Below are 144,179 nucleotides of genomic sequence, written 5' to 3'. Positions count from 1 at the left end.
AGTCTTTTCCTGTCCAAGTGTTAAAAAATTTTTCATAATTTATCTGTCGCAAACACACAAGAATAATAATGGCAACATCTACTGCTTAGGGAAACTTCAGTATTGATCGGTGCCCTAAATGTAGTACTTTATTTAATCCTCACCTGGAGTCTAGAAGGTAGGTTCTGTTATTATCCCCCATTTCACAGCAAAGGGAACCAAGAGACTTCCCGAAGGTAACTAGGTTTATCCATATCTGTCAGGCTTCTCTGTCAATACCCCTTGCCCCACTGGCTCTGGGTCTGGTAGGATCATTTGTATTACCAGCTATATAGGTACTTGGTAATTACTTACCTGCATGTACCCAGTTATGTCCATTACAAATATTTGAGCAAGTTCCTTAGTAAGGGAAAGATGTATGTCTGATTCATTTTCCTTTGTCCAGGGCATCTATGGTATGCTAAACAATGATTCCCCCGAAAGAGATCCACGACCTAATACCCAGAGCCTGGGCATGTTCCCTTTATGGCCATAAAAGGGCTTTGCCAATGAGATTAAGTTAAGGATGTGAGATGGAGAGTTATCCTGGATTATCTGGACATATAATCCTAAATGGGATATATTTTTATAAGAGGAAGGCAAAGGCAAATTTGACAAAGACAAAAGAGCTAAAGTAAGGTGACTATGAAACAGATCCGAGAGGTGAGGCCACAAGCTAAAGAAGGGTGGGAGAGGCAAGCACTGGATTCTCCCCTGGAGACTTTCTTTTGGTCTGATGACTCTGATTCTGGACTTCTGGACTCCAGAATTGGGAAAGAATAAATCTCTGTTAGTAAGTTTGTGCTAGTTTGTGACAGCAAACACAGGAAACTAATGCAGCATCTATCAGAATATTTGTAAAATTAAATAGTAGAGCCCTACCAGGCTGCTCTTTTTTGTCAGACATGGCAGGGAAGAGCACCTCTTCTGTCCACCTGTGATGATTCTATTTAATAAGAAACTAGGGAACTCATTCACAAATACAGCCCCAACATAACCACTCCCACCCAGAATTCACTGGAAACTTGTATACCTTCTACCTTCTTTAAGGATAGTTCTACAAGCTTCATTTAGAAACATTACGAAGGCCAATAGCAGAGACATCAGTGGCTCTTATTCGTTCTATCCAGAAACTCTCTTTGAGTGAAAAGGTAGGCAAAAACTGCAAATTCCTGGCTTCTTTGAAAATGCCAATATGGGAAAACTTTTCCTTTCATTTTATTTTTTAAATTAACACAGTTAAATTGGCTCCTGTATCCAGCTCTATGAATTTTAACACAGGTATGCGTAACCACTACCACAGTCAGGATCCAGGACAGTTCTGTCACCCCAAAGGACTCCCTGGTGCCATCTCTTTGCAGTCATACACGTCCTATAGTTAACCATACACCCCCAGGGCCTGGCACAGAGCTCCTAAAACCCTTGTAATATCCTAAGTGATAAGGGCACTAGGAGCATCTTTTGTTCTAATATTTGGCCTTTGACCCCAGTTCTTTTTGTTTTTTAAGATTTACTTATTTGTTTGAGAGAGAGAGAGAGAGAAAGAGAGAGCAAGTGGGGGGATGCGCAGAGGGAGAGAATCTTCAAGCAGACTCCCTGCTGAGCACAGAGCCCAACATGGGACTTGACCTCACGCCACGACCCATGAAATCATGACCTGAGCTGAAACCAAAAGTCGGATGCTCAACTGATTGAGGTGCCCAGCGGCCCATGACCCCAGTTCTTGACACCGAGTTCCTAAATCCCTTGGAATTTCCTGGGTGATAAGAGTGTTCTTTGTTCTAATGACGTAACTCTGGGTGGGCCCCTGGATGACTGCTGGGTACCAGAAGCACCAAACCATGATTAGAAGCTTGGAACTTTCAGCCTCATCCCCTAGTTCTCCAGAGAGGAGGTGGAAATAGGCTTAATAATTGGTCATGGCTATGTGATAAATCCTCCATAAAAATCCCAACAGTACTGGGTTCAGGGAACTTCTGGGTTGTTGACCATGTAGAGGTACACGGAGAGTGGTGTGCTGAGATGACATGGGAGCCCTGTGTCCCTGCTCACGTACCTTCCTAGCCAGCTCATTTGAATGTTATCTGTATCTTTTATCAGATCCATTAGTAAAAAAAAAAAAAGCCTTATAAACTGTAAGTAATGTCTTTTGTTGCCTTCTATGAGCCACTCTAGCAAATTAATAGAACCCAAGGAAGGGGTTGTGGGAACCTCTAATGCATAGCCACTGGTCAGAAGCACAGATAACTGGGGTGCGTAATTGGCATCTGAAGAGGGGGATGGTCTTGTGGGACTGAGCCCTGAACCTCAGATTGGATGCTATCTCTTGGTAGATAGAGTCAGAACTGGGTTAAATTACAAAACACTCAGCTGACATCTCAGATTTAGTGGGGGAATGCCCCCGCACACGTTTGGTGACTAGAAGTGTCTGAAGTGAATGTTCTGTGTGAGTAGTAAAAGAGAAACACATAAGGAGAAGTTTTCTACACACCATATGACCCAGCAACCCCACCAGTAGGTATTTACCTTAGAGAAATGGAACTTATATTCACACAAAAACCTGCACAGGAATGTTCCTTGCAGCCCTATTTATAATTGCTCAAACTGCAAACATCCCAAATGTCCTTCAAGGAAGAATGGATAAACAAACTGTAGGACATCAGTGTAACTGAATGTGCTCAGTAATTAAAAAGAATGATCTATTGATACACACAACTTGGATGAATATCAAAAGCATTAAACTATAAAAGAAGCCAGTCTCAAATTCCTCACTTTAGGAAACTTCTAAGGTGTGATTCCTGGGGTGAAGGCTCCCTTCTAAAGGCTGTAACATAAAGGGAGCTTGCCTAAGACAGAGATACAAAGGAGCCCTGCAGCCTGGGGGAGGCTGTGAATGGAACAGACTGAGCTGGGTCCTGCAGGGATCCCAAGCTCAGAGGCCATTTCACACTGCTTGCTCTAGCACACAAACCCAGCAGCCCCCAAGGATGAGCCTCATCCCAGGAACTTGGTGTGTGGAATAGGGTACCAAGTTTGTACTGCAGGAAAGCCTAGCACATAGCCTGACCCACTGGAGAACAGAAAATCAACCACCACACCCTCACTCTTCCTCTTTGCTGGAAATCTCTCTGCCTTGAGGAGGTTTGGGGGATGGTGGTCTGTGAGTTTGCTTTTGACATTAAATATCTCATTTCAGGGAATTTGGAACATTAGATGTCTGGAGAAAGTTGATTAACAGACTCAAATTTGCTGAAATCCAAAAGAAAGGATTAAATGACAGATTTGGCATTCCCTCCCTGAGCTGGACGAATAGCCTGAGCCCATGTGGAATGGGGATCCCACCATGGACTGGACTGGTGCTATGAAGACGAGCATGGAGGCCTGTGGCTGTTTTCTATAATGCTACTGGCTTTTGAGATGAGTCAAACCAATCCCTTTGTATCAATTTTGTAGTGCTCCTTGAAACAAAGGATGCGTGTCTTTAAAAGTCTTGGAGACAAGTGGGGCACCTGGGTGGCACAGTGGGTTAAGTGACTGACTCTTGGTTTTGGCTCAGGTTGTGATCTTGGGACCATAGGCTCAGTGTGGTACCTGCTTGAATTCTCTCTTTCTCTGCCCCTCCCCTTGAGTACATGCTCTTTCTCTCTCTGTCTCTACAATAAATAAATAAATAAATCTTTTTTTTAAAAAAAGTCTTGAATACAAGTAATGGAAAAACTGTGGGGAGAGTAAAAAGATCAGTGTTGCCAGGTGGAGCACAGAGGATTTTTGTGGCAGTGAAACTATGCTGTGTGATACTACAATGGTGGCTACATGTATAATGATATATTTGTCCAAACTCAAAGAATGTACAATGCCAAGAGTGAACCCAAATGTAACCTCTGGGCTTTGGATGATTATGATGCATCAAATAGGTTCATCACTTGTACAAAATGTACCACTCCTATGGAGGCTGTTGATAATGGGGAAGGCTATGCCTGTGTGGGAGGCAGGGGAGATATGGGAATCTCTGTGCTTTTTCCTGTGAACCTAAAACTGTTATAAAAAATAAACTTTAATTTTTAAAAAGGTCTTGGAGAATGCTCAGTTCTGCCAAGATGGAGAAGACTCTTTTCCTCCCAGTTCTCCTGTTACAACTAAAAAACACTGGAAACAACACAACAATAAGCCTAGACAGTATCTCAGCAGCAGAGACGAGGGAGGGATGCCTGGGGACCTCAGGACTTGAGGGAAAATGCAGTGGTGACTTCCCTGGGTTTCCTTACTGCCTCCTATCTATTCTCAACAGGACACTGCAGAAACCCCAAACAGGCACAAACAAAAAAAATCACCAAGGAAACCTGTTTTCCTGCTAGCCAGTGGACCAGGAAAGGCATGGCTTAACAACAGAAAACCTTTTGGACAATATCCATCCTATTCCAGCCAAATACCGTTGTATAAAATCACACCCTGTGGTTTCAATAGGGCCAAACAAATGGGAAGTTAATCTCCTAGTTCAGTTCTACCCCACCCTACCCCCACACAGAGCCAGCCATGGGCTCTGATGTCTACAGGGAAGCACACAGCTAACTTTCCATCACCTGTCCAGAAGAAGCAGACAGCACCAGCAGCAACTGAACCTCCCACTCTCACCCAACACCAACCAGACTGCATTCCTGAACTTGGTGGTACAAGTCAGGGTTAGTCAGTGCCTCTCTGTGTCCCACCCTGGTATAAGCAAAGCATCGTGGTGAGCTAAAAATCCACATCCACCCTTCGTCAAGGAGACTGAAAAAGACAATGCCAAAAAATGGGTATTTGTAAGCCCCACAAAGAAATAACATCAAATGTACAAAATCTCTTACAGAAAATAAAGGAGAAGGAAACACTTTCCAGATAATTTTAGAGGCTAGTATTTATTATCCTGATATCATAATCAGACAAAGACCACTCAAAAAAAATTAGAGAACAGTATTTCTCATGAACTTAGATGTAAAAATACTCAACAAATATTAGCAATAACAATCAGCAATGCATACAAGAATTATACACCATAATGAAGTGGGATTTTATGTAAGCCTGGTTCAACATTCACAAAGCAATCAATATAATCCACCATAAGAACAAGCTAAAGAAGAAAAATCATATGATTGTATCCTTTGACATAGAAAAGCATTTGTCAAATTCCAACATTCATTAATGTTAAAAAACTCTCAGTAATCTAGGGATGGAGGGAGCATCATCAACTTGATAAAGGACGCTTAAAAAAAATACCTGAAACTAACATCATGTTTAATGATAACAGAGTGAATGCTTTCCCTATAGTATTGAGAACAAAGCAAGGATGTCTGTTTTCACCACTCTTATTCAACATAATACTGGCAATTCTGATCAGTGCAATATGGCAAGAAAAAAACACAACTAAAGTCATACAGATTGAAATAGAAGAAATAAAACTGTCCCTATTTGCCAATGGCATGACTGTCTATGTAGAAAATTCCAAGGAATCTACAACAAAAAAAACCACCTCTAGGACTACTTGAATTTAATAAGTTTGCAAGATATAAGATCAACACATAAAAATCAATAGCATTTCTATGTACAAAAATGAACATGTGGAAACCAAAATTAAAACTAAATACCATTCATAATCATGCCAAAGAAAATAAAATACTTAGCTGTAAATGTGATAAAACATGCCTAGGACTCATAGTCTGAAAACCACAAAACTGATGAAAGAAATCAAAGACAATCTGAACAAATAAAAAGACACATCATGTTCATGAATAGGAAGACTCAACATTGTGCAGATGTAAATTCTCCCCAAACTGATCTATAAGTTTAGTGTAATTGCTTTTGAAATTCCAGCAAGGATTTTGGGTAGACAGAGAGTTTAAAATTTATAGGAAAGTCACAGGTCTTAGAATAACTAAAACAATTTTGAAAAAGAATCAAGTAGGAGGAATCTGATGAAGGTCTATCTAACACATGGCTACAGTACTCGAATGTAGATGGAGGGATATACACATAGATCAATAGAACAGAATAGAGAAACAAGAAATAGCCCTGCACAAGTATGGTCAATTGATTTTGGAACAGGTATAAAAGAAATTTAATGGAGGAAGGATAATGATAATATTTTCACAAATGATACTGGCGGAATTGGGTATTCATAGGCAAAAAACAAATGAACACACAAAACACAAAAACAAAACAGAAAGCAAAACAAAACCCCCCACAAAACCTCAACTCAAACCTCACACTTTGTACAAAATTTAACTCAAAATGGATCATGGATTTACATGTAAAACTATAAAATGTTTAGAAAAAAAATAAGAGAAAATCTCTGGGATCTAGACCAGGAGTAGGCAAATAGTTCTTAGATTTAATAACAAAAGTGTGATTCATAAAAGGAAAATTTGATAAATTGGACTTCATCAAAATGAAAAATTTTGTTCTGCAAAAAAACTATTGAAGGGATGATAAGACAAGCTATAAACTGGGAGAATGTATTTGCAAACCACATACTAGATATAGAACTAGAAACTATATTGGGGCGCCTGGGTGGCACAGCGGTTAAGCGTCTGCCTTCGGCTCAGGGCGTGATCCTGGAGTTCCGGGATCGAGCCCCACATCGGGCTCCTCCACTATGAGCCTGCTTCTTCCTCTCCCACTCCCCCTGCTTGTGTTCCCTCTCTCGCTGGCTGTCTCTATCTCTGTCAAATAAATAAATAAAATCTTTAAAAAAAAAGAACTAGAAACTATAAAGACCACTCCAAATTCAACAGTAAAAATGTCAAGGAATCCAAGTGGAAAATGGACAAAAGATATGAAGAGTCGTTTCAACAAAGAGATTATAGATGGCAAAGAAACACATGAAGTGATATTAGCCATTAAGGAAATGCAAATTAAAATCAGGATGAGAGATTACCAGACACCTATCACAATGTTCAAAATAAAAAGTAGTGACTACAGTAAATGCTGGTGAAGATGCAGAAAAACTGGATCACTCATGGAGTGTTGGTGGAGATGTAAAAACTAATACTGCCATTCTGGAAAATAGTTTGGAGTTTCTTTTAAACCTAAACATGGAACTCACATAAGACCTGCAGTTGCATTCTTTGACAATTACCTGAGAAAAATGAAAATTTATATTGGCCTGAAGATCTGTATATCAATGTCAGTAACAGCTTTATTTGTAATAGCCCCAAACTAGAAACAACCCAGTTGTCCTTCAGGGGATGAATGATTAAACAGCATATGTCCACACTATGGAATACTATTCAGCAATAAAAAGGAATCAACTATTGATAATGCCACATCTTGGATGAATCTCTAGGGAGTAATGCTGACTGAAAAAATCCAATTTCAGAAGGTCACATACTGTATGATTCCATTTATATGATATTCTTGAAATGATAAAATTATAGAAATGGAGCACAAACCAATAGTTGCCTGGGGTCAATAGGGGGGATACGAGGAAGGTGGATGTGGCTATAAAAGATAATAAGAGGAATCCTTGGATGATGAAACTATTCTTGACTGCATCAATGGCAATTTCCTGGTTCTAATATTGTACTACACTTTTGCAATGCATACCATTGGAGGAAACTGGGTAAAGGTTATGTGGGATCTCATTGTATTATGACTTATGACTATATGTACGTCTGCAATGTGCTCAAATCACAAAGTTTAACTAAAAAAAGAAAACTCTTTTTTTTTTAAAGATTTTATTTATTTATTTAACAGAGAGAGAGACAGCCAGCGAGAGAGGGAACACAGGCAGGGAAAGTGGGAGAGGAAGAAGCAGGATCCCAGCGGAGGAGCCTGATGTGGGGCTCGATCCCAGGACTCTGGGATCACGCCCTGAGCTGAAGGCAGACGCTTAACAACTGAGCTACCCAGGCACCCCTAAGAAAAGAAAACTCTTGTAAAATTCTCAGTCATGTATACTCAGTCAGTATCCCTCCTCTTCTGGGATTCTGATTAAATATATACTTCTCTTACCACCTTCTTTTGGTTGTATCTTTCCATTTCTCCTTACTGAATTTTGGAGAGTTTATTCACACTTACCTTCCATCTCACTAACTCTCTCTTCAGTTATGTCTAGTCTGCTCTTAAAACTGCCCTTTGAATTTTCATGTATTTTGTCTTGTTTCAGATGAAGGGTAAATCCATTCCCTGTTATTCCATTTTCAGCAGAAGCTGAAGATCCCCCCCTTGAATTTTATCTAACAGTCTCACGTCATTCTTTTTCTAACTGTGTCCCTCTTTATCACTTTCTTTTCTCTGAAGATATCTTGAAGTTTGTGTTTTATTTCCTTGTACGTGATCAGCATAATTACTTTGCAGTCTGGATCTTGTAATTCCAGTTCCTCAAGGTTACCAAGTCCTTTTCTGTTGTCAGCTATTTCCACTGGTTCTCAACTCACAGAATTTCCCCTTGTGCCTTATTATCCCTTTTTAAGAGAAGATTTTAAATACAATTTATAGAAATGATTTGAGGTTTAAGATGACAATATATTTCTCCAGAAAATTTTTGTGTCTGTTTTTTTGCTTGGGGATTGGATCCATTAAAAACCAATTTGAAAGCTTAAAATTGTTGATTAGATCTTGGCCGTGATTCCTATGGTCTGTTCCACTCCTGGCTCATCTTCATCCTGGGAAATGTTTTGGGATTCTAGCTCATTTTAGGGAAGGTCTTCAATTACCCTCTCCACTTTGTTTTCTCTCCTGTTCTCCCATAGACTGTCAAAACAAATGCTCTACCAACCCCCACCCCCATTTGAAATGCCTTCAGGGCTTCTGTGCTTCTTTAGTTCTCTGTGCTCTATTTTTCCACTTTCTTTTGCCTGGTAATTCCTTCTTCTGTCATATATTCCTTCTAAGAAAATTTAAAATATATATTTTATCTTCATTAACCAATTGGTTTCTAGGAGAGGACTGATCTGAATGATCTATCATCCCATTATCTGAAACAAAAAGTCACAGATCTGTTTTATTTTTAATTAGGAAAGAATGAATATTTTTATAAGGCTCAAAAAGTTTTGATGGTATCATTTCTGATTTGATGGAGACCTTGAGTAATTATGCTAATTAGTTTACATTCTGCAAACATCTATAAACATTATAAATTCAAGTCTAATTGGAAATTATGCAGGCTATTTACATGTGCCCAAAGATAACAAATTGCTCATTAAAAATTCCTTTTAAATTATACCAATGATATGTGAGGGATGCTTACTGATTTTTGAAAATAAATTAGTAAATTAAAAAAAAGAAATTGAGTCAAAGTTACTATAACTGAAAGGACATTTTTAATTTACTTTGATGATTTTAAATTTACTGGCCATGTCATTTAGCACACCTATGAATACTAATGATATAAATGCCTGAGGGACAGATCTCTTGGGTTCATTTAAAGAAGGTTGTGAGGAAGAGGCATATCATTTGTTTCCAGTTTTGGGATTTTTTTTGTTCAGTAAAAATGAGCTAAAACAGCTGAAACTTTTTTTTTCCGTGCTGCTAGAGGTCTTTTTGGGGCCTATTTCAGTGGTTACTAAGTTTCTGAGCTCCTAACTCTCTAGGTAGTCCTGATGTTTAGTCTATTTTAGATGCTATGGGTAGAGTCAGAGTTTTTCAATTTCCTGAACAATCTAAGGCAGATGTCTAGGTCACATTTAACAGGTGATCTATTACTTAAGTAGAAGCTAAGGTCTAAATCTATGTCTGCAGGCATCAAGTGCCTACTGCTAAATGACCAAAGGAATCATTTTTATGCTTGGAGATGAGACCATTTACATCATTTTGGGAATATTAATAAAAGAAACCATACCACATATTTGAGCAATGATTTGAGCAAATGTTTCTATGCACATTTTAACAATTGGTTAGCACAACTGCTAAGTAAGTTGGGTTGAAAAAAGAAGGTAACACTGGTCACATGCAGGGGTACTTTGGTTCCCTGCCTAGACTTTCTCATTATCACTACCTACTCTACCAGTCACAGTGAATGAAACTGAGATTTGTCTTTCATTTAGTTAAAATGGTGATTCCAATCAAAGCCACTAATCCCTTTCTTATAGATTTCCTTTCAGAAAATGGAGATTATATCTTTTTCCTAAGATTTTTTCTTCTGTGGATAACATATTTTCTTTCTGTTTATTACCTTTCCAACCTCAAATATTTCCATTAATTCATAATGTCTCTCCTTTAATTTGGTGTCTTTTTAATTTGAAATTTAGCATAGCCAGCTCATACCCAGCATTTGAGGAAAAACAAAAAAAAACCCTGTTGAGTCAAAATAAAGTGAATTTGACATTCAATTCTAAAAGAAAGATCACTGTAGTACAAATGAGCTTTAAATGAAAACAGATAACTCTTAAATCTACTGTCTTGTGTAGCATTTTGATTTATAGCAAATGCCAAACAACTTGTTGTTGTTGTTTTTGTTGTTGTTTTTTGAAAAATGCAGGTCTGCCCACAGAATTTTCAAGGCAAATGGTTTAATTTTTTTTTCTTGAACAATATCCAGATCCAAGCCCCAGATGAGAGAACTGAACAGTTGCAATGTTTATTGTCATTTAATAAAAGCTGAATCACTTCCCATGACAGATCTCTTCTTAGCTGTATTCATAGATAAGAAAGGTCAGGGCGAAATTAAATATATATTTTGTGGTTTAAATGAGGTAAAAAATGAGATTTTCTTGAGATGGTGCCTGATAAAGAAATGCAGCTTGTTGTTCCATGCAGATAGATTGCAGTTTCTAGAAGGTCGAATAGAATAGTAAGAGGGGGATTACCTGAGACAGCACCAGCCTGAGAGAGTTTGCCTTTCCCAGCCCTGTGACACAGGGCTGAATGGGTGAGGCAGGTTTAGTAGCCAGTGAATTACATTTATAATCCATGGAGAATATTGTAAGATGGCAACTTCTGTCCATTTAGTTGGGGAAATTATCTTGATGTCTTATTTTTGACAGATCAATAGAGTGTGAAATAAAGAAAACAATTCATAGACAAAAGAGACTTCCAACAGCCACAAAATATGTGTTAACTCAGCCAGCCTAATGGGCAATGCTTTGGCCCTAGACCATTATGTAGATGGTCTAATTCTATATGCCATATACCACTTCTCAACATGGCATTCTCCTTTTCACAATCTCTCTTTCTGCACTAAGTACTTAACATACCTTCTGCGTGGCTATCAAATTCTTCTCTCTTCAGATGATGAAATTTGATGCCTCTGATTGAATTGAAATAGCAGGTGACAGTGATGGGGTGGGATTGGGGAGAGACCCTCCCTGTCCCCAGAGAATGTTTCATTCTCTTCTCTTTCCTTTGCCCTGGCCTGAACCACAGAGGGATAATAAAATATTAGAGTCGAGCAGACACTTCATAACTCCCCAGAGCAGTGTTTCCCAACGCATGACACATGAACTACTATTTTAAGCTTTTTTGAATCACGTAGTGAAAAAAAAATAATTCCCTTTGCAATTCTCTTTTAATCCTTCTCATGAGAGAAGAAGAATGTCACTCATACTAGCCTGTTCTTAACACCTCTTCAACATTTGTCATTTCTGTTTTTCATAAAGAGAAATCAGGTCTACGCCAGAGCCTTTGCCAGAAGAAGAGAACCTAAGCAGAGTTTATTGGCACTGCTTTTTTGAAAATATTTATTTTGCAGTAACCATCTATTTAGGAGATGCTATACTGGTTATATGTTTATAGAAACAAAATTTCACTCAAAATACACTTTAGCAGAGTGAATCAATAGAAAGAAAGTTTTTTTTAAATTAATTTATTTATTTTGGAGACAGAGAGAGAGGGAGCAAGCACACAAGCAAGGGGAGGGGCAGGAGAGGGAAAGAATCTCAGGCAGACTCCGACTCTCCACTGAGTGCAGAGCCTGATGTGGGACTTGATCTCACCACTCTGAGATCATGGGCTGAGCTGCAATCAAGAGTTGGCTGCTTAACCAACTAAGTTACCCAAGCACCCCGATAAAGAAAGGTTTGAAGTAAATAACACAACAGGTGGAATGTGGCTCTAACAAACATCATAAGGGCGGTAGATACTCAGCAACCGCATTTGGAAACACTACTGTAGCACAGCCCTCTTCTTGGACAAGTGAGAAAACTAAGGACAAGGGAGCTTAGGTGACTTGCTCCTGATTTAATTGGCCTAAGGTCAACCTGGGCTTTGAGAGTCTTAAAAGTCCACCAGATGATTCCAGTATGCTGCCTCATTTGAGAACCACATCTTGATATATGAACACAGGTATATGGCCTTGTCATGTGCAGATTGACTATTGCCACCAACTCCCTTCAATGCCTTTGAGGGCAGACCTTCTCGGACTGGGAGAGGTAAAGGGGAGGCAGGGTGGCAATGCATCAGAAGTTGTACTGTGTGACTGTTTCCACACTGACAACTGACAATGGCTTATTTGTGCCCTGCAGTTAGTATGGAAATACATATTTACAAAGTGTGCTTGGTGTGTCTCTGTGTGTGGTCCTGAGGACCTTTTTGTACTGCTTATAATACTTTGTTCTCATGTGTATGTTTTCTAAGGGTCTGTAAACCCATCCAGGAATGCCTGTGTGTGTGTGTGTGTGTGTGTGTATGATTCACCCACCACCAGCACCACCAGTGTGTGTATGATTCACCCACCACCAGCACAAAACACACTCACACCTATATATATATATATATCAGCCAACAAAAGACTTTTGAAGAGAAATTTTCTGACAAAAGTTTACTTCTTAGGAGCCTCACATGACAAATTTATTCTAAAGGTCATTTACTCCAACCCAGTGATTCTCAAACCTGCTATGAATTTAAATTGCCTGGGAACTTGTATCTATGACAATTTTTTTTTTATTCTAGCAAAATAACACAATATAAAAGTTACCATTTTAACAATTCTTAGGTATATAGTTTACTGGAATTAAGTACATTCACATTATGCAACCATCACCACCAATGAACTTCAGAACTTTTCAACCTCCCAAACTGGAATTCTACACCCATTAAACCATAACCCTGCCCCCATGCCTTTCTTTTCTCCCAGCCCCTGGCAACCACTAGTCTATTTTCTGTCTAAATAAATTTGGTTACTCTCGGTACCTCATTTCAGTGGCATCATACAATATTTGTTCTCTTTTGTATCTGGCTTATTTCACTTGGCATAATGTCTTCAAAGTTCATTCATGCTGTATCACATGTCAGCTTTCCTTCCTTTTCAAAGTTAAATAATATTCTATTGTATGTATGTACCACATTTTGTTTATCTGGGTATTTGGGTTATTTTGAATAACTTGAATAACGATGTTTTGGCTGTTTTAAATAATGCTGCTATGAACATTGATGCACAAATATCTGTTTGAGTCTTTACTTTCAATTCTTTTTGGTACATAGCTGGAAGTAGAACTTCTGGATAATATGGTAATTCTGTGTTGAAGTGTTTGAGGAACCCGTATACTGTTTCTATAGCAGCTGCACCATTTTACATTCTCATCAGCAATGCAGAAGGGTTCCCATCCTCGCCAACATTAGTTATTTTCTATTCTTTTTTTTTTTTTGATAGTAGTCATCTTAATAGGTGTGAAGTGGTATCTCCTTGTGGTTTTGGTTCGCATTTCCTTAATGGTGAATGATGAACATCTTTTCATGTGCCCGTTGGCCATCTGTATCTCTTCTTTAGAGAAATGTCTATTCACGTCCTTTGCCTGTTTTTTTATTTGGGTTGTTTGTTTTTGTTGTTGAGTTGTAGGAGTTCTTTATATATTCTTCATATTAATTCCTTAACGGACGTAAGATTTGCAAATATTCTCCTGTGTGGCAGACATTGTCATTGGTCCACAGAGGGGTCTGGAGAATAGCTAGTTTAGTTCCCTTCGTGGTTCCATGTGTCATTGTCTCTAGCTGTCTCCTTCCCCATCTACCATCTCCAGAAATAAGGCCACACTAATTTTTTATTACCATCTCTTTGCCTTTTTAAAAATAATTTTGTCACATAGTTGTGTTTGTATATACATATCCACACATATATAATATATTCTGAAAAATATATTCATTCATTTTGCTGTTTGAGCTCTATAAAATAGTATCATTTTATGTGCAGACATTTGTGGGTTACGTTTCTCTGAATAATATTTCTAAGGTTCATCCATGATATACTCCATAACTATTACTCATTAATTTCACTGATGTATAATATTCTGTTGTCTGTTCTGTTCCTATGGTGATTGGGTTGTTTCTCTCTGTTCACTTCCCTCCCAATACGGGTAGTGCTGCTCTTAGCATCTCTAGAATAGAAATAACAGCATAGCATATATGAACTTTACATGATAATGCAAACTGTTTTTCAGAATGGCTGTATCAATATATATCCTCCTTTCCAGTGTTCCTGTTTCTCTACTTCCTAACCAACATTTGGTAATACAAGATGTTTTTATTTTTGTCAATCTATTGAATGTAAATGCCTGTGATCTCATCTTGCATTTCTCTGGTAATAATGAGTATCTTCTTTTTTGTTTACTTGACATTTGGGTTTCCACTGCTGTGAAATTCTTGTTCTTGTATTTTGCCATTTTTACTTTGGTTTGTCTTTAACTTATTTACTTATAATTTTTTCCTGGAAGGTATTGATCTTTGGGTTTCTTGTCTAGGAAAGCCTCCGTTTTCCTGAAGTCAGTAGTTTTAAAGTTTCTTTTCTCTTTTTTAGAGAGGGAGGTGGGGTACAGAGAGAGAATCGTAAGCAATCTCCATGCCCAGTGCAGAGCCCCACTCAGAGCGGGACCTCACAACCCTGAGATCATGACCTGAGCCAAAATCAAGAGTTGGGTGCTTAACGGACTCAGCTATCCAGGTGCCCCAAGTTTTATTTTTTATATTTAAGTCCTTAAACCATCTGGATTTAATTTTGGTAAACACCATAAGGTAGAGACCCTCTCTACCTCTTCCTATATGGAATAACCAATTGTTCCAGATCCATTTACCAGACCATCCACAATACCTGTTCTATCAAAAGAGCATTTTCCATACATTACAGGTCCTTGATTCAGTTTCCTTTTCTTTTCCATTGTTTTTTTATAACTATGTCAAAACCACATGGACTGGAGCACCTGGGTAGCTCAGTATGTAAAGTGTCTGTTTTTGTCTCAGGTCATGATCTAGGGTCCTGGGATGGAGCCCATGCCAGTCTCCCTGCTCAGAGGGGAGTCTGCCTCTCTCTGTCCCTCTGCCTCCTCTCCCCTGCTCATGCTCTGTCCGTCTCTCAAATAAATAAATAAAATCTTAACAAAACAAAACAAAACAAAAAACCACACATGGGTTAACACCACAAGTGCAATGCTCCATATAAGAGATGACAGTTCATAATTGTCCTGCTCCTAATTTTAAAGGGAATGGTCCTAATTTGTCACCACTGAGAATGATATTTACTGTGGTAGGTAACTTTTATTGGATTAAGGAAATTTCCTTCCATTTCCATTTTGCTTAAAAGATTTTAAAATCATAAATAGATTTTGAATTTTATCAAATGCTTTCTCTGAAAGCATTAAAATATTTTCTACCTTTAATCTGTAAATGTGCCAAAGGACAGAATTTCTCTATCATTAAACCATTTTTCCACTCCTAGAATAAACTGTTATTGCTTATATCACAAGCTAGGAGAGTCTAACCTGCAATAAGGAAAGCAATTGACAGATCTGTATCTCTTTGAGATCTGGTCTTGGTCTAATCCTTTATGTCTAGCATCAACAAACATGGCCAGTAGAGCTCAGGATCTTCTGGCAGTGAGTGAGTGTGTGTGTGTGTGTGTGTGTGTGTGTGTGTACACATATATACATCCATTTATGTGTGTGTGTGTATTTTTTTGTGTGTGTTCAAAGACCCTGTTCTATTGCAAATCCAAGAGTTTTGTTATTGTCTCTCCCAGCTCAATATGCAAAAGAAACAATTGTTAGGAAGACTAGAAAACAATTGCAAATTGCAATAGTCCCTCCCTGGCAAGGCAAATAGGTTTTGCAGACTTCTAAAATGCAATAAATTTAAGTTAGTTAACTAATTTATTATTTCACAAAACTATAAAGCTTGAACTATACAATGTATAAAGAAGACATAAAAATCCACTTATGTCTTCAATATTTTATGTCTTTATGAAAGAAGAAAGTTCACTCATAATCATGTATTCAGTTACTTTAAAAATATTTGGGTTTCTAGAATGCCCCCAGGGATTTTATTAGGCACCTGGCATAAACACCATGTAACTTTCTAACTAGAGTTAATCAGGGAGACTGACTAGGTGGAGGATACTATGTATGAAGTCAGGTCACTGTTGATGGTGAATTGACTTCTTGAAATACAAGACAAAGTGATGACTTCCATTTTCACTGATATTTACAGAAGAAACAGCTCTTTTCACATTATTATTACTCTATTAAAGAAATAAAGGCAAAAAGGTACCCAAAAGCATATTCAAATGACACCTTGATTTTGCAATTTCCATATATTTTGCATGTTGGCATTAATATTTGTTAATTATAGCTTCTGCATCTCTCAGAATTCCCAGGGTAGATTTTTAAGATGTATTTTAATTATTTCTTTTTACTTTGTCCAATAATCATTTATAATTTATAATAGCTCAGTTTTCACAGTTATTAAGTACTCTGTTTTGTACAGTAATTATTTCCTCTGCATGCCTCTTATACACTGTCTTATATTTAATTGTGTTTATTTTAAATGACTGTAGGAAGCTAAGCTTGTAAGCAAAATAATTATACTTAAAATAAACAACAAGGAAGTGTGATTTAAAGTGATAAAATGCAATACTAGTAAGTAACTTAAGCAAATAGTAAGAAAAATTAAATATTTAATGTCCTTCCCAGCAAAGATGGATTTCATTCTTTAAAAACATTGTTGAGAGAACATTAGTTAGGAAATGTTTCCAATCAACCCTTAAAATTAAAAACAATGTACTAGGTTTTTCACACGTACAATTTGCACAAAGCTTCTCTTCTGCTAACCTTAACTCACCAAAGCATGAATTGTTACTAACATAGGAGAAATTAGGTAGCCTCATCTTGTTCAATGTCTAAAGGCCAGATTTCTAGTTAATGTGAAAAACAGCAGGGGTAGAACAACAGAACCATAAAACTGCTCTTGCAGCAAATGGGAGACAGTAGGTGTGATCATAGCTAACTCAGCCTGACGCACATCTCGGGAGTATCTCTTTGCCTGCTACTGGAAGGATCCTAAGAGATAGTTCACTTATGTTTCATTTTAAATATGACTCAGATTTTTTTTCTTTTTAAACTTTTTTTTCTATCAGAAACCAGGGTTCTGGTTCTGTCTGTATTGATTTTTTAAAAAAGATTTTATTTATGTATTTGAGAAAGAGAGAGAGAGTGAGAAGCAGACTCCCTGCTGAGCAGAGAGCCTGATGTGGGATTTGATCCCAGGACCCTGAGATCATGACCTGAGTCAAAGGCAGATGTTTAATCAACTAAGCCACCCAGAAGCCCTGGTTCTGTCTGTAGTTAGTTGTTAGCTATGAAAGCATCTGGAAACAACTTCCGAACTCTGAGAGGAGTAGCCTTCAATTTTCTTGAAATTCCATTCATATTAGATTCTTCGTTGCCTGACAAATCTTGACGAAGTGGATGCTAGTATGCACTCTCTAGAACCTATGATGAGGAGTCCTCCCCCTACCTTCAGGACCTACAGAGTCCTACCGTAGACCAGATTGGGAGCACAGCCCAACTGTGGGCATGGAAACACTTCTATATTCAATATTTGAGAACTGTCTCCTAGCTTTGATAACAAAAGATGGCTTCACATTTCCCAGGTTCAGCAGTGGAAAAGCAAAGGCTTTCCTCCTATGGAAAAAAAGCTATTTTAAAAGACAAAAACGCATGAGCCACAGCTTTCTGGAGAGAGGAATTTGAAGCAGGTAGGAAGAGGAAGCAGTGAGTGATACTGGAGATTGTATTACAGTCTGTGATGCTGGGAAAGTTTATTCACCTATTACATGCGGAGGATGGACGTATCATCTTCATAGGGTTGTTGTGAGGATTTAAAAATGTTGGTTTAGAAAAGTTTCTGGCACATAATGATTTTTTAATGCATACTAGCTGCCATTATCTGCTCTACGATTCAAATACAGTTTGAAACACACAGAAGTAAAACCCAGAGGAACATCATAGCTGCTGCACTTTATTGTCTGTGACACTGTAGCCTTTCAATAGTCATTATTGAATTCGTTCGATGCTGTCTAGAATGCTAGGAAAATAAAGTTAAATTAACAATTAGGTTAATTGAAAAGTTTTTATAAGACAACGTTAATGAGATGTACTTGACATATAATAAATTGCACATATTTAAAGTATATACAGTATGACGTGTGTATATAAACACACACACACACACACGTACTACAAAATTATTGCCACAATCAAGATAATATCCATCACCTTAGATTGTTTGCTTATGCCTTTTGTAATCTTGCCCTATAATACTTCTCCCAACCTTTCCCATGGCACTCTGGCTTTTTCCCCTCAGCATAATGATTTTGAGATTTATTGGAGTTGTTGAATGTAATAATAGTTCATTCTTTTGCATCACTGAATAATATTTCACCATACGGATGTGCCACAATCTGGTTATCTATTCATCTGTAATGGTGATCTGGGTCGGTTTGAGTCTGGGGCTATTACAAATAAGCCTGCTATGAAAATTCATGTATAAGTTTTTGTGGGCATATGTTTTCATTTTTCTTGGGTAAAGACCTAGAGGTGGAGTGCCTGGATCATATGATAGGAATATGTTCTACTGTTTAATAAACTGTCAAACTGTTTTCCAAAGAGTACCATCTGACATTCCTACCAGCATTGTATGACAGCTCCAGTTCCTGGACATCGTCACCCGTAATTATTCCTTTTAGCTATTCTAATAAAGGTGCAGTGTTGTCTAACTGTGGTTTTAATTTTCTTTTTCTTGGTGACTGATGCTGTTTAGCATCTCTTCATGTGTTCATTTGCAATTATACATCTTCTCTTTTGAAGTATCTGTCAAATTTCTTGCCATTTTTTTATTGGGCTGTTTGCTTTTGAATTATGCAGTTTGGGAGTCCATTTTATACTGAATACAAATCATTTATCACACATATAATTTGGAAATGATTTCTCCCAGTTTATGCCTTGCTTTTTCATTATCTTAGCACTATTTTTTTTTTTTGAGGAGTACAAGTTCTTAAATTTGATGAACTCCAGCCTATCAATTTATTTGTTCATGGCTTAAGCTTCTGGTGTATCTATAAAATCTTTGCCAATCCAAAGTCACAAAGATTTTTCTTTGCTTTGCTTTATATAGTTTTAGGTTTACATTTAGATATATGGCCCATTTTTGTTAATTTTTGTATATGGTGTGAGGTGTAATAAATTTTTGTTTTGTTTTGTATAAGCATGTCCATTATCATTTTCCATTTATTAGCATTAGCACCTTTGTCAAAAGTCAGCTATCAATATATGCGTAGATCTGTTTCTGGTCTCTCTATGCTGTTCCACTGATCTATTTGTCTATCTTGATGTTAATACCACATGACTTTGATTACTATAGCTTATAATATGTCTTGAAACTAAGTAGTATTGGGACACCTGGGTGGCTCAGTCGGTTCAGCGTCTGCCTTTGCTTAGGTCATGATCCCGGGGTCCTGGTATGGAGCCCTGCATCGGGGTCCATGCTCAACAGGTAGCTTGCTTCTCCCTCTCCCTCTACTGCTCTCCCTGCTTGTGCTCTCTCCCTCTGTCAAATAAATAAAGTCTTTTAAAAAAAAGAAAGAAATTAGGTAGTATTGATCTCCAACTTTATTTTTTTCAAAGTTATTTTGTACGTTAGGTCTTTTCATTAACATATGAATTTTAGATTCAGCCTATTATTTTCTATGGAAACACCTGCTGTATTCTAGTCAGGATTACAAATTTACAATTTGGGGAGCTTAAGAGCATTGAGTATTCTGGTGCATGAACACAGTATGCATCTCCATTTATTTAGGTTTTCTTTAGTTTCTCTCAGCAATGTTTCTTGTTTTACATGTACAGGTCTTACACATATTTTGTCATATTTATTACTAAGCACTTCATATTTCATGATATTGTGGTATTGTTTTTTCTTCAATATCCAAATATTCTTTACTAGTACATATAAATACAATTTATTTTGGCATATTGCCCTTGTATCCTGAACTTCACTAAACCTCCTTATTGGTTTTAGTAGATTCCATCATGTTTCCTGCCGACAAAATTATTCCATCCTCAGATAAAGATAATTTTATTTTTTTCCTTTCCAATGTGGATGCCTTCCCTCTTTTCCCCTTCCTTCTTTCCCCACTTCCTTCCCTCCCCCTTCCTTCCCTCTTCCCTTCCTTCCTTCCTCCCTTTCCCCTTTCTTTCCTTCCTTCCTTCCTTCCTTCCTTCCTTCCTTCCTTCCTTCCTTCCTTCCTTCTCTCCCCCCTTCCTTCCTCTCATCTTTCCCTCCACTCTTCCTTCCTCCTATCCTTCCTTCCTTCTTCCCTTCTTTCCTTCTTCCTATTCTCTCTCTGTTTCCCTCTACCTCCTTTGCCCTCTCCCTCCCCCCTCCCTCTTTCTCAATCTCAATCTCTTGTGCCACAAGAAAATAACTTTTTTCCCCCTGATCATAGGGAAATAGCATTCTATTGTTTAGCGTTAAGTATGTTGCTAGATGCAGATTTTTTTTTGTAGATGTTCTTATCAAGTTGAGGAAGTTTTTTCTCTTCCTAGTTTGTTGACAATCTTTATCATAAATGAATATTAGGTCTGTCAAATGCTTTTGCTGCATCAGTTGAGATGTTCATAATGTTTGTCAATATGGTGAATTGTATTAACTGATATTTTAAAATGTTAACCCCACCTAGTTGTTCTACATATTGCTGGACTCAATTTACTAACATTTTATTTATAATTTTTGCATCTATGTTCATGAGGTATATTGGTCTGTAGTTTTCCTATAATATCTTTGTCGGGATTTAGTATAAGGATAATGCTGGCCACATAGAATGAGTTGGTAAGTATTCCCTTCTCTTCAATTGTCTGGAAGAATTTATAAATTGGTTTTATTTATTTCTTAGATGTTTGATAGAACTCATCACTGAAGCCATCTGTGCCCCAGGTTTTCTTTTTGGGAAGGCTTTTATTACAAATTCAATTTCACTGATAGATCTAGAGCTGTTCTGATTATCTTAAGCTTGGTAAATTTCTGTCTTTTAAGAATATGTTTATCGTACCTGAGTTGTCTAAATTATTGCCTTAAAATTCTTCATGATAATTATGTATCATTTTGATAACTATAGAATATGTAGTGATATTTGCTCTCTTGTTGCTAATATTGGTAATTTCTTCCGTCTCTTTTTTTGATCTTTCTGGCAAAATGTTATCAATTTTATTGATCTCAAAGAACCAGCTTTTGATGCAATTGATTTTCTTTATTCTTTTTCTGTTTTTTCTTCCATTAACCTCCCTTCTGTTCTTTATTATTTCCACTATTTGCTTACTTTACATGTCATTTACTCTTTTTTTTTAATTTCTAAAGGCAAAAACTGAGGTCATTGATTTGAAATATTTCTTCTCTTCTGATATAGGTTTTAACATTACAAATTCCTCATTAAGTACTCGTTAGCACTGCCCACATATTTATATATCTTATATTTTCATTTTAATTCAGTTCAAAAAGACTTTTTAATTTCTCTTTTGATTTCTTCTTTGACCTACAGGTTATTTAGAAGTATGCTGTTTAGTTTTTAAGTACTTGGGAATTTTCCCTAAATCTTTCTGTTATTGATTTCTCACTTAATTGCATTGTGGTAAGAGTACATACTTTGCATAACTTTAATCCTTTTAAGTTTATTAGTACTTGTTTTATGGCACAGATTATTAGCTATATTGGAAAATGTCTGTGTGCAATTGAAAAGAATGTGTACTCTGCTGTCTTTGGATGGAATCGTCTATAAATATCAATTAGGTCCAATTGGTTGAATGTATTGTTGAAGTATTTATATTATTACTGATTTTCCATTTACTTGTCCTAACAAATTTTGAGAGAAAGGTGTTGAAATCTCAGACTATAATTGTGAAATTTTTCTATTTGTCCTGAATCTTCTGTCAGTTTTTGCTTTACTTATTTTGAAGCTATCCCATTAGTTACATAAATATTTAAAATTATTATATCCTCCTAATGAGTCGACCTTTTTATATATACTTTGAAATCTACCTTGTCTGATACTAATACAGTTACCCCAGATTTCCTTTGATAATGTTAGTGTGGTATATCTTATTCTTTCTTTTAATCTTTTTGTATTTTTATATTTAAAGTTCACTTCTTATAGGCAGCATCTACTTGGGTCTTGAATTTTTCTCTTATCTGACAATCTCTATCCTTTAATTAGGGTTTTCAGACATTTACTTTCAATGTGATATGGGTATGGTTAGGTTTGGAACTATCATCTCGCTGTTACACTTTAATTTGTCCCATATCTTACTTGTTCCCTTTGTCTTCCTTCTTTTTTTTCTTAAAGACTTCTTTTATATTAATTGAGTATATTTTCTGATTCCACTGTATCTCCTTTGTTGGTTTATTAGTTATAATTCTTCACATTGTTTTCTTAGTGATTGCATTAGATTTTCTAATATATATGAGGTTGGCAATCTTTTTTTGTAAAGGGACAGATAATAAATATTTTAGACTTGTGAGCCACATATGGTCTTTGTTACATATTCATTTTTCTTCAACTTTTAAAAATGTAAAATCATTCTTAGCTTCCAGCTCATGCAAAAACAGGCTGGGAGCCAGATTGATCTGTGAGCTGTGATTTGCCAACTGGTGGTATACATCTTATCAGTCTTCCTTCCAGTAATATTGCACCACTTCAGAGTACGAGACTCTTCTAAGAATACACTTCATTTCTTTCCTTCTGGCTTTTGTGTTATTTTTGTCACACATTTTACTTTTATGTATGTTATAAGCTCCACAATGCATTAGTACTTTTGTTTAGACAATTATCTTTGACATTGATTGAAATTACTGGAGAAAAAAAATGGATACTCCACATAGTTGCCGTTCCCTGGGCTAGTCATTCTTTTGTGAAGATCCAACTTTCCTCTAGTATTGTTTTCCTTTTACCCGAAAAATTTTCTCTAATATTTCCGTTAGTTCAGGGTTGCTGGTGGTGAATTCTTTCTTGCAGTGAAATTTTCCCAGTGATGATTTCTTCCAGATTTTGTGTATCTGAAAAAAACCTCAATTTTGCACCGTTGCTTTGTAAAGAGAATTCTGCTTGGTATAGAATTCTAGGTTGACAGCTTTTGATTTCTATCTTGGTTCATGTTTCGTAGGTGCTTAAAAAGAATGTGTAGTCTGCTATCGTTGGATGGAATATATTCTATAAATGTTCATTAGATTCTTTTGGTTAGCAGTTATTGAGTTCTGTATTCTTATTGATTTTATGTCTGTTTGTTCTTTTCATTGTTGAGAGAGGGCTGTTAAAGTGTCCATTGTCTACTTTTCCTTTTCTTTCTCCTTTTTCCTTTTTTTCACTTTGTGTTTCACATACCCTGCAGCTCTGTTGTTTGCATGCATATGTATTTAGGATTATGTTGTCTTTTGGTGGATTGTTTCTTTTGTCATTATATAATGTCCCTCTTTGTCCCTGGCAATTTCTTTGCTCTGAAGTCTACTATATATGATATTAATACAGCTCTTCTTCCTGTTTTAAATTAATGTTTGCATGGTATACCTTTTTCTATCCTTTTACTTTCAAACTACCTATATTACATTTGAAGTGACTCTTTTATAGGCAACATCTAGTTGGGTGACATTCTTTTATCCATTCTGCCAATATCTCTCTTTTAATTGGTACATTTAGATAATTTACATTTCATGCAATTATTGAAAAGTTAAGGGTGAAGTCTGCCCTTTTTTTTGTTCTTTTTCTGTTTTTTTCTCTTTGTTTATCCTTTTTCTGTTTTATTTCCCTGTTTTACTGAGAGTTAAATCAACGATTTTTTTTGTCATTCCATTTTATCTATTGTGTTTTGAATGTATTTTTTTGTATAATGGGCTTTTTATATTAGTTTCTCCAGGTACTACATTATATATCCATAATCCAGCATGCCTACTGATGTTGACATTTTACCCACTTGAATGAAAAATAGAAACCTTATTTAAATTTACATCCCTTTCCCCACTTGTAATGATCGTAATTAATTATAATTGAGAGCTACATTAAGTAGTGTTATAGTTTTTGCTTCAACTGTTGTAACTAATTTAGAAAACTCAGAGAAGAAAAGCCTGTTTCATTTATTCCTGTTTTTGTTTTGTCTAAATTCTTTCTTCTTAGTATTTCAAGGTTCTGTCTTTTATCATTTTGTTTCTGTTTAGAGAAGTTCTTCCAACCCTTTTTTTCGTGTGGCTCTACTAGCAACAAGTTCCTTTGGTCTGAGGATGCCTTGAGTTCCCCTTGATTTTTGAAGGATAATTTTGCTGGACATAGAATTCTGGGTTGACAGATCTTTTCTTCCAACACTTTAAAAATATTATGCTACTTCCTTCTGGGCTCCACAGTTTTTAATGTTCAAATTGATTTCCCTTATATAATACATCTTGTCTCTGTGATTGTTTTTTGTTTTATTTCTTTAGCTTTCAGAACTTTCACATGATATTTCTTGGCGTAGACTTTGAGGGGTTTATATATTTGGGAGTTCACTAATTTTCTTCAATCTATACATTTATGCTTTTGCCAAATTTGGGGAAATTTCAGCCACTATTTCTTCAGATACATTTTTAGTCTCTTTTTCTTTCTCTTCTCATTCTAGAACTCTCATGGCAGGCATGTGAAGATTTTTGTTATAGTCCCACATGTCTTGGAGGCTCAATTCAATTTTTTTGAAGTCTATTTTCTTTTTGTTGTTCAGATATGCCTGTTTGTATTATTGTCTCCAGTTCATTTATTTTTTTTCCCTCTTCCCTCTCCCTTTTGCCCTCAAACTCATCCACCAAGTTTTTTATTTTAGTTGTAATTTTGAGGAATAAAATTTCTATTTGGTTTGTTTTCCATCTTGTAGCTCTCTGACAGCACTCTGACAGGGTTGAAGTCCGGGCTTTCCTCTTAGCCTCTGCTGGGAGCTGGGGGGTTGCTGCAAGTGGTGCCATAGGTTTCTCAGTGAGCTTAGCTGAAGTGCAGTAGTTATTGTCTAAAAGTATTTTAGGTAGGACCAGAATAATCTTTAGTCTAGGAATAATTGTTCCCAACTTCAGGGTTGAGATTCCATAAACACTCTACCCAATGTGTTGTGAATTATGAGACTTTTCAATCTAATTTCTGGAACAGGCACAATTTCTATACCTGTGAGACGCTGCCTAGTATTCCTTGCAACCTTTTCAGTTGCTTTTTCCTCATACATGAATGTTGATCAGTGCTCTGTTGCCTAGTTGAGGGAACTCTCTGCAGACCTTTGGGGTTCTCTCTATTGCTCCCTCCTCCTCCATACTCAGTCCTGTCAAACCTAGCTGCCTTTTTCTTGCTTTAAGCTCCGTCTTCTCAAGTCAGGGAATCTGTCAGGCTCCACCCAGTCTCCCTCTGGAGGAGGGAGCTGGACATGGTTAAGTTCACTTCATTCACTTCCCATTTTAGGGATTGCTAACCTTCAGTGCCTGGTGTCCGGTATTTTGAAAACTGTTGTTTCACATACCTTGTCTTGTTTTCCTTAATTTTTTTTTCAGGCAAGATGGTCAATCTAGACCTCAATCCTCTTTTCTGGCAAGAAGGCACAGTCCAAAGGAAAAGTTTTGAAAATGTATGTAACTAGTGTCAAAGACAACTCTAACACTCCAGCCTTCAGGCAGCAAACACAACCCAACCACCAAATAAGTGTCCCAGGAATGATGCCAAGCAAGAACCTCTGTGTCCAGCAGATGCTGAGCAAACAGTGAGGATATGTTCACTGCAGGGGCTACATGAAATAGTATGTAATAATTTCCATCAGCAGCCACTTGTTCTTTGATGTTTGGGCCATTATTATTTATCAAATGTCTATATTAAGTTATATATAAGTCCAAATATCATATTTAGGATGAACAAGGCCTTAGAGAATATCTAACATATCACCTTCCCTTTCCATCTCAACCATTCTACTGTTGAGAATAGAGACCTAAAAGTATTAATTAATCTGTATCACACCATACTAATGGAAATTCTGTATCCATTTCTATTTCCAGCCTTACATAGATCTTGCCCAGAATCATAATAATAGAAACTCCCATTTATTTCATGCCTACTCTGTGCCAGGTGCTTTATATATGGTATCTTTATCCTTTCCAGAAACTTTTGAGGAAACAGATAACTTGCCAAAGCTGAAACACTCCTAAGTGATGGCTATTATTGGGATTTAAACCTAGTTCTGTCTAGTTTCAAAGTCTGCATTCTTTCTACAATACAGTATCATTACTTTTGTCATATTCCAGCTTGTGTTATTATTTAATTTCTTTTATTTACGTTAGTGTATTTTATTTATATTGAGGACACATGCAGTTTTACTTTAATTTTATTTCATTTTTCCTTCATACTATGAAGATCATAGTTCGAACTAGAAAAATTTGTTTAAGAAATAATTTATTTAATTCTTAGTTTTGTAGAAGTCAACATTATATCACAGATCAATTAATTCAATCAGGGTCAAATGATATATTAATGATAGGACTTACCACTAAAGTCCCCAGATACCCAGGCTTAATATTCCTTAAGCTGGGTTTTAGGGCTTGTTTTATATTCATTAACAAAAGAAATGAAATGGGGAACTTGGCACTTCTCTCTGACAAGGAGTTAGTATAAGAATTAAGTGAGAGCATGATAAACAAGGACAACAAATAGCTGTTAAAGAAAATGACTCTCCTTGGAGCTACATGGAGATGCACAACTGAAAATCAATTAACAAAAACAAACTGTTAATTGGAACAGCTCTAACCCTTATTATAACCAAACTGTTATTGTGGTTTAATTTATGAGTCCTGTTACTACTCCAAATGAAATGGTCTTAATGAAGAATACCAGAGTTACTTGGGAAGCATTATTTCATTAGGGATGCATTCTTTTAAATAGAACAATAAGTGGAAATACTTGAAATCAGTTCTCATTGAAACAAGAGATCTTAATTTGCTTCAATATCATAAGCAGATATTTGTCATAACCTCATGGAGGGTAACAAACCAGTGCTGTGCAGGTAAATGGTTAGCAACTGGTAATGTTTGCCAATTTTTATAGTATAAAGAGTCCCACTATGGCCAATTTCAAGCTACCAACCTAACATCAACTGCCTTGCAAAATTCTTGAGAATTTAACAGTTGGCTCTCACAGGCCAGTGTGAGCCAGCTCACTGCTCTTATTCCAAAGGCAAGGAAAACTCTTCTCTGACCCATATAGATTCTCTTTAAAAAATTTCAGTGGTCATTTTTGCATGCTTCATAAACATAAACTGGTGTAAGACAAGGGTCCTGCTCTAAAGGACTTAAAATCTACCAGGGAAGAAAGACTGTCATAAAATATAAATAACATGAAACAAGCAATGTACCATTAGTATTGAAATAAAAGCTGAGAGATTTCATATAATCCACAATTTGTAGATTAAAATGTGTTTTTATTCTCTAGACCTTTAGCATAACACCACCTTTGTTTGTTTTTTCAAGACTTTGAACATTTGATCAAAAACAAAATCTAAACACGGCACTGAAAAAATAAGTGATCTTATGTTTTTTGACTGGCATGGCTTCAAGTTACAAAACAAATCATATATATCTTTAGGGTCCCCTTTTCCATATTCATTAATAAGTAAATTCATTTTAAGCTTTTATGTCATGCTGCTGAATGCTGAAAAGATAAAGAGAAGTCAAGATACAATCTAACATTCATTTTCTATTACTGCTGTAACAGATTACCACAAACTTAGTGGCTCAAAACAACAGAGATTTATTTACTTACAGGTCTTGAAGTGTCAACAGGACTGCTTTCCTTCTGGAGGCTCTGAGAGGTGAGGTTGTTTCTTTGCCAAAATTTCCCAGCTTCCAGATACTACCTGTGTTTCTTGTCTCCTGGCTCCCTTCCGCCAACTTCAAAGCCACAACTGCAGGTCAAGACTTTTTCACATCACCCCACTCTGCTCCTGGCTCTTCTACCTTCCTCCTTTACTTTTAAGAACACTTGTGATTCTTAATCTAGATAATCTAGAATGATTTCTCAATTTTAAAGTCAGCTGATTATCAACTTTAATTCCCTCTGCAACCTTAGTTTCCCTTTGTCATGTAAGCTACCATATCCTCAGATCCTGGAAATTAGAAAGTGGATATAATTGGGGGGCCATTATTCTGTTTATCACAAGTCCTTATATTGAAGGAAGTCAAAATCTGGCTGGCTTTGAACCAGACACATAAACAACCACCTAAACCCTAAATGTTGGCGATCTCTTGGGATCTCATCCACCCATCCACTCACCTAGTGTCATGGTTTCAGCTACTACCTTTCTGTGGACAACTCCTAATTTTACATAGTTGTTTGGGTTTTTTGTTTGTTTGTTTTTGCCTCAGAACACAGAATCATAAATCCAATTACTTCATATTAATACTAACCTTATCATAAACACACTGGAAGCATTTTGCTCCTAACCCTGTTCCTTCTGTATTCTCTAGTTTAGTCAACAACACCTCTAGGCAGATTGTGGAAACATGGGAGTCTTCCTCAGTTCTTCCTTTCTCTTTGCCCCATCCAAAGTTAATTACCAACTTCAAGCTTTTTTACTTCTACTATGTCTCAAATTACTTCATTTACTACAGCCATCACAGTACAATGTGCAGAGGATAACATCAACCTCTTTGGAGTCCCCCCCACCTCCAAGCCCCATGCAGTTTTATGACCCTGTGTCTTTGCTTGGGCCATCTATTCTGTTAAGGGATGCCTTTCCCCTCTTGTCTTGGCTGGCTTTGACTCTTTCCAGGCTGGGCTAGGTTACTCCCTCAGAGCTCTCCAAATGTACTACAACTATACCATTGCAAACAGCTCCTTGTCCTATAATAACGTCATGGTTAGTCCTCCCTTATAGAACAAGAGAAGCTCCCCAAGAACAGGGTGGACTGAGCCATCATTTTGTGTCTGTTAGCACAAGCCTGGAGCATAATTGGCTCTCAACAAACATCTGTTCTAAAAATATTGAATAGATTGATACTGATGTCCAGGTGTCTTAGAAGAACGTAGAATTCTGGTATATTTAGATGTATAAGGATTTAGCATTTGGAACTCACTAAAACACTTAAAGCATTTTGAGCTCACTGGAAATAGTGGAAAAGGTAAGGTGCTATTTATAATGACTACTAATTAATTTATCCTGTAGGAAGCAATAGATTTGCTAATAATAATCTAACTATGCATATCATCATTATATTACTTTACAATTGATTTTAAACTCACCTGTCTGATGACTTTGGGCTTTATTTGGTGTGTGGCCATACAGCTTTGGTCTGTATTACAGGGCAGAGATCGGAGGCTGAAATGAGACAGTGTGCACCAGATCTCCATCATACCCTCCTCTTATCTCGATTTCAGAGGATAGGCTGCCATAGCAAAGGCATGCAGGACAGTGATCAAGAGAATGCCATCTATACTCAGCTAGGGATATTAAAGTTAAAGACATTCTGAATAAGAAGAAATGATCTTGAAACCAGTTTGTCAAGATGTACAGGAAAGTATCTTGACTATAAATGTGATTAAGAACTAGAACAAGCTACCTCAGGAATTTGTCAGTTTTTTAAGCCTAGAACCCATAAATATGGACTATTGGACAGATACACTGGACAGATCCATCCATCTTGTCTAATTCATTTACCAACTTGGAAGCAGAGGATTAGGCACAAGTAGTTGGTGATAGAATGTTTTGTCAGACCAGGACATTTCTTGAATAAATTTAGATAGGAGATATGTTTTTAGATAGGAACATTTCTTAAACACTTAAAAGTTCTAACATTTTTTCAATGCAGGACCAAAGCATTGACCCCAATCAATTAACACCCTGTAACCTTGATTAGGTGATGGGTATTAAGGAGGGCACATATTGCATGGAACACTGGGTGTTATACGCAAATAATGAATCATGGAACACTACATCAAAAACTAAGGATGTACTGTATGGTGACTAACATAACATAATAAAAATTAATTAAAAAAAAGTATGATAACTGAGAAGTAGAGGGCAGACAGAGAGTGAGTTATAGAGTGAATTATATCAGGATAGGGAATAATCTCCAAGTACACAGTCTCTATTTTCCTTACAGGAAATGAAATGTCTGCCTTGTCCACTGCTGAGATTTTTTTGCCATTTTAGAGCAGATAGATCATTGAAGCTCAGCATGACAACTGCTTTTGAAAGTCTAATACGCCCCCTGGAAATAAGATAAAGTCCACTTCATATATTCTCAAACTTGTCCTCTACTGCACTGGAAGTCCCTAAAGAAACTCATTTCCTTTCCCCATTTTTGGTATCACATAAGTGGATACTTTAGTTTTCTCAAGAAACATTTTGCATCTATTGAATTTAGCTCTATTTTAGAATGTTAAATATCTTTTATATACATGGAAGATCACACAGTGAACTATCGGCTTTCTAGTATTATCAGAGTCAGATTATTATTAAAGAGACAAAGTTAAGATGCACATCTAAACTAATTTATAAAACAGTTGCTAAGTATATTTACTAAATACATAATTACTACCTTTCTAAATAGACAAAAATTAAGATGTATAGGCATATAAATGAAATCCCAAAATCAAATGTTACTTATTGGCTTCTTGCTGGATTATGTATTTGTTGAAACAGTCAAGTGTTATAACTAATGAATTCCCTCTCCTATGTTAACCAGATTAGCAGATGTGAAATTTTTAGAATAGTGTCTGGCACATGCTAAATATTATATAAGTATTTACTTCTAGTATTATTGTTTTTATTATTTTCTTAATAATAAGAAAATAAGCATAGGAAATTTCTAGCGAAAATTTATTAGTCTTTTGATAAATACAATAAGAGTTTCTTCAGAGTTCTAAAGCAAGATATAAATGGTCAGACTGGCTGTTTGTGAATTTATCACACACAGTATTAATTATGATTTATTGAACATTTTCTCTTGCCAAACATTTGGCTAAGTGTTGTGCTAAACCATTTCACTCACTTAATCTCCACAACTTAATTAAGGAGGGTTTATTAGCTTTACTTTAGAGAAAAAGAATGTAAGGCTTAGAGAAATAGAATAATAAATATGTACAACAGTCAGATAATTTTATAAAGTCAACACCCACACACTCAAGCTCATGTTTTCAACCAGTCCTCCTTCCATATTTCCATGTTTTACATGAACTCGCTCTAAAGATGATTTTTAAATGTAGCTGTAAGTGGTTGGTCTGCTTATTGCAATTCAATTCAGCAAATGCTGTTTGAGCATTTACCTTGGCATACCAATAAACTAGTCTATGCATAAATTCCATGCAGTCTACCTACTGTACTGGATAAACATTGTCAGGGACTTGAAGGCTATCTAAGATTGTACCACCTAGGGAAATGCGAAGTAGGAGAAACTTCCTTTAAGCCTTTAGTCTCCATAATAGTTACTAATTGCCTCTTTACATGGTATCTCTCTTTTCTTTACGTTCTTGTACCCAAAGCCTTAAAAACATGCATGTCGTCAGCTCAGCCAGTTACATTAATACATAAATGACAGTTTTAATGACATCTCTTGTTCTATGATATTTAGATTATTATAATAACTCATTGGTTACCTTACATTGAACATGTATAAACAATCTATTTGCAAGAGCCTTCATGAGTTTTTTAAACATGTCTGAGAATGATCAAACACTGCTTGAGAATAATATTTGAGAAATAGCCCTGTTCTCAATGAAGATCATGGCTCTGATTCAGGATATCAGCCATCCCGGGAAACAGAAAGAGTCAGCCTTTAAGTTCAGGCACTAACTGAGCAAATTAGTAACAATTTACTGTTAACCTATGTTGAGCACTTGGGTAGTCACTGTTCCAACCACCCGAGGATTGACTAAGGAACAGATGTGCTTAGAGATGAACTGAAAAAAAAAATGTAATTGAGATTGCTCATTTTCATTTTATTTCATCTTTTGCATTGTGTTTGGTTCCCAGGAGTACATTTTACTAAGGGTATTGGCAAACGAAGATATGCCCAAAGGCAGATGGCAGGAATCTGTGAATCATGTCGCACAGCACATGACTGAGCTCCCTGGGTTTGTTCAGCCTAAAGAGGAGAAGAACAAAGGGAATGCATATGTGCCATTCAAATAAATATTTGAGGAATGTTTCATTTAGTTTTGAGTAACTCCAAGAAATAAATTAAGGCATAAGAAATAGTTGAGAAATCTATTTTTGATTCAAAGTAACAAATGTTGCCTGCAAGACTGAGCTGTCCAAAGAAAATGGTAGCGAGTTCACTGTCACTGGAAATTATAAAGTCACAAAAATGCCATATTCAGATAAGCCTTAAGAAATGCTTGTCACACACTCCTCCTTTCACGTTTAAGGAAACATAACCTCAAAGAAATTACATGTCATGCTTAAGATCTTATCAGAATTGGTAGCAGAGCCAGGGCTTATGTCCCCAAGTGTTTCTGCTCAAAGCCTTCTGATAAGACTCAGAGATAGCAGTGCAGATGTTGGGTGACCAACAATGGCACAAAAGGTACTGAATCGTTGCAAGATTGAGCTAGATCCCATCCAGGAATTCTGCTATTTCTCAGGGTCTGTGCTTTGAATTTGGGGATTATTTGATTGACATGTTTGGATTTTTTTTTTAAAGAATGAATTTTGTAATTGCAAGTAAATATCATTCATTTTCTGTGACTGCTGCTGTTACTCAGTTGTTCAAGTCACAGAATTAGGAACTTGCACTAAGGAGCACCGTCAATTCCACTGGACTCAAATAGAAATGGCCCCTTTGGGGCAACTGGGTGGCTCAGTTGGTTAAGAGTCTGCCTTTGGCTAGGATCATGGGGTCCTAGGATCAAGCCCAGGTAGGCTTCCTGCTCAGTGGGGAATCTGCTTCTCCCTCTCCCTCTGCCCCCCACCCACATGCTCTCTCTCAAATAAATAAATAAAATCTTTAAAAAAAATGATCCCTTTCAGGCTACTAAGAGCTCATAGTGCTACTCTTCTGGAGCAGGCATTCTAATGATGGAATTTCAGAACAAAGTAATTAGAGGAAAACAAGATTGGTTTGGAGAGAAGGGGAAGGCAGATTTGTCTAGATAATTCTTTGGTCCTAAAATCACATTATATCTTCTTTTTGGAAGACATTGTAATCAGAAAGAGCTTCATCTTCATCTTCTAACCACACACTCTGACTACTTTGTTAATGTATGCTCACTCTCAGTGCACAAATTTCAGACAAAATTTTTTCTTACCTGTGAATATATGAAAGATGGTTCATTACAAGCTTCAAGTTTTAGAAACCTGATTCCAATTTGGCTATGAATACATGGAATTTTACTAATACAATGTTGATGATTTTTAAAAGTACAAATAAGAGCCAAAAGCTAACATTTATTGAATACAAATTATGTTAGGACATGTACTCAGCATTCTACATTCATTATGTTATAACTGGTATTAGATATTAGATATATTATTGTTGCAAATTATATTGCTGCTAACAGAAAGTTTACAAAATGAAAAATCAGTTCTTTGTACAGACTTGAAGAAGCCACACAGCTGGGAAATAGCCACACTGAGATTCAAACCCAGATCTATCTGCTTGAATGGAGAGTAAAATGTAGAGAAAGAAAAAGAGTACATGATAGAGAGAAGAGCTAGAGAAAAAAGACTTGATTTTGGGGAAAACGTGAATATGACCAAAGCTATCATTTTTTCAGATTTCTTATAATATCCTTATCATGGCATTCAGAGAAAAAGAAATCTTCCTTCTAATTTTCTCCAGGTAATGGTCAAAGCTCTTTATACCATTCTTTAGCACTTTGTTATATAAACCATCATAATTAATCTGGTTTTCTTTCTTTCTTTCTTTCTTTCTTTCTTTCTTTCTTTCTTTCTTTCTTTCTTTCTTTCTTTCTTCTTTCTCTTTCTTTCTTAATGTAACACAGATTTATTGAGCAGCTTGTACATACCAGGTACTGTATTTGATACACGGAATATAACAGGCAGCAGAACAGACACAGCCTTTGCTCTTCTGGATCTGTCAGACTAGTGGGAAAGATAGATATGAATCAAATAATTACACAAATAAACATGCAATTTCAAACTGAGAAGTGTGTTATTGATATGATAGAGAAACTTAATGCCATGATGGTATACAACAGATGCATTAGTACAAATTCTCAAATAACCAGACTCCAAAATCTTCTTTGAGCAAAGGAAAGAAAGAGAGACAACAAAAGCTAGGAGAGTCATCAGATAACAATGTAGGTTTAGCCCACAGTGAAAGAAAGAGAGGAGGAAGGAAGATTGGTTTGATAAAACCCTCAGGAAGTTATGCCCAAGCCGGGATTATCTGTCCAAAAAGTCCCCCATGTCCATGCCACGTTTGGTCATTGGCTGGGAGTATCCAGTGAGAAGTGCATCCTCAGGGAGTGTGTGCAGGTGGAATCAATTATATTCCCCACAGAGTTTTGAGAAGCATATTGTCATGGTGACTGCAACAGGACAGTTACATGGGATGACCAGGAAAGAAGAATCAATAGTTACCTGAGCTTGGGGGTGGATGCGGAGAGGCCCTGGATAAGAAAGGGGCATGTGGGACACAATTTTATAAGATTGGAATTTCTTGGTTTATTTGTGCATTTTTGCAGTTTAATATTTATTTTCTCTAGCTTTATTGAGATATAATTGGCCTATAACATTGTGTAAGCTTTGTACTTTTTAAGTACAAAGTGTTAATTTGATACACTTACATATAACAAAATAAGTATCACCATAATGTTAGTTAACACCTTCATCATATCACATAATCAGCATTTCTTTTTTTGTAGTCAGAACATTTAAGTTTTACTCTTTTAGCAACTTTCAAGTATATAATACAGTATTATTAACTATAATCACCATATTGTACATTAGATACTCAATGCTTATTTGTCTTATAACTGGAAGTTTGTACCCTTTGACCTACATCTCCTTATTTCTTCCCTCTCCAGCCCCTGGGAACCCCCATTCTACTCTTTGTTTCTATGAGTTTAGCTTTTTTACATTGCATATGTAAGTGAGATCATACAGTATTTGTCTTTCTCTGTCTGATTTATTTCACTTAGCGCAATACCCCCAAGATCCATCCATGTTGTCGCAAATGGCAGGATTTCCATCTTTCTCATGACTGAACAATATTCCATTGTATGTATCTACTTAAACATCAGTTTGGATTCTTTAAACTATTTTGAGCTTGGAAGGGGCTCCCCATGAATCCCCATGGCAAGACAGAACAAAGTGAGGATCTCAGGAATTAGATCAACTGGACAATCCTTAGAGATTCCTGGCTCTTATGGGAGGACTGGTCCCAAGACTTTGGTTCTTGTCCTACTGTCAGCTTTCTACAATTATTTAACTTATTACACCTAATCATAAAGTGAGGATTGTGACATTTATTAAGTCACACACATTAATGATTGATTGGATAAAGTATAAATTAGAGGAACATGATGCATTAATTCACTTGACATAATGATTTTCTCCATCTGTTCCACTAAAATGACCATAGGTTAATCGCCAATAGAACTTTGTCCCTTTTTGGGTGTAACAGTTATTTTTGAAACACCACAGATAATCAGTTAATGGGAATCAAATCATGCATCTGATTTTGAGGCCCCTTGGCATGTCATCCTTTTCTCCCTTTTGTATCTTTGAGGATAGACTCATTAGGCTCAGTGCCATGGTCAATACAGCTTGTAATTGGTGTCTGACTAGCTTCAAATGAACACTTTTAGAATAACACTCTACACTTTCAAAATCAGAATGTAAAAAAAAAAAATTCATAATCACAAAACTCAGTAGAACTGAAGTATTTGATTAAACATCTGAAAGTCAGAAAAGTTTGTTCATTAATTTCCAATTGTAGTTTATGTATATGCAGTGGAATGGGCTCAGAAAATTGGCCTGATTTGTCTCTTAGTGGAAGTGAGTTTATCTCAGATGACACATGTAATTTGGGTACCTCATTAGTTTTAGATATAGTGTTCAATGATTCATCAGTTGCGTATATCACCCAGTGCTCATCACATCACGTGCCCTCCTTAATGCCCATCATCCAGGTACCCCATCCGTCCACCCCCTTCCCCTTCTGCAACCCTCAGTTTGTTTCACAGAGTCAAGAGTCTCTCATGGTTTGTCTCCCTCTCTGATTTCTTCCCATTCAGTTTTCCCTCTCTTCCCCTGTGATCCTCTGCACTATTTCTTGTATTCCACATATGAGTGAAACCATATAATTGTCTTTCTCTGACTGATTTATGTTACTTAGCATAATACTCTCCAGTTCCATCCACATTGAAGTAAATGATAGGTATTTATCCTTTCTGAGGGTTGAGTAATATTCCATTGTAAATATGAACCACATCTTCTTTATTCATTCATCTGTTGAAGGGCATTTTGGCTCCTTTCACAGTTTGACTATTGTGGACATTGCTGCTATGAACATTGGGGTGTATGTGCTCCTTCTTTTCACTACATCTGTATCTTTGGGTTAAATACCCAGTAGTGTAATTGCTGGGTCCTAGGGTAGCTCTATTTTTAACTTCTTGAGGAATCTCCATACTGTTTTCCAAAGTGGCTGTACCAGCTTGCATTCCCACCAACAGTGTAAGAGTGTTCCCTTTTCTCCACATCCTGGCCATTTATGGTTGCACCAAAAACCATAAGACATGTAGGAATATACCTAACCAAAGAGGTAAGGGATCTGTACTCTAAAAACTACAGAAGCAGAATCTTTAGACTTTGAATCTCCAGAACAGTGTTGTTCATATTTGAATGTAACAAGTAAGTATTCCATTTTGGGTTGAACTACAGGTCAAGAGTTGGTATCAATGTAGACTAGAATGAGGCCTGATGGTCAATGGAAGCACTTGTCCATTTAAGGTCTTTTGGGCTTTGCTCTTACTCAAGCCCCTCCTGGATCACTACATGATTTCTCAGCCAGCCTCCCTGCTCCTGCCTGCACCAACTCCAGTCAGGCTACAAAAACGACTATTCTAAATGACAAAAATCTAATCTTTAAGTTCTTTAATAGTTTGGCAGTGCTTTCTGACTAAAGTTGTAATTTTTTAGCATGGTGTTAGCCTTTTGCGATCTAGTCCCTCGTTATCCTTCCAATTTCACTTCTTAGCACCCCACGGCCATGTCTCCGTACCACACATATACACAGCTCACCTTCACTAGACATGCCATGCTAGCTCTGCCTTTGCTCTTGCAGTTTCTTCCATCTACACCTCTCTACCACCCCTCCTCCCCCTGAGCCAGGGCAATATCTGATCATTTGTTGACATATACCCTGCCATCCTCTCATAGAAGATGCCTTTGCTTTGACTCCTTTGCCCACCCTTAGTTCTGTGCCTTACTGTGTCTGTACGCCTTAGTTTTCTCTGGCAATCAATAATATTCTTCCTGTCTCTATTTATTTGCCTAATTTGAACATTTCATACAAAGGGAATCATATTATACATGGTCTTTGGTGAGTGGCTTCTTTCAGTTGGCATAATATTTTCAAGGTTTATCCCTGTTGTAGATATATCAGTACTTCATTCCTTTTTACAGACAAATAATATTCCATTGTATAGGCATATCACATTTTGTTTCTTCATTTATCAGTTCATAAAGATTTGAGTCCTTTCTATTTTTTAGCTCTTCTGGATAATGGTGTTATAAATAATCACATGCAAGTTCTTTGAGGACATATATTTTCATTTTTTGGTATATGCCTAGGAGTGGAATTGTTGAATCATATAGAAACCTTATATTAAAATTTTTAGGAGTGAGCAAACATTTTCCCAAAGTGACTACCATTTTATATTCCCACCAGCATATATGAGGGTTCCAATTTCTCCTCATCCTCAACACTTGTTAATTTCCCTTTTTAAAATTGCAACCATCCTAGTGAGCATGAAATGCTATCTTACTATGGTTTTGACTTGTATTTCCCAATTATTAATGATTAAGCATCTTTTGATATGCTTATTGTGTTTGTATATCTTCACTGGAAAATTTTTGACATTTCCTTTGCTAGTTTTTATTTTTATTAATTTATTTTTATTTTTTTTTAAGATTTTATTTATTTATTTGACAGAGAGAGAGACAGCCAGAGAGAGAGAGGGAACACAAGCAGGGGGAGTGGGAGAGGAAGAAGCAGGCTCCCAGTGGAAGAGCCTGATGTGGGACTCGATCACATAACACCAGGATCACTCCCTGAGCCGAAGGCCGACGCTTAATGACTGAGCCACCCAGGCGCCCCCCCTTGCTAGTTTTTAAATTGGGTTATTTGACTTTGCCAATTTTTAAATCGGATTATTTGATTTTGACTTACTGAGTCATAAGTGTTATATATTCTGGATACGGGGCTTTATCAGTATCTGATTTCCAAATATCTACCATTCTATGGGGTATATTTTCACTTTCTTGACACTATTTTTGACAGCAACGTGTTTTTAATTTTGTTGAAAACCATGTTATCTTTTATTTCTGTAGTTGCTTGTACTTTTGGTGCGATATCTGAGAAGCTTTTCCTTAATGTGAGGTCATGAGGATTTACTTCTATGTTTTTTCCTAAGAGTTTTATAGTTTTAACTCTTATATTTAGGTCTTTGATCCATTTTGAATTAATTTTTGTGTGTGGTGTAAGAAAGGGGCCAACTTCATTTTTTTTCTTATGGTTATGCAGTTTCCCCAACACCATTTGTTGAAAGATTACTCTTTTCCCCACTGAATTGTCTTGGCACCCTCATGAAAAGTCAATTGTCCATAAATGCAAGACTCTATTTATGCATTCCCAGAATAACTCCAGAACCCAGGCCCCAAGATCCCATAGGGCCCACAAGGAGCACCATTATTCTTCCTCCAAATTGGCTTAGTGTAGCCACAGTCACCTTCTCTCACTAGACTCTTTTTGTGTTATTGTTCTGCTTCTGTGCACACTAGTGGCCTCCACTAGCTGAAACTGGCTTTCCCCTTTCCTCACACCAAACATGGTCACGTGTATGTCTTAGAATATATTTGAGGTGACAAAAAAATGTTCTTGGAAATCTGTTTGGTGAGTCTTTCTGTTACCAGGACTCCAGAAACTGACCGATAAGACCCAAAGAAAGGAAGATGGTTGCTAAGTGACACAGCCCAAAGGTAGGTGGTCAGACCTCCAGTGCAAACAACTGTAAAGACTTGCTATCAACATTTCACTGTGGGCATATGCTGAGAGCTACAAGCAGGGATCGCATGAGGGTTGCTATAATGAATTACCCTTTTCTAGATTTTCTTATTGCTTCCAACAGACTTCCACAGCACTCTGTTTATCCTCCTAGTTGACCTCTATTATCCTCTAATTTTCTGTAGCAGTTTCTAGTGGGAGATAAATGGCTAAGTGAAAGTCTTAGTTGTCAGAATTGAGTTAAAATCCCATTTCCACCATTTACTAGCCATGAGATCCTGGGGAAGGTATATGGCCTCATTAAGCCCTGGTCTCCTTTTCTGAAAATAAGGATCCTTATTTCATAAGATGGCTGGGAGAATTAAATGAAGTTTCATGTATGCAGCAATCATGAATGGCTTGTACCTACATTAAACTGTATTTTAAAAAAATGATTAATGTCTTCAAGCTTCTTTAGTCATAGGAATTTATAACTATAAGCTGAAACAATAACTCAAGCTTAATCTGTGTTAAGATGATTATTTCACTTCCAATGTAAAGTACTATTTATTTCAGACTCCTGAGAGAGGTCTATACTTGTGGTATATAAGTTATGCATTGAAACTAATAAATAGCACAATATGTTACATTATTCCAGCTATAGTTGTAAATATGTATGTGCATATTCCAGCTTTGAGAAGAATTTTGTGATGATTACAAACTGTATCAAGTATTTATGGAAATTGTATTGTGATTAATAAACTGGTCCAGTCTAATTAATAGAAACGTGGTCAGAGCAGTTGAGCAAGTTGGTCCTGCTCCTGGGCCAACTTGGTAGAATGGATTTTCCAGGCAGCGTAAAAGTAGATTGTTTCCCTGTGTTAGAAGAAGAAGAAGAAGAAGAAGAAGAAGAAGAAGAAGAAGAAAAGAAAAGAAGAAAAGAAAAAAAAGAAAAGAAAAGAAAAAAGGAAAGGAAAGAAAAAATAAATGTGGTCAGAGGTTTTGTTCTTCCTCGAAAACTAAAAAAAGCACATCAAGTACAGACGGTGCTAAAAATTAATTGTATCATTAATTCTCCTCTAGAGGGTGAGCTCCTCTAGGCAAAGCTTGTATTTTTCATATTTGTATCTCCTTTGCCTAGTGGGATTGCTTGTTAAATATATGTTGATGAGTGAAAGATGGAAGGAAGGAGTGAGGGAAGAAAGGAAGAGAAAAAGAAAAAGCTCACCTAAGTTGACTTTGCCTTACAGCATGCATTCCCCTTGATTTTGGTGCCCTCATCCTAACCCAAAAACTGCATCACAATTTTACTATCCTATGTCTATTCTCTCAGTGTCTGGCTTTCTGTTAAATATTTTAATAATTGTAGTACTGATGATCATTAACAATGTAATTAGATTACTTTGTGAATATATATCCTTGTGAATAGCATTTATTTATGTAAAAGACAAATTTTAATGTCATAACTCATAAAGGTCATATTTAATGTGAGGACTTCTCGTATCCTAATAGAGCATCACGAACCTATTTTCTAAGGTTGGATTCCCTTGTGTCCACCTTATTTTTCCTTCTGCATGGCTATGGTAAGCTACGTACACCCAGATAAAGAGCTATCAACATGCACAATGCCAGGCTTTCTAGACATACTACCAGGAAGGAAGTAATTAAACAAAATAAATTTAGAAAAAGCAATCAAGTTTTTCATAGGAAATTATGTTCATTTCTATTTAAGCAAATCTTAGTCTTTACACTTTTTCCTCCCTCTTCCACTTTCCACTCTGTGATTGCTACTGTATTGATGTATATGTTCTAAATTAGTCATTTCCTGGATATAAAGTTGTCTTCTTTTGAGAAAATAACTAAAATAAACAGTTCCTATAAGTACTTGATGCTGGGTCAGGTTTTTTAAATAATTCATGATTTTTCCAGGCTTGCATGGAGTTCAGAATAACTAAATCTGAAAAGAGATGGGTAGCTCCTTAGAATTGTATGTTCTATTTCACTAGCACTTTTCCACTAGTTTAAAAATACATGTATATATATATATATGGGAACTTGGAAACTAAGCATGAAGAGTAATCTAAGATCAGGCTGGTAAAGCACAAGGTTGAGAAAATATTCCTCACTCTTGAAAAACTATTTCCAATTCACTGAGATTCAACTTCAGTCACTTTTTGTTCAAGAATCATGGGACTGAGTTTCCTCTTTGAATAGTATAGCTTTGACCTTAATTGTCCTAAATGTGAGTTATCTGTGATTTCCAAAATTAGTTGGGCTGCTGTTTAACTCCATTCTATTCAGATAAGTCTGCCTTGTTGTATATGAAGATGACATTAAAGATTTTTATTTTAGATAAGTAGAACTTTAGGTACAAGAAATGTTATTTAATTTACATAGAAAAAATGAGAAGTTTTTACTGTTACATAGAGTGAGACAAGATGACATTTAACTTGAATAAATAAAAAATAATTTAAATCAGAAGGATAATGTCTGGAGTTTTCATACTCTCTCCATATTAGTACATCTTGAATCATTACTACAATAACGGTTAAAAATATATTGATATCTTTGGGTTCTTTTTTTGCCACAAATTCAACATCATGAAATCATAGAATAAGAGAGTTTAAAGAAACATTAAATGTCTACTTATTAAATCCCTCATTTCAGCCTTAATGACATTAAGTATTTACTCAAGAACAAATAGATTATTTCCTAGAATAATTTTAATTACCATGTTACAAGACTAAATTTACTCAAAATATGGTACAAAGAGGAAGTAGAATAAAAATTGGGGAATAACTGAAAAAAGTAAAAAACAAAAAAATCCTTCAAGTTCTGAAATAGGCCATCTAACTCAGAAACAGATAATTTCAGTTAAAGTTTATTCTAGAAGCAAATAAGAATAGAGAATTTTCTAACAGATTTCACAAGGCTGGCATAATCCTGGTACTAATGACAAACAAAAATAGAATAAAAATGAAAAATATGTCAGTTTTGTTCATGGATGTGCATATGAAAATCCAAATAAAATGTTAAATGATTATGCATAACTATAGTTAAAAATAGTGTTACATTTGGCAAGCCAAAGTTTAAAGAATAAAGGGACAGATCAGCCATGTGGGATCTATTAACGCCATTTACTATATTATGAGACTTAATGAGAAAAAATATGATCATCTTGGTAAATGCAAAAGATATCATTTGGTTAAATTCATCACTGCTTTCTAATAGAAAAAGCAAAGTCTCTTAGCTAGGAAATAGAAAAACCTTTTTTATAATTTAAAGAAGTATGTTTAGTCAAAACATATAAAGAATAATAATTAATGCATGAATATCAAAAGCATTACCTTTATGTTTGAGGACAGAACAAGACAGTTTACTTGCATATCTAGTTCTTAACTTGGTTCTTAGGTGTCAGCCAGCATGCCATGCTTCAAAAAGTATATTTATACATCTTGGAAAAAAATCAACGAGTCTCATTATTATCTAGAATAATCTTAAAACCCATGAAAGCCAATACAAGATTTTAGTTAGCTTGTTTTATTTAAGATAAATCAACAGCTTTTCTATCCATCATTAATAACCAAAATAAAAATCAATAAAAATCCTTTTACTAATAGTAAAAATAAAATAAAACTATAAAGTTCTTAGGAAAAAAACCTATGAAGAAATATATAAAATTTTTGTAAAGAATATAAAGCTTTACATAAAGAACTGATACTTAACGTAAAATATATACAATTTGTTCAATTTTGTACAGATATCAGAATTTTTAAGTCTTATTTAATTACAATCAAAATCTCCAAAGAACTTTCATAATGAGATTTAAAACAGTTGATTTAAAGTAATCTGAAGAGAAATATCTATGCATATTGTAAATAATATTTTGAAAAAATAAGAATAAGAACATACATAAAATTATGTTAATTAAAGGTATTATTTCTACTTTAATAGATCACAAATCACTTGAAAACAGCAGAAAATGAAAAAACAGGTTCATGAAAATATGCAGTGTGAAATTTGGTGAATTTACTATTTTAAATCAGTGAGGAAAAGGCCAACTATTCAAAAAAAAGAAGAAGAAGAAGAAGAAGAGTAACAACTGGCTATGCCTTGGTGGAAAATAAACTAAGATATCTATACAAAAAAAAGTAAAGTTCAGATAAATTAATGAGTTAATATAAAATATGAGAGAATTTAAAAATACAATTTAGGAGTAGGAAAAATTTCTTAAATAAAACAGAAACAAATATTCCCCACCTTGGAAACAACTGATAGTGTTGACTACATTTCAAAAGCCATCATGAACAAAATTAAAAGCCAATGAACCTAAAGAACATTTTTCATATATATACATATATATGTGTGTGTGTGTGTAGTAATTTACAGAAATAAAAAAGAAAAATGTTCTATGAACATCTGAAAGTATCATCAATGCCACTAGTAATTTCAAGTGCAATTTAAAAACAAGTTATGGGGCACCTGGGTGGCTCAGTCAGTTAGGTGTCTGTTTTTCACTCAGGTCATGATCCTGGAGTCCCAGGATTGAGCCCTGCATAGGGCTCCCCACTCAGCAAGGAGTCTGCTTCTCCTTCTGACCCTCTCCCCTCTCATACTCTCTGTCTCAAATAAATAAACAAAATCTTAAAAAAAACCCACAAGATATTTTTCTCTACTAGATTGACAATATTCAAAGGCTTAATAATATCCAGTGTTGACAAAGAAATGGGAAAAATAATATGCAATTGATAAAAGCATAAATTCAGATGGCGTTTTGAAATGCAATTTGGTTATGTCTACCAAAAACGAGAATGAAAATGTCCAGCAAAAGTATGTGTGCATGTGTATGAAGATATATATGCAAAGAGAATGGTATGTTTTAACAGCCAACTGTTGGGTTGGGGCAAATATGCAGCAATAAGGAAATGAATATGTTTCTTATGATCCATCCGTCCATTTATATCAGAGAATGCTAATGAATAATTAAACAACATGAGATAGATGTACGTTTCTGACATGGAATGATTTCCAAAGTATAAATAAATATTGAAACGAGAAACAGAAATTACAGAAAGTTAAGTAAGAATGAACCATATAGTTGAAAAGAGAAAACAAAAACAAAGCTGGGGATGTGTGTGCATTTATCATAAATTAAAGAATACGTTGAAAGTATGCACATCACAGCGTTGACTGTGGGAGAGGTTGAGGGTGGAGTGGGACACCAAAGGAGGACTTGCGTCTTTTATTTTTTAGATTTCTCTGTATCTACATCTTTACAAAGAGAGGTACTCACTTACAGGACTAAAAAAATAAAATAAAAATAGAAAAGCAATCCTAGTCTTCCCCAGATAAGATGTACTCAGTATTTTTAAAGTCTTCTAGGGAAAACAGCTAAAGCAGAATTTTTAAGCACTGATAAACAAGAAAGAAGTGTGTAGTGGCTGGATATATTAAATATATTATGTAACTAAGTAATTAACCAAACCACTAGCTAGTTTTCATTGTGCTCTATAATACAGTTTTTGATTTGGTATGCATATATTATAACTAATACTTCAAACATATTAAGCCATACTTGGTGTTTATGACAATCCTCCATAAGTGAGACCATCCAGTGGACAGGAACTGTCCTTTGCGAAATGAGAATCAGAACTACTACTCCCAATGCCATGTCCCTAACATGGATATGACCATTTGTTGTTTTATTGCTTGAAGTCATCAGCATATTCAAGCCTCCAGTAGAACAGAATGTCAAAGAAAACATATGCTTTGTTTAGTCCAGCAAATTCTTTACGAAAACAAGTTAAGTTTTCCTCTTGGTGGTCATAATTCTAAGGACAAAGACTAATTTGACGTTCAAGAAAGAAGATATACTACAGCTTGAAAAAGAGAAAATGGAATTCATTTTAGCTCAGGAAGAAAGTACAGGCTGAACACTGATCTCATAACTCATACAAAGCAAGTCCCTCTCCTCAAGTGCTTTCTTATAAATTAGGAAGGAACACATTGTTTTTCACTTAGATGGCTCAAGAAGAAAAATCACATTCTTTAAACTGGCTCTGGGAGACTTGAAAAATAGAGGCTGGAGTTTAGGGACAAGAGACATGGTGATTATCCCTTCAAATGTAAACCCAAACTAGAGTGAGAGAACGTGGTCATCAGCCTCTATGACGCTTTTAGGTAAGTTACAGTCTGTCCAATTTTTCCACTTCTCAAGAAAACTGTGGATAGGTAAAATGACGTGGCATGGCCACTTGGCCAGCCTGTGGTAGACACAAATTATTGCATATTTGAGGCAGTTCTTTATATTTGTATATGTCTGACTTGTTTTAAAGCAATAAAAATGACTAGACGTTTTGGTGCATTTATGTATTATTTTATCATTCACTCATTAGCAAGCACATATTATATGACAGGCACTCTGATAAACACAGGTATATAAGACAAAAAATGAAGAAATCCTTTTCTGACTGCAGGGGACGTTGGCTTCCATCAGCACCATCATGAAGGAAGGGCTGCAGGAAGCGTCATCAGTCTGTGGGTTGTTTTACAGTGTCAGATGAGGATACATTCCCCAGAACTTTCTCCCTCTGTCCATCAAAATAAAATGCCACAACATGCAGTCTGATGTCTTGTTCTGCACAAGTGAAGACTGCCCCCCTGTCTGTGGATGAGAGAAGGTGTCCTATGTCTATGTAGCATCATGTCAAGAACTCTGCTGGTTTGCTCTTTTCATAATAACTCTTTATCGTATTTCCCAAAGGTATTGTGAAAAGCAGATATGGGAGTTAGAATATAATTGAAAGTTACCTGGATATTACTCTGGTCTTCAGTTCTAGTAAAACTATCTCTTAAATTGTTTGCAACCATGAGCAAAAAAGAGATCTAAGAATTTGGCTATTCCTGAGCCGTGATATAAGGCATGCCAGCCAATGTCTGTCCTACTGTGGAGGGATGAATCGTCATTGAGCTTTTAGTATTATTTTTTTCCATTTTAAGTGAAGTTCATAATCCAATTCTTCCTATAGTCTCTGAATGTTCTTGAGAGATAATTGATTCCCACTTTGAGTTCTGCTCTCCTAGGACCTCAGATACCAGCTCCCTTGTTGAGAAAACAGCTTCGTTACCCTCTACATCTTTCTTCAGTTCTAAACCATCTGGGCCCCACAGCTCCATCTCACTGTTCTTCAGAATCAGGGAACAGGGATGCTCCTCACACGTAGGAGCTCAATGGAAGTCCCTTCCTTATATAGTAATTATCCATTGTGCCCTTAGCAGCACGCCAGAACTCTCCTGGCCACTAAGGATGCTCAGTCAAGTCCATTCCAGCCCAGAGTAGCTAGGGTTGAAATCTTAGTGTTCCCCTACTGTTTTCAAATCCCTGTCTATTGAAGGACTTAAGAAAACTTGGGATTCCTCAGCATTTGGGGTGCCAAAGGTGCTCAAAATGCTAAGGCAACTCTCTCCTCTGCAGTGTTTCCTTCACCTCTCCCTGCACCTCATGTGCTTTTATATGCACAATTATTGATAGGATATTGAGTATTTATCGATGTGATGTAGTCAGTTGAATTGTGGTACCCAAGAGATATGTCCACACGAACCCTTGAATATGACCTTAGTTGGGAAAAAAGATCTTTGTACATATAATTAAGAATCTTGAGATGAGCTCATCCTGGTTTTAGGGTGGGCTCAGAACCCAATCACCTGTGTTCTTATAAGAGAAAGGCAGAGAGAGATTTGAGACACAGAAGCACAGGAGAAGCACATGTGAAGATGAGGCAGAGATTACAATGATGCAGACAGAGCCAAGGAATGCCTGCAGCCACTGGAAGCTGGAAGAGGCAAAGAAGGACTCTCCATTGGGCCCTTCAGAGAAAGTACAGCCCTGCCTACCCCTTAATGTCTGACGCTGGCCTCCAGAATTGTGAAAGAATGGATTTCTGTTGGTAGTAGTTTTGCAGTAACTTGTTACTCCCAATTTGTAGTAATTTGTTACATCAGCCCTAGGAAACTAATATACATAAGAATATGTCAAAATGCAGAAAATATGTTGCCATAAGACTTAAGCAAGATACAAACTGTGTATAAGGTTTAATATAATTTTTGTGGAAAATACAATATCTACGTACACAAAACATACACAGGGAAAAAATTAGAAGGAGGTACATATCAAAAATACTAGCAATGTTTATTTCTGGACAGGGCTTAGAGGTGATCTGCAATTTTCCTAATAAGATACATTTCCCCTCCACATATGTGCTTTGTGTTATTTTTCCCTTGGTGATTAATTTGATCTTACTTTCTTCAGACAGATTCTGTTTCATGATATCCTCTTCCAAAAGCATAGTTTTGATGCTGTTAGTTACTGCTATCTCCTATTTATTTATTTTTATTTTAAGATTTACTTATTTATTTGAGAGAGAGAAAGGGAGGGAAACAGGGAGGGGCAGAGGGAGAAGGAGAGAGAGAGAGAATCTCAAGTAGACTCCACTGCTGAACATGGAGCTTGATGCGGGGTTCGATCTCAGGACCCTGAGATCATGACATGAGCTGAAACCAAGAGTTGGTTGCTTAACAAACTGAGCCATCCAGGCGTCCTGGTTATCTCCCTTTTAAAAATAGATGCTACCTTCTCTTAACCTGGCAAGTGGAGAATATTTTTAATAACTAGAATATGCTACAAAATATGACACAGCATAGACATGGCTATAGAAATTTATTATTGGGAGGATTTTAAATCCTCTTGCCATGAGAAAAAAAAATTTAACTGGCTTTTCACTTATTATTGTTGTGCAGCTTCCTTTCCCTCCCAAAAAAGAAACTTTCAATACAGAAAAAAACATACATTATCAGCTGGGGTCTTTATATTGGTGCAGTGTGAAACAATTCAGGATCAGAAGTAAAGGTATTTGGATCTCTCCCTCTTCCTAGCTGACTCTGAGCAATGGAGATTTTTTTTTGCAGGGGGGGGGATCAGTAAACTATGATTAATAGTTTTGTAGAAAGAAAAATATGGTTTTTTAAATAAGAAAAAGGAGATTGTAGATATAAAGCATATTTTCTTTTCTGTAAAAATCTAAATAGATTTTAGATAAAAATTTTCAAATTTGTTGCCATGGAGAAAAATAACTCACATTAATTTTTCTGCAGCACCACATTCTTACTGTTATATATCTTTTCGCAGGTCTTATATGCCAATGTTGGTGAGCCATCTAAATTAATGCTAATTGATGGTCTCTAACTTCTTTGTTTTAACAGTTAATATATGAGGGATACTTAACTATTCATGGAACCCGAGGAAAGTCTCTCAAACACACAGACATCTGACGTGTGTGTGTGTGTGTGTGTGTGTGTGTGTGTGTGTATACATAGCATATATGCATGACATAAGTTCTTATAGTCAATAACATTAAACACTTATAACAGATAATTTAGATTTTTATATCCCAGAATTCATCCTGGTTTAAGACTATTCACTAGATTTTATTAAAGCTATCAAGTCAGAATGTTGGGTCTCTTAAAAGTAAAACAATCAAGCAAAACATCTATCCATCCTTTTTCTGATGCTTCCCATGCTCTAGCACCATCCCAAAGTTCCCTTCTAATGTCTGTTCCCTCATTTGGAAAGGGAATCACAGGCAAATCTGTGATCAATTAATATTTTAGACAATTGTTTACAAGCATATGTCTAATGGAATAGTTACTTATTGTTGTATCACAAAGATAATTTTATTGTTGAAATGCCTAGAGGTAAATCAAATAACTTGCAAATAAAAGAAGAAACAAAAAAACATTGATAATAAGTAAGATTTCCTCATACTGAGAAATAAGATTTTTTTTTTGTTTTCAAATCAAAATTTTGTTCCTTTCCTCCATGAAATCATGGAATTGAAAAGATGGCTAGGGTGGCAATAGGAAGCAGGTAACAAGTCTATGGCAACTATATAGCATGGTGAATTTCTCCATCCATATATTACTGACACAGTTGATAATGTACTGGTAATATGGGATCTTGTCTTGGCAGAATACCTCCACCCTAGTGTGATACTGCCACCCTAGCATCTCTTACATTCAAAACCCCCATACGGTGGAAAGAATGCCCACCAACTGCTGTTTCCCCATCATTTCCACACTTCTGGGAAAGTTTTATTTACCCTCATAGAGCATTCTGTACACACAGATGTTGTGGGGGGCATAGTTATTTCCTCATTCTCATAGAATTTGACAAGAACCATTTTCACCTGTTTGGAGAAACTCTCAGGGTCTTAATGTGTCTGTAAAGCAATTCTCTCGTCAGTAATAAGAATGGCATAATAAATCAAAAGTAATTTTCCTATTTCTGTTCAATTTTCCTGGACACTAAAAAATCCAGTACTTTAACTGGATTTTCTGGCCAAAAGGCTTAAATGAAATCATCTTCACTTTCAACATCTGCCTTTTCAGTTTTTAAATTCATGTTTGGACCTGGTTCTGTTATCTTATTTTCTCCTTTACAGGGAAATACTTTCACCAACATTCTGTTTCAATTGACAAACAGATTTTGTACCTGAGTATTCATTTGGTAACATTACCTGTAAGCAAAGTGTCCATTTGGGATCATCTGTATCATTGTTAATTCTAATACAAAGCATTTTGGCACATTCCTCAATGGCACACTGTCTCTCACCATAGATGCTACAATCGCTGTGATTTCCTGATTCTGCCCCTGGTGACTCCCTGTACTCCCCTTGGCCATGTGGCCCCTGGGAGGGGCCTGCCCATGTCTGCCATGTGGGGTCTGCCTATGTTCTCGGGTGTGTAGTGAAGCAAAACCTGCACTAGATATTAAAAATAAATAAATAAAAGATTATGTGAAGTTCTTAAGTAATATGTTTACAAATCAAACAGGGAAGTGGGGTAGGAAGTATAGGGCAGATTGAAGGGTCCAAGGGATGTTTTGAGCAGAGAACTGAAGGAGACGAGAGAGTGAGTGAGCCGTTGGTTTTGGGGATAAGAATGTTCCAGGTAGAGGAAACAGGAAGTTCAAAGGCCCTGAGTCTGAAGCATGTTTGGGGTGGGGGGAGTCACATTTTAGGAACAGCAAGAAGGTCAGTATGGCTAGAAAACAGTAGAGAAAATTGATAAGAACTCATCCAGGACATTTAGGACATTGGATGGTCAGACTGTTTGCTCCGAATGAGGTGGGATTCCACCATCAGAGGGCTTTAAGCAGAATCTTGGCATGGTTTGACTTAAGGTTAAAAGAACCACATTGACTGTTGTATTAAAAATAGGTTGTAGAGGGAGGATTGTGGCAGAGGTAACAGATAAAGTTGTAGCAATCCAGGCAAGTGATGATGATGGCTGACCCAACAGGAGATGGTGGAGGTGGTGAGAAGTGGTCTGATAATGCTTATATTTTTCTGATGCAGAGAATAAGGTGTTGGATTAGGGGCAGGTTATGAGAGATAGAGATGAGTGAGTCAAAAAGAACTTTTGAGATTTCCACCTGAGGCACCAAAGGACGGACTACTACTTCCTGAGTTGGGGAAGTCTGGGAGAAGGAGTGGGTGGGTGCTTATAGAACTGACATTTTGAACACGTTGATTTTGAAATGCCTACTGAATTTCCAAGTGAAGATGCTGTTGCAGGCTCTTGGATGTATGACCCTGAAGTTCAGGAAAGAGATTTGAGCTGGAGGAGAAATGTGGGACTCATCAGCATGTTGACTGAATATGACATCATGACAATTGGGTGAGAGCACCAGTGAGGTGAGACATAGGGTAAGGAGGACTGAGGCTGAGCGCTGTCTAGAACTCTCAGTGCTAGAGCCTCTGCATTCCCTCCAGATCTACTCTCAGCCTTCTCCCCCCTTCTCTGTGCAGTTCAAGGCCAACCTGTGCTACTCCTTTGCTCTTGTTTGTGCTTGCACTCAGGCAACGGGAGGCATGTGTAGGGTAAGTGCTGGGGGGTTGGTGGCGTGCAGAAGGAAATAACGTTAGGTATTTGATCTCCTTGTTCTCTTCTTGTGAGGTCTCTGTTTGGCAGAGGCTGTCTCCCCTACTAAAGACAAAAGCCGTGGCCAGACATCCCCTTTCTTATAGCTATAGTCTTTGACAAGCCCCGGTAGCCTCTCCTTCTTCTCCTAGGCCCTTCAAACCTAGGTTGCTAAGAGCTTTCTGCTCTTGCAAGTTCTGCAGTGATGCTTGCCTGTTCCTTGATGGTCTGGCCATGATTTTTCAAATAAATCCTTCATTACTCATCTTAATTCCCATTGTGTGTGTGCACCATCTTTTCCTTGCTAACTTATACTGGCCACAGTTTAGGTGTCAGGCAGATGAGAAGTATGCAGCACGGTAAATAATATGAAGATCAGCAGAATATGGTGTCCCAGCTGCCAGCACCAGGGAGTGTTTCAAGGGGAAGGGAGGAATCGATTCTGTCAAACCATGCCTGCAGGTCAAAGTCAGATGAAAACCAAGAACAATCATCATATTTAGCAACATGGAAGTAATTTTAAATAACATTTTCAGTGCACCAATGGTGTGAAAGCAGGGCAGGAATGGCAGGACAGATCACCTGCTTGTTATCTCTTCTCTACAGCGAAAGCCCACAAGAGTGGTCTATCCTGCCTCAAGTTTTTCCCCTACCATAATTCTCTCTCAAGCTCACTCCAGTTCAACTTTCGTCCATTTGTAGTATATTTATCAGTGTTGAGAGAGGAGTGTGGCTTTAGCAAGGAAAAACGACTATGTGTTTGCCGGATGTTGTAAACAATACAGTAGAGAGCGACAAATCACTGACTTGGGGAAGAGAGGAGACTAAAAAATACACTAAATTATACTGACTCTAAGTGGGAACTAAAACAGTAATAATCACCCTTCTGTTGAAAGTGCAATCTTCCCAACCATGCATCTTGTTGAGAAGAATGAATAGTTATAACTTGAATTTTGTTGACAGATATGGATGGCTTGTGTGGGGGAATTCTGCTTTATCTGTGTGAAAACGGCTCATTTCTTTTGTTTCATCTTGGTCTTTGAACCTTTTCATGTGACCCCTGGTAGACTGGCAGAGAGTGGTCTTTTGGTGAGTTTACTCTTCATATAGTAATAAGCACTGTCATCCACTACTTGTGATTGATTTAATGGTACTGACATTAAAGTGATGTATCAATGGGCCCTCTTCTCCTCCAATACTCCTACAAAAACATGTAAAGCAAATTTCCCTTTTCCATCCCTTTTTGCTTCACAAAGGGAATTTTGGGTTTTGCAAACAAATAAAGAAGAATTGGGCAATAACACTCCTACATGGATAAATATTTAAGTCAATCTGGAAGAATTAAGGAAGAAGGTTACATTATTGTCTGGTGCAAAAATATTGAAATTCCTTTAGTTCTTTGAGAAAGCTTTATAAATTTAGATCTTCTCTCCTCCAAAAGGAAAGAAAATATCTTCCTCCTCCCTCTCAGAGAGGATTTTTATAGGATCTGGACCAACTGATAACATCAACATACTCAAATCTCTTTGAATTAACTTACTAGGGCTGTTGCAACAAAGTATTGTAAACTGGGTGACTTGGAACAATAGAAACATAGTGTCTCACAGTCTTGGAGGCCAAGAATCTAAAACCAAAGTGTCAGCAAGACCATGCTCCCTCTGATTATGCTAGGGAAGGGCCTGTTCCGGCCACCTCTCCTAGCTTCTGGTGACTCTTTGGCTTGTGACAGCATAGCTCCAATCTTCACATGGTGTTGTAGATTGAATGTTTGTTTCTTCCCAAAATTCATATGTTGAAACATTATATTCAATACGGTGGCATTAGGAGGCAGGGCTTTGGGAGGTAATTAGGTCATGAGGGTGGAGCCTTCATGAATGGGGTTAGCAACCTTATAAAAGACCTTATAAAAGACCTTATAAAACTCCCAAAAGTTCCCCCTCTCTTCCACCATATAAGGACACAGCAAGAAGACAACCATCCAAGAACCAGGAAGCTGTACTTCACTAGATACCAAATCTGCTGGTTCTTTTGTTTTGGACTTCCCAGCCTCTGGAACTGGGGGAAATAAATTTCTATTGTTTACAAGCATCTTGTCTATTATAGCAGTCCCAATATACAAAGGCATATGGCATTCTCCCTGTGTGCACGATTGTCTTTAGGTCTCAAATTCCCCTTTTCCTAAGGATACCAGTCATATGGAATGAGAACCAACCTTAAAGACTTCATCTAAACTAATCACATCTGCAATGGTTCTATTTCCAAACAAGGTCATATTCTGAGGTACTAGAGCTAGGACTTCAACATTTCAATTTTTAGGAAACACAATTCAAACCCATAATATTCTTCCTATTTTCAAGAACTTCTATTATGTTCCTCCAATTACACACTTTGTTTTTCAATTCTTCAAATAAAATATGAACCCTATTTTATCATGTCTTTGCATATGTTTATTTCATACCCTATTATTGCATATGTATATGCTTCTTGAGCCAGGTGCAATATCTATTTTGTGTTAAGCGATCAGTGTGTGTGTGTGTGTGTGTGTGTGTTGAATAAATAAATAAATCATAGCTCACTTGATGATTACTGATATTTTGCATAAGATATGGTCCTGTAGAGCATTTTTGTGGCTATTTTCTTAAGAAAGAGACTATTGGGTGTCTAGAGATATTAAATGACTGATCAGGGACTGGGCAAGCTATACAGAAAGTTCAGGAAAATTCCCTGTGGTTTGTTAGAGGAAACTTTTATGACCTAAGGGAGAAAAATAATTGCAAGTATATCTTAAGCAGAAACAAAAGCTTAGGACCATATTGTACCAAACTTTATACTGCTGATAAAACACATTATCATTTTCTTGGTGGCTTAGGGAATAACAACTCAGGAATCACTTTAATAGTTAATGGAAATTAAATTGCTTTGTCCCTACCTAAAACACTTCTAAAAGTACTACTTTCTTACCCAGATAGAAATAAATACACCTTTACCCCCTTATAATCATAATATAGCACTATAAATTCAAAAACTGCCATTACCATTTCTCATACGTTTGCTTTTCTATTAGCTACAACATGCAGAGAATTCCTACAGTTTTAGTGCTAGATATTCAATTGAAACTCACTGTAAGTTCAGCTCTCCTCTAACTGATAGCTTCATGCCCAAGAGTTACCGCTGAAGACCTGCTGGGTGACAAATGTTGGCACAACAAAATGGGACTGTTCATAATAAGAACAGTGGCATCAAGATTTTTCTTCCTTCCAACTACTTAATTCTTCATTGAATTCTGTCATAATCCAAAACTATTTCCTTTTTGGACCATAACCAAGTTACCGCCACACCTTAGTGGCCATAATCTTCATTCATATGAAATCCCACCACGGTTGGGGGCAACCCCATTTTAGTTCATCCTTTTAGCTCAATTTTATCACTTAGCTCAGTTTAAAGAATTGGGAATCATTCTTGAGCCCCCTTTTCCCTCACCACCACATTCAATCTTTCAGGAATCTTTCAGGAAATCTATTCATTCTACCCTCAAAATATACACAGAATCCATCCACTTTCCACTCCCTCCAAGTGAGAGTACTCTAGCACTAGCCACCACCATCCCATGCTTGAATTAATGAAATAACTTCCTGAATGCCTTCCCCCTTGCCCTTTTACCTTTTATTCTTAACAGAGCAGCCAGAATATTTGCCTTAAAATGGGAACCAGATCAAATCATTCCTCTGTTCAGAACCTTGCAATAGCTCTTCTCCATCTTATTCAGATTTAAGCCAAAAATCCTTCCAATGGCCTATGCAGAGCAAGGCACCCTCCTACCTTTGATTCTTCCCAGACTGTTTCCTGCCTTCCAGTGCTCATTCTCCAAGCTCTTCCCTTGTCTTCCCTCACCTTCTCCAAGCGTATGTTTAAACCTCATCTTGAAATGAGGCCAAACTGACCACCTTATTAAATTGCAAGTTGTCCCTCTCAGTCCCCTTGCTCTGTTCCAATTTTCTATTATTTGTAACACTTATTACCTTTTAACACAGGAGATAATTTTCTCATTTATGTAGCCAATTCTTTTTTGCCTATCTTTCTCTGCTGACACAGAAACTCCCTTGGGGCGGGGATCTTTGTTTTTGTTCACTGATGGGTCCTAAGTACTGAAAGCAGTGCCTGGTTCAATAACTTTTCATAAATAGATGAATGAAGATAGAAGTATAAAATCATATGTTTTGACTGAATCGAATCTAGAACTCTACAAGAATTGAATCCAGCCACCTTTTGGGCTGAAGCCATGCACTGAGTTCCCTTCTGCAGCGCCGCATGTCAGGGTGGCTCTCTTGGCAAGGAACACACAGTAGGCACCAGTTCTTTCAACCATGTACTATGCTCTGTGCGTTGTGTCAAGCTCTTTGAATATATCATTTCATTTAATCTCTACAACATCTCAGCAAAGTAGGTGGAATCAGCCTCATTTTGCAACTAGTGAGCTGAGATGCAAATCACGAAACTAGCAAACAACATATCTGAGATTTGAACCCAGATCTATCTGACTTACAAGCCCATCCACTTTACCACTTTAGTAAACTAACTTCCTCTAAACCAGTATTTTTAAGATAGATCTTCATACTAAGTTCCGGTATTTAACAAATGGTGCTATTTGTCATTTAAGAAGCGATCTGGATTTGGAATAAAAAAATCTAGAGCTGAGTCATTTATTTGCTGTGCAAAGTTGTCGCTCAACTTCTCTGAGCCCAATCTTATACCTAAAAAGAGAACAGAAGGTTGGTCTTGCCCCAAAAAAGTTCGTCATCATGAGACAAAGGGGTTAGCATTTTGAGATTAAAGCCATTTTGAGATTAAAGCCCTATTGAATGTAAAAACCCTAAGATTTCCATTTGAATGAATGAATTCCTTGGTGCCTGATGCTAACATTCTGCATAGAAGGTAACTGATCAAAAGGCGTGAAGTTGTTAGAGACCGGTTTCTAGTCCAGCAGGTTGAGAGCTTGGAAATCACAACTCCATCTTCACAAGTGAAAAACCAAACAAATTGAAAAATCAATTCTTAGATCTCTCAGAGAACTGCGATCACAGGGCAAAACACTGGCAAAACACTGGCCCCCAAATTGGACAGACAGACAAGTGACTAAAGAGAATCACAATTTATAGAAGCAGAAAGCCACAAGTAGAAATCCATGATAACTAGAACTGAGGTAGAAAAATCTGAACTATAATTGACAAATTACTGGAGGCTCAGTGTGGATATATGCCTGAGAGATAAAAACTCCAGAGCGACCCAGCCATTGCTCCCCAATAATACTTTTGTGAGTTTTGTCGCCAAGAGATTCACCATTAATGTAGTCAACTGATCTTTGAGAAAGGAGCAAGGCAATATAATAGAGAAAAGATAGTGTCTTCAACAAATGTGCATCTGCATGCAAAGAAATGAATCTAGACATAGATCTTATACCCTTCACAAATATAAATTCAAATGGATTATTGATCTAAATGTTATATGCAAAACTATAAATCATCTAGAAGATATAGGAGAAATTCTAGGTGACCTTAGATGTGACAATGGCTTTTTAGATATAACACCAAAGCCACAATACATGAAAGAAATAATTGATAAGCTGAACTTCATTAAACTTAAAAACTTCTAGCGTGCTAAAGACACTGTCAAGAAAATGATAAGACAAGCTACAGACTGGGGGAAAATACTTGCCAAAGACATGTCTGACAAAAAAACCCTCTAGTATTGAAAACATACAAAGGACTCTCAAAATAAAAATATGAAGAAATAAGAAATATGAAGAACACAATTAAAAAATAGAACACCTGAACAGACACCTCACTAAAGAAGATATATATATATATATATATATACACACATATATATATTAAACAAGCATATGAAAAGGTGATTCATATCACATGTCATCAGAAAAATGTAAATTTAAACAACAACAAGATACCATTATACATCTATTAGAATGGTGAAAATCCAAAAAACAGGCGACACAAAATGCTTGCTCAGGATGTGGAGCAACAGGAACCTCCTATGTTGTGGCAGGAGTGCAAAATAGTGTGGCCACTTTGGGAGACAGTCTGACAGCTTCTTAACAAGACTAAACATATTCTTGCCATACAGTCGAACAATTGCACTCTTTAGTATTTATCCAAATGAGTTGAAAACTGATGTCCATACAAAAACCTGCACATTAATGTTAATAGCAGCTTTACTGATAATTGTCAAACATGAAAATAACCAAGATGTTCTTCATGGATAAACTGTGGTTGATGCAAACAATAGACGATTACTCAGCGCTAAAAAGAAATAAGCTATCAAGCTATAAAAAGACATGAAGGAAACTTAAACGCATTTTACTAAGTGCAAAAAGTGCAACCTAAAAAGGCTGAATGCAGTATGATTCCAACTACATGACACTCTAGAGAAGGCAAAACTATGGAAATGATAAAAGCAGTTGAATCAGCGATAGACGCAACAGTTGCCAGGGGGCTAAAGGGGAAGGAGGGATGAATGAGGTGAGCACAGAGGGTTTTGGGGGACACAGAAAGTATTCCTCATGATACTATGATGGTAAAACATACCATTATACATTTGTTTAAACCCATAGAATATACACCATCAAGAGTGAACCCTACTTTAAACTATGGACTTTGGATGATAATGATGTATCAATGTTCATCTATCAGTTACAACAAATGTACCATTCTGGTGCAAATTTTGATAGTGGAGGAGGCTGAGATTACGTGGCAGCAGGGAAGATACAGAGAATCTCTGTACCTTCCACTCAGTTTTGCTGTAAACCCAAAACTGATCTAAAAAATAAACTCCACCTAGGGGTACCTGGCTGGCTGAGTCAGTGTAGCATGTGACTCTTGAGCTTGGGGTTGTGAGTTTGAGCCCCATATTAGGTGTAGAGATTACTTAAAAAAATAAAATCTAAAAAAAAAATGTACAAAGTATATTTAGACCAAAAAAAGTAAAGAAGTCTGTTCCTACAGTAAGAAAATCATGTTTTTTTCCTATGTCTTTCTATCATAGGACATGTCTTGTGAACCTCCTATGAGATAAAAAAGTGAAGCAAACAACAAAATTAAAGAGCAGTTATCAATTATCTAATTTTTCAGGTGAGATGATGTATAAGCAACTGCTATCATAAAATACCTGGTTTTTTCTCCAACTAAAAGACTTAGCAGTATTTTCCAAATTGTTTACATATTAGAAAAATTATTTGGAAGTTTTTTTTTTAAGGGAAACACTGAGTAGGTCAACTTAGATTTCTTCTTTGTGACCAGGTTTAGGGTCTCTGATATGTTAATGGGCATTAAGAATCTCTAGAATGTGTTTAAAATTCAGTTATTTCCAAAACTAGTTTGTCTAAGGACACTTTTTTCATCACGGAATATCAAATACTCTCTTCTAAGATATTATTGTTCTGAAGAAAGCTCTTTGGGAATGCTGACCAAGAACTAGGCATCTGTTTAGCATACAGACAACATAGTTCACTTTTGCATACCTCATAGTGCAATGCCCAGGCTTTTTCTCATTAGAATTAAGCAGGGCAATATTGTCACGAGCAAAAGAGCGACTCAAATCAGAAACAAGAGACGGAAGAAATAGTGATATGTTCAATAAAGGAAGAATCAGCATTTTCATCCAATTCCTGGTTTTGTTCAAAGCTCATTTTGAGGCAGAAATTGATGGTCTATTATAATTGATAAGAAAAGATCAAATAGCTATTCTATTACGAATTTAAGCTACTGGGAATACGTAGACATCCCCAAAGTTAGTTGCAAAAAATATTAGGCATAGACGTCTGAAATTTCTTCCTCAATTTAATCTTCTGAAGCTTGCTTTCCATAAGAGTTATTTCCCGAAAAATGACAAATCAATCCTGGGCAAGGAGGTAAGAATAGTAATTAAAGAGAAAGCAATCATTTAAGATTATATGTAGTGTATATTGCTAAAATAAGATATACATGAGCATAGGATCAATGTGTCTTAGCTGCAGCAGGTGAGAGAGTCCAGGTGCAGAGCACTCAAACCTTTTCCAGCATGGACCCTGAGCAACAGTATCATCTCCTGCTGATGATGGGGACTTTAACAATGACTCTCATCTGTCTCCCAATACACAAAATGGTCTCTGTACTGGGTTGAATAGTGTCCCCTACCTCAAATCACACCTACCCAGAACCTATAAATGCAACCTTATTTGGAAATAGGATATTTGCAGGTATAAGCAAGTTAAGATGATGTCATACGGGAGTAGCACAAGCTCTAAATCAATGTGATTGATGTCCCTGTAAAAAAAAGGAAAATTTGGACACAGATACCAAGAAAAGAGTACCATGTGAAGTCAAAGGCAGAGATGGAAGTGGTGTACCTATCCACCAAGGAACATCAAGGGTTGCCAGAAAGCACTAGAAGCTAGGAGGGAGGACAGGACAGTTTCTCCCTCAAAGCCCCCAGGAGGAACAAACCATGCCTTGATTTCTGACTTGTGGCTTCCAGAACTGACAGTAAATTTCTGTTGTCTTGAGCCACCCAGTTTGGGGCACTTTGTTATAGCAGTCCAAGGAAACTAATAAAATCCCTAACTTGAGTTTTATAAAAACGTTCAAACTTGCCTGCTGTATTTTCCTTCTAGTTCCTGTTAACTAAAATTTGAAGAACTCTTGTTAAAGTATGCCCATACGTGGTCATTTCTGCTGTGTGCACTAACCTTCAACCCTACTCTCCTACCCCACCAGCTGGCCTTGTGAGGGGCAGAGGTATACTATTCACTGGGATTTCAGAGAGCCAGGTCTAAGTGCACATATGTGCGTGCGCACTGAGGCTCTTATTCGTCCCAAGGTGGGAGGTTTGAGCCTGCTCCAGAATTAAACACAGACAGAGGAAGCTCTCTCATACCTAGATTCACAGAAGATGGATTACTTTATTTTTATGCCGCTTCTTTGCTAACCTCTTAGAGAAACTAGATTTTTGTTTTTGTTTCCTCTTAACAGAATTGATTACCAACCAAATCATGATTTTACCAGCCCAGGAGATGTCCTGTTGCTGACCATCACACGAAGAGCTGGAGTGTGTAAAGGCCCTAGGCTCCGGATGCTGCAGAAACACAGCCCACGGCAGAAGCACAGGGCTGTGCTCTAATTACCCAGGAGAAGCCTGAAACACGATAGATTTCATGATGACACTGTTCAGGAATCCTCTCCCCCCATATGAAAGTGCTCCAATATGTTTGGTCAGAAGAAATGTCTTCAAGGAAATTTTGGAAAGAGCTAGTGGTGAATCAGGATTCAGTTTCAAAACAATGGAAACTGTTTGTTTTGTATTTTCTTCAGTCTGAAAATATGTGACACTGAAGCCTGAGGAATTGGAAGAACTTCCAAAAGCCTAATTCACAAGTATCTTGCAGATCTTTGAAGAGTTTTACTTGTGATGCAGCGCTTCTGGAAGGGGGGGGGGGAGAAAAAAAATTACATTTACACTTAGATACTAGTATAATTATTCCATTAGTATTATATATATAAACTCACCCCAAACGAAAATCTGAACTGAGTTTCACTTAATTTTACATCACAGAACACTGGGTTTTGGGGATGGATGACACATTTGGGGGGCATTTTTAAAACAATTTCATTGTGGGAAAGAAGTAATGGGGAATGACTCTTCGGGTATTTTTTGTAATCATATTTAGATCTTTCAAATCTATTGTGGAATAAGGACCAAGAAGGAAAGAAAGAAGAAAGGAAGGAAAGAAAGAAGAAAGGAAGAAGGAAGAAAGGAAGGGAGGGAAGAAGAGAGGGAGAAAAGAAATTATATTGTAAAAAGTACCAGAAACAAAACATTGGTAGTATTTGGAAGAGAAGATGAAGCCCACATCAGAAAGAGTTGGAATTCTATGAAACATGAAAGATGAAACCACTTGCTGTTTTGACTACAGAAGGAAGACTGGCTCTGGGGACAAAATGAGTGACTTTCATCATGACCACATTTTCTTAAAAAGGTAAAATTTTCAAATTATTCTGTAAATAAATGCAGCAATGCTGCTCCATGGGATAAAGCATAATTCAACACACTAAACAAAAAATATACCGTACAGACTAATGATATGTCATAAAATAGTAGCAAGAAACATAACGTAAGGAATAAGATGTTTTTGGTTTGTTACTCTCTGTTTGATTCATGAGATTATGTGTGTGGGATGTGTGATCCATACAAATATGTATAGGGCAGACTCAACAAAATGTTGCCAGAGGCCCACAGACAAGTGTATTCCAGGCTCGGAAAAAAACAACAACGCTTGGGCCCTGCATGAGCGCCAACATGGAAACTGGAGGAAAATCTTCCACTCAAAGGGCAACAGAGGCACAGACAGGTTCCTGATGGCATCATTTTATGTGACAAATGCACTCAGAGGTAATTGATGAGCTCACCAATGAGCTGTGTAATTCCAGCCCTTACTGGGCACCCATTCTCCAAAGACTGTCCGGTGCCTTTGAGCACCAGCAGTATACAGGCACAGAGCAGAAGCCACAAGAATCATGGTGGGGTAGATCTAAAATGTGAGAAGAAAAAGTGTCTTAATTTCTCATGAACACAAATAAGCAATTTAGTGCATCCACTCCCTTTAGATCTTTAAGACATTCTTTCTTATTGTTAACTGACCTGACAAATTGTGTGTGTGTGCGTGTGTGTGTGATTTTTATTGGGTATGATGTGCAGTGGCAAAAAGAGAAAAAGAACTCTTCTGTTTGGCTTGTTTGTATTAGAGCCCTGTAAAAAAATCTGATGTTAAATAAAAGGCAGGACGTTTCTCTTTCATTCTGTGTCTTCATTTAGCTTTATTTGATTAAAAATGTTGAGGAAATCCGTTAGACATACGGTTAGTTTTGAAGGCATGTAATAGATACATTTTAAATAGAGGTAATGAGTTCATTAATATAGAAGATATTAGTATTTCTATCAAAGGATTCCAGGGACAATTTCTATGGCTTCATAGCTAAGCAGCAGTTTTTTCATGAAACTCAAATTGCTTACCTTTATGACTCTTAACTCAAACTCCATTTGTCTTAGTTAAATTGGCACATCTACAAAAGACCTCTTTCCTAGAACCAGCAGGTTGGAACCAAAAAAAGAGAAGATGGGAACTTTTCCTTAAAGGTCTGGGATTTCCATGCAAATGCAATTAGTCTGAGCCAAACCCACAAAGGAGAGGTAACAGAGTTATTTCCACGAGCTGGAACAATTTCTTATACAAATCCATCTGAATACCAGGGGCAGAGCAGCCAATTTACCATAAGCTTTAAAAAATCCATTCTAATATCATGACTCCATTTATTTGAGCCACCTCTCAGTTTTGAGGTCAACTGGTGTTTGCTGCCTAAATACCGAGTGTCTGCGCAAAGGTCACCAGCAGTGTGCCATCTATGATTTCATAGCCACTCGACAGGAATGTTAGAGAGAATGCCAGCTGATTTCTAATGTGCTATTTGACAACCAGCCGCCAACAGGGAAAAACTTCGGATGATGGATTACATGAGTTTAGGGGACTCTGGAAACTCTCATCCTTATTTGGACTCTTAGGATTTTTTTTTTAATTGTTCTTTTAAAATAATTCTTCCTTAAGATATCAAGCTTTCAGCAACAGAGGCCTCAGCTAGAATTTCAGTGGTGTTCATTCTAAACTCAAGCTCATCTGGGGATAACTAGAGGATGTGTGAGGTGAGATCATCAGGAATCTACTTATGCTGATGGCCAAGCAGCCAGTTTAGAAGTAGAACTGATACTTAGTGTCATGGTCAACAGCCTAGGTGAGTGTGTAAAGACAGAGGTGGTTCTGCAGACTTAGCTGACCTTTGACTTCTGGCCCAGACTCCAGGGATGGATGCCTGAGTCTTAAGACAAAGACCAAGTGAAAGCTGAAAACCAATCACTCTTGATTTTGGTTCAAGATAACTATTGTTGCATAACAATCTATCTTAAAATTTAGTGGCCAAAATCAAGAGCATCTTATTGTTTTTAATAATTGTGGGGGCTGCCTGGGACCCAAGTAGATGGTTCTGTTTTAGTTATTTATTGAGGAATAACAAAGCACATACAGCCCGGTGGCCTGAAATACATCTACTGCTTATTTCTCATAATTCTCTACTTGATTCGGACTCGGGTGTGTAGTGGTTTTGCTTGTTTTGCTGGGTCTCCCATGTGGGGCATTCAGATAGCTGGTGGGACGGAGTGACTTGGGTGGTTTCACTTCCAGGTCTTGGACAGAGGCAGGGATGCCAGCAGGCTGGCTGACTCTAGCTGGGTGCTGGGATGGTGGAGTCTCTCACTTTCTTCATGCAAATCTCAAGGCCTGTCCCTCTCCTCAATGCCCCTCGTAGTGGTCCCTCATCATCATCTCTGGCACCATAGCTGGTCTTTTTATGCTACAGCTCATGGTCCCCAAAAAGCAAAAGCAGGGTTGTTGAGGCTCAGGTTTGGAGCTGGCATAGCATCACTTCCACCACATTCTATGGGTTAAAATAAGCCAGAAGGTCAACTTAGATTCACTGTGAGATGGGAACTGCACAGGTTGTGAATACCATAAGGCATGGCTTGTGTATTATAATTTTCAAACTAATTTTGTCAGCATTCCTACAAAGCAGGTGGTAGTGATGTTGAAGAAATTCTAGTTAATGGCTATTCTTCTATCCTCAGGCTGGTAGGGCCTAAAAAACACAGGTGGAAAAATTGGCAGAGAACTTAGCAACCTCAAGAGAGGTGCACCTGCTTCTCAACCCAACACACAAGTGGCTCTTGACTGCCTATTTTTGTGTCATTCATTTGGATCTGGAAAGCCAGTGTCTTGAGCTAAAACACTCCAATCTATACCTTCATTCCTTTAATTAAGTCTCCGAAACAGTCATAATAAGCAACTCCCCATGGAGCTCAGAATGACCACATTCTAGTCAGCTATTCAGTTTCATGCATCCTTGAGTTCATCCTGGAATCATGAATTTAACACCAAATATTCAATTTGGGCTTGGTATTGGCCAGTGTTTGGGGTGAGATTAAGCATTCTGCCTCCACCTAATATACTTCTGGAATATCTGGAGTAATACCAAAGATCTTGATCTCAAGAGATTTCTACAGACCAGCTGGGTGTTACCTCTTCTTCCCACGAATCACACCTTCTGTCCTTGGTTCCAATCCAGAGATGTCCCAGGATGAGCCCTTCTAGGGTTAGAAATAGCTGGACTTAGATTGGAGTGAGGGTGTCCTGGGAAAATGGTTCTTAACTGTGTTAGTCTGATGGACTCTTGATAATCTCCTACGATAATAAATTCTGCCCCACAAATGCATAGACTCAGACATGCAGTACAAGATTTCGGGTCCCCTATGTAGTGTTATAGGCTAAATCGTGAACCATCGAAGGTTCACAGACTGCACAGTGAAGGGTCCCTTCCTGCTGAAATGACTCCCTCTCTGTTTGGTTGTGGCCCACTCCCCTCTCACGTTATCAGGAGGCCCAAACCAAACCTTGAAAATAAACACAGGACACACCTCTGGCCAGCTCTTTTTTTTCTTGACATTGGGTCCCACTTTTGTTAAACCAGAGTCAGATGTGGGACAAAAAAAAAAAGTAGTTTATTTCTCTATGACTATCCCAATCTTTCTCCTAAGCCAGGACTTGATATATTCAACAAATAACGTTTCCTTAGGTAAAATAATATTCAATGCCTGAGATCTTTGCTCACGACACTCATCTCTCTCTACAGTAGTCTGGGCACAGGGAGAGACGTGGGGTGCACATGACTGCAGGATGAAGGAGGAAGACAGATTCTCCAATCCCAGCCTGATTCTGTCAGCCTCTGGCCTAGGTCACTCCCTGCACTGCAAGTGCTGAGGTGTCCCAGGACCCACAGTGGGTGTCCTGCTGGCATATGGGGCTCAGGCAGAGGCTAGTGTTTCCTGTGGTCTCACACTCTTACTCAGAGTCTTGAGGGCATCATAGACCTCTCTCACTCTGCCTATCTCCATGTCCACCTGGCCCGGGCTTCCATCCCACAGCCCCTGCTGCAGTTCAGCCCCACATCCCCATGGCCAGCCCTTGCTTTCAGCCTGCAGGCAGCCTGCTCTCCCTTTCTCCTTTCCTGTGCTCACAGTTAACTACAGATGCCTTCACTCCACCTAGAAACCAAGGGTGGCATGAAAAACAAAATGCCAGGCTTTCTCCGGCTTACCAAATTCCCATGCCTCTCTCACCAACTACCTTGACCTTGCCGCGACAACTTCCAGGGAACTGTGCGGGCCTTTTGCTAGATGGTCTCCTCTGAGAGTCCCAAAGATGAAAATGACCCAAGTGCTCAGTTTCTCAGAATCCCTTTTCACCTGCCACATGTCCCTCCTCTGTCCAGAGATGTTCTGACAAGGTGCCTTTCCCGAAAATCTTTGTCTCCCCCCCGCTGAGTATCTTGGGCTAGAAATTGTGGGTTTGGGACTTGTCCTCCTTCTGCAGAGCATTTTCTGCTTATCCTATAGGATCAAATCTCATAGCCTAGCTGTCATGAAGGATATCTTCTCTGCACGCATATCAGAAACTCTTCGATTGGGAGATCTTTGCCATGTATATTGGAAATGCTGTGGTTCAGGTCATCCAAGTCTGGCTTTTGGTATAGTAACAATTTAGAAAATACGCTTTTAACAAAACCCGACTCTTCGGCAAATTATCTTCTTTGAACACAAGCACAAATGTAATTTGACAAAGCTGAGAAATGCATACTTTACTACAGAAGGTATCACCCTTACTAGTGCAAATGATTTATAAATATTTTAGACTTGGGCTAGCTTTATGTTCCCACTAATATGCTTCTAAATTATAGACCCACTGCACATGGATGTGTGCTCAGAAAACACAAACACATTTTTACAGTGGCTGATGTGCAGTAGGGAAAGAGGGAAAACATAGCGTACCTGGCAAAATCAATCTATCTCTGTAATATCAGCTCACTCCTATCCCCGGTGCTAAACTCAAAACAGGTAATATTTAATACGCTTTGCTTATATTCTCTCCTCTTTTTTCATGTGGCCCTTTGAAAGCTAAGTTAACATAAGCAGCATTTCCTCATCCCCTTTAGAACTTTTCCTCTACTGCCTCAAGAAAGTTACAGTCCTCTGTGTATATTGATTTCTCTGCTGAGGATCAATATCTAAATTTGTTTCAATTTACTTTTAAAAATCAGACAAGACACATTCAGAAGCAGTAAAGCCTTTTAAAACAAAATATGGGTTATGACGAACAAACTTACAAAAGTTATTATGAAAAGTGAACAAGGAGAAAAATAATTGATATTCCTAGTATGTAATACAATTAGAAGCCCCCCCCCCCCAAGAATAGTCCTCCCTCGAAGCAATTTTTGAAATTGATTATGTTCTTATTTTGGAAAGGAAATACTGTCCTTGAATATAATAAGTTATCTGCAGGATATTTTTCCCTTTGAATAAACTCTGAGGCCCTAGATTCAATAGTTTCTTTCTAGTAAGAGCGTTTATTTCTAAAGTAGCTAATGTCTTCTGTTTTACTTCCATTCAGATTTAATCCATCAAGAAGGTAAACAGCACCTGAAACCTTCTCTAATTTCCTGTCCAGGGACCAAGGTATAGAATTACATGGAAACTTTGGGACTTTTCTATCACACTGTTCTCATTTGTCCAGAGTCATATTTGTGACCGTCCCTTAAAGGCTCAGGTTAATGTCAATGCCAAAAATGCGTATCTTCTTCTTTCGGGGGTGTTCAAAAATTTCCACCAGTGGGAGCCAGATTTACCAAGGTATGCACGTACAGTGACTACTCCCGCTGCCCATAATTACTGCCTGCTTAGGAGAGCCCTGAGCAGAGGCAGTGAATGTCCTAGAATGTTATTGCAGGGAGAAACCAAATATATATCCAGGCCATTTACAGGAATCTTTCTCAGGAGGCTCAGACCCAAGTGAACCACTACAAGCCAACATTATTAGGTTCTTTGACTCCTTGATTCCCAAAGCTTAGGTGGCTAGTATTTCCTGGCTTCAGCTCTGTGGGACTTGGCCCTCTCCTTCTAAAAGAATCAGGTTGCAGAAAACAGCAGCCACTGGGCCTGCCTGGAAAGTAGAGGCAGTTTCCACCCTGGTAGCCAGACAGGATACCAAGGGATTAGTTGTAGCAGAGTCGATGCTGCACCCAGTTGGCTGAGGCCTTGTCCCCAGGCTTTCAGCCAGACAGGAAGGCTGCTTTTGTGGGGAAAGCATATTAGCTGCAGCATCAATAATTCCAGCAGTAAGTGCTTCTCTCTACCTCGACATGACCTTTTGGAGCAAATGTAATGACCACGCTGGCTCCATCAGCTGGAGACAGATCACAGTCTGACTGTCTCTACGTTCCCCTACTCTGAAGCTCATACTGTCTCAAACACCTATAACTCACGATTCTGAAAGCACAAAGTCTTTCCACTTTTTCATTGGTTGATGATGCACATTTGCCTCTCCATAAAGAAGTTTAAGGGACTGATTCAAGATCACAGAAAACTGAGTCAATAGTCCTGCCAAAAATAAAACTCAGGATTTGAAACTCCAGGGATGTGTTCTTGTCTTGCACATCCTGATGGATTGACTCAGTGAATGACTGACCCCAACTGGACCCCCTGCTTCTACTCCCTTTCACCCCAATCCCAACATAGTCCATTCTCTACAGAGCTCCCAGAATCATAATCTTCTAAATCAGGACATATATCTCCCCCTTCACCACACACACACACACACACACACACACACACACACACACACCTCCAAATGTTTCATGTCACACTTAGAATAAGATCCCAACTCCTCACCTTGGTTTTTTGGGCCTTGCAGATCCTGACCGCCAACCATCTCTTTGTCTTCTTTGTCTTCTACTTCCACTCCCTTGCTCCCTGGGCCCCAGCTACCCCCATTTTTCTTGCTGTTTCCTGAATGGCGAGCTCAGTCCCACCTGGGGCCTTTTTATGCTCTTCTGTCTGGAGCGCTTGTCCCTAAATCTCCACGTTTCTCCTCACTTTCTATCCCTTTATCCTGTTTTATCTTCTCTTTAGAGCTGTCTGCTCATCTGATGTGGTATTACATATAACGTGTGTCTGTTGGCCTCACTGGGAGGCAAGGGCTCTGAGGGCAGGGATGTCATCCCACAGAGACCTGTGCCCCTGCCATCTGACAAAGCAGAGTAGGTGTGCAATAAATGTTTGAGGAATAAGTGAAATGGAAAGCAGAAAGTTTGGATAATACTACTCATGCTGCCTGGAAATCAGGTGGTTTCTGAGGGACTGAGGCCTCATTAATCTGGCCAGCATTCAGTGGTCATACACAGGCACCAACACTGGTCGCTTTGCACCAAACCTCCTTCAGTCCACCCTCCTGAAAACACTCCAAGGCTATTAGACTCTATGAAAATATAAAGCCCACTACTCATGTTCTCTTCTCCCTGTAATTTTCCACTAGTTCATCAGGATGGTGGGGTAGAGGATATAGGATCAGGCACAGTCATTGTGGTCAGTATGATTTTTGACCTCATCCCTGTTGTGTGATTTTAAGGAGATTATTAAACCTCTCTGGCCTTCGGTACCTCTTAGGGGATGAATTGATGTCCTAACCTCGAGTACCTCAGAATGTTATCAGATTTGTAGGTAGGGCCTTTATTGAGGTGCCCGAATTAAAAGAGGTCATGAAGGTGGGCCCTAATCCCAAAAGACTGGTATCCTTACAGGAAGTAGAGATGTGGGCACAGAAAGAAGGTGCCCATTTACATGACAAGGAGAAAGGCCTGGAGTAGGTCCATCCTTCACTGCCTTCAGAAGGAACCAACCCTGCTGACACCTGGATCTTAGACTTAAAGCCTGTGAGAAAACAAATTTCTGTTGTTTAAACCATCCAGTCTGTGGTACTTTGTTATGGCGGCCCTAGAAGACTAATACTGTGACTCTTTCTGTAAAATGGGAAAGATGATGGTACATACCTCATGATTTTATTGTGCAGATTGGATAAAATAAAGCACATAAAGATCTTAGCCTTGCATCTGGCTTATCGTAGTCACTCATTTTAATTATTATTAATCCTATTTTACCTGGCCAGTAAGATCAATTGTAAAATTTTAACAGGTCTATTTCATAACTGCGAGGATTGAGGGAGAAGTCCAAGGCTTAACAGTGAATACAATGTTTCTCTTTCACACAGGAGAATATGATCTTTTCAGGCATGGAGGGGAAAAAGGGCTGAGATTATGTTTCCTACTTTGTAAATGTCTGCTATTCCTCGAGGATATAATGCTTTCACAAGGACAGGCAATCAGCTATTTGGTGACATAGGACCATGGAACTTAATATAACATGGTGCCATGTACACAGTAGGGACTCAAATAAAAATGTTTATTAGGGAATAGATGCTCTGAGGGCAGCAGAGAATAATCCTGTGGGGCCTGGGGAGACCAGGACAGTGGGAAGAAGATACAATCCTCCTATCATATTCTGGTCACTATCGAACATTGAAATTAAATGTGAAAGAGCTCCCAAATATTTTCTTGTTTCCAGACAGCAAAACCAAACAGCGATCATAAATCTTGCCTAAGACTGTAAAGTTGGTGGTAAAACTCCATTCTTTCCCATTAAACTTCCTTTTGGGAGCTCATTTTCACAGCATTGCCTCTACTTCCAAGTTTGAGAACATTACTGAGAGGTAGTCAGAGCCTAGAGCCTCAGTTGGTAGCAAGATTGGAAAGCCTCAAAAACCTAGTGTCAGAACCACAGTCAAAACTATTCCCACGGGAGGCAGCAGTGTGACTGCTGAGGATGGGTCTATAGTCAGATTTCCCATGGTTTCAATACAGACCTTGTCTGAGGGACTTGAGTCACCCATCTCTTGTGTCCATATTTGTCCCGCATTTACACAACTGCACTTACCAGATAGGGGTGTTGTAAGAATTAAATAGTAATGTTAGAAAAAAGATAAAAGAAACAGAACTTGCCATATCTTCAGTGCAGAAAAAAATGTAGTACTTTTCCACACACATTAAATTGACTAATTCTGGATTTCAAAGCCAGAGCCATTTCCTCACTTCTCATATTTTTTAATAAAAAGTTGTAAATTTTCTTAGTACTCCACAGGGTTTTTTGTTGTTGTTGTTGTGTTGTTGTTGTTGTGCTGTTGTTTTGTTTTTTATACGTGTGTTCACTTTCAGAGTCACTGAATAACCACTGGGGAATGATTCCATGTGGTCCACATGCCCAAGCTAGACACTTGCTTACATGGACCAAGAGAGACACAGAGCACCCTCCACCTTCTACAGAACAGTTGTTACCTACCACTCACAACACGGAGTATAACTGGGGGACAGGGCAGGTGGTCTGGATTTATCTAAGGTCCCCCTGATACTGCTCCCCCAAATTCTTACTTTCCTTTTGCTCTACCCACTTTTATTATTTAATGGGCATGGTACAAGTCACTGGCTATTCAGTGATGAAACTAGGGAGTACTCATTTAATGCAAGGGGATCTTAGGTGTAAGTATTTCTGCAATTATATCTGATCTCTGAAATATACCTAGCATTTGAACTAACATTGGCTTGTTTATTTCAGTGTCCTCATGTGTTTTTCTCATGGAAATCTATTCTGTGTATATTGTAGGATTTAGGGCTCAAGAGTATATGATTTGTGCTTTCTCTGGTATTTAAATGATAGGCATAGATAGGTAGGTAGGGCTTCTTTATTTTGGAGGAACACAGATCTTTTCTGAAAAATTACTTCCTGCAGAAGAATGCACATATGTGCTATATACAAAATTCTACACATAATTCCAGGGAGTGATTAGAGCTGTTGAAGACTGTCCTTGAGCCACCTGGGCTCCATTAGTCACAGGATGAGCAGCCTGGCTGCACAGAGAAGTGTAAGGGGGCATGTGTGCCTACAGCATGGAGTGATGTTGCAGCATTAGACTTCTGTGACTTTGATTGGTAGAATAACAGGAAAGACAACTGTGCAAGGTTAATAAATATGTTTTGGAAATTAAAAAAATAAAAGATCTATGAATTCATCATTTACCCTGAGTATGTGGAGCAACCAGACTCCATTACTACAAAATAGTGCCCTTCTTAGCTATGCCCCAGTTGGTTGCGCCCCTTTGATACTTTCTAATCTGGGTTAGCTGTAAATTTAGAAGCTCTCTGTCTCTGAATCAACACATCAAACTAAATCTGCAAGACAATAATGTAATATATGACAACAAAGGAATTGGCTTTATTTACATACATGGTACATTTTGGTTATACACAACTATTGAATCATTGAACACTACATCAAAAACTAATGATGTACTATATGTTGACTAACTGAACATAAAAAAAAAGAGAGAACTGTAAAAAAATTAAAAAAATAAAATCAATCATTAGGGGCAACTGGGTGGCTCAGTCAGTTAAGTGTCTGCCTTCAGCTCAGGTCAGGATCCCAGGGTCCTGGGATTGAGCCCTGCATTTGGCTCCCTGCTCTCCGGGGAGCCTGTTTCTCCCTCTCCCTCTGCTGCTCCCCCTACTTTTGCTCTCTCTCTCTGTCAAATAAACAAATAAAATCTTTAAAAAGATTTAAAAAAATAAAATCAATCACTATTCATATATTGAAAAAAAATTTTAAATCACATTCTATTGATGTTTTTATTTTCATTTCATAGAATTGTAATGTAGTTCTTCCATAAAAGTTAAATATCACTCTGTATTAACTAATACAAAATCCTATGAAGATTCTAAACTTATAAGATCACTTACTCAATTAAGAACTTTGCAATGTCTGCTGAGGTGGCAGTGTGAACACATCTCTGGGTGTGAAAACACCCTGGAGTTTTGGCTCAGTGTCTCCATGATGATTCCTGATACAACCTGCACTTAGCACTGTTTTCTCTGCCAACAACCAGTAATACATACTCTCAAAATGTCTCATGTGTGCACGGTAATGACTCATAAGATGACAATTATAAAGTACTAAGTATTTTTGAAGAGTACAGATAGTTCGCATAGAAGATGGAAGAAGGAAAAAGAGACTACAGAAAAAAAGTCAGTCATATGTAAGAAGGAGAATACCACAATAAAACGTATTTAACCCATATGCTGATACATGCCATATAAATAGGGATTATGGCACACAAAATTTCTCAGGCACCAAGAATGTAAATAAATCTGCAAGCGAATTTATAACCATCAGCTAAGTCACAATCCTTAGTTTTTTAAAATGGAGTATTATACTCGTATCCTGACTTTTATTTAATGCCTCTAGTAAATATTCCCCATTAAAATTTATAGGCAGCCTGATCTCTAGCCAGAGTGATTATAAGGGCTCTTGCTCAAATTTCTCATCCTCTGACTTACTAAAAATCTGCAGGACACTGGGATATAGTGTACAGCACATAGAATATGGTCAATAATATTATAACAACTTTGCATGGTGGCAGATGGTAACTGACCATTTCATAATGTATATGAGTATCCAATCATTATGTTGTACATCTGAAACTAATATAACATTGTCTGTCAATTATTCTTCCATAAAAAATAAATTTAAAAATTTTAATTTAAAAAATTTAAAAATTAACACTGTATCAAACACAAAGGCTAAAGCTCAGGATACAACCATGTATTTTTTGGTAGATTTCCCTATATCATCTTCTGAATCCTGCACAGAATCAACAAGAATTTACTAAAGAGTTGTTGCAATAATCAAAATACTTTTGTCAAAACAGTTCTCATCTTCCTATCTCCTTTTATTTTCATTTTATCTGTAAGTAGGGGTAAATACTTAATATCTTCCCTTTTATAAAAAGAATAGCAAGAAAGGAGGCACAAGAAGTTGCTATTCCTTGCCCAAAGTCACATGACAGTAGGGTCGATGCCAGTCTGCCCTCCTACCTTCGTGGCCCCTTTATGAGACCACACTGCCTTCCAAGTTGATGCCTTCTGACAAACATATCCAAGAAGAAAAATAAAAGCATCTTGTTATGGAGTTCAATAGACAAGTGTTTTCCTGTTTAGATAAATTTAAAATAATAATTATGAAAATTTTTATGATACTCTAGCAAATAGAAAAATATAAAATGAGATGTCTTTTTAAAGAATTTGCTCATGTATATGTATATAGTATGACCTCAACTTTATCACAATAAATAAGGTGAACATTTTAGGGTACCAATTCGAATCACCTTTTAAAAATGATGTCCTAAATTTAGAAAAACACTTTTGTCTTAAACTCTATGGTACTTTTGACTCACCCCAGCATCCTATCTGTGACACGTCATTTGAGAGTTGAACCAAAAAAGCCGCAGTATACAGAAAGAAAGAGAAAGAGAAAGAGAAAAAAGAAATTATTATAACTGCAATAATCTAAAAAGTGAAGAGCCAACAGAATCCTTTGGTCAGAGACAGAGCTTATGAAATAATTTTACAAATGATTCCCAGTTCTATGGCCTGTGTGAATTTGAGGACAGGACTCGGGCATCACAGGGGCCAGGGGGCTGGGCTGTATACATTTTCTGCCCCCTGGAGTTACAAAGGAATCAAAGTGTTTCTCCATGTTTGGAAATGTTACCTCTTTCTCTGGCTTCCTCCTAATCTGTAGCCAGTTTTGTGGCAATCGTTTAACCCTGGAGAGCCTTTTTCTCAGGTTTGCCTGTCCAAATCCTAACCACTCCTCTATGCTACAACTCAAGTCAGCCCTCCTTCAACAAAGCCTTTTGAGAACCATCCAGTTGGGATTAATCTTGTCCATCGCGTCTCCTCCAGTCCAGTTTCTTCCCTGTGAAAACAGCCGTCACACTCTACTTGCTATTCAGTTTTTCAAAGTGTCTCTCTTTCCCACTAGATTGCCCCTGAATGCATAATCACTTTCTAATGCTTTCTACACTGAATTCAATTGAATTTCCACTAAACCCAACAGATAGTCTTCATTTGAATACAAAATAGAATAAGATATAGTTGTTATTCATGGTCTTTCTACCTCGGGGATAGCTTCGGTGTTAGTGATAATATATTAAAATATAAAAAGGGATTCTATGTAGATTTCATATTGTGCACCCCTGCCCCTGGCATAGGCAAGTAGTTTTCCACACCCAGGCCACCTTGCCAAGTGGCGAAGAGACTCTGCCTCACCAACAGAAATAATTAGGGTAACTTCTATGGTGTTGAACAATTTTATCGAGTGCATCAGAGGGCACTTCAACAGAGAATTGACTGAGAAAACTCTAATTGACTCTGGATGACAGAAAGAAATCACGATTCATAATCATCTTGGGTGTAACAACACAGCCTTGGTAATCCTTATGAGAGAAGATACGCAGAATTTATGACTAACCAAGTGGCTCTGATTAAAAAGTTTCGGGGCAGATATGAAAGAGTGAAACTTTTTTCCTTTTTTTTTTTTCTTTAGCCAGCCCTGAGAAACTTCTGAATTTCCTAAAAGTGCAAGAGAAAATGAGGTGATATTACTGTAGGAAACACCTCAAAAGTAAACATTCAAGTCCTGAGGAAATTCCCAGCTGCATGGACTCTTTGAAAACACTAAATGGAGAGTCCTGTTTCCAAATTTATTCCAAGTATAATTTTTGCCTTAATAAGTTGTTGAGAATCCACCCTCAGACTGTGAGACCACGTGCCTTCTCATTTAGAAATATCTAGATGCAATGTCCATTTATTCTTTTTGCTCCATTCCTTAAAACTTTTTGCATAAGAATCATAAAGCCTGTCTTGAGTTATTTCTGTATAGTTGTCTTCAGTTCGAAAGAACGAGGGTCATCCAATCATCATATCTCTTTGTGTCTTTCGAAGTAAATGTATGCCCGAATCCCACTCACCCAGCATGTGTGAGCGGCACGAGACACGGACTGTGGCAAGCTCTACATTTCTTTTATGTTCTAAGTCTCTAATACATACTTCCGAAGTCAGCTGGCTAAAAAAATGCAATTAAAATCTCAACCTGCATCCACTTATCCTAACAAATTTGTAATTATACAGTGCAGTACCCTGTGTGGCAGGTAGTTAGGGAAAAAAAATCACTTGATTTTTCTTCCCTTTCATTGTAGAGTGAATAAATAAAAGAAAATCATGAAAATAATTGTTTACAGTAAGGAAAATCCATTGGTGAGGCTTTGCACAGAGCTGGAATTCTCAGCCAACCTTGCCTGAAAGAAAAGACACCGTGATTAAAATCTTTCAAAGTAGGCGCAGGATCAGTGCTTACAGCTGCAGGAAGCCAGCTTTGCTGGTAGCAGGGTAATGCAAAGGGCTTAATGTCGCCTGCGGGTGTTACCAAAGCCTGGGGAAACTCATGCTGGTTAGAGCACTTTAATCACTCTGAAAGTTTCTTATGTTTTCCTTCTATAAGAAATCCGCATGATTGAGCTCAAGAAATATAACCTTAAAAGTTAACTGTAGAATAAAATCAGTTACTAATGTAATGCCAAACAAACAGATTTGCCCCCTTTCTCTCCCTCCCCCCTCTACCTCTCCTTATCTCTCTATACCTATCTCTTTTATTTTTCATCTTCTAGGGATGGTTTCATGTTCATTAAGAATCCCAAAATTTCCTCCAATATTTCAAGCTCTTCTGCAAGGATGCTTCACTGGCAAGCATTTTAACAGAATAGGTTTCAGTTGACTATGGAACCCTTGCTATCAGGAGATTAAGAACGAAGGAAAGATGACAAATAGGCATTTGTCATGATAGAACATGGTTTAGAGTTGTCAGGGACAGTAATTTGAGAAATGAATGGTTGTATTCATTTCCTAGGGCTGCCATAAGAAATTACCACAAACTTGGGGGTTTCAAACAACAGACATGGATTTTCTCGAAACTCTGGAGGCCAGAAGTCTGATAACAAGGTGTTGCAGGTGTTACTCCCTCTGAGGGCTCTAGTGGAGCCTCCTTTCTTGCTTCTTCCAGGTTCTGTTGGTCTCAGGTGCTCCTTAGCTTGTGGCAAAGCCCCTCCAAGCTCTGCCTCCCTCGTTACATGGCCTTGCCCCCTGGGTTTTCTCCTCTTCTGTCTGTGTCTTCTCCTCTCCTTATAAAAATCCTTGTCATTGGATTTAGGGCCCATTAAGACAATCCAGGATCATCTCATCTTGAAATCCTTAACTTATTAACACTTGCAAAGTCTCTTTTCCAAAAATGGTCACATTCATGGGTTCTAGGTAGACATTTTTGGGGAGAGGACATTTCTCAATCCAGCGTGGCTGCCTTTATAAATTCCCAGTAGTAATGCCATCATCTATTACCTAAAAGGAACTTGTACTTAAGAGTAAATTAGTTGTCGAGGCACCTGGGTGGTGCAGTCAGTTAAGCATCTGACTCTTGGTTATGGCTCAGGTCATGATCTCAGGGTCCTGAGATGGAACACCACATTGGGCTCCTCGTTCAGCATGGAGTCTAAGACTCTCTCTTCCTCTCCCTTGTTCTTCCCCCTCCCCCAGGGCTCTCTCTCTCTAAAATAAATGAACAAATCTTAAAAAAAAAAAAGTAAATCAGTTGACTATGCAAGACAAGAGGCTATTTGCAGGAAGTGAGGGAGAAAGGAGTTGAAAGTTGGAGCAAGGGCCACAGTGTGCATAAGCCTCATCCAGCTCTCCATCCAGAAAAGTCAGGCAGACTCCCATCTCATCTGGCTCTTGGGAAAACTGAATGAGATGACTGTGTTAGCACATATACATGTATTTTTCAATCACATATTCATGCTAACAAAATGATTGACAAAATCCTTTCACACACACAGCTAAATTTCTTAGAAATCGTCATATTTATAGCCTCAGAGCTTGGCACAGTGTAGGTTCTCAGAAAACAATCTCTATAATGTTTAATGAATAAATGCTTCAAGTATTTTCTGGAATGAGTTCTCCGTGAAAGTGCCAAGATTCACGTTCTATGTGTGGCCCTATGAGTGTGGCCTTGATAGACATATTTTTATTAGGGCTTCTTTCTTGCTGCAGTAGACCCAGTTTGGGTCATAGTTTATCCTACAGTAAATAAAGAATCACAGCTGACTGAAGAGCAGAAGAACAAGTTCAAGAATCAAAGTCTCTTCAAGGCCGTGCTCTTAAAGTTAATGTTACCCATAAAATTCCTTTCCCTAAAGAAGTGCAAAGTTCTTTGTTATTTTTCAAAATAAGCAGCCCATTCTTTTCTGATTACAAATCTTAGCTGGGTCAGAAAGAGTGATGTAATTTTCCTCAAAAATTATGCTTTGTTATGCTTCAGACTGGGTGTTTATACACTGCCTTATTTTGGCTTAAAATTATTTTTTTCTGATCAACATATCTGTTTGCTCTAGGAAGAATAAATAGGAATTACTCTTCTAGAACTTTCTCCAGAATCAGAACCTGTGGGAGTAAATCTCAGACACTCTAATGTTGAGAACCGCTGTCCTAGAATCCCCACCCCCAGCTTCTGATTATGTAGGTCTGGTATAGGCCCAGTAGGTTGCATTTCTAGCAATTTACAAGTGGCACTTATGTGATGGCTCAAAGTCCACACTTTGAGAATCACTGTTCTAGAGAAAGGGAAAAGAAAGAAGCTAGACTACCCATGTTTTCCCTTCCACGTATCCTCCCTAGTTGAGAAGTACACTGGAATGGAGGGAGAGGTGGGGAGAGGACAGTAGTGTTACATTAATGGATGTTCCTCCCCTTGAAAGAAAATGTCTGGGATGGGGAATAAGGGTTCCCTTCGATAGCATATCCTAAGATTTGCACCCAGTGTCTTGCAGCTCTGGAATCACCAGAAGCCAGTCCTGGGAGGAGGGCAGAAGGTCCAGAGGGCACTGACAGGAATAAGTATTAGCCTCAAGTCAATAAAGAAACCAGAACCAAACATACAAAAGAACAGCTCCTGAACATGTGCAACACATAGGAGAGAGTTGGTAATAACGGGAGTGGGAGGCAAAGGTATTATGTGGCCCCAAAGATACGTAGGTAAGAACCACAGCCAGTGAAATTAAAACATGAAAGTGTATCTGCTGTTATATGAACCCATAGGCTGGTGGTATATTTGGGTTTCAATAAACTACGAATGCTCGATGTCCTTTGCCATTTACAAGTTGGCAATCCCCTTGTAAACAGACAACATATTTTTAAATTCCTTTTGTTTCCATTGTATCAATGGCCAAGATTTATTTGATGCAGACACTCATCTTCCCCAAATATTGAATTGGTCACACCATTTTTCAGCGTAAAGTTTCTCTGTAGTTTCGTATGGCCACAGAAACATTCCCAAGCCCCTTAGTTTGGCATACAAGATACCACTCTATCTTGGACAATATGGTCTGTTTTAGACAATTGTCTTGAGTTGCCTCAGCATCAACTCAGAGCTTGTTTTTTTTTTTTTTTTAAAGATTTTATTTATTTATTTGACAGAGATAGAGACAGCCAGCGAGAGAGGGAACACAAGCAGGGGGGGTGGGAGAGGAAAAAGCAGGCTCATAGCGGAGGAGCCTGATGTGGGGCTCAATCCCATAACGCCGGGATCATGCCCTGAGCCAAAGGCAGACGCTTAACCGCTGTGCCACCCAGGCGCCCCAACTCAGAGCTTGTTTTATGCACATTCTTGGGCCAAACCCCAGACATACTATGTCTTGACATATATCTTAACAAGACCCCTCTAGTTGATTCCTGGGCATAGGACAGTTTGACAAGCACTATCCTAGATTACTGGCCACCTTTCTTTCTCCTTGGTAATCTTTTATGTAGAACTGGTTGGCCCGGTCCTGTTTGGGTCATGAACATTGATGACAGGTGAGACAGTGGATTTTGATTATTATACTGGGTACAAAACCTACTGCAGAACCAAATGCAATTCTCATAAATGTTTGTACCTTTTCTAAGTTATTAGCACCAACTGGCCCTTTACAGAAGGCCCAGAGAGAACCATTGTCAGAAGCCAAAATGAGAACATGACTCTTGCTCAGTAATAATAAGAGCAATAAGCAGAGATACCATTCCCCACTCTCTGATTTGTACACCTGGTCCTCAGACCTCTGCTATTCCAAATAGCAATTCAGTGACCACTGACTCCATCCAACTGTTAGTGATGGTTCTTCAGCTTTACCTAGGACAGTGCTTATAAGAAAGTAGAGCTTTAAATTTCACCACCTGCAACTGAATTTAGTGATGATATTGAATACAGAATAAAAAACGCTGTTAGAAGTCCCTTAGGCACTCAACCACAAGGAAAAATTTGGAAGAAACTCAAACACTTGGAGACTAAGAACCATCCTGCTCAGGAATGATTCGATAAACCAGGAAATCAAAAATGAATTTAAACATTTTATGGAGACCAATGAGAATGAAAACACAACAGTCCAAAACCTATGGCATACTGCAAAGGCAGTCCTAAAGGGGAAATATATAGCCATCCAAGCCTCACTCAAAAGAATAGAAAAATCTAAAATGCAGTTTTTATATTCTCACCTCAAGAAGCTGGAACAGCAATAGAGGGACAGACCTAATCCACGCACGAGGAAGCAGTTGACCAAGATTAGAGGAGAAATCAATAAATTAGAAACCAGGAGTACAGTAGAGCAAATCAACAGAACTAGAAGCTGGTTCTTTGAGAGAATCAATAAAATTGACAGACCACTGGCAAGACTTATCCAAAAGAATAGAGAAAGGACCCAAATTATTAAAATTATGAATGAAAAAGGAGAGGTCACGACGAACACCATTGAAATTGGAAGGATTATTAGAAATTTTTATCAACAGCTATATGCCAATAAACTAAGCAATCTGGAAGAGATGGAATCCTTCCTGGAAACCTATAAACTACCAAACTGAGACAGGAAGAAATTGATTTTTGATTTTATATTCTCCTAAAGCTATTTCAAAAAGTAGAAACAGAAGGAAAGCTACCAAACTCATTCTATGAGGCCAGTATTACCTTGATCCCCAAATCAGGCAAAGACCCCATCAAAAAGGAGAATTACAGGCCCATTTCCCTAATGAACATAGACGCCAAAATCCTCAACAAGATCCTGGCTAATAGAATCCAACAGCACATTAAAAGGATTATGCACCATGACCAAGTGGGATTCATCCCTGGGATGCAAGGGTGGTTCAACAGTCGCAAATCGATCAGTGTCTTAGATTTTATCCAGAAAGAAAAATTTAAAATTCATATGATTCTCTCAATATATGCAGAAAAAGCATTTGACAAAATACAGCATCCTTTCCTGACTAAAACCCTTCAGAGTGTAGGGATAGAGGGCACATTCCTCAATCTCATAAAAACCATCTATGAAAAGCCTACAGCAAATATCATTCGCAATGGGGAAAAGCTGGAAGCCTTTCCCTTAAGATCAGGAACAAGACAAGGATGCCCACTCTCGCCACTATTATTCAACATAGTACTAGAAGTCCTTGCAACAGCAATAAGACAACAAAAAGGGATAAAAGGTATCCAAAACGGCAAAGAAGAAGTCAAAATGTCTCTCTTCACAGATGACATGATACTCTATATGAAAAACCCAAAAGAATCTACTCCCAAACTATTAGAAGTTTTTTTTTAATGATTTTTTATTATATTATGTTAGTCACCATACAGTACATCCCCGGTTTCCGATGTAAAGTTCGATGATTCATTAGTTGCGTATAACACCCAGTGCACCATGCAATACGTGCCCTCCTTACTACCCATCACCGGTCTATCCCATTCCCCCACTGCCCTCCCCTCTGAGGCCCTCAGTTTGTTTCTCATAGTCCATAGTCTCTCATGTTTCATTCCCCCTTCTGATTCCCCCCCTTTCTTTATCCCTTTCTTCCCCTACCGATCATCCTAGCTCTTATGTTCCATAGATGAGAGAAATCATATGATAGCTGTCTTTCTCTGCTTGACTTATTTCACTTAGCATTATCTCTTCCAATGCCATCCATGTTGCAGCAAATGTTGAGAATTCGTTCTTTCTGATAGCTGAGTAATATTCCATTGTATATATGGACCACAACTTCTTCATCCAGTCATCTGTTGAAGGGCATCTCGGCTCCTTCCACGATTTAGCTATCATGGACATTGTTGCTATGAACATTGGGGTGCATATGGCCCTTCTCTTCACTACGTCTGTATCTTTGGGGTAAACACCCAGTAGTGCAATGGCTGGATCATAGGGTAGCTCAATTTTTAACTTTTTAAGGGACCTCCACACTGTTTTCCAGAGTGGCTGTACCAACTTGCATTCCCACCAACAATGTAGGAGGGATCCCCTTTCTCCACATCCTCTCCAACAACTGTTGTTTCTTGCCTTGTCTATTTTTGTCATTCTAACTGGCGTAAGGTCGTATCTCAGTGTCGTTTTGATTTGAATTTCCCTGATGGCTCATGATTTTGAACATTTTTTCATGTGTCTGTTAGCCATTTGTATGTCTTCATTGGAAAAGTGTCTGTTCATATCTTCTGCCCATTTTTTGATTTGATTATTTGTTTCTCATGTATTGAGTTTGAGAAGTTCTTTGTAGATCTTGGATACCAGTCCTTTATCTGTAGCATCCTTTGCAAATATCTTCTCCCATTCCATGGGCTGCCTCTTAGTTTTTGTGACTGTTTCCTTGGCTGTGCAGAAGGTTTTTATCTTGACGAAGTCCCATAAGTTCATTTTATTTTTTGTTTCTTTTCTCTTTGGGGATGTGTCATGAAAAAGGTTGCTTTGGCCGATGTCGTAGAGGTTGCTGCCTATGTTCTCCTCTAGAATTTTGATGGATTCCTGTCTCACATCGAGGTCTTTCATCCATTTGGAGTTTATCTTTGTGTATGGTGTGAGACAGTGGTCAAGTTTCATTCTTTTGCATGTAGCTGTCCAATTTTCCCAGCACCATTTATTGAAGAGACTGTCTTTTTTCCACAGGACGTTTTTTCCTGCTTTATCAAATATTAGTTGCCCAAAGACTGAGGGTCCATTTCTGGATTCTCTATTCTGTTCCATGGGTCTATGTGTCTGTTTTTGTGCCAGTACCATGCTGTCTTTGTGATCACAGCTTTGTAGTACAGCTCAAAATCCGGCATTGTGATGCCCCCAGCTTTGTTTTTCCTTTTCAACAGTTCCTTGGCAATTCGGGGCCATTTCTGGTTCCATACAAATTTAAGGACTATTTGTCCCAGTTCTTTGAAAAATGTCCTCGGTATTTTGATCAGGATAGCATTGAAAGTGTAGATTGCTCTGGGTAGCATGGACATTTTAACTATGTTAATTCTTCTGATCCATGAGCATGGAATATTTTTCCATCTTTTTGTGTCTTCTTCAATGTCTTTCAAGAGTGATTTATAGTTTCTAGAATATAGGTCCTTTACATCTCTGGTTAAGTTAATTCCAAGGTAACGTATGGTTTTTGGTGCTATTGTAAATGGGATGGATTCCCTAATTTCTCTTTCTTCAGTCTCGTTATTCGTGTATAGAAATGCAACTGATTTCTGAGCATTGATTTTGTATCCCGCCACATTACTGAATTGCTCTATAACTTTTAATAGTTTGGGAGTGGATTTTTTTGGGTTTTCCATATAGAGTATCATGTCATCTGCGAAGAGAGACATTTTGACTTCTTCTCTGCTGATTTGGATACCTTTGATCCCTTTTTGTTGTCTGATTGCTGTTGCAAGGACTTCTAGTACTATGTTGAATAATAATGGCGAGAGTGGGCATCCTTATCGTGTTCCTGATCTTAAGGGAAAGGCTTCCAGCTTTTCCCCATTGAGAATAATATTTGGGTAGGCTTTTCATAGATGGCTTTTATGAGATTGAGAAATGTACCTTCTATTCCTACACTCTGAAGGGTTTTAATCAGGAAAGGATGCTGTATTTTGTCAAATGCTTTTTCTGCATCAATTGAGAGGATCATATGGTTCCCGAGTCTTTTCTTGTTGATATGATGTATCACGCTGATTGATTTGCGAATGTTGAACCACGCTTGCATCCCAGGTATGAATCCCATTTGGTCATGATGGATAATCCTTTTAATGTACTGTTGGATTCTATTAGCAAGGATCTTGTTGAGGATTTTGGCATCCATATTCATTAGGGAAATCGGTCTGTAATTCTCCTTTTTGATGCGGTCTTTGCCTGGTTTGGAGATCAAGGTAATATTGGCCTCATAGAATGAGTTTGGTAGCTTTCTTTCTGTTTCTACTTTTTGAAATAGCTTTAGGAGAATATGTATTATTTCTTCTTTGAATGTTTGGTAGAATTCCCCAGGAAAACCGTCCGGGCCTGGAATTTTGTTATTTGGAAGGTTCTTTATCACTGACTCAAACTCTTCATAATTAATTGGCTTGTTTAAGAAATCAGTTTCTTCCTGTTTCAGTCTTGGTAGTTTATAGGTTTCCAGGAAGGCCTCCATCTCTCCCAGATTGCTTAGTTTTTTGGCATATAGCTGTTGATAATAGTTTCTAATAATCCTTCCAATTTCATTGGTGTTGGTCGTGACCTCTCCTTTTTCATTCATAATTTTAATAATGTGGGTCCTTTCTCTTTTCTCTTGGATAAGTCTTGCCAGTGGTCTGTCAATTTTATTGATTCTCTCAAAGAACCAGCTTCTAGTTTTGTTGATTTGCTCTACTGTACTCCTGATTTCTAATTCATTGATTTCTGCTCTCATCTTGGTCAACTTCTTCCTCGTGAGTGGATGAGGCCTGTCCCTCTGTTGCTGTTCCAGCTTCTTGAGGTGAGAATATAAAAACTGCATTTTAGATTTTTCTATTCTTTTGAGTGAGGCTTGGATGGCTATGTATTTCCCCCTTAGGACTGCCTTTGCAGTATGCCATAGGTTTTCGACTGTTGTGTTTTCATTCTCGTTGGTCTCCATAAATTGTGTAAATTGATTTTTGATTTCCTGTTTATCGAGTCATTCCTGAGCAGGATGGTTCTTAGTCTCCAAGTGTTTGAGTTTCTTCCAAATTTTTCCTTGTGGTTGAGTTCCAATTTCAGAGCGTTGTGGTCTGAGAATATGCAGGGGATAATTTCAATCTTTTGGTATCGGTTGAGACCTGTTTTGTGTATCAGAACATGGTCTATTCTTGAGAATGTTCCATGGGCATTAGAATAGAATGAGTATTCTTTGGTTCTGGGGTGTAGTGTTCTATATATATCTATGAGGTCCAACTCGTCGAGTATGGCATTCAAAGCCTTTGATTCTTTGCTTAGTTTTTGCCAGGGTGTTCTGTCTATTTCTGAGAGTGGAGTGTTGAGGTCCCCTACTATTAATGTATTTTTTATCTATATGTCTCTTTATTCTGGTTAAGAGTTGGCTTGTGTATCTGGCTGCTCCCCTGGTGGGGGCATATATATTTATAATAGTCATATCCACTTGTTGAATACTTCCTTTAAGAATAATATAGTGCCCTTCTGCATCTCTAACTATAGTCTCTAGTTTAAAATCCAATCTATCTGATATGAGAATTGCTACCCCAGCTTTCTTTTGAGGTCCATTTGCGTGAAAGATGGTACTCCATCCCCTTACTCTCAGTCTGAATGCATCTTTGGGTTCGAAATGAGTCTCTTGTAGACAGCAAATGGATGGGTCATTTCTTTTTATCCAATCTGCAACCCTGTGGTGTTTATGGGAAGGTTCAAACCATTCACATTAAGACTGATTACTGAGAGATATGATTTTAATGATGCCATGTTGCCAGTAAAGTCTTTGTTTGTATTGGCTGTGACTTTCTGTTCTGTATCACCCTTGGGGCCTTTTTACCTTTATAGAACTCCCCTTAATATCTCCTGTAGGGCTGGTTTCGTGGTTACGAAATTGGTTAATGACTGGCGATTCTGGAAGGTCTTTAATTCTCCATCAATTCTGAATGACAGCCTTGCTGGATAAAGGATCCTTGGCTGCATGTTTTTCTTTGAAAGAGCTTTAAAAATGCCCCCCCCCCAACCCTTTCTCTCATTCCAGGTCTGTGTAGACAGGTCTGACGTAATTCTGATACCTTTGCCTTGGTACGTGACAAATTTCTTTCCCTGGCTGCTTTCAATACTGTATCCTTGGATCTAATATTTGTGAATTCCACTATGACGTGACGTGGCATAGGTTTGTCATGGTTGAGCTTGGGAGGGGTCCTCTCTGCCTCTTGCACACGAATGTTTGTTTCCCTCGCTAGATTAGGGAAGTTTTCAGCTACAATTTGTTCAAATATCTCTTCTAGACCTCTGTTTTTCTCAACCCCCTTGGGGATGCCAATGATTCTGACATTGGATCGTTTCATTGAGTCATTAATCTCCTGTAACCTACATTCATGGGTGTGGATTTTTTTAAGACCAGCTTCTATTTTCATTTTTTCCTCTATTAACCCATCCTCCAATTCACTAATACATTCCTCTGCTAGGTGACCCTGGTCGTCAGAGCCTCTAGTTTTGCCTGCATTTGGCTCATAGAATTTTTAATTTCTGTCAGATTCACTCTCATTTCTGTCCTTAGGGATTCTATATTCTCAGTAACCTTTTCGTTAATAGTTTTTTCAATTCTACTCATCATTTTGACCATCGTTACTCTGAATTCCATTTCTGATAATTTGGTTACATCCATATCCATTATTTCTGTGGCAGAGGCCACAGACTCACTGTCTTTTCCTTGCTGGGGGGAGGGGCTTCTCCTTCTTGTCATTCTGATGAGGAGAGGTTGCGGGGTTGTCCAGAGCCCAAATTATTGACTGGGTCCCAGGCCATGCCCCTTTTTTTTATATGGATCTTAGGGATGTGGGCTTCTTCTTTAAAGATTTTATTTATTTCCTTATGTGGCAGAGAGCCAACCAGCGAAAGAGGGAACACAAGCGGGGGAGTGGGAGAGGAAGAAGCAGGCTCCCAGCGGAGGCACCCGATGAGGGACTCCTTTCCAGAACACCGGGATCACTCCCTAAGCTGAAGACAGGCGCTCAATGACTGCGCCACCCAGGCGCCCCGGGTTGTGGGCTTCTTGGTTTTTTTAGCCTGCCTTCTGTGTTCTGGGGGAGAGGCCGGCTGCGCCGATACTCAGGCAACCCTGTTTGGGTAGAGTCTCTGTGTCCCCTGCGAGGGGGGATGGGGATGGGCACACTGTGAGCCGGTATTTCCAGGCTTTTGTTCTCTGGCGGCTTTCCTTGGCAGTCTGCTGTGCCTCTTCTGAGAGTCAGAGCAGCAGCGGCCGAATATCAGCCTCTGTCACAGAACAGAGGGATTGCGGACCGTTCTCCACTGATGTTCTGGCCACTTTAACTCTGTTACTGTTGGTGCTGCTCAACCCTGCAGCGTCCCGGGATGTGCGCCCCACACCCGGCGGCGTCCCAGCCCTCAATTCCAGGGCCGGCGCGTCTCTGTCCTTTGTGTTTCTAACTCCGCCAGCCGCCAGCCACCCCCACATGCTCCTGGAGCTCCCGGTCTCAGTCTGGTTCCAGTGAGCACACCGGGATTCCAGAGTTCCACAAGATGCCTGGTGGTGCGAGCTCCCGGCTCATGGTCTCAGTCTGCTGTTTCGCGGGTGCTGGTCTGCGAGCCCCCCGCTCTCCCCTGCAGGTGGCTACCACTTCCCAGCGCCCGAATGGGGCAGCTCCCTCCCCCTTCCATTTATCTACCGATATCTGTGCGCGGTTTCGCGGCTCCCCGCTTCATACCTCAATACTCAGCACTGGAGATATTCATTTGTAGAGATCCAGGTGTATCTTCCTGTGTCTCAGGCTGACTCCGTGCTTGTTTAGGCTGGTCTGGTACCTATCCAGCTTGACTCAGGGGACCAGCTGAAAAAGGGGTCCCCTACTCCTCCGCCATCTTAACTCCCTCCCAAACTATTAGAAGTTATAGAGCAATTTAGTAATGTGGCGGGATACAAAATCAATGCTCAGAAATCAGTTGCATTTCTATACACGAATAACGAGACTGAAGAAAGAGAAATTAGGGAATCCATTCCATTTACAATAGCACCAAAAACCATACGTTACCTTGGAATTAACTTAACCAGAGATGTAAAGGACCTATATTCTAGAAACAATAAATCACTCTTGAAAGACATTGAGGAAGACACAAAAAGATGGAAAAATATTCCATGCTCATGGATCAGAAGAATTAACATAGTTAAAATGTCCATGCTACCCAGAGCAATCTACACTTTCAATGCTATCCTGATCAAAATACCGAGGACATTTTTCAAAGAACTGGGACAAATAGTCCTTAAATTTGTATGGAACCAGAAATGGCCCCGAATTGCCAAGGAACTGTTGAAAAGGAAAAACAAAGCTGGGGGCATCACAATGCCGGATTTTGAGCTGTACTACAAAGCTGTGATCACAAAGACAGCATGGTACTGGCACAAAAACAGACACATAGACCCATGGAACAGAATAGAGAACCCAGAAATGGACCCTCGGTTCTATGGACAACTAATATTTGATAAAGCAGGAAAAAACGTCCTGTGGAAAAAAGACAGTCTCTTCAATAAATGGTGCTGGGAAAATTGGACAGCTACATGCAAAAGAATGAAACTTGACCACTGTCTCACACCATACACAAAGATAAACTCCAAATGGATGAAAGACCTCGATGTGAGACAGGAATCCATCAAAATTCTAGAGGAGAACATAGGCAGCAACCTCTACGACATCGGACAAAGCAACATTTTTCATGACACATCTCCAAAGGCAAGAGAAACAAAAGATAAAATGAACTTGTGGGACTTCGTCAAGATAAAAACCTTCTGCACAGCCAAGGAAACAGTCAAAAAGACTAAGAGGCAGCCCACGGAATGGGAGAAGATATTTGCAAAGGATGCTACAGATAAAGGACTGGTATCCAAGATCTACAAAGAATTTCTCAAACTCAATATGCGAAAAACAAATAATCAAATCAAAAAATGGGCAGAAGATATGAACACTTTCCCAGTGATGACATACAAATGGCTAACAGACACATGAAAAAATGTTCAAAATCATGAGCCATCAGGGAAATTCAAATCAAAACGACACTGAGATACGACCTTACGCCAGTTAGAATGGCAAAAATAGACAAGGCAAGAAACAACAGTTGTTGGAGAGGATGTGGAGAAAGGGGATCCCTCCTACATTGTTGGTGGGAATGCAAGTTGGTACAGCCACTCTGGAAAACAGTGTGGAGGTCCCTTAAAAAGTTAAAAATTGAGCTACCCTATGACCCAGCCATTGCACTACTGAGTGTTTTCCCCAAAGACACAGACGTAGTGAAGAGAAGGGCCATATGCACCCCAGTGTTCATACCAGCATTGTCCACAACAGCTAAATGGTGGAAGGAACTGAGATGCCCTTCAACAGATGACTGGATTAAGAAGTTTTGGTCCATATATATAATGGAATATTACTCAGCTATCAGAAAGCATAAGTTCTCAACATTTACTGCAACATGGACGGCACTGGAGGAGATAATGCTAAGTGAAATAAGTCAAGCAGAGAAAGACAACTATCATATGATTTCTCTCATCTATGGAACATAAGAACTAGGAAGATCGGTAGGGGAAGAAAGGGATAAAGAAAGGGGGGGAATCAGAAGGGGGAATGAAACATGAGAGACTATGGACTATGAGAAACAAACTGAGGGCCTCAGAGGGGAGGGGGGTGGGGGAATGGGATAGGATGGTGATGGGTAGTAAGGAGGGCACGTATTGCATGGTGCACTGGGTGTTACACGCAACTAATGAATCATCGAACTTTACATCAGAAACCAGGGATGTACTGCATGGTGACTAACATAATATAATAAAAAAAAAAAAGAAAAGAAAAAAAAAAGAAGTCCCTTAGTCATTAGTGTTGAATTATTTATACTGTGCTGCACTTGTAAAAGGAAGACATCCTTCTGTGTTTACCCATGTGACAGAGATGTGTTGTGAAGTGTGTATTCATCTGAAGGTGTGCAGGCTCCAGGAAGACAGCCATATGCTTTTTCAGTCTCTACTTTTTTAAATATATAAAAATGGCTTAAATGATTATCAAGGAAATAGTAAAAAGGAAAAATCACAAAAATGTAATACACAGTCTGAAAGATGTGTGTGTTTGTGTGTATGTACTATTTTTTTGTTGTCCCAGTGGGTTGGGTAGATTAGGAGCAATATTATGTGAAACTTGAGTATTCTCTTGCTTCACCAGCCAACAGACACAGGTGGGGTCCCATAAAGAACAGTGACCTAATTTCATTGGTTTTCACCCCATCTACCCAAATGACCTAAAGTTGATGCAAGGCGACCTGTTGGTATTTCTTGGAAGTTGCAGATATTTTGAACATAAATCCAAAACATCTGTTCTTTCTGGCACTTATGCTGCTCCCTAGAACCCCATGATTCTCTTTTGGGGCTCAGCCATTGCCAAGTGCAAGGCCTTAGGCACTGGAAACTCTCATGGCACAATGTCTTTGATGTTGTGGGTAGAGAAGGTGCTGCTATGGAGATGTCACTGAAACTCTTCCTTTCATTTTTGCTTGCTTGAGTTCCATAGGATCCAGCTGTCCAGGGTTTGGGAGAGAAATCCAGCTGACAGACACCATCCAAACTTCAGAAGTTCTCTCTCCTGACCTTCAGTTACTGAAAACATTTTAATGGGTTTAGGCTCATTGAGCCCGATTCCTTCCTACACCATGAGTTTTCTCTTGGGATGTTCCACTGTCCCATGTGCAAACACACATCTGGACAGCCCACATAGACATGCCCAGATGTGTCTTCAAACCCATCTGCCTTTGAAATAAAATGCCAATGATATGAGTGTCACCCTCAGGTTTCCAGTTCTCTCTTGGAAGGAGTAAAGACTGAAACTAAGTTTACAATAGGGGTGACTTTGAAAATAGATAATGAAAAAAGATATGGAAATCTCCAGTAGTTAATCACAGCAAAATTTAAGTATTAGGTTTTTTCATATGAAAACATAATTGTGGGGCGCCTGTGTGGCTCAGTTGGTTAAGCATCTGCCTTCGGCTTAGGTCATGATCCCAGGGTCCTGGGATCGAGCCCAGGATCAGGTTCCCTGCTCAGGGGAATCTGCTTCTCCCCCTCCCTCTGCCTGCTGCTCCCCCTGCTTGTGCTCTCTCTCTGACAAATAAATAAAATCTTTAAAAAAGAAAACACAATTTGCAATCCAGAAATCTGAATTGATTTGAAAAAGCTTTTTGTTCACTTTATATTGTTAAAAAGTGGCAGCATGTGAGCGTGTCACAGACACAGCACGTCTTATTCATATGAAAATAAATAAAAGATAGTAAGAAAGAAAAGATGGCACAAAATTCCCATAAGAACACATCATCATTAATATCATCACCAAAATTTACTGCATGGCTCTTTTGTTCATAAAATTGTATTCATTGTATGACCTTTAAATCTGGTAGGTCTTCTGACAAAGATACATGGAGAAGAATCATCTAGAACATCCAAGTAAGTTTGCTTAAAAGATCTGATTTTGGGGGGCACCTGGGTGGCACAGTTGGTTGAGCCTCCAACTCTTGGTTTATGCTCAGGTCCTGATCTCAGGATTGTGAAATAGAGCCCCATGTTGGGCTCCACACTTAGCATGGAGTCTGCTTGGGACTGTATCTCCTTCTCTCTCTGCCCTTCCCCACCCTCTCTGTCTCTCAAATAAGTAAATAAATCTTTTTTAAAAAAATCTGATTTTTAAGAGAGATAATTTTCATAAGATAGGGGAAAATAAATGGTATTAAGATAGAGTAAATTAAGAAGTAATTGTTAGGGAGAAATGTTAATTCAGTACATCAAGTGATGATGAAAATTAAAGAAACTGGAACTAGAAGAAAATGAAAGTAGACAATTAAGAAGGGCTGGTGCGGATGGTAATGGCTAGAGCGGATTCTGGAGGCTAAAAAGGTTTTCACTCAATGACTCATTGAGAAATATGAAGAAAAAATATGCTTGTAGATTTACTCTTCAATTTGGGTGACCTGTGTTCAGCTTCCTGCAAGCTACAAATGTAACATAAGGATGAGAGGGTAAGAGAATAGTGAGCAATAATGTGCAATTCACATGGCAGACCTGGGCTTGGTGTGGGCAGCTGTGCCATCTGCTCACTGGGCTGTTGCTGCCTTTCCTTGCTGGGACCCCTGGTGCTGACCCTGAATGAATGGTGCAGCATGATGGATTGTTTTGGGAAACATTCATTGTCATTCATTTAACCGACATTTATGAAGCACCTGCTATATATAAGGCCCTATGGGGAATCCTAAGAGGTGCATCTTGCTTGTAGAAGTTTAAGGGGTGAACTCTCATGGGTAAACTAGGATATGTTCTTACCCAGCTTGAGTGTAAAGAATTTAAGTGACGTTAAAAAGAGTTGAGAAAGGGAGCTTATTTCAATCTGGAGAATTGGGAGAGGTCTTGTGGAGATGAGAGCATCTGAGCTAGGTCTCAAAGATAGCTCAGAGTTGGACATTTGCAGAAATTGGAAGGAAAGCAATGCCAAAAATGTGGGAACATCTAAAGCCAAGATGTGAAATTTGGAAAATACCAGCAGCTGGCCAGTACATCAAGAGTTGAGAGTGGGTCTGAGTAGATAGTTGATGTCAATCATAGATGACATTATATTTGAACTTTGTTCATAAGAATTTAGAAGACATGGGGCACCTGCGTGGCTCAGTCAGTTAAGCGTCCAACTCTTGGTTTTGGCTCAGGTCGTGATCTCAGGGTTGCAGGATCAGCCCTGCGTTGGTCTCTGTACTCAGTGCAGAGTCTGCTTGAGATTCTCTGTCTCCCTCTTCCTCTGCCCCTACCCCTGCTCTCCCTTTCTCTCCCTTTCTCTCTCTCTAAAACAAATAAATAAAACCTTAAAAAATGATTCAGAAGACATGGAAGGATTGTGACACCAGTAGGGCTTTGGTTGAAGATTTTATGAAGATTAATCTGCCACAAATGTGGATGGTTAATGAGAATGGAGATGGCCCAGGTACCCACTAGGACCACTTCTCAGCCTCTTATTCCACAACTGCATCAACAGTATTGTGGCCATCATTCCCTTTTTGCTTTATTTCTAAAAGTAGATGTTGTCTCCATTTTTTAAAATGTGGATTAAAGGGTAACATGTATTACAAATTCTCTCAATATTAATGTAAATAAACTTTCCAATTCTTTTAAACTTAAAATTTTATCTCTAACTTTACAGATGAGGGTCCTAGTACTTTTAGTATATTTTCTTAAGAAGCCCAATCTTGTGGTTGGCTATTCAAATTGTCTTTGTCTGTATTTTCTCAATAGCCACTGAATCTTTCCTAAGGTGCACTGAACTGATCTCAGTGATGTCTGTGTGTTTTAAAGAACCCATGGACTCATTTTAACCAAATTCCTTTAAAGATTGAGAAAACTTCAGCATTTCTGAGAGGTACTCATCTGCCTTTGACTCAAATGATGGGTTGTATAAGGGATCTGCATTGTGATGTTATTTCAGTTTTTAATTCCTTTTCGTCTTGAGTTTAAATCTACTTCATAACTTTCCTCTTCTTCTTAATTTTGCCCTCTGGAGACAACGCACATTAGTTCTAATCTATTTTTCTACGCAAATATACTAGAGCTACACCCATATTAAAACCCAAGATTTTAAATATCCAAAGACAGTTTACATGCATCCATTCTGTTGTAGGCTCAGGAGCCCAGGTTTTCATCTGTTTTTCATATGAAATAATTCATAAATTCTTCACCATATCTTGTGAAGCATCTGGATATTTCTTAGTTTTTCAACTTCCTCCTCAAAATACAGTATGCAGAATTAAACACAATATTTTGATGTGCTTTGTGGTCCCTCTAAGAAGGGCCCACAATGTAGTCACAATATTCCTTTCATTCAGATTTCTTTTACCTCACAGTGCTGATTCACATTATGTAAGAAAAAAAGATAAAGTAGGTTGTATACTTAAAAACAAAGGCCAAATAAATGCATAACATTTTTATGGCTTCAACTCTAATGACACATTTCTATGTTTTATGTGGATAAAACCAGTGATCTCATTGCTTTCATGAATTATTAGGAACTAGCCCTAATGATCTAAATATCTTCTGCTTTAAAAAGTTAAATGAAGAAGGACCTAAACAAAGAAAGCTCCATGGACCCTTCACATTTTTGTCTTTAGCTAAAAATTTTGATTCTCTTTTTCATTACATTTTCTGGGACTGAAAAAAGTCTACTAAACTTCTCCTCCCTCCCTCCCTTCTCTCTGTCCTTCCTTGCTCCCTTCTCTTCCTTTCCTGAAATTATACACACTCTAAATTAATTTTTATGAGACTTTTCTTGTAGAGTAGATAGTGTTCAGAGCCACAATAACAGTATTTTTTAGGTTCCTCAATTTGAAATACCAGACGCCATTAGATTGTACAGTTTCATAGATTTACAACAATACTTTTCCAGACTCTCTAGTTTATCATGTGTCAAGAAATGGTTCATTTTTAATAAAAAATAGAAAGTAAAAGGCAGGCATGCAGAATAGGGAAGAAATTTTTAGAGGAAAATTCAGGCCATGGTGTTCCTATGGGTCATCACTCTTCCGCAAGTCAATTGCCAGCTAACACTGACTGTTACCTTCTAATGGGCCAGTCACAGGTCAAAGAAGAAGAGGAAGTAGAGCCTGCCTGTGTTCATGTATGGTCATATGTGATATTCTTCAAACAGACACTCACTTTCCAACTTCTAATGTTAAAGATAAAACCAACTTGGGTTTACTAGAGACTTACTTTTCAGGATCCTTTTATCTAATTATAAGGGATAAGATAATTATGAATTTCTAATACTACCTCACTGGCAGCCTAGATTAGCTAAATAAACTAAACAGAAGAGCTTACTTCCTGTAACCATCTTTACAAAGGCAGACAACCAGGTGCATTATAGGTTTAACAAGAGTTCTGTGTGAACTCTGATTGCTGGCTTTCACTGTAGGCTCAACTTTCTTAGCATGGATCATGGAACTTGACTATTTACAATACTGCCTTCCATTTTTAATTACAGGCTGTATTTTTAATTATACCATATGTTGTCATATTTTTAAAATAACTTTTAAAAATTTCTTCGTCTTGGGTTCTGCTCCTGATGCAAACATCATTCTTTGTCCAAGAGATGTCATTAATTCAAAGTAAACTTGAAGATGGATTAGATTTTTATTTATATTTACAAAGTTCTTTAGAATTCAATTTCTGGCGGGATAGCGGAAAAGATATTCTGAATGACTTCCCACTACAAAAATAATAATAATGAGTAAAATGCATCATTGAACAGGCAGGAAAATAAAGCAAATCCTCAAATAATTACCTGAATGATCTCTTTTTCCTCCAGGGTGAATTCTGATTCTTCACTTTTGTTTTTATATTTTATGCTAATGGCTTTCCACTGTTAATTATTTCTCATAATTTTTGGTTGGCTTTCACAGTATTAGAGGAAAAAATTGACTAGGATAGGTAGTGGCCTGTGTTCCTCTGGGTTATTTAGATTCTTTGCTAAGGCCTCTGCCTTATGTGAGCACATTAGTCATTGCTTGCTATTGGATCTGCCCTGTTTTAAGGACCATGTCTTATTTAGCTCTTTGAATGTCATACTATCTACTTTCTAGCTTCCAAGTTTTTCTTCTAATTACTAGTCCACTTATGAGAACTTTCTTTTTCAGAATCATAAGTGTTTATTCTTTTTTAAATTTAGTATTTCTAATTTTGATAGGTTTAGAGTAGGAGAAGTAAACAGGTGCCCTCAATTTCCTTTATTTGATCTTTAATAGGGAATTTCAAGATTTATTTTGGTCCTCTAGAAGACAGCAATTTTATTTAGAATCCATAGCGGAAGACTGATGCTGAGAGGAAGAAAGAAATCCTGGATATGGTTGCTAAGTGACTAAAGAAAAAAATCTTAGAAGGTGTGATGATGTTAAAAAGGGTATTAGTCAGTCATTCTGGGGGAAGCGAGATGTCACATCATGAGAAGTCCTATGGGGAGGCCTCTGGCCAACACTCAGCTGGGTGAGCTTACTTCAAAACAGATCTTATCACCCCAGATGTCAGCGTTCAGATAACAGCAGCCCTGGCCAACATCTCACTGCACCTTCATGAAAGATCCTGAGCCACACCACCAAGCTAAGATGCTTAGAAATTTCTGAATCTAAAGCAATGTGTGAGATTAAAATAAAAAAGGTTTAATTTTTAAGCCACTAAATTTGGGAGTAATTTGATAAGCTGGAATAGATAACTAATGTATAAGAATTGAAGAGAAGTAAGAAGATTGGACTGATATGGAAAAAAAAATTGGCAGCAAGTTGCCAAATATTCCAAGTCAAAGGATGACTATAACAGCACTGCAAAATAATAACATGTACATAAAGCAGTCTATATTCAAGTCTTATCCACACACACATTTATTTATAAATACACACAGTTGACCAATTCATAATTTACATAATGTTTTGTGAAAGAATTCACGTACTCTAAGAAAAAGAGTATTTAGGCCCAAATACTTTACCATTTGCGTCTTCCACTGATAAATAATGTTGTTTTAAAAAGACATTGTGGAGATAAGAGGTGGTATCTGCCAGTGGGTTATATATGGAATCTGGAAAAAATATTTGTTTCTATCATTAATTAACATAATTGTTAGGAATAAATGCCTCTTTAAAATCTCAGTTACACGGGCCTAGTTTTAAATTTATGTCTGACTAAAGCCAGAAAGAACAGCAGAAGCATTTCTCTTCAAGATAACTTTTATTAATACTGTTCTAAAAAGATTTTCCTAATGAAAAGAAAAGAGAGAAAATTAAGCATTTTTCTATACACTAAACTATCCCTTAGTACCTCAAAAACATGAAAAACCATCATTTCATCATTTCCTTTTATTTCAGACAGAAGATGGATTTTTGATGAGTTTATAAAAATTTATTATTAAAGTCACAAAAATGCTTTCACATTTAATATTTGTCAGAATGGTGAAATGATGCACCAGTGACAAAGAGTAAAAGGGTGAACTTCGGGAAGCCCTCACCCCTTCATTGAAAGAACAATGAACTTTTATATTTTATAACAGCAGTTGGCTCTGAAATAGAGAAAAATGTTCTATATCCTTCCATTTTTATTGCAGCATCCATTATCTTACTTTTCTCATATTTTTTTGTCAATGTTTTTGTCTTGTATGTAACAGGCGATATAGGATATTTTGGGGCTGTCTTTTTGAGAAGAGCTTGTCAATGTCTCCAGGTATCTGCCACCAAACTGTTTCTGGGGCTGTGACAGCTCAATCACTTCCAAGCTCACCCCTCAGCACTGCCTAGCCCATAGGCACTTCAAGTGAATTATACTGATAATGAGGTCTGTTCGAATCACATTTTCTACAGGGTTAGTTACTTCAACTTGAAAAACAATTTCCCATTTACTTATTCTAAATATATCATTCACCTTTCCTTCTGAGCCAGTTATTAAAAGATAAGGTCTTTTTTGGTTCTTGAATTTTCGTAGTCTTAAACAGTAGCACTGGGAGTTATTAGTCATATGTATTTGTTCATGACTTTTTAGAGTATAAATAAAGAGATAAATCGGCAGTGATTTAGTAAATGTGAGCTAGATACCTAGTCAGTTCTGATTGTACAAACATTTTCTTTGTTTGACCATTGATTTATTTTCAGGGATGGTTGTCAGTAAATAGGGGCTCATAACTAGCTTTTTATGTCTCTCAGCCATTGGATTTTTACCTCACTTTTAGTTTCTGTAAACCTGCTTTGACACCGCTGAGTCTATGGATATCAGCAGATTTTAATAAAACATGCACTTGGAGTATTAATAAGCATGTTAGATACACATGGCTGAGTCCACACATATAAGAATGAACATTTTTTCACCGAAAGTTTGCATAACACAGAAAATTATTTCTGAATACCTTTTGTTATTTGTTTGTTTAATCTGTCATTCTAAGAAATAAGTTTAGTGGTACAAGGAAAAAATCTCTGAGACAAGAACCAGAATCCTTGAGTGGGTGGAGGCAGGGCAAAGTTAGCCCTAGCTAACTTTTCCTATCATTCATTTGTTCAACAGATACCTATGGGAAATTTAATATGTGCCAAGAGCTGTCCTAGCTCTTGAACAAAGCTGGGGATGCCCCTACTCTTATTTAGGATAAAATCTCTCTTGCTACAATATTGTTAGTTTGTTGAAAATAATATCAGTTTTTCTGATCCTAATAGGTGGGTAGGAAAGTAAAAATGAAATAATATATATGGAAATACAAAGCAGTATGCAAATGGAAGACATGATCTTATCCCTCGAGATCAGTAGACTCTTTTTTACCCTTGCAAAACCATTTCTGAATAACTGAGGGCAGTTCTCTTCCCCTCCCAGATCCCCACAACTCTGAAATGCTAAATAAATTGCATAAACTTTTAACCATAACAATAATTTTTTAAGGCACCTATACAGATTGTCATGAAATGCTTAACATGTTTTGGGATGGCTCCTGGATTGTGAAATATCTGTGTCACTCTGTAGCTTCTCTCATCGACATCTTTCAAGATGAGGCTGGGAAGCCAAGGAGGGAAGTTTCCTGGGACCTGGTCAGTCGACTGTGGCCTGTGAAGTCAAAATCACACTTCAGTCTCTGTCCACTAATGGTCCAAAGGATGACGAAATAAATACCCTGGAATATCCAGTCACTTTAGACAAAAAGTGTATATGATGTTTACAAAATGAAAGTCCTCAGATAAATGGAAAAACTCTGAGAATATAAAAAGTACGGGGTAGTGGACATCCATGTGACAAACCCATCTGGACATGTGAAAATGCAGGGGCACAGGTAAGCCTGAGAGTACCTGTCCCTTCAAGGATACAGCATACATTACATCAATACGATAAGTTATTTTACATAAAACTGCATTGTTATATTAAAATCTTTTAGAGTATTTTACATTGTCTATATTAGGATTTCATACTAGTTACACATTTTTTAAAAATTAGAAGTAATTATGTAAGACAATGAAAATACTTATGGAGAGTTCATAGGATAACTTCTATATATTTGGAGCTATGATTTCAATTGGATTATGAAGCCCCAGCTTCTTTCAAAGAGGGGGAAAGGTTTAAAGAAACACCATGCAGAAAGAAAGTCAAAGACAAATTGTAAAAAAATAGAAATTGCACTTAGATTACTACTTAGAATTTGCCAGGTTAATGGCCACATTAAACAACAACAACAGCAACAACTTTGTGTGCTAATAGTGACATGCACACACACACAAGGGATACAATAAACAATCTTATATCCAAAGGGAATTCTTAGTCGAAAAGAATGGATACAATACGCCTGGATACAACTCAAAAGACAACTTTAGAAATACAAAGGACATCTTATGGAAAGTTGTAATTTTCTCTAACTTGAACAAAATGCTTGAAACAGGAGAGATAAAATAAGGTCTTTCTTAATTGCAAAACATACTTATGACAGATAATTTGGGAAATCATGAAATGAAGGTAAAAATCACCCATATGTTCAACAGTGGAAGGAGACATGCTCTGTTGAAGCATAATTTTTTTTTTAACATATATTCAATTAAGTATGTTGTTCTTTGCTTAATACTAAACATAGGGAAAATATCTCTTCCTATTTCTACTACAGCCATCCAAAATTATAAAAAAAGAAAGGTTCTTCTTTCTTTACATATGACCTCTACCTAGGCCCTTGCTAGTCACTTGATGACCATAGCGTACCCTTCTGAAAGTACTTCACATTCCCAGATGCAAAGTGCAAAGGTGACATCAAGTCTCTGCATGTCCTTTTGGGTTATTCTTAATAAGGTTTCACCAGCTTAGGCATGTATAAATATCCAGTATTAAATATGAGCTTAAAACCTTATTTCTTTAAACCTATTTAGAAAATTGCTTGGTTAAATTGAACTGTAAATTTTAGAAAATTATAAGTCTATTTTCCTATGTCATGTACCAACAATTCACACTTTTACATAAAATGCTTACAAATCAGATATTTTAAATTTCTGAAAAAATTTTGTTGAAAATCATACTTGCCTTTTTAACCTCTGATTTTTAAAAATCCTAATGCAGAAAGAAATTGTGTTTGAGAAAGAAGAAAATGAATGAATATTTATTTGTTCCTCAGTAGGGAGTGAGACTTTGAGTAATTCTTTTCCTCTTCACATTTTCCAATTTTGTATATGGTTTACCTAATTAAAAGGGTTTTTTTTTTAGTAGCTGTATGCTTTAGAGGTAAAAATGGTTGAAAGTCTTCCATTCGTTATAATAGAGAAATGATGACACTTTGGTTTAGTGTAATAAAAGTATACTCTAATAAAATATTATATTGGAAAATGGAAGTTTTTCTCAAAAATAAGGTTTAGATTTGTGTAAAATAACTAGTGTTTCAAGAACATGCTGAAAAAATATAACACTGCATAGTTCGGTGGCACTAAAATGCAATCTTTATTCAATTCTGGCCTAGGCAGTGGGTCTACAAAGATAATGACATTACTCCAGGCAGACCCAAGGAAAAAAGACAGGGGACCCAGAGGTAGTAATGTCACAAATGAGACGTTGAAAAAAAGAATCTCTCATGAAAAGTTTTCACAACATTTGTAGGAAACCATTCCTGAAAAGTTGCTACACTTATTTTCAATTAAAAACAATAGAATGTTAACTAAGAAATAAAGCCTTTAACTCAGTCTCCCCACCACAGAGGTCGTCCCTATGACTTCTGAGAAATTGAACCCTCAAACTTCCAGTTAGCCTTGTTCACTTGGTGTTTCAGTGAGTATAGACTTTGTGAGATGATAATCATGGAAAAATATTTGCTTAACCCTCCATGAAAATGGGTATAAAACCTAATTTTTAAAAAAGTAACCTGTGCTAAAATTAAGGCGGTAAAGTTGAGAGAGAGAGAGAGAAGGTAAGCACAAAACAGCAGAGCAGGGAAAGAATATTTTCAGTGTGGGAACTGTAGGGAGAAGAAAATACAATAATTTAATGGCAATGTGTTTACATAATGGTCTACTTTTTTTGCTTAACACCACGAAGACTATGTCAAGAATTAAGAGCATTTAAATGTGGTCTGGGTGTTTTAAAATAGTGATAATTACTCAATGTGGAGAATTTAGAAAATACAAGCAGATGTAGAAAAGGAAATTAAAATTACTCATATTCTGCACCAAGCAGGCATAAACCCTATGACCGTTTTGGTCTGACAGAATATGTGTGTATTCAGTGGGCAGCTGGCAGGTGCATATGCGTGTTGGCAGTGGGGTGGGCTATGGACTCTGTGTGTGTTTACCCAATCATTTTTCCCTTTGTGTCTGTGTAAATGCCTTTTGTTGTTGTTCATAACTGGGATCTTACCATGTTGCACTTACTCCATGAAACGTTAGTATTCTCTTCTATTAATAAGGGTAAGGGGTGCCTGAGTGGCTCAGTCGGTTATGTGTTTGCCTTTGGCTCTAGGATCCCAGGGTCCTAGAATTGAGCCCACATAGGCTTACTGCTCAGCAGGGAGTCTGGTTCTCCCTCTCTCTCTCTGCCCCTCCCCTCATTCATGCTTTCTCTCTCTTTCTCAAATACATAAATACAATCTTAAAAAAAAAAGAGTAATAATGCATGGAGGTACCATGGTTTATTAACCATTCCTCATTGGGCATAGAAGTTTCCCAGATTTACTCTATTTTAAATAACAATGTGATCAATATCATTACCTGAAATATTTTCGACATTCTTACCGTTTTCTTATGAAAGTTATTAGAAGTGGCGTTACTGTGATAAATGGTATAAACATTAACCTCATTTTCTTTTCTTTTCTAACCTAATTTTTCATCTTTGGGGGATTACATTGATTTTACTTTCTCTATTTCACAAAGAATGCACATTTATTATAGGAAAGTTAGAAAATACATGAAAAAATAAAATCTAAATAATATTTTAAAACCCAGTGATAATTGGTCACCTCATTTTGGCTTAGAGGGGTTCAGTCTTTTTCCTGTTCAATTATAGCAAATAAATATGCCTATTTTTTCTTTCTTTTTTTTAAACAAATATCCTGTTATATCCTATATTATGCCTATAACTTTCTTAAACATAATAATGCACATAAATAATTTATTAAATAGAATATTTTTGTCTAAATAACCTCCAGAAATATTGTACCAATTTCAAGTCCAACCAAGAGTTTGTTTTTCGACATCAATAGCTATTCTGAGCATTATCATTCTTTCTAAAATCTGTTAATCCTCTCTCTGAAATACAAATTCACGATTATTTGGTTACCAAACTTTAAACATTTTTAATATATTTAATGACCATGTTAATTCCTCATATTTTCAAAACACTTTTCAAACATATTTTATTACTCAGTTTTCTATAAGAATTTGTATAAATTATATATGCATACACACACGTAAACTCTTAACTCATAGGGTTGCATTCATTGCAAAAACCTTCCAATTTGTCTTTGGTCTTTTAAGTTTGTTCTGATGATTTTTGTCATACAGTAGTTCTTATTTGTAACGTAGGAACAATTATTAGTCTTTTCTCTGTGACTGTGTCTTGTTTAAGAAACTTTCTTTAGGGGCACCTGGGTGGCTCAGTCAGTTAAGCATCTGCCTTCACTTCAGGTCATGATTCCAGGCTCCTGGGATGAGTCCTGCATGGGGCTCTCTGCTAAGTGGGGAATCTGCTTCTCTCTCTGCCCCTCCCCCTCACTCATGTGTTCTCTCTTTCTCAAATAAATAAAAAAATCTTTTTTTAAAAGAAACTCTATCTAGTTTTGACTTTGCCTCTCTTATTTTTATGATCTTTGTTGCTGCCTCCAACAGCTCCCCCTGCTACAATTTTTTTCTGAAGCAATTGTTTGGATTCAAGGTTAAGGATGACTTGGATCCTATTATGTTAATTCTTTTTTCTAAACAATTAGCCAGTAAAAGGGGAAAAAATTACACAGTCTGATAAGTTATTGCTAATGTTTCTCACATCTGATTTGAATATAGAATTCAATGTCTTTATTTGAAAAATGCTGAAGAATCTTACAGCAATGCCTATTGATTGTGTGAGCACTGACTTTTCTACATATGCAAATGTCACTGTGGAGCAGAGGTTACTGGGGATGAGGTGCACCGTGAAAATTAGAACTCACCTCTCCCCCCTGACACACACACATAATAGATAAAGAAATGGAGAAAATAAATTATTGCCTGGCATCACATGGCTAGTCGGTGGCAACACTGTCACAAAATTCAAAGTAATACTCCCAGTCGGAAGTTGCTATCCACACACCAGGCAATGCAAAAAGCTTCACCGTCTTCTAAAATTTAGCTAAGGGGTATGGGACCTATTCCTAAGCACTAAGGTGGTTTCATCATTATGATGCAAATACCAGAACATGAAAACTGATGGCCTTCTCTCCAGGGACTCCTCTAAGAAGTAAAACTCAGAATAGAATAAAAGAACTCACTCCTTACTTAGCAGGAACAGTCAGGTTGATAGAAATATATTTTCTCAAAAGGTGAAGTCTTGGGAGACATTTGCATCTGTGTAGGCAAATAAATGTTAATTCTTTTGTTTCAAGGCTTTTGACTTGTCAGAAGATGAAATTTAAATTTTCTTTTTTTTTTAAATAAGAATAATCTATCTGTTACAAACACAGAAGTGGGATTTGTCCAAGGCTGAAGTCAAACAGGTACTATTAGAAATGAAATTGGATCCTGTGAAAATATTGCAAGTGAATGAAAACATTGCTAAGCCAAGGTCTCACAGCTAGTAAAAAGCACTGAGAGAAAATTGCGGGGAATAACACTAACCTTCGTCTGACTTCTTAAAGTTAAAATTTCAAAGAGTTCTCCTCATAGATATCAAAAGCAGCTTATCCCTATAGGATTTATTTCAGTTTTCTGAGTAGAAGAAAACATCAGGCAAAAGAGTATTTAATTAATTTTTAAGTTAATTGTCAATATGAAGGCAAAGCCTCCCCTTTCTTCATCTGGAGAAAAACATATTTTCCACATTGACTTTCATGCAGTCTTCAGTCCAAGTTTGGTTCAGTTTTTGTACTCCTACACAACCGTGGTGTCAACTCTGATCCTATTTTTAGAAATGTTTCCTGACTCTGGATTAAAAGAAGAGGAGGTTGGAAAGTTTCCATTAAAACATTCCTTTCTCCTTTATGTTTCCCAGAAATAAAAACCTCTTTCAAACTAGTCTTTTTTTCTAAATGAAGGAAATCAAAGTCCCAGTATGTTACCTTCTCCATATTCCTAACCCAAGACAAACAGCAAAAGCAAAAATTAAAACACACACACACACACACACACACACACCCCTTTAAAAAGGGCATTTTTTTTCTCTCTGTTAATGATAAAATTTATGTCAGTTCAGGTCTAAATTTACCACACCCAAAGTTCAAAATGAAATCCTGGATATATAAAAATGAAATAAACTCCCAACCCAGCAGATTTTAGATTTCTAGAATCCTCTTCCTTTGAAATGGAATTTATAAAATCTGTACTTAGATCATGAAAAAAATATATTTAGCCAAAACATATACAAGAGTTGAAAGAGAATGTTTTCTTTAAGAGGGTTACTTCTGGTCACACAAAATTAATTTTAGAAATTAGGCAATTATCTGGATTAGTAAAATTGAAAGGACATGTTGGACTCAATTACTGCTCCGTGTCAGTGGAAGTGTTTGAATCATGTGTATGCTTATACTAATTCACCACATTTTAAGGAGGGGTTGGTATCAAAAGTCAGCCCAGGCTAGAAAGTGACAACTGCGGTTTTTCATTATTTTCCACAAGTATAGTCATTTGAAAATACAGTGAGATCCTGTTGGAATCAAATGCTGAGAAGTAGAAAGAGGAGCTACTCCTGTTTTGATAGTAATTCTAGATATGAAGAGACAAAAGATGCAAGGATTCCAATTTTAAAATAAATAAGTGATGTGCAGCACGGTGACTATAGTTATTTGAATATTGTGTATTCGAAAATTGCTAAGAGAGTAGATCTTAAAAGTTCTCATTGCCAAAAAAAAAAAAAAAGAGGTGCAACTGTGTATGCTGATGGATCTTAACTAGACTTATTGTGGTGATCATTTTGCAGTATAAACAAATATGACATCATGAAATCATACACCTGAAACTAATATAATGTTGTGTATCAATTATACCTCATTTTAAAAAAATCTTTAAAAATAATACTAATAAATACTTTTGCTTAAAAAAAAGTACAGGTAGCCCTCAAGACCCATGGAAGATAAAGACAAATTTATCCTAGAAAGATTTCCACAAAAATTTACAAGATTTCGGGTATAAGACAGGATCTGCTTAATAAAGGTATTTGTATTTGAGTTTTGCTCTTTTTTGAAGCACACTTTATGTATAGTTTAACATTCCTTGTGGTTTACATCGTTAACTCCTCACCATAAAACCCAAACTGTGACAAATTAAATCAGAAATTAAATAGCTGGAGGTTTCGGAATAAAACTCATCTTCGTTTTGGAATGTTGTCAACAGTGACACTATTCATTTATTTTCAGAGGTTTTTTATGCTATTCCTAAAATAGAGAGTTTTAGAAAAACATGTAATTTAGGGGCACCTGGGTGGCTCAGTCAGTTAAATGTCTCACTCTTGATTTCAGCTCAGGTCATGATCTCATGGTCTAGGGGGTGGAGCCCCCTGTCCGGCTCCATACTCAGGGGGAGTCTGCTTCTCTCCCATTCCTTCTGCCCCTCCACGCTCTCTATCTTTCTCTCTTTCTCAAATAAATAAATCTTAAAAAAAAAAACCTGTAAGTAATTTAGCCGAGCTTTATACTCATTTAAAGTGAGGGACAAATCCTAGCAATATATATGTACTGATATGTACAGAATGTAAGCAGTATGGTCATTTATCCTAGCTGCATATCGAATTTTATCTCTTAATTGTTTAGGAAAATACTGAGAATTTCACTGTAGTTTTAACTCGAGGCGTTAGCATTAAGCATCGCAGACCTGACGAATTAGTCCTTTCAGTAAGATAAGCACAATGCTTTATTCAAAGATGAAGTGTTTATCTTGGAGGAATTTTTCCTTTAATATCCTGCAGAGTGGGTCAGGAAGTCTTAGGAGAATAGGCTTGCTTGTGAGCTGACAGTCTTTATAGGCAATCTGAAATGAATCACCCAAGATTTGCTTTTTGGTTAAACATAATTCATCTTTTCCCTCTGACTCCCACTGAATCCACCCCCATCCCCATCTCTCCTACAGGGTTGCTTTGGGAACAAGAGAGAAAAGAGTCATCACACAACTACATAACAGAGTTTCCCAATTAATGAGCTATTTCCAGGGATTATATCACTCACCTTTGGTTTATATCACTCGCTTGATGTACATAAGCATGGACCACAGCTGTAATTTGCAAAATTAAATGGCACATTTATATTGCCCACTGGGAAAAGCAGGAAACAAATGTATTACCATTCAGAGGCCTACAACGAGAAGCCCAATATAATGACAGTGGTACAACTGAATTAAAATTAGTAACATTTTCTTTCCATAAATTTGACAATAAAAGACAAATGGCCTAACTAAAGAATAGCATTTCACACATATGGTTATGTAGTAAAAAGAAACTTGGATTTTCTTTCCACATCTTCTCTGTGATTTTAGGCAGGTCATTTATCCTCTCTGAGCCTGTTTGTTCATATGGAAAATATAAATAACCATTGCATGTACTACTAACCTCTAAGGACCAAATTAAATAATGAGTCTGAAGGCTTGTAGGTAACTGCAAAGCACTATAAAAATGTGACATACTGTTAGGAAATTCCATTAAAACATGCATAACGGTGCAATATGGATTTTGTTTGTAACAAAATGTTTCCAAGCCCCTTTATCTTCAGTGATAAGTGGTATAGAGACCATCTCAATCTGGGTTCCCCCTAGGGAAGACCCTTATCAAAGGCCATGGGCACATATAGTCAGGAGATGACCCCAACTTCCTTCCCTACAAGGAAGGCAGCAGGGAAAGTATAAAAGAAAGAGAGAAATTTCAATGAATTGTGCATGAACAAGCTGGTTACTACCTTGGGAAACTGGGGCTCAGTCTACTGGGGACCATCTAGAAACCTTGTGGAACATGCCTCAGAATCAATCCCTAGGGAGGATGGGGAGGGCTCTCCGTGGGTGTTACTCCCTCCTCTGACCACTATCACCACCATCCTGGTTGATGACTTGACATGGCATCAGAGGAAGCCCTTGGCCAGAGGAAGCCCTTGGCCAGAGAAAACACCTTCCTAGCTTCAAGGGGAAAGCTATCAACATGCCAGAAACATCCCCTGTAGCTCCAGGGAGACTTGGGGAGGGGTTGAGAAATGGAGGCAGGGTATCAACATTACCCCTTAAAATGACTTTCAGTGTAGTGAAACATGGCAGCCGTTTAGGAAATTGCTCTCTGAGAAAGTAACGCCTTAAATTCTTGCTTTAACTAGTCCTTCCCCCTCTCTGTTTTTGACTCCAACTTACTATAGACCTAAATTAGAGAGAACAAGAGGGCCAAAGAGAAGGACAGAAAAAACAGTAAGTAAAAGGAAGATAATTTCTTCCCACTTTCTTGTTTTGTCTGCTTCAGAAGGAGGAGAAATGATTTCCAGTCATTCGTTTAATATTAAGATAAGAAGAAAATTAAGATGAGGTGGAGGACACACATACGGTTAGGGAAAATGCAAAAGAAGGAGGAAGAGTGGGGGACGAGGGAGGAGAGGGAAAAGAGAACTCCATGCATGGCTTTTGTCAGGTCCCTGGAAATCTATGTTTCCCAGCTTCAAGGGGCTCCTTATGCATATTTGTTAGGTATGAGTCTGTTACGTTTCAGTCTTGGTCAGCTTTCAGGCAAAACATGAAAGTCCTTTTCTCGCTGGATAGACATTGCTGTATGACAGTGTAGCACACATTTATTGCCCAATGTGTTTGAACTTTTGACAAATGTTCAGGTCATAACTGATTCATCAGGTGATGGAAGGTTAGGGGAAGTCATTTTACGTAAATAAAACGTGTTGCTTGCTGTGGAAGACAGAGAGGTTTTACCATACTCAACAGCCTGGGTCTTTTAGAACATTTGCCAAGAATTTCTAGATTGAAAACTTAAGATTTCCATTGGCTTCCAGGAAAGGAATATTTAGTTAGGCAGCTTCTTCTTCTTTTTTTTTTTTTTTTTCAGCTTCCCTTCTTGCCACCTGGAATCCCAGTGAAATTTTAAAACGTTTGGTTCAAAACTTTCAAGATCAAATAATAAATTGAATAAATGTCTTTTTTCCCTTGTTAGCTATGACTCTTATAGTTTCTTGGAATTTGTGCTGTTATTTGGTTTGATTTGGTTTTGCTTTCATCTGTTTGTATGCTTGCTTTTTCCCTGAACCACATATAAGTTGACTTTAGACTGTGTTATATTTTCTTGAGGATTCGAAGATGGCACAAGAGACAAGGCTGAGTTTCTAGAACAGGGTTCCTATTTTCTTCTGGGTTTCCTTACTTGACTAAAATACACTACTAGAGTTACACTACTAGAAAGTATATGTGTTTCTCAACTTTAAAAATTTTAGTAACTGAATAAGTGAAAACTACTATTACCTATATTTTTTTGTATGTTGAAGTTTAGAAACCTCACCTTAGAATAAACAGTTTGAATCTATTTTCTTTATCTTGAAAAGGAAAATCGATAGCTCATGTGTGTAAAGGCACTGAAAATTAATGGTAAATCCCATAAAAATGTCCGTCATTGTCAGCTGCCCTATCCAGCTTCATCTGCAGTATAACATCTAGTCTCCCACCTACAGAAGAACCTTTCTGTTTAAATAAAAAGATCAAAAATCTCAAAATACTTAAAATTTTCAACAACAGCAATGATTACATCTGGCTACTCCTCCGGTCAACTCAGAGGGCAGACAGTGCAGTGGATGTGTGCTGTTCCCGTGGGCTCAATAGTGCCCCTTCACAAATGGGTCACTCCAACAGCCAAAGAGCACAACAATGAAATCATTGCACCTGCTACCACTGTGCTCTCTGTTTCTGGTTGCTCTACCAAAAAGCACTACTTCATGTTCAATTATTTCTTTAAATTCTTCAAAATCTAGACCTGATGCTAAATCATAATTTTGCAGCAGATGTTACTAATGGCCAAACATCATGTGTACTTCTGAGAAATAGAAATATGTCTCCTTTCTTTAGTGAATATGGAAAGGAATTGGTAGCCATGTAACCTTAGGTTGTTTTGAAAAGAATAATTTTGAACTTTTAGTATTTAATAACAAAATTAGCCCCTTTGAGGTGTGTGTGTGTGTGTGTGTGTGTGTGTGTGTTTGGTGGTGGTGTGGAGGGGTTGAATATTTAACCAGAAAGTAAGTGAACAAAAGTAAGTTAGAGCAAAAATAAACAGAGTTCTTGTCTTGTGATAAGCTAGACCCATGGTTTTACATTTTCAGGGTTTAAAAAACATCTCAGATAAAAAGACAAAAATACTCTATTTTACTATAATATTACTTTAGCCCCACTTGCATATTTAACTTTGTTCAAAGATGAAAGAATAAATTGCATATATAATTGTATGTATTCTCAATTCATATTAATACTGATAAATATTAGCTAGGGTATGTCGGGCATATCATTGAGTCTGTCATCTCAGAAAACAGTTGACCATAATTGGGCCTTTGGTATAAAGAAAGAGAGTAGGGTGAATGGGGCAAAGAGATGGTGGAGGTAGAAAAGACAGAGGGGCTTCATCAATTACTTCTTTTTTCTTCATATATATATATATATATATATACACACACACACACACACACACACATGACTTATTTATTTATTTGAGAGAGAGAGAGAGGGCACTTGTGCGCATGTACTTGTGAGCACAAGCCAATGGGAGGCAGCAGGGGCAGAGAGAGAGAAACTCAAGCAGACTCTATGGCAGAGCCCAGGCAAGGTTTGATTCCACGACCCTGAGATAATGACCTGAGCTGAAATCAAGAGTCCCATGCTAATTGACTGAGCCAGGCGCCCCCAATAATTTCTTCTTAAGCAGAGGATGGTGAACACTGTCCCTTGGCCTTTGGTTCAATAGGAAAGCAGAGAATAAAAATAAAATAATAGGATAAGTAACAGAAAAATACTTTTGAAATGAGTCCGAAAGTATTTCCCCCATCTTGGCCATCTTTTTCCTTTCCCTGATTTCCCTTTATTGCCTCTTTAAACTGGGAGGGACAATGAGGGAAGGTGGGAGATGGATCGCCAGGGAGCTCTGGTCAGAAATGAAGCTGGAGAGAGAGGGATGCTTGGGGACTAGTCCTGATTGTCCCCTTAGGACCAAAGCTTCAATGAGGAAGTAAGAAAAACAAACACAATAGATGACTGGTCCTCTGAAACATAGCGACACAACCCCTGCTCCCCAGTGTCACCTGGGGAGGCTGACAGTCCCTCAGAGGAGTCTCTCACTTGGCATGCAGTGAGTGAACTGCACTGGCAAAAGGGCATGTTTGGGTACATGGACTAAAGAAAGTGCCCTCGGGAGCTAAGAGACTGGACATTTTCTGTAGGGGACACAGAAGTCCCCACAGGCCTTGGTAGGCGAGCAAGTGAACTGAGCAAACAGGGGGCCTACTAGAGGGCTGGGCTCAGAGTAGCATGAGTGTTGGAACCTAAGACAAGAGGTTTAGGCAGGAGCCACAGACTCCAGCAATGGGGACCAGCATGGTCCCCAAACTCCAGGCAAAGCCAGCACATCACAGCAGACCCCAGTGTGGACACCCGGGGAACTAGTGGGATGCTGCAGAAGACAGTGAATTTCCAGGCAAAACATAGGGACTATAAGTCCTTCTCGAACAGTCATAGGGAACGGAAACTCCCACGTACCCACATCCCTTCCTGAGCAGGAGGGACAAAGAAGCTTTAGGAAGGAGGAGAAAATCCTGACTGGGAGTTTAACTTTTGAATTGAAGAGCTAGCTTTCAACTGCAGAAACCTGGCTTAACTTGCTCGACAAGCTGAAATCCCTCCCCAGCCCACACCCCCAGGGTAGAAATAGAGGCCCCGGCAGACACTGGATGTTTTAAGGCCAGGCATCAGGAGGAAAAGACTGGGATCTGAGCAACCCGGGAGCTTTGCAGTCCTATTGTATTTACTGTGACTGCCCATAGGATATGCTGCTAAATTCCTTTCCATGAAGCTTTAATGAAAGTACCTGCGGTGTGTGTCTGTGGGGGAGGCGAGGAAATGGATGGAGAGCTGTTCTTTATCTTAGCATAAAGCCACAGAAAGGTATTAAACTAATTATCCAAAGTACCCTGTTATCAGCCTGCCTTACTTTAACCTCACACTAGGCTTAATCTTGATTCCTCATTTATCTGCTGAGAGCCTTTAGCATCACTTAACTCTAATCAAGTAAGAGTGAGAGAGAAAACTGCAAACAAAATCAAACTTGCTAAGGCCACTGGCAAGTCTCAGAACATCTTTACTATGTGTAGTCTTTTCTATTCCACTATCCAGAATCTCACAGAGCCAGCCAAAATTGTTTTTACCTTCCTGTCTCCAATCCCCTATAATATTTTATGATCTTCTTAGCTTGGAACTTGCCTCTGTGTTTCATAGATCAGTTGGTTCAAATTCTGAGCATTTTGTTATATATTCCAAAGATTTCTCTTTATCAGACTTCTGTTTTCCACTCTCTTTTTTGGGAAAATCAAAACCTCTTTTAAATTCAGTGTCCTAGGCACACATGGGTGGCTCAGTTGGTTAAGCATCTGCTTTCAGCTCAGGTCATGAATCCAGGGTCCTGGGATAGAGTTTGACATCGGGCTCCCTGCTCGGTGGGGAGCCTGCTTCTCCCTCTCCCTCTACTGCTCCCCCTGCTTGTGCTTTCCACTCTCTCTGTCAAATAAACAAATACAATTAAAAAAAAAATAAACTCAGTGTCCCAAATTCTTCTACTGAAAAAGAAGAAAATGTTCAAGAGCTTTGGTGACAGACCAACCCTTCCACTGTATGCCATTATTCCATACACAAGACATTACATATTACCATTCCCTGTAAAGAAACAACTTCAATAGCACCAGACAGCTTGTGTGTGTTCTCTGAGCTCTGAGCCAAACAGTAAATTCGGGAAGAAGTAACTTGGAAGTCAAGCTACTTCACTGTTTACTTTCAGCATTGTTATCACATTATGTTCACTTCAACATTGAATTATTTTTTTTGTTATGTTAGCGGTGCCTACTACATCCCAGGTTAGTCATGTTTGCTTTTTTCTTATGTTCGTGGTGCTTACAGGTGATAGGTAAATGGCGTTCCCAAGACGCAGCATCACAAAAAGAAAAGCAATGTTAACACTGTGATCTGAGCGTGAGCTCTGAAAGACTTCCAATTGACTTACTGAGGAATCTTGGGATGTCCAGGGGGTGGGGTGGGGTGGGCATTGCAGTGATTGTGAATGCCAGTTCACTAAGCAAACATTTCAATAGACTGTATGGAATCCTAAAAAAAGATAGAATTAACAAGGGGGAGGCAACTCATGTGGGTTAGTCACATTTTAGATTATTTTTATGTTTTTATTGTTGGTCCTTTAAAAAAATAAAAATCACGTAGACTGAAGTTTTGGAACATAATTCTCCTAACTGGTGTCAGCAATGCTTTAATAATTTATTGCTCACTAAGTCTAACAACCAGATGTTCAGATTTTAAGGACATTCCACCCACTTCCAAAACTCCCAGTACGGTCCTAATTACCCACTTTCAGCTACTTGTTTCTTTGCTCGTGGCTGAAAACATTGCAAAACTGGTACCAAAGTGCCACGTGAATAAAACATGTTAGTAATGCTTGTACTTAATAAGTAGTTATACTAAAGAAGCAATGTGGAAATCCCATGGCCAATATTGGGCATAAAATCCTCCTCTATGGTAATCGAAAAGATGCCTTCTGAAAAGTGAGCTGTGATTTAACAGGAGGATAACTGTTCTTGTAATTAGAACACCTATGATCAAGCCCCAGGTCAGCCACTTACTCATTTGAAGCCCTGAGTCACTCACTTATTTCTCTGTGAAGGAGGGATGATGATAGTCCCCCAAAGCACTCTTGGACTCCAAAGGCAGAGTGAATCAGTATATGTAGCAGTGCTCAGTAAGCTGTAAACACCCACACTGAGCTACAAATTGTATGCAGGAGCTATGAAAGGACCATGGATTTTGAAGACTAAATAGAAAAATGCATTTAAATAATGTTCAAGATATCAAAGATCAAGAAAACGAGCACATGGCCTCAACAAACTACATGACAAATAACACCTACCTCGTCCAGCTACTTAATTTATGGCCCAGTGCAAAATGAAAATGTGAGGCCCCTTGTTCAAAAGGTAGGAAAGAAGGGGAAAGAGCTTTTTCTTTGGTGGCATCTCTTCACTCTTCGTGGTGTTTTTATTTTTCTATTTCATGTCGTGTTGATGGCGCAGGGAGTAATCACAGGGTGTACATAGACCACAGGTGCAGAGCCACCCTGTGACTCAGAGCACAGGTCCGACCCCATCGTCTGTGTGTGCAGTTACCCATCTGGTGGGAGGGTGACAGCTTTACTGAACAGGGCCAAGGGATCAGTGGTGGAGAGCCCATCCCAGGGATGCAGAGAGGTTCCAAGTTAACAGAGCTATTGTCCCATTGGTCTTCCTTACAGAATGCAACACAAAGATAAAATTATTAAGAATTTCAAGATGTTGGCCACAGAGCTTTAAACCTCAAGCTGGGGGCCCTCTGAGCCTAGGGTCCTCAGTGACCACACTGGTCACATGCCCATAAATCCTCCTTGCCATTTATTACATGTGGGGCCCCCCTAAAGTTTCTCAAAGAGGCAGCATGATAGAGTCCATAAGAGAAGAGACTCTAGAGCTAGGTTGCTGGTTTCCATCCTGGCTCTGCCTCTCACCAGCTGTATGTATAACCTTGGGCAAATTATTCTTCCTCTTTGGGTATCAGTTTCTCCATTTGTGAAACAAGGGTGATAGTAATAATCACTTATCTCCTAGAGTCATTATGCAGATTGAATGAATTACTACATGAAAAGCCCATAGTACAGGGCTTGGCACATTTAAATGAACACTATAAAAATATTCGTTATTATTTTTCATATGAATCCACATTGCAGGTCCAAGGATTCCAAACATGGAAGCATCCTACAGCTGACCTAGGAATTATCTCTGCTTGGTCCCGGGCTCATCCTGGATTCTGACGGACAACATCTCTGGCTGTATCTCCACCCTATCCTTCCAACTCTCAGATTCTATCTCAGCTATAACATGACACAAGTGGCCAATGGCAAGAGCAAGAGAGAAGTATTCTAGATAGAACATATTTTCCCTGAAGAAAGGCTGTGGGCTCTATAGAGTATAAAATGGTTAGTAGAGGATAGAGAATGAAGTCTATGGGCAGGCTGGTATGGACAGCATTAGGAATAGCCATAAAATTGATTTTATACTACTATCTGTACAAAGTAACTGCTTAGTAAATTATTGGTTTGTAATTTAGAAATAGAATTTAGATAATAAAAAATAATTCAAAACTGAGTATCAAAGTGAGAGCTATAAAAATGTTTTTTAAAAAAGACGAATACATAAAATTTAAAAGAGAGGGAGTATCAGTGGAATCAATAGGGTAGAATAGTAATTTCACATCTATAATTATCCTTTCATGGTATTGTAAAATTGTGATCTATTTAAATAATTTGTAAGTAACTTTAAAAATGATTTCTTAGCAACTAATTCAAAGAGCAAATGGTAGATTTTAAGGAATACTTCTTAAAATAAAAATTTTTAAAAAAATCCTATTTGTATGCTATCCTAGAAAGTTTAATTTCAAAACTTTGAGACCCAATGAAGTGCTGGAACTCTGACTTTTTTTTAAAGGTACAAACAAATTAAAGCCAAAGAAATGAGAATAAAGAAAGTAATAAAGAAAAAAGCTGAAAATACTATAATAAAAATCAAACATGAAATGGAAAGGATTGATGAAGACAAAAGTTACTTCTTTAAGAGAATAATATAATTAATAAGTCCCTGGCAAGCATATTACTGAAAAAAGAGAAAAGGTACAAATAATTACCTATTAGCAATAAATAAGGGGACATAAGCACAGGCATTATAAGAGATAAGAAGTGGATTTCATGAACAAAGTTATTCTAATGTATTTGCAAATTTACATAAAATGAGCACTTCATATAAAAAGACAATTTACCAAAACTAAACAGAGGGAACAGAATATCTGAATTTTTCTAAAGAAAAAAATTATAATTTAAAATTTTGTGCAAAGAAAAGTCCTGGATGACATGGCTTCACCAGTGAATTGTACCAAACATTTAAAAAAGAATTGTAGAAAATCTTCCATAGTCTTCTAAGTAACTTCTAAGTAACACACACACACACACACACACACGGACAATAATCCCCAATACATTGCATATGTTCAAACTTTGACAAGAACATTATAACAAAGAAAAATTATGGACTATTCTACTCATGACCCAAGATGAAAAATTACCAAATAAACTGTTAGCAAATTAAATCCAACAGTTAATTAAGAATATCATGCATCATGATCAAGCCTGTTATTACAGAGATACAAGGTTTTTTAAGACTTGAAAAAATCTCTTACCACACTAAGAGAATAATGAAGAAAAAATTATGTATTTCAATAGGCAGACAAAGCATTTGATAGTGTTCAACATCTATTAAAAATAAAAACTCTTAAAAGGAATATTTCATAGGTAACAAAAATTATAAAAATCCTATTTGACAATAAATGGGAAAATGTTAAAAGCTTTCCCTTTAGAATGGGGAGTAAAATACAGTTCCCTACTATCACTACTTTTATTCTGCCTTTTATTTTAGGTACTGGCCACTGCAATACTTCAACAAACATAAATATCAAAAATGTAAGGATTGGAAAGGAAAAAAAAATGTCATTATTTACAAATGATATGATTTTGTACACAGAAAGTCCAGAAGAGTCTTCAGATAAATTACAGAATTAATGAATAAGTTTATCAAGTTTGCTGGACAATAATCAATATACAAAATCAATGTGTTTCTATATATTAGCAACAATTAGAAAAATATTTTAGAAGATACTATTTATAATAACATCAAAACATCAATATTTAGGAATAACTCTAACAGAAAATACACACAGAAAATATCTCTACACAGAAAACTAAAAAAAATTTTCAAAAAGTACAGAAGACATAAATAAATAAAAGGATATATTATATCTATAATGTGAAAAAAACTTTTTTTTAGGAATTTTATTTCTCCCCAATTTGATCCACAGATTTAAAGCAATCAATAAAAATCCCTGCAGATATTTTGTGGAAATTGAGAAACTAGTTGTAAAATATATACAGAAAGATAAGGGACAATAATAGACAAGATAAACTCAAATAAAAGAAATGACATAGGAGAATGTGCTCTTGGCATTTCAGGATATATTACAAAGCTATAGTAATTGTAACTGGTAGTACAGTATAAGGACAGAAAAAAAATCAAAAACCCAGAAACAGAGTCACTTATGCATAGACATTTGATGTTGACACATAAAGAATAATGAAGGAAGAATGGTATTTTTATTCAGTGATGATAAGTCAATTAGATAACCATATGGGGAAAAATAATGCAAATCTACCACTACTTTAGGTCATAATAAAAATGCTAACCTTGGGTAGATTATAGATACAAATGTGCAAAGTAAAAGCAAGAAGGCTTCTATAATACAATTTAGGAGAACATTTTCACGACTTGTGGTAGGAAACAATTTCTTCAGAAAAAACTCAGAAGGCACTAACCCCATAAAGGAAATGGTTGACAATTCGGTTGCCATAAAATTAAGAACATTACTCATCAGAAATACCTTTCTGAGAGTGGGAAATAAGGCTATAGAAAGGAGGAGTTATTGAAACCTATATAACCAACAATGGCTAATATCCAAAATATATTAATAATGACAAATCTGTTAGGAAAACACCAGAAACCTAATAGAAAAAAACTGAGCTAGAGACTTAACAGGCCTTTCACAAAAGTGGATGGCCAAATGCCAATAAACATATGAAAAGATACTCAACCTCATTAGTGGTCAGGGAAATGTGAATGAAAACCTCTATGAGATACTTCCGCACATCGGAAGGCAAAGAAAAGGAGGAAAAGGAACTCTGATTCCCCACTGGTGGGAGCATAAATTGGTATACCACCTTTGAAAACGAGTGGCACCATCTTCAGGATTTGAACCTAAACATAAACTATGACCCAGCAATTCCCGTCACCTAAGTACACACCCTACAAAAATTTGTTTGCTTGTACACCAAGAGCCACGTATAGAAACATTTATGGCTTCATAATTCACAATAGCTAATAACCAAAATGTCCATCATCAGTATAATGTGCATATAAATGTTTATATATTGATACAACAGAAGACTATATAGTCATAAAAATGAACAAACTCTTGGTATGTGAAACAACATGAATGAATCTCATAAATATATTAAGTGACAAAAACGAGACCTAAATGAGTACATATTATGATTCCAATTAAGTCACGTTAAAAAGAAAAAAAAAACTATAGTGTTAGAGATCCCAGACAGTGTTTATTTTTAGAAAGGAAGGAAACTGAATTAGGTATTGGGAAGCCAAAGATATACAAGACATAGTCTCTTTCCTCAAGAATTTCATCTCGAGATCATATACATAAAAATGCATGATGAGCTGAAAACTCATGAACCATTAAAATGTTATTATTTTGAATAATAATATCCAGATAAGCTGATATCTGAAGTTAAATAAGGCAGTATCTAACATTTTTTTTTCTGACAGTCAATTAAACAACAAATAACTTCTTCTTAGCTGAAACTCATTAAGCAGGCCAAGGGCTATGTTTTCATCCAGTCTAAGGCAGAAGGAATGGAATGAATTTTCATTGCATCTCATCTCTCCTTAGCCAATATGAATACAGTCCAAAGGACTCTCATCAGCAGAAGAGGATTATAGGGTAACTCAGATAAAGTGACCTAGATGTGCTTATTTAATCATTGTTCGCTCTCTTTGGGGAAGAATTCATGCAGAGTGCAGCCATAACTTTCATTCTGAGACCAAGAAAACCATGATTTGTCTTTAAAAGACAATAATAATAATAATAATAGCAGCAGGAGCAACAACAATAATAATGTCCTTACAGTAAGCTTCCCAGCTTGTGTCCCATTAGTAGAATATTTGTATAAAACTGCAATCGCACTAATAAGTAATCATGTTTACCTATCACAAATGAGAAAAACAGCTTTCTGAATTAGAAATGTGAAACATTACTACTTTTGCAAATACTCTGCTTGTAGCACACAAGAACTGAGAAATTACCAATAAATGTGAAATGTTTTGATGTCATGTCTTAGTCTCCTCTGAAGTTATCTTATTATTTTTTATAGGATACTGTATCTCTATTTTTAAGAGTCTTTGCTGCCTATCTTGTTTCTACATCCACATAGAGGGGTTATTTACAAGAATGTTGCTTAATATGTAAGTATTTAGGGATTTCCCAGGAATCTTTTTATTATTCTGGCTTGTATCTAGTGAGGCCAGAGAACACAAATTCCAATTCTATGGTATTTATTGAAACTTGTTTTATGGCCCTTTATTGATAAGTGTTCCATATGTACTTGGAAATATAGCATATTCAGAAATCTGAGGTACAATATTCTATAAGAGTCATTTAAGTCAGGGTTGTTAATTGCACTGTTCAAATCCTCTATATTCTTATCAATTTTTATTTGCTTGTTTTAGATTTGTAACTGAGAAAGATATGTTAAAACCTTCTATTATGATTGCAGATTTTATTTTCCCTCTTAGTTCTATTGGATTTTTCTTTATATATATTTAGACTATGCTCTACAAAGCCTACAAATCTAGAAATTTTTATAAGATATTAGCCTTTTTATCATTATGAAATGCCCTTGTGGATCTCTAGTAATATTTCTTTCAATAATGTCTATTTTGCCTGTTATTAGTATAGTTATGACAGCTTTCTGTCAGATAGCATTTCCATGATTTATCTATTCTTTTACTTTCAACTGTGCTGTGTTCTCATATTTATGTTATAAGTAGCAGATAGTTGGGTTTTGTGTTTCTATCCCGTTTGATGATATTTTCATCAGTATTAACTGATTTACCTTTCATCTAATTTTATTACTAACATATTTGGGATTCTTTTATTATTTTATTTCCATTTATGCCATCAATTCTTTTGTTTTTCCTTTTTCTCTCCTTTCTCACCTTGGGTTAATCAAGTAATTTTTTTCCATTTTTTCTCTTTATTAGTATACATAGGTACCCCCCCACACACAATTTTATAACTAGTACTTTTACTACTTCTCAGACAATGCAAGAACAAACATTACTCTTCAATTCTATTTACCTCCCTTACAATTTTTTGCTATTGTTAATATGCATTTTAATTTTAAGTATTTTTAAGCCTCATAATACATTGTTGATTTATATAGACAACATTCACTTAGATTTGTGATATATTTGTATTTTCATTAGCCTTTATTTTTTCTTTATCTTCTTTCTGCTTAAAGAATGTCTTTTAGTGAAGGCTTAATAATAATAAATTCTCTCATTTTTTATTTGTCAAAATGTCTTTATTTTTCCATTTTTTAAAGGTCTTTTGACTCAGTATAAAATTCAAGATTGACAGTTTCTTTTTTCTAGTGATATAATTCCATTTCTAATGGAAAATCAGCTCTTGGTCTTACTGTTATTCCTTTGAAACTGATGAATCTTTTCCTCTGTCTGCTTGTAATATGTTCTCTTTTTCTTTGATCTGTAGCAGTATATTTTTTAAAGATTTTATTTATTTATTTGATAGAAAGAGAGAGAGCACAAGCAGGGGGAGGGACAGAGAGAGAAGCAGGCTCCCTGCCAAGCAGGGAGCCCAACCCAGGGCTTGACCTCAGGACCCTGGGATCATGACATGAGCCAAAGGCAGATGCTTAACCAACTGAGCCTCCCAGGTGCCGCTGATCTGGAGCAGTTTTACCATTATGTGTCTATGTGGATTTCTTTGATTTATCTTGTTTGAACTTCCTAGAATTTATTGATTTAGTCATTTGAATCTTTTCTTCATTTTTGCCAAAGTGCTTTTGCAATCTAAAATTACCATTCGACTTTTTTATAGATCCCTATTCTCTCTAAATTCCCATCCTATCACTTATTTTTTAAACATATATGTCAGAGTTATTATCAAGTCTAGGTCCTAAAACTTCACAATCTAGATCACTTACAGATCTGTTCTTGATGGGCTTTTCCTCTTCATGTCTGGCCATTGGACATCTCCTGACATGCATTATAATTTTTGCTTGAATACTAGACATCATCTATGAAAAATTTCAGGTATCCTGGATAACATTACCTTTCTGTAGAAATAATTTAACTGTCTTCTGTTAGGCAGCTGGGAGTTCGAGGGCATGAATTGATCCATGAGTTGAGACATTTCAGGATAGATTCCTTTCTTTGGTTTAGTCCATTTTGGTTTTCCTTTATTCTCAAAGTGTATCTTCTCAAGGGTATCTAATGAAAGCCTGGAGTGATTATTAGGGACCCCTCTTCTTGGCAAGACATAAACTCAGGCTTTTAAGTTGCTAGCTCCATAAGACTACTAAAGCTCTACTTTATGTTGTGCCTCTTAGTGGTTGCTTTCCCCTTCATTTCTGTCCTGCCCTATACAGTGTAGCAACTAATTAATGATTCAGGTGGAAAATAAATTCACTGTGGTTCAGGATTTTGGTTCTTCAATCTTGGCTGCCTTTATAACTTTGAACTCCCACTATTTTCTTCCAAGATCTCTGAGGCTGCCATAATCTGAGCCACTGTGATCTGAACTGCTTAGGAATCTCTAATGGTCTTGAAGAGAAAAACAGAACAAAGTATCATCTCAATGCATTTCCTCAATTTGGTCCTACAAGGTCTGACTTCCTTGATTGCCCTCTGATGCCTTCCAATAGCTGGGTTTTTTTAAATTCGTATTTCATTCAGCATTTATTGTTTTTCTAGGGTTGATGGGGTTGTTTGATAAGGTTGATAGATAACAAGCTACTCTATCAAAGCTGACAGTAGAAGTCCTAGTCATTCTTTTATAAAACATATTACAAAAAGAGACCTTCAGAAGTAAATGATATAGAAATGATAGCTGGCAGCCTGGTTGCTTTTCTTTGTTAGATGAAAACATCTCACTTAGAGTGACTAATAACAGAAATCAAGTGGGGAGAAGAAAACTATATACTTGTGTGTGTGTTACACAGGAGAGGAATGGAATTTATAAAACTTTAATTTTAATTGAATGCCTGAAGTCTTCTTGAATCAGATTAGAGGCTGTAATATTTAAGCTACATCAAAGAGACTGCCTTGTATAGTATTACCTTATATTTGTGTTTTTCTTTCCCTCAAAGATACATTGAGATGTTCTTTGTATTTAAGCTTCACAGATCTAGGAAATGGAAGTTTTCAACGAACTCAAAATGGTTCCTAATGCTGCAGTCTTATTTTGTGTTTAGAATGGGTGAAGCTAAATTAGTTTGATATGGCTTACTCTTTTTATACTTTATAGAAATGGAGTTCCAGGATACACTGATTATTTTAGAGAAAGTAATAAAGTGAATGTGATGTCTCTTCCCTGGGCATTGACCTTCTCAACTGGGATGAAAATAATTTTTTAGTGAATTAGGTTTAAGGACATGACACCACAGCTGCCTCTTGGATAGTCTATGGTCAAAGTCCTTCCCTTGATCCATTCTCTCAAATGTTCCTCATTGATCCAGAAGGCAGACAATTTTCTCACTTAGTCACCACAGATAACAGCCACCCACAAGATTCTCCTTTGGATGTTCTCTCAATTCTTTGACTCTCTTTGTGGTAATCTAAAAGGGAGAGTGAACAATGCAAATCCCAAAATTTCAGGGAAATGGAACTGACAACCAAAATCCTCTGATTTGATTGAAAAGTAAGACAGACAAAAACAAAACAGCTCCTCAGAATCAATAAATAGGTCTAAAGTAGTGACAGTGCTATTTACTCATTAAACCCTTAGAGTGGAATAATGATACTGAAGATGCTTTGCAGCTGGTATAGGAAGCAGTGTACTAAGTAGAAATAGACAAACTTCCTTTAAGAGCCTACTGATTACAAATACAAAACATTAGAACATTGCCATCATGATAAGCAACTGCTTCAAGGAAGATCGAAAACCAAGAGATTTCATGCAGCAGAGTCACTGGTCTGACTGAAATGTGAAATCCCCCCGATTTTAGCTAATATGATGTTATTTAAACAGCTGGATTTTTCTTGCACATAATTACTGAACTATATAATAAGAAATATGAAGTGAAAATTATTCCATTTTCTATAAAAGAATGTGGAAGAAAATTAACATTAGTTTCAGAGAGATTTTTTGCAGTCCACATAGGGGCTGATTGATAGAAACTCAAATGCCCAGCCCCTGTAGCCACCTACTGAATCAAATTTCTGGGGGAGAACCAAGCATCTGAAGTTCAACAAATCCTACAGATTTTTATTCATGCTATCTTGAGCACTGATTTAAAGTAAGTCTCAATTAAATCTTTAGTCAAACTGCATTGGTAAGTTCATTTTTTTCTAGGAAAACTAATTTAGGAAATAACTTCAAAAAGTCTACATGATATTTAGTTATTTACTATGTTTTTTTTAATGTTTTTATTCAGATGCATGGTCTTTAAGTAGTCACAGTGAATATGGGGTATAGGGGAATGAAGAACACATAAGAGAAAGTGAAGGCAGCCATTTCCACTGAAGCTTCAGAGGAAGCAGCCTCTAACTACTTCCTGGTCACAGTTTTGTCCAGATTGAATATTACTGCCTTAAATTGCTAAGGAGAACCAAAGGACAGCCTGAGGTTATAGCAGGTTTTATGTACACATCTTTTGCATCTAACTGAATGAATATTTTTATATATTGCTAAGAAAAACTCTGAAATTCAGTTAAGCACTTTCAGATTCAATTCTAAGTAGCATAGGAGTGAAACTTAAAGGGCAAATAGACTTCTTCTATTAGTTAGTTTATCTTTCAGGTGCTTGCTTGTGTTGTGGAATAAGAAGTTAGGGGTAAGATGTTAACAGAGATCAGAAATTAAAGTCCTACCCTCAAGGAGCTTCCTGTCTAGCAGAGACTTTCAAAAGGCAAGCGGTTGGTTACTAAAGTATTGAGATTATCACCATTAGAGTATAAATACTGATGTTCTGAAAGAAGTACTTAACTCAGTTTAGGGGATCAGACATGGCAGAATTTTCTGAGGAAGTATAACCTAGGCTGAAACAATAAGTGGAAATAAGAATTAATTAATGAAAATCTTCAGGAGACCAAGAAAAACTATTGTTAACGGCAATAACCATTTATTCATTCATTCATTTCATGCATTTATTCATTCAGTGATTTAGACATGTGTCATGTCAAAGTACTGCCCTAGACCCTGGAGATATAGCATGAAAGTGTCAAAATGGCAACTGTCTTCATCCAACAGAAGACATAGACTGGAGATGTCCTCATAAGTGCTGTACAATAATGGAAAGTTTCTCTGTACTGGCCAATATGGTAGTCACTAGACACAAGGGACCATTGACCTTCGATCATGCCTCATGTAACTGAAGACATGGATTTTAACTCTTATTTAGTTTGAATTTAAATAGCTACATGTGTGAGGGGTGCCTGGGTGGCCTCAGTAAGTTGAGCATCCGACTCTTGATTTCTGCTCAAGTCATGATCTCGGGAACATGAGATTGAGCCCTATGTGGGTAGTCTGTTTGAGAGTCTCTCCCTCTCCCCTTGCCCTTCCCCTTGTTCGCGCTCTCTCTCAAATAAATAAGTAAATCTTAAAAAAAAAAAAAGCCACATGTGGCACTAGCTACCACATTATACAGTACAGCAGTGAAAGATTCCTGATCTGAATTCCCACAGGGATCCAGAGATAGATAACAAGCAGCATCTTAACAATTAGCTCAGATGACCAATGAGAGTCTAAGAACATCAGCAGAGGGGTGAGGATGTAGTGCATGGTTAAGAGCAATGGATTAAGTTCAACTTCTAGCCAGGGTAAGTCTTTAACACTGTAAGTATTCCAGAGCCATGTCAGCATTGAAAGGTAGTGCTGTTGCTGTCATTTTGAAACATGGAAGGGCTAGTATGTCAAAATCTGGCCATAGGTTAGCAGACAATTTCATTCCTAGCAGGATTAAATTCCTATTTGTGTTTGCTGAGCAACCCAGGTATTCGAGAAAAGTTGTCATTCAGATTGATGGTGCTTTTAAAACAATGCTTTAACATTGACGTAGAAAGAGAAATGTTTTGGGGGTTGAGCTTACTTAGACTTAATAGCATAGTACAGGAGACCACTACATTCCCTAGTTTTGTTGCTTTTCCCTGTAACAGTGTGGGAAGAGAGAAAGGAAGCTTCTTAAAAGGAAGCAACTCTTTGGAATATTAATGATGCATTTTGGTTATGTGTCTACTTCTCTCCCTAACTAAACATTTCCCCAACCTGTTTTCTTTTGTCTTTGAATAGGATTTCTATCAAAACAATAGATTTAGTTTTCTTTCTATATCTAAAAGAAGTGCTATCTATACTTTTTTTAACTCTTAAATTAGGGCACTGATTATTCAAACACTAAGATGGGTTTTTTAGGACTACCAAATCATGATATTTTAAATTTCCATTAAAGTCAGCACGTAGAAAACTATAGTGACACTCACCTGTATCTTAGACAGGAGGTGACAAATATAAGACCAAAGTAAGTCCATGTGGAGACTACCTTTCAACAAAAGTTTTATGATATGGAATAGATCTCCAGTCAAAAAAGGGAAAACATAGATCTGAATGGGGCAAAACATTGTACATAAAGGAACAATACTAATGCTTTTCTTTCAAAAATGAAAAACCAATGACTGAATTGAAGGATATTGTTATGTAAAAATCCTGAGGAGAAAATTAAGAAGTAGGCATTTAGCAGGATCTGTCTAGCACCTACACCATGCAGGGGAGACTGAATCTGGCTGCTCTGGGGACTGAGGTCACCAAAGCGGTGAGCTCTTTATTTAAGTCACAAACATCTCTCTAAAATAAGGGGACAAGAGGCAGAGGAAGGAAGAGAATAAGAGGAGAAGGAAGGAGACAGAGTGGGGCATTATCAATTCAAAAATACCTTCCTGAACACTTGTACATCCTAGGCTGTCTTCCGAATATCTAGAAAGCTGAAAAGAGTAATGGTGGGGACCAAGGTTATTCATCAGATGGTTCAGTGACTTGGTTGGAATAGTCCCCATAATATATATTATTTAATATTCATGATTATTTCTGAGGTCCTGATACCAGAAGAAAAGTCCTTTAGATAGCACACAAATATGTGCCTTAGTAATTAGAAACACTCCTCCACCATTGGCTAGATATAAATTAGTGTTCTAGTCATGTTTTCATGTTTTATGGATTTGGTTAGTAGTAAACTCACAGGACCTATGTGGATTAAAAAAAAATAATGAGGAAAGCTGAGATCCAGATCCTAAATGGTAGTGGGCACTCAGGATCCTACTATCTGTGAGGTCTGACAAGGTGACCTGCCAGCGTCAGTCTCAGATAGCTCTCTGTCTTCCTCCTGGAAGCAATATTCTTCAATTGCTATTCTTTTAAAATTTCATGCATTCAAATTACAAATGGAACACTTGCTCATTTTAATAATTCAAAAGGCAGAGATTTTATTTTTTTATTAAAAATTTTATTTATTTGTGAGAGAGAGCAACCACACAAGTGAGGGGAGGAGCAGAGGGAGAGGGAGAAGCAGACTCCCCACTGAGCAGGGACCCAGACTCAGGGCTTGATCCCAGGACCCTGAGATCACAACCCTAGCTGAAAGCAGGCACTCAAGTGACTGAGCCACCCAGGCGCCCCAAAAGGCAGAGATATTTTATAAGAGAAATTAAGGGTTACCATCATCACCAACACTGCTTCCCTTGTGGCAGCCAGCACCTCACTTTTGTAACCTTTCTTTGCTTGTACACCTATGCACCAACATAAAATGAGATGCCCTCTATACATGTCATTATTTGCTTTTTCAGTTAAGTATATATATTGGGGCTATCCTTCCAGATCAACACTTATAAATCTACTTCATACTTTTTAGTACTCTCTTGATAGTGGTTAGTATGAGTTTATCATTATGTATTAACTACTCCTCCAATTGACGAATATCGCAATTGGTTTTATATTTTTGCTAGTCCAAATGTGTTGGGCTAATATTTTTGATATATTTGTGCCTCATTTCCCTTTTTTGTCCTCCCAAGTATAAATAGGGACCCTATATTCATTGCCTCAGCAAAGGGGTAGAAAGGGAAGCAGAAGAACCTAGAAGACCCTGTTATGGACTGGCTGTGTTCCCCTAAAATTCATATGCTGAAGCCTTAACCCCTAGTGTGACTATATTTGGAGATGGGACCTCTAAGGAAGTAATTAAGGGTAAATAAGAGCATAAGCATTTGGGCTCTGATTCAAAAGGATTAGTGTCCTTATAAGAAGAAACACCAAAATGCTTTCTAGTTCTCCTCCCACCTGTGCACACCAAAGAAAGTTCATGTTGGAAGACAGTGAGCAGGCTGCCACCTGCAAGCCAGGAAAAGTTCCTACTAGAAATCCACCCCGCAGGACCTTGATCTGGGACTTCCAGGCTCCAAAAGTGTGAGAGAATAAATTTCTGACATGTAAGCCACCCTGTCTAATGTATTTTGTTATGGCAGCCTGAGCCAACTAAGGCATATCCTAATTCTATAAGCCCCAGCAAGGAAAATAGTACATTATTATAAATAAAATTTCTTGGCCAGAAATAGAAAGTCAGGTCTTCATCACAATAAGGCAAAAATTTTCTGGGCAGAGCTGGCTGGACAGTAAGACCACCTCAGAAAGTAGGGCTGTTGCCGTGATGACCTGCAGCCTCATGGGGACAGCAATGTGTGATGAAGAGACAACAGAAACATGCCATTTTTCCAGTATTTTTTCCACCCTACAGAATCCCATGTTTCCAACTGCTGGCTCTGTTGGTCATCTGCAGTTTCTGTTGTATGAATGGCTTTTCATAACCTTTTTCTCTTTATTTGTCATCAATTTTGTATTAGGAATAGCGATCCTTTGATATGTCAGATGGGCTCTTTCCATTATCTCATGATATTGCATATGATGTTTATTGCCATGCACTTTTTAAATGTTGTGTCAGGAGATTGACTATTGTTTCCTTGATAGTTCTTGGCTTTTTTGATTAAGAGAGTCATCCCTGCATTCAAGCAACACAAATATTCTTTTAAATTTGATTCTAATACTATGTGGTTTTCTTTTTTTTTTCTTTTATTTTTTTATTATGTTTGGTTAGCCACTGTGTATTACACCATTAGTTTTTGGTGTAGTGTTCAATGATTCATTAGTTGAGTATATCACCCAGTGCTCATCACAATACATGCCCTCCTTAATACCCATCACCTGTGACCCCAACCCCTCACCCCCCTCCCCTCTGAAACCCTGTTTGTTTCCCGGGGTCCATAGTTTCTCATGGTTCATCTCCCTCTCTGATTTCTCCCCCTTCAGATTTCCCTCCTTTCCCCTTTGGTCCTCTGTGCTATTGCTTACGTTCCACATATGAATGAAACCATATGATAATTGTCTTTCCCTGCTTGGCTTATTTCACTTAGCATAATCCCCTCCAATTTCATCCATGTCGATGCCAATGGTGGGTATTCATCCTTGCTGATAGCTGAGTAATAGTCCATTGTAAATATGAACCACATTTTCTTTATCCATTCATCTGTTGAAGGACATCTCAGCTTCTTCCACAGTTTGGCTATTGTGGACATTGCTGCTATGAACATTGGGGTGCACGTGCCCCTTCTTTTCCCTACAACTGTATCTTTTGGATAAATACCTAGTAGTGCAATTGCTGGGTCGTAGGGTACCTCTATTTTTAACTTCTTGAGGAACCTCCATACTGTTTTCCAGAGTTGCTGTACCAGCTTGCATTCCCACCAACAGTGTAAGAGGGTTCCCCCTTCTCCACATCCTCACCAGCATTTGTCGTTTCCTGTTTTGTTAATTTTTACCATTTTAACTAGTATAAAGTGGTATCTCATTGTGGTTTTGATTTGTATTTCCCTGATGACTAGTGATGCTGAGCATTTTTTCATGTGTCTGTTAGCCATTTGTATGTCTTCTTTGGAGAAGTGTCTGTTCACGTCTTCTGCCCATTTTTTGACTGGGTTATTTGTTTTATGAGTTAAAGAAGTTCCTTATAGATCTTGGATATCAGCCCTTTATCTGTAATGTCATTTGCAAATATCTTCTCCCATTCTGTGGGTTGCCTCTTAGTTTCGTTGACTGTTTCCTTTGCTGTGCAGAAGCTTTTTATTCTGATGAAGTCCCACAAGTTCATTTTTGCTGTTTCCCTTATCTTCAGAGATGTGTCTTGAAAGAAGTTGCTGTGGCCACTGTCAAAGAGCTTACTGCCTATGTTCAACTCTATGATTTTGATGGATTCCTGTCTCACATTGAGGTCTTTCATCCATTTTGAGTTTATCTTTGTGTATGGTGTAAGGGAATGGTCCAGTTTCATTCTTCTACATGTAGCTGTCCAATTTTCGCAGCACCACTTATTGAAGAGACTGTCTTTTTTCCATTGGATATTTTTTCCTGATTTGGTTTTATTTTTTTATATTGAGATTCCACTGGGACTTATTTATATGTGAAAAGTAGGATTCTAATTTTATTTTCTTCCAAATGAAAAAGCAATTTTCTGAATGAGTTACTGAAGAATTTCCTTTCTCTCGTGATTTGTAATGTAATCTTTAACAAATATTGTTTTCATAGACATTTGTATCTGTTTCTGGAGTGATCTATTTATTTTTTGTTCTGTTAATACCATGCAGTTTTTAACATCCTCAGGATTATTTTTTCCTTCTTTTAAAATTGAGATAAAATTGACACTACATAAAATTCACTCTTTTCAGGGCACCTGGGTGACTCACTCGGTTGAGTGTCCGGCTCTTTATTTAGGCTCAGGATGATGCAATAGAGCCCCAGGCCAGGCTCTGCACTGGGCATGGGGTCTGTTTAGGATTCTCTCTCTTCCTCTACCCCTCCACCTTCTCTCTTTCTCTCTATCTAAAATAAATGAATAAGTCTTTTTAAAAAATTTAAAAAATAATTCTAAAAATTTCACCCTTTTAAAGCCTACAATTCAGGGGGTTTTAGGGTACAAAGGCATGCAGCCATTACCACAGTCTAATGCCAGAATGTATTCATCACCCCAAAAAGAAACTCTATACTAGTTGTCACTCCACATTCCTCCTTCTCCCACCTCCTAGCAACCAATGATCTATTTTCTGTCTCTACAGATTTTCCTATTGTGGACATTTCATATAAATGAAATCACACAATATCTGGCTTCTTTCACTTACCAAAATGTTTTCAAGGTCCATCCACGTGATAGAACGCATCTGTACTTCATTCCTGTTTATGGCTAACTAATCTATGGTATAGATATACCACATTTTATTTATCCATTCACCAGTTGATAGAAATTTGGGTTGTTTCTTCTTTTTGGCTAGTACAAGTTTTGCCTGAATGCATGTTTTCAGTTATCTTGGATAAATACCTAGGAGTGGAATTTCTGGGTCATATGATAAGTCTATGTTTAACTTTGTAAAGAACTGCAAAACTGTTTTCCAAACCAGACACATTTTACATTCCTCCCAGCGATTTATGAGAGTCCCAATTTCTCCATCTTTCTCTCCAACACTTGTTAATTGTCTGTCTTTTTTTTTTAATTATACACATCCTAATGCGTGTAAAGTGATATCTCCTTGTGGTTTCGATTTGCATTTTTCTTTGCCCATTTTTTATATTGAGTTCTTTGTCATTTTGTTGTTGAGTTGTAAGAGTTCCTTATATATTCTGGATACCAACTCCTTATTAGTTATATAATTTGCAAATATTTTCTCCCATATTGTGATTGCACTTTCACTTTCTTAATAGTATCTTTTAACATGCAAACTTGTTTTTCTAAATTTTGATGAACTCTCTTTTAAACTATTTTCCTTAGTTGCTTGTGCTTTAAGTGTCACCTCTAGGAAACCCTTCCCTAATCCAAGACCATGAAGATTTACACTTACGTTTTCTTCTAAGAGTTTATAGTTTTAGCTCTTATATTTAGGTTTTTTTATCCATTTTGAGTTAACTTGGTGTGAGGTACAGATTATTTTTGGGTATGTGTATATCCAATTGTCCCAGAAACATTTGTTTGAAAAGACTTTTCTTTCCCCCGATAAATTATAAGAACCCTTGATGAAAATCAAGTTTAACAAAATGGGCTTATTTCTAGACTGTCAATCCTATTCCATTGATCTTTATATCCATCCTTATGCCGGTACCACACTGTATTGAATACTGTATTGTTTTGAAATTAGGAAGTGTGAGACCTTCAACTTTCTTTATTTTTTAAAAGTTGTTTAGACTGTGCTGGGTCCCTGGCATTTCATATGAATTTTAGAATCAGTTGTCATTTTCTGCAAACTGTCCACCTGGGATTTTTTAGGGGTTGTGTTGAATATGTAGATCTATTTGAGGAGTATTGCCATCTAAACAATAGTAAGTCTTCCAAGCATAAACATGGGTTGTATTTCCATTTACCTATATCTTTAGTTTCTAGCAGTGATTTTCTCAGCTTTATTGAGATATAATTGACATATACCAGTGTATAAGTTTAAGATGCACAAGATGCATGATTTGATACATGTATATTTGCAAAATGATTACCAAAATAAGGCTGGTAAACACCTCCATGGTTACTTCATATAATTACTATTTTGTGTGTGTGGTGAAACATTTAAGATCTACTCTCTTAGCAACTTTCAAGAATATAAAAATACGGTGTTGTTAACTGTAGTCACCATGCTATACATTAAAACACCAGAACTTTTTACTCTTATAACTGGGAGTTTGTACCCTTGACAAATATTTCTCCATTTCCCCCACCCCCCAGCCTCTGTCAAACACCATTCCACCACCTATTTTGATGAGTTTAGCTTTTTAAGATTATATATATATATATATATTTTTTATGGCTGAATTTTATATATATATATACATATATATTCCTTATCCATTCATCCAACAAAAGACATTTAGGTTTGTTTCCATACCTTGGCTATTGTGAATAATGCTGCAAAGAACATGTGGGTGCAGAAATTTCTTTGAGGTAGTGATGTCATTTTCTTCAAATATATACCCCAAAGTGGGATTGCCAGATCATATAGTGGTTCTATTTTTTACTTTTCTTGAGGAACCTCCATATGGTTTTCCATGGGGGCTATACTAATTTACACTGCCCTCAAAAGTGCACAAGTGTTTTTTTTTCTCCACTTTCTCACCAACACTTGTTATCTCTTATCTTTCATGTACCTGTTGACTCTTTGTATGTCTTTTCAGAAAATATTTATTCAGGTGCTCTGCCCAGTTTTATTTTTCTTTCTGGGCTCTCCCAACTTCTAGAAAATTTATTTAAAAAAATAAAATATTTTTACCGAATGCTCATTCCTATCTATCTGACCCCATATGTTGTTAACTTGTAATACCCATTTTTAAATTGGATTATTTATTTTTCTGCTTTGAGTTGTATGAGTTCCTTGTAAATTTTGAATATTAACCCTTTATCAGAGATATGATTTGCAAATATTTCCCCCCATTCCATAGGTTGCCTTTTTCTTTTGTTGATTGTTTCTTTTGCTATGCTGAAGCTTTTTAGCTTGATGTAGTTCGACTTTGTTTTTTATTTTGTTGCTTGTGCTTTTGGTGTCATATCCAAAATTTAAGCCTTTAATTCATTTTGAATTAATTTTTGTCAGTGGTATAATATAGGAATCTACTTTCTTTTTTATTATTTTATTTTATTTTTAAAGAAGATTTTATTTATTTATTTATTTATTTATTTATTTATTTATTTAAGAGATAGAGAAAGAGAGCACAAGCAGGGGAAGGAGCAGAGGGAGAAGAAGAGCCAGACTCTTCACTGAGCAGGGTGCCCAATGTGGGGCTCGATCCCAGGACCCTGGGATCATGACCTGAGCTGAAGGCAAATGCCTAACTGACTGAATCACCTAGGTGTCCCCATAGGAGTCCACTTTCATTCTTTTGCATGTGGATATACAATTTTCTAAGCACTATTTATGGAAGAGACTATCTTTTCTCCATTAAGTATTCTTGGCTCCTTTGTCACATAATAGCTGTGGATTTATTTCTGTGCTCTTGATTCTGTTCCATTGATGTGTCTGATTTTAATGCCAGTACCATGCTGTTTTGATTACCATAGCTTTGCAATATGGTTTAAAATCAGGACACATGATGCTTCCAGCTTTGCTCTTCTTTCTCAGGATTACTTTGGGTATTCAGGGTCTTTTGTGGTTCTGTACAAATTTTAGAATTGTTTTTTTCTATCTCTGTGAAAAATACCATCACAATTTTGATAGAGATTGCATTGAATTTGATGGCTTTTAGTAGTTGGACATTTTAACAATATTAATCCTAATCCACAAATACAGAATGTCTTCCCATTCTTCATTCATGCTTTCTTCAAATTCTTTCATCAATAGCTTATAATTTTCAGCATACAGGTTTTTCACTTTCTTGGTTAAATTCAGTACTAAATATTTTATTCTTTCCGATGTTATCATAAGTAGAATTGTTTCCTGTATTTCTTTCTCAGATAGTTTGTTCTTAGTATATAGAAAGGCAATTGATTTTTATATGTTGGTTTTGTATCCTGCAACTTTTTTTTAAAGATTTTAAGATTTTATTTATTCATTTGAGAGAGAGAGAAAGACAGAGACAGAGCTCAAACAGAGGGAGAGGCAGAGGAAGAGGGAGAAGCAGACTCCCCACTGAGCTGGGAGCCCAACATGGGGCTCGATCCCAGAACCTGGAGTTCATGACCTGAGCCAATAGCAGATGCTTAGTAACCATCTGAGCCACCCAGGTGCCCCATGCAACTATTTTTTTGAGATTTATTTATTTACTTGAGAGAGAAAGAGAGAGCAGGGGAAAGGGGCAGAGGGAGAGGGAGAAAAAATCTTAAGCAGACTTGGCGCTGACATCACAACCTGAGCTGAAACCAAGAGTCCAAGGCTTAACTAACTGTACCACCTAGGTGTCCCCTGTATCTTGCAACTTTACTAAATTTGATTAGTTGTGGCATTTTGGTGGAGTCTTTAGGATTTTCTGTATATCAAATCATATCATCTGCAAACAGAGGTAATGTTATATCTTTGTTTCTAATTTGGATACCTTTTGTGTTGTGGTTTTTGTTTTTTTTTTTTTCTTGACAATTGCTCTTGCTAGGACTTCCAGTACTATGTTAAATAGAAGTGCTGAGAGTGGGCACCCTTGTCTTGTCCCTGATCTTAAGGGAAAAACTTTCAAGCTTTCACCATTGAGTGAGATGTTAGTTGTGGGCTTATTATATATGTCCTTCATTATGTTAAAGTACATCCTTCTATACCCAATTTATTGGGTAGTTTTTATCATAAAAGGATTTTGAATTTTTCAAGTACTTCTGCAGTTAAGATAATCATATGATTTTAATGTACATGTATATTTATTGACTTGTGTATGTTGAAACATCTTTGCATCTCAGGGGTAAATCCCATTTGACCGTGGTGTATGATTCCTTTAATGTGCTATTGAATTTGTTGGCTAGCATTTTGTTGAGAATTTTTACACCTATATTCATCAGGGATATTGGCCTAGTTTTTTTTTTTTAATAATGTTTTTATTTGGCTTTGATATCAGGATAATGCTGGCCTGGTAAAATGAGTTTGTAAGTGTTTCCTTCTCTTTAATTTTTTGGAAGAGTTTGAGAAGGATTGGCATTCACTCATTTTAAATATTTGGTAGAATTCACCAGTGAAATCAGCCGGTTCTGGCCTTGTGTGTTGAGAGGTTTTTAATTCCTGATTCACTCTCTTTATTAGTAATTGGTCTGTTCAGATTTTCTACTTCATGATCTTGGTAGATTGTATGTTTTTAGGGGTTTATCCATTCTTCTAGGTTATCCAATTTGTTGGCCTATAATTGTTCATAGTAATCTCCCATTATGATCCTTTGTATTTCGTGTTATCCATTGTAATGTCTTTTCTTTGTTTCTGATTTTAATTATTTTAGTTTCTTCTCTCTCTCTCTCTTTGGTAAGCTTAACTAATGATTTGTCTATTTTGTTTATCTTTTCAAACAAACAGCACTTAGTTTCACTGTTCTTTTCTATTGCCTTTTTATTCTCTATTTCATTTATTTCTGCTCTGATTTTTGCTATTCCTTTCCTTCCACTAACTCTGGGCTTAATTTGTTCTTTTTCTAGATCTTCGAGGTGTAGGTTAGACTGTTCATTTGAGATATTTTCTTTTTGTTTTTTGTGGGGTGTTTTTTTTTTTTGGTGTAGGTGTTTTAGTGCTATAAACTTCCCTCTTAAAATTGCTTTGGCTGCATCCCTTAAATTTCAGTATGTTGTGTTTCCATTTTAATTTATCTCAAGATTTTTTAAATTTCCCCTTTACTTTTTTCTTTGACCTATGGTTTCTTGAAGAATATGTTGTTTAATTTCTACATGTTTGTGAATTTTTAGGATATTCTCCTGTTATTGATTTCTAGCTTCACCCTGTTGTGGTTGGAAAAGATTTTGTAGTCCAAACCCTGGCAGTTTGTTTTTTTTTTTTTTCTTTTGTAATGTAAGTGCCTGACTTAAGCTTTGATTGCTGAGGCATCCACTTTGAAGATGACTATCTCGAATAAATGCACTGGAAGCCACACAACTAGACAAAGAGCCAGATCACCTCTCCACACTGAGGCTTCTTTTTTTAGAGATCTTGGTTGGTTCCAATAACTAACCATTTGGTCCACTTGTTTTTTTCCCCTTACCATTCTTTAAGTTCCTGCTCGTATGTTTTAAACTCACCAATAAAAAGTGAGCCTGCAAAACCTTAGGCTGCCACCCTGGACCCAATAAAAGCAGAAGCCAGGCCCACATGCATTTTCTCTTTCTCTACCTATAACCTCACCGTGTCGCCCCAGGTATGCTGTGTAATTTTCAGGTCCTGAAAGTAATAAACCTTTATCTTCTTTCAAAGTTTTTTGATGCTTACTTCTGAAGGGCATTTGCAATCATAATAAGAACCACAAGTGCTAGTCCAATCATAACATTGATTATTGATAGGCTGAGATTGGCCCAAAACATTTGCTATGATTCCAATCTTTTTGAATTTGCTAAGCCTTGTTTTGTAACCTATCATATCATCTTTCTCAGTTTACTGTAATGTGTCTTAGACTAAGAAAATCATTTTGGGGTTTAAATTTTGAGGAGACTTACGAGCTAAATGAGCTTAGATGTCCAAGTCTCATCCCAGATTTGGGAAGTTCTCACCCATTATATCTTTATTTTTTTAAAGATTTTATTTATTTGAGAGAGACAGTGCAAGCAAGGGAAGCACAGAGGGAGAGGGAGAAACAGACCTCCACTGAATAGGGAGCCCTACATTGGGCTCAATCTGAGGATCCTGGCATTATGACCTGAGCCAAAAGCAAACGCTTAATTGACTGAGCCACCCAGGTGCAGCTTACCCATTATTTCTTTAAATAAGCTTCTGTCTCTTTCTCCCTCTCTTCTTCTGGGACACCAATAATGTACAGATTATTTCTTTTAATGGTAACCCATATCTCATGTAGGCTTTTTAAATTCTTTCCTTTTTTTTTTTTTTAATTTGTTCTCTGACTGGATAATTTCGAATGATGTTTTCTACTTCACAGATTCTTTCTTCTGATTGATCCAGGCTGATGTCAATGCTTTCTATTGCATTTTTTCATTTCATTCATTATATTCTTCAGTTCCAGGATTTTTTTTATTATTTTTCTAATTTTTATGTCTCTGTTAGACTTATCATTTTTTCATGTATTATTATCCCAATATTGTTGAATTGTCTTGCTAGGTTTCTTTTCAGCTCACTGAACATCTTTAAAATAACTGTTTTTAATTCTTTATCAGACAAATCACAGATTTCCACTTTGGGGTCCATCACTGGAAAGTTATTGTGCTCCTCTGTTGGTGACATGTTTCCTTGATATTTCATGTTCCTTGAAGCCTTGCATTTTTGTCTTCACGTTTGAAGAAGCAGTCACTTCCTCCAGTCTTTACTGACTAGCTTCTGGGAAGAAATACCTTCCTTTAGCCCTATTAGGGATTCTGAGGCTTTCTCAGCTCTTTTCTATAGCTACACCTGCTCCATACTTCCTTTTCTCTCCTATGGGAGGGTGGGGGACGACCCTAAGATCGCATGTCTTCTTTCAGTCTTGCAAAGCCAGACTGAGTGCTGAGAGCCTCCTATCTGCTTGTTTTTCTAGGATGGTGCAGAAAACCCAGGTTTGTGTGTTTTCTCTAAACCTGAAAAGTCAGACTAACTTTTTTGCTTGTGCTCACTAGCTGTCTGCAAAGGCTCACTCTTACCACCATCAGAGGTGTGCCTGGGGAGTCAGCCACAAGGTGAGGGGATGGGTAGAGGAGGCACACAGAGCACTGGGGGTACCTGTGAGCCAGTTGGGGATCTGCAGGCAATGCAACCCCAGAAACTTGTGAACAGGCCTCCTGATGGATCTGTAAAGCAGCTAGTAGGATCCATATCTCTTTGATATATTCCAGTCTGAGCCCCACCTGCTGTTCCTCCAACTGCTTACCACCCTTAGTCATGCAGTTCACAACTCAATATTCTGGATGAGCAAGAATGAAGTGGGTCTCTTTTGCAGCTTCCTACACAGTGGGTAGAGCTGAATGCTCATTCATATGATCTCACTTTCCCTTAGGAGAGAAAACATAGGGTAAGAAGGTCTCTCTTGTCACTGAGCTCCGCTGCCTTGGGACAGAGGTGACACTTGTAAAGGCAAACTGTTTTTACTCTCTTCAGTGTGTCCAGTTTCCTCAAGTGTGTACTGGACTTTCTCCTTTAGACTCCTGGACTTTCACAAAGACACTCTTGTCCATGGGTGATTGTCAAAATCAGTGTTCTTTGAGGGGAAGATGGTAGATAACTCTTACTCTGCTGTGATCAGAATGTCATTCCTCTCTGGCAATGATGTTTTATAGTTTTCATTGTACAAAGCTTGAACTTCTTTTCTTATATTTATTTTTAAGTATTAGCTTATTCCTTCTGATGCCATTATACATGGAATTTTTTAAATTTATTTTTGGATTGCTTTTTGCTGGGATACAAAAATAAATGATTTTTGTATGGAGATTATGTATTCTGAAACCTTTCTAAAGTCACTTATAGCTCTAACAGTTGTGTGTGTGTGGATATCTTAGAATGTTCTATATACATATACATCTCAGAATGAAGATAGTTTCAGAAGTCCATTATTTATTTTTCTTGCATAGTTGCCCTTACTAGAACCTCTAGTACAATACTTACTTGGAGTGGCAGAAATCAACATTTTTGTCTTGTGTTTGATCTTAGGTAAATAGCTTTTAGTTTTTCACTGTTAAGTTTGATGTTAGTGGTACATAATATACTGTTTTGACTATACATATTTTAATATTTTGTAATAAATTTCCACGACTATTATTTTTCAGATTTTTAAAATATGCTTCTACGTTTATTTTTCCATGTAAAGTTTAAAATCAGCCTATCATCTGCAGAAGTCCAGGGGATTCTGATTGCATTAATTAGATATTCAATGTGATAAAAATATATATTTTTATGCGCTAACACTGGCATGCAGGAACATGGTATATATTCTGGCTTTTTTATGTCTTTGGTTACCAATTTCATACTTTTCATCATATAAGCCTTATAGCTTTATTAAAATTATTCATACATGAATCTATATTTTGTTGTATTGAGACTATAAGATCTTTCAAGTTTATATTCAATATATGACCAAGTGTTCACAACTACCCATTGGTTATCTTCTGCTTAGTCTTTACCATACTTTAGTCAGGCTCTTCTCTTTTCCATGGGACCCTGAACTCTTCTTACTCCTAAACCTGTGTAAGCATAAAAAATGTTGAACATACCCATTTATCAGCTTTGCCTGTGAATCAGATGACCACAGTAAGATCTTTTTTTCTGACCCCACTGGTCATTTCCTTTGCTTGTCCAGCTTCTCCTCCAAAGATTCTGCTTTTCTCTGCTTGCTCCTCCTTTACCCTTTAACAGAGAATCCTTTTTCTGTTTGATTTTGAGATGCTCAGATTTCTGAGATTAGAGTATTCTTCCTATCACAGTAGTCTTTCTTGCTGATTAAAGTCTATCTACATCCAGACTTCTTTTGACATTTGCATAATACTATATAGAATGTATATCCACGTATGTATGTATATAATACAATTTTGTGTCCATCCACCATGCTGAAACTCTCAGTAGGGTAATATATTTTTTAAATTGAGTTTCTTTTTTTCTTTCTCAGTATTCAGTGAAATACTAATTATCTGATTATCTTCAAACAATTAACATTTATCTCTTCCAATATTTATACCGAGTATTTTTCTCTCTTGCCTTGTCATTAGTGAGAACTGCCAAAACATTGTTGAATTATAGTGCTATTAACAGACATCCTCTCCATTTCTCAATATGATGCAAAAGTCTATTATATTACTCAATTTAATATATTAGTTGTGTTGTTTTGGGTTTAGTTATATTAAGAAAATTTCCTTCTTCTTCTATTTTACTTTAGAGCTTTTTCATGTTAATCAGAAGTGATTCTGAAATTTTATCAAAGGTTGTTTTGATAAAATATTTTAGTAATTTTGTATTTTCCAACAATTTGTTAATATAAAAATTTTACTGGTAGAATGTTAATGATGAAACTTCCTTGAATATCTGAAATAAACTTTATGGTGCATTTTTAATACATTGCTGAATTTTGTTTACAAATATTTTATTTAGAATTTTCCCATATTTATGGGGCACCTGGGTGGCCCAGTTAGTTAAACATCTGACTCTTGATTTCAGCTCAGGTCAAGATCTCATGAGATTGAGCCCTGCGTTGGGCTCTGTGCTGAGTGTGGAGCCTGCTTAAGATTCTTTCTCTACCTCTCTCCCTTTGCCCTTCCCCCTTCTTTCTCTTTCTCTCTAAAAAAAAAAGCATTTTCACATATTTATTAGTAAAATTGGCCTAGAATTTTCATTTTTGAATATTTTATCTTTATCAGATTTTGGTGTAGGAAATACCCATACCTTGAGAAGTAGATAAAACCTACTGTAAAATCATATTTAAATTTTTTTCAAATCCTTTTTATTTATTGGTCTGCTCCAGGAAGCTCTTAAGAGACCATGAAAACAGCATTTAAATTACTTAGGGTCTAGTATCAGAAGAGGGATTAGATCCTGAGAGCCTCTTTTCTTCATCTTCTTCATTTTTTCAAAAGTTTTGTTCATTTATTTTAGAGAGAGAGAGCACAAGCAGGGGCCGGGGGTGGGTAGAGAATCTCAAGCAGACTTCCCACTGAGCATGAGCCCAGTGAGGAGCTCAGTCTTAACCACTCTGAGATCAGACCTGAGCCTAAAAGAAGAGTCTGACACTGAACTAACTAAACCACTCAGGCACCCCTCTTCATCTCCTTTAAAGAACATCATTCTACTGCAGGGCTTGGTTTTCCAACTAATTCCTGACTAAACTACCCACACTTATTATTCTTATACTTCAACTTTTTTTCTCAGAGTTATGTTGCTAGATCATACTACATTGTTTTTCACATATGTGTATCATCCTCCAAAAGAGATTACTGTCAGCATAATTGTATTTGCAAGGCACGATTGCTTCCAAAATATTGCTACCATATGTTCTCTAAATGCTTTGCTGAATTAAAAAAAGATGTAATTATACAAAATAATTTTGTGGTTGATATTCTATTAGTATCAGACCACCTTTCTAAGCAGTATTTATTTGCATCTTAGTTCTTTCAATATCATTTTTCAAATATATTTAATTGTACACATTACATTGTTTTATAATTAAGGGTATGTATATCTGTTGCCCCAATTCAAGGGTGAAGTCCAAGTCTCATTTATTTTTGTAACTTTCACATGCATTGCAGCACTGGGGACACAATGGGTGCATAATAAATGATACTTATGTGAATTAATAAGTTGTGTCTACATACCTCTGTAGTCAGGTCATGCATGATTAATAAATTGAAAAGAGCAAATGTGTTTGTATACAGTGGAAATCATTTACTTGAAATAATGACTCAGCAGCTGATATTATGAGTCCTGCATTCAAGACTTCTCCAGAATATTGTTCAGCTTTAGCACCAAGCCCTTCCCTTAATTAAACAAACATTAACCAACTCAGAATAGCATTCCTGTAAACATTCTACTAAGATTAGGTTTATTGACTTCTCACAAAAAAATGTGTTTGAATATTAAGAAATTAAGAATAGGTTTCATTTTGTTTTGGAACCCCCATGAATAGCATTTGTTCTACTTTTACAAAGAGATATGCCAACTATCACTGGCAACGTGCTTTGCTGGCAAAATAAAACAAATTTAAAGCATACTCAGTGATGCAGATATACTAGCTGTTTTCAACTTGCAAATTTTGTCATATAATTGTATTATGCCATCCTCAAATACTAAGTCCACGTAGCTTTGTCATAACAAAGGTTAATTCTAATGACAATTCTAAGGCCTCTGCTCTTTTTTTAGAAATATAATTATTAAAAATAAAATTGTAGTTCATTTTTAAGGAGAAGTTAAAGTTATAGTTGTGTATAATCCCTCAAAAAGTGTGAATAAAGCATTAGTAGGATCTAAAGGAAAAAAAAAAAAGTAAAAGCCAATGTTTCTTGCTTATGTAAGAGACAGAAGAATTTATATGGATAGAAGAAGATTGCTCTGTTCCTTACAAAGAAAGTAAGGGACCACTAGACCTCTTTCTCTTGAACTATCCTCAAACAGGATAGATTCCTATATTTCTCTGGTGTCTTAATAGCAATTATCATCCAGCCTTACTGGAAGGCAGAAGGCAATGTGAAGACTCTAGCCGCTAGTTATTAACATAAAATACACACTAAAGGCAAAAGGCTCTAAGTGTATTAGGACTGATAAGATACTAGAAGTACACAGAAGACAAGATTTCAGTATGAGAAAGTATAAGACTTTCTCCTGTCCTTAAATCTCCCCTTACCCACCTTAAATTCCAGCCATGGTCAAAGAATGAAATCACTCCCTGGAGTACCCTTCCATCTCCTAACCCTCCCCACCCACCCCAACCCCCACCCCCAGACCACTTGGTCATATTCTCAGAGCTAAGCCACAATCTGTGTGCTCCCTGCACCCACCCTGCAGCTGGCTGCAAGTGAAGAAAAAGCACAACCATCTTGTGAGTCTTACTTCCAACTCAGCACGATTAACCACTGTGGGCCTTTATGGCTGCCTGGCAAATATATTAACTCATTTGCACCCACCCTCCTCCTATTTCATCATTTCTGCTCTTTTCAAGAGGAGTTTCTCTCTCTCTCTCTCTCTCTCTCAGCTAATGACCTCTGCTCCCTACCTCATGGGAAGGATGTCCTCTATTCATGTTTCACCACCCCCTGCTTTTGCCTCACATGCTTTTTCACTCCTGTTGCACAGTGTGCCTTCTGGTGCCCCAGCCCAACCTCATGTAGACATCCTTCTACGCTCACACTGCATGGCTCCAGCTGTCTCCTTTCTGCTGCATCAGCAGTTTCCCCCTGTCTTCTGTTTTTCCCATCACTCCACAAATATGCTATTATTTCTCCCAACTTAGAAAAAGAATCCCCTTACTCTTATTTCACTCTCCTGGACTCCCATTCTCTACTTCCTTCTCTAGCAAAACTCCACAATAGTGTTACATAGGCTTGCTATCGCTGATTTATGTCCTCCTGTATTCTTTTGAACCTACTCTGGTGAGACTTTCATGCCCATCACCTTAGCTGAACAAATCTGGTTAAGATCACTGATGGTTCATCCTTAGCCCATCATCTTCTTTGATGGGATAGCATTTGACACAATTGATGACTTCTTTCTTGAAACCTTCTTCATTCTCCTGGACATTTTCTTGTAGCACTATCCACTTCTCAGGGTTTTGTTGAACTTTCACTATCTCTCTGACCCCTGAACAAGACGCCTTGAACCCCCTCTGTTTTCTGTCGCGATCGTAGGACCCCATGCTAGTCCAAAATGACCAAGACTCCCTCATGTCTTTGATTGTCCTAAAGTTCTTCCTTGAGCTCCAAGCCCTTGTAGCCAAATGTTTAACCAATTCCACTTGGGTACTTTTTGCACATCTCAAAACTTAACATGTCAATGTCCAATATTAAACTCTTCGTTTTTTTCTTCAAATCTGCTCTTTATAGACCCCCTCCCCTGACTGTGATAACAGCACAGGTTTCCCAGGCCAAACACATTTGAATCACTCTTAATTCTTTGCTTTCACTCCTACTCCTCATTCAATTTCTCTTGAAATTTTGCCGCTCCGAGCCACTGCATATATCCCAAATCCTGTCACCTTTCACTACATGTTCTGTCAGTACCCTGAATCCAGCCTCCAACCCCTCTCTTCTGGAATATCGCTTAGGTAACACCAGGGGTCGGATTATCGAATAAGGCTTCCAAATCAAGTCTCCTTCAGTACCAAGTCTCATTAATAATAATTTCAGGAGTGTAACTACATGTGAGATGAAACAGGCAGAGACCTTGAACTCTAGTGTGAATCCTCTGGCCCCTTCCTTATTGCCTTAGAAAGTCTCAAGGTCACAGGAGCTGATAAGGTTTTAAGTGAGGATTATAATAACCTGATTTTCACAGATGGAGTCATTTTGATTATGAAAAATATCACACATGACATAACTCAGGGAGAGTCATGCCCTATAAATCTGTGAAGTCCAGGTTTGTTGACCACAGGCCATGCTAGGAACAGTACATTCTAGTGAAAGCACCCCAAAGATCAGGGAAGTTTTATTAGCACAAGCGACTTAGCATTTTTGCCAGGAGGTCTGTCCTGTTTACAAGCAGAACAGACTGGATCATTGCCTCCTTTATGTGGCCCCTCCATTCCCCATGTAAAAGAAGGGAGTGAATTGCAGACTGACTTCCCGTTTTGCATAAATAAGACCTACCTATTTCACAATGGTAATAATATTTTTCAATGCACTCATTCTCCTGTTCTTATCCTTGTCATTTCTCCAGTCTATTCGGAGCCAGCAACCAAACTGCTCTTTTCAAAAGCAAGCCCCAAGACGTCACTTCTCAGGCTTTGGCACTTGATTTTCCACCTAGGCTTCATTGCTTCCTCCAGATGCACTCCAAGATTACTCCCTCTCCAACCTCAGTTTGAGGTAGCTCCTCAAATGTCACTGCCTTGGCCACCCTGCAGAAAATTGCAGTCCCTGAACACAGCCACACTGCTCAGCTCACTTCTCTTTTAAGTTTTACGAGAACTTCACTAACATGATACACATTTTACTTACTTGTCATATTTATTTTCTGGGTTGAGGATGAAGGCTCCATGAAGCCAGTAGGGTTGTGTGTGTGTGTGTGTGTGTGTGTGTGTGTGTGTGTTTTGTCTGTCTTATTCACTTTATATACTCAGAACCTATCTGGAAATGTGCCTTGCCTGTAACAGGAATTCAATAACGGTTTGTTGAATGCATGAATAGATTTTCCTGTTCTTCTTTTTAATTTCCTTTCAATGTGTGTTTTTTTTATTTTTGATAAAACTTGCTAGTAGTTTCATCATGTTATTATTTCCTTAGAAAATCAGCTCTGAGTTTTATTCATTAATTCTTTTCATCTGCTTCCTAATGCATTACTTTCTATTTCTGTTACTTTTGTTTCTTTAGGTCTCTGTTTTCTGATTCTTGAGATTAAGAATAAATTGATTTATTATCATCCTTTTGTAGGCCATATAAATGTTTTATAATGTTCACATTATACATATAGAATATAATATACCTAGTCCTCTGAACACAATTTTAGCCATATCCTTTTCAGAGTGTTTAACTGTCTAATGTTCTGTAATTATAATTTTTTTTATTATTTTTCTTTTAACCAAGAGTTAAGAAAGCTTGGCAAAATTTTTAGCATTTACAAAATTTAATGTTTTTCTGTCATTAATATCATACAAACAAGGGGGAAGATTTATTAGAGAAGCCACTTGGAGGTTCCCTTGCCTACCCCATCCTAGTGCAGCACACAGGGTCCTAGAAGGGCTGGATTTGACTCTGGATTACTGATTCCAATCTTTGGACATGGAGCCTTTAAACTTCACAGTTAGGGAAGCACAGCTTCTTCCCTAGTGTGACCAAGGGCCAGGACACACTACAGTCCAAAGTGGCAGCTCAGAATTTATGTCTGCGGGACTCAGGAGCCTCATTCCTTGGCATGATTAGGGACTGGGGACTTGGCCCCAGTGGTTTGAAGCTAGATGTGCAAGAATCAGTATATCAGTATTCATAGGGAAACAACCAGCCTTTCTCTTGGCATGATTGAGGATAGGGGTCCAAACCTGTCATTGTCCAGGATCAATCTCCTGAGCACTGGACTAAACCATTTTCTATGATCTTTGCAGAAGACCGATTCTTCTTCTAGAATGTTAGGCCATAGGCCATGAGCCTTGGACCAGTTAAACCTTGCATCTCAAT

This window comes from Ursus maritimus, unplaced genomic scaffold (assembly GCF_017311325.1).
Source record: "Ursus maritimus isolate PB19 unplaced genomic scaffold, ASM1731132v1 scaffold_9, whole genome shotgun sequence".
Classification (NCBI taxonomy): Eukaryota; Metazoa; Chordata; class Mammalia; order Carnivora; family Ursidae; genus Ursus; species Ursus maritimus.
The sequence above is the reverse complement of the archived record's forward strand: the minus strand, read 5'-3'. Positions refer to the sequence as shown.